Source organism: Salvia hispanica, chromosome 2 (genome assembly GCF_029641045.1).
Source record: "Salvia hispanica isolate PSC_SH4W2 chromosome 2, Shi_PSC_v1, whole genome shotgun sequence".
NCBI classification, from domain to species: Eukaryota; Viridiplantae; Streptophyta; class Magnoliopsida; order Lamiales; family Lamiaceae; genus Salvia; species Salvia hispanica.
This window is the reverse complement of record NC_142693.1, coordinates 34,201,918-34,310,085: the sequence shown is the minus strand read 5'-3', so window position 1 is coordinate 34,310,085 and position 108,168 is coordinate 34,201,918. Positions and strand designations below refer to the sequence as shown.

Sequence of the window (108,168 nt, the reverse complement as noted above, 5' to 3'; positions counted from 1 at the left end):
ATTTTTCATTTTTTTTTATTTTCTTCTATATATATCATCAATTTTTTTACTTCATTTCACACCTTTCACTCCACTATCTTCCCCATCTCAATTTCTCTCTAAATTCAATAATGAATTCCGACGATTTTCATATTTGCAAGCATAAAATATAAAATATAAAAAATAAAAAATAAATACTGACAATAGAATATGCCTTTAATTTGTAGTGTTTTTATATTTTTATTTTTGCTAATTGATATATTTGCAAACATAAAAAATAAAAAATAAATACAAAATAAGACTAAAAGCTATAGGGCTGACTTTAGGGCGTTTCACTGTAGGTGGAAGGATAGGAGGATAAAATGCTGACATGGCAGCCCCATTATGAATGCACTTATATTTATATTTGATTATAAAATTTATATAAAAAATCAAATATATATGTCACTAACCTTTCAATCCATTTTTCTTATATTTGTTAGACATAAATTGGAAGTACGGAGACAAAAAAATATGATAGAAAGTGAGGTAAAGTCGTTTGTGATTATTGACTTGTTCAATTTTTTTATTATGACTAATTCGCATGGAATGACTAATCTTCAGTTTTTGGTCTACTCTCTTGCCTTCTCTGTCCAAAAATTATATTTTAATTTCATATTCGTTATGATATTTTGTGCCTTTTCATAATCTGAGTAACCAAGATTTGTGATTTCCTTTCTACTTTTGTTATATTCCCCGGTTTCATTTCAAGATCAGCGGCAGTACTTCCCCTCTCTGGAATGTTGCTGTAACCGTCCGGATTTTTAGGGTATAATAAATACGACGACTGCTATCAAAATGAACTTAAAAGCAATAAAAGCATAGGCTAGGGTTTCATTTAAAGAGATTTGACCAAGGTATTAAACGAACTATCAAAGCAATAAGTCAACGGTTTAACCTAGAAAATCAATGAAGAATAGATACCATAAACTATGATAAAAAATCAAGGGTTCGACATAAATTCAACAAAAAAAATCACAACATGTCTCAATCTTCTAAACCAAAGGGAACAAGTTCAAAATAGCCAAATAATACTAATAAGTTTAAAAAATTTAGCGGAAACGACCAAGAGAAAGTGAAGCTATGTATGAAGATACAACTACACTCGAAGTTCAAAATATCCATCTTATTTTATTAGTGTGCTCAACACCCGCTACCGCTCGTCGTCGTTCAACCTGCACATAAGGAAAACACATGCAGAGCTGAGTATTTTGAAATACCCAATGAACTCGTTGCCAAAATATTTTAATAGTTATGCCACCCTTACCATAATGAACTCGAGTTTTACAATTATCAAAATAAATATCATCGAGTATCACAAAAATATTTTCTTAGACTGGTCAGTCAAACAAACTCCCCAATTTCCTCATCAATTTGTTGGGGTTTGTATACTAAAAGATGCTTCGAGCGTACATGCCTTTGTACAGTCAGCTTGTGCATGTATACGAGAAACGCCACGTCCACTTGTTTACCTATTTATGAGAATAAATAATATAATATAAATGGTTTATTATTGAAATATGATAAACAAGTCTAAGGCTTTTTACTAAGATGGTCAAGTAGGGAAATTCGATGAATCTCCTCATGAGTTTTCCAGTAGGGGACTTGGCCAGATCTAGTAAGAAGAAAAACGTATTCACAACCTAGATAGGCTTTGGCTACCTATTGGAACGGTTGCGGTGTTTGTGATAATTCTCTCTTACCTAAGATGAGATTAGTAACACCGATGTGGTAAAGCACTGAAAGGATCTAATCTGAAATGTATTATTTATTGCTATCTACTGAAAGAATATATTTCAGAAAGTTTAGTATTTTCTAGTCTATGATATTAATATCAATATTGTTTATTCAATCAAACGCCACTTTGACTTATCAATATGTGAGAGTTTGTACGTAACTCAAGTTCATGATATCTTGGGTGGTAGTAATTGAATAACATGAAGGTATTGGAATATTGTTTCATAGAATTCGCGTGCCCAGTGTGGTATGATTAAATCCCTAAAAGGGTGATCCCCAATGAGGTGTTTGAAAAAGGAATTTATTATTCAGAAAACTGCGCAGTTGGAATTTATTCCACGAATAATAAATAAAGTTTCAAACTAAAAAAACTCTTTGGAGAATTAATTTAATTCTAGTCACATAGCAGACAAAAGAATTAAATTGATGGATCAAGATAATCTTAAACGCGGGAAATATTATAAAATAAAATGGACCCAAGTTATTTGTAATTTGGTGATTTAAGTGGGAGTGCAATATTATTCTTTAGTGGAATAAAATAATATTCCATTGATAATATATTAAATCATGGGTCATTTGATTTAATTAGTAATTTATCTAATGGGTGAGCCCAACACTTAAGTCATTCCATGGATCCCCTTACTAGCCCAATAAGGTCCACTATAAATAATGAATGAAAGGGAAACCCTAGTACACAATCCAAGACAACACAAAACCCTAACCCTAGCCTTGAAATCGGCGCCTCCTTCCTTCTCTCTCTTGGTCTTGATTTTCGTGCCTAGCACGAGAGAGAATTAGGGTTTTGATTATTGTTCTTGATCTATCCTAATTCATAGGATTAGATCTAGACAATTTGGTGTTTGTATTGGGTTTCCCTAGATTCATTCAAAGCTATTTAATTGGTTTTCTAAGATCCGCCCACACGGATGGAGAATCAAGGACGAGGGAATAGTACGGAAGATTCGTGGTCGATAAACCAAGGATCTCCGGGTGGTGCAGCTAGCAACGTCAATCCAATGATGGATTATGAGGTAACAATCGAATCTACATCGAATATGCATGATTATGTGTTTATTTGATGTTATATCTATAGATCTATGTTAATTGCATGAAATTGGAGTCGAATGCATAATCAACTAAATAGATCCGTTCTAGGACCTGTTTGGTTTCCGTGTCTTCCGCTGCGGTAGTCCCAACAACTGGTATCAGAGCCAATTTTTAGGCTCTGATTATGTATTTGATTAATTGAATTTTTTGAAAATTATAGTGTAAGAACTTGGGATTTTCGAAAATAATGCAATGTGTGTTGGATCTATGTTTTTCTTGATTTTATTTTTGGATTTATGATATGATGTTCTAGATCGATGAAAGAATATTATGAATCTTGAATTTTATTCAAGTTTTTCACAAAAATATTCTAGATCTATGATGAACATCATTAGATCTATATATTCTAAGTAATATGTACTAGATTATATGTTTGATGATTACATATATGTATGTGTTTAAGTGAATATATGTTTTTGAATCAAGAAATGAAGTGGTCCATGATTGAATACTTGGATCGATGAAAGAATATTATGAATCTTGGATTTTATTCAAGTTTTTCACAAGAATATTCTAGATCTAGCAAGTATTCATAGATCTATAGTTTTATGTTCTTAATATGCAAGAATAATTTAAATTGCTAAAAAGCTAGATATTTAAATATGCATATTTGATATGAACATAAAAGATTGTTACAAATTAAGAAACGATTAATTAAGATTTAAGATCGCGGTCAAGCGTAGCGACCGCGATGAATCGAGTTAATTAAAATCGAAAAAAAAAATAAAATAAAATTTAAACTAGGGTTTCGAAAAACCCTAGCTTCTCGCCGACCGGGAATCGCGACGGAGAAGGAGCTCGGGGCGGCGGCCGGCGATGGTCGTCGACCAGAGGGAGCTCCAGTCCAGTGGGAGAGGCGGCAGACGGCGAGCAGGCGGCGGAGCTGTCGGAGGCGCGTCGAATCGATCTCGATCCGACGGCGTGGGCCTCCGACGGCTGCTACAGTGGCTGACTGACGACGACGGCGCTGGAGGCGACGAATCGGCGAGGCGGCGGCGCTGGAGGCGCGTCAGGTCTGCCCAAATCCGGCGACGTGGGCCTCCTTCGTCGTTGCAGCGGCTGATCGACGCTTGCGGTGGCCAAACTCGGCGTTTCCAGGCGACGGCGGCGGTGGCGTGTGGTGGTTCCAGTTGGCGGTCGACGACGGAGCAGTTCCCGACGGCTAGGGGCGGCGGCGGTGGCCAGACGCGGCATTGGCGGCTGCTGCGAGGCAGTGGCGGCCCAAACCCTAATTAGGGTTTGGGTTGCGTCGTCTCGTCGTCTCGTTCTTCGTTTTTCGTGTTTTCGTTTCTTAAGGCGCAAGCTATTTATAATTGTGGTTTAAAATCCTAAACCTAGAATAATTAAAATATATTGTGGTAATTAGAATGATTTTGCAATTAAGTCAAGATTCTAATTTAAAGAGAATAATTGCTTTCTTTAAAAATTTGCCAATTGGAATAATTAGGTCAAATAAATTGATTTAATTTGTTAATTAGTTGATTTTGATGGATTCTTTCCATCTAGATAATATCATGATAATTAACATAAGGGAATTCAATATTTGATTGATCTAATTTTTGGCTTTTCCTTAAAAGGATGGAATTTTTTAAAGAATATTCTCTTAATATTCTTTCATGTTTTAATTTTAAGGTTTAATTGAAATTGTCTTTATTTTATTTGGTGTGTTATGAAATTATTTCCTAGATATATACCTAAGGAAAAGACATGAGTTTTTCAATTGTTTTAAACCTTTAAAATTTTCGAAAATTGCACTAGTAATAATTGGATGGATTTTTAATTGGAATCCTATTCCTAGTTTGAATTTTGTCTTTAATATGATGTAGGTGAATTTTATTTCATCTAGATAACATCGGATTAATTAAAGAAGTGAAAAATTCATTTGGCATTAACATGCTACTAAAATCCTAAATTATTAAAGTATTAAATGATTAATTGTATTTTAATTGGAATTCAATTCCTAGTTTAATTTGAATTTTATCTTTAATTTTGATGAAGGTGAATTTGTTTCATCTAGATAACATCAAATGTGATTTAAAGGTATGAAAATTCATAGAGCATTAATTTTGCTATTAAAATCCTTAATTATTAAGTTGAATTTTGTCTTTAATTTTGATGAAGGTGAATTTTTATTTCATCTAGAAAACATCATTTTGAATTAAAGATGTAATAAGATTCTTCTTGTCATGTGATTTTATTTGAAAGCTATGAGAATTTTAATTCTCGAATTTAATTGGTGTATTTTAAATGGATTTTGTCTTGATTGGATAAATGCGGATTTATATATCCAAGTGGGCATTTTAAATTGAGACTTAGCTAATCTTTTATGATATACACCTAGACATTAATTTTAGGATAATGATGGATTAATTCCATCTAAGTAAATCCTAATAGTATTAAAAGGTGATTCTAATAATCAAGATACGTTATTTTAACTAATAATGTATGATTGTTTAAGATTGGACTTAATGTCTAGATAATCTTGTTTATGTGAAGATGGAATTTTAATTCTATCTATTTATTTTAGATGCTTAATTAAATGATCAAGTTTCGTCATTATGTTTATGTGAACCTTATGTAAATGTGTTTACATGTTTTATTGATGAATGATGGATATTTAATTTGAGTTATGATTTTATTTGTTACAATCTAGTTTAACTCGTGCATCGCCTATGTACTTATTGCCTTGCATGCATAGCTAGTACATGTTTAATTATTCTTTGAATGTGGATATCTGCCTTATCTGCTTAAGTGATAATTAAACTATTAAAACCACCAACAAGAAAATATGAAGCGATAATTACAACACGTTTGTATATGGCCTCCATAAAATTGGTCTTAGTGCGAAGTAGTGACCGGCCTGTCATTACGGGAGGAACATTACCAGTTCGTAAGTTTTGACTTCTCTAGATAAAGGTTATTAAAATCGTAAAATTAGTTTTTCAGTAATATCGCGACTGGTCTTTACCGGAGCAATATTGCTGCGAAATTATAAGGATTGTATTTTAATAATGCTTAGAGGGAGCTATAGGAGGAGATGCTTGTCCGGTTCGACCTTTATTTAGAGGAGTTCACGCACAAGTAAAGAATCCTTAGTGCTTAATTTTATGGTTATACGCTTTAGCATTGTTAGTCAGCCATGCCATTCTTATGGTCTCTGGACTATCTGTCGACATTGTGGCCAGTAAAAATAATGGACTTCTTGCATGAATAAGACTCGGCTTCCTAGTAGAAGAACGCTTGTGCTTGATTTTTGTGGATGTAAAATTGATGAATTGTTTTGTGGTTATTTGCAATTCCTTGAAATTTTACATGTTTATATTGTTGGTTTTTATTCTCAGCTTGAACGACAGATGTTTACTACTTGGGAAGTTTATAGTGCGATCCTTAAATCGAAGGAACGCGATTCTGATTCTTATTTGGATTGGAAAAGGAGACTTGACATTGATCAGTTGGCTAGTGATTTGAGGTTGGTCCTCACTAAGGATCGCCCCTCTGCTTATTACATATAAAACAAGGAAAAGGATGCTTGTGATCGATGGGATACCGCGAGCGGTCATGTCAAGAAGTTTTTGTTGGCCTCGGTCGGCAATGCTCTTGGCAAGGTTGACAAGCCCGACAGGTCATTGATTGAAGAACCTAAATGGTTTGATGAAATGTCCACCAAGTGTCTCATGAGATCGGTGGTGAACATTTTGAGGAGAACGGTCTTGAAGGAGAACCAAAACATTAACGACTATGTCGTGGAAATGGTTGATGGTTTTGATAGGCTCGAGGAGTTGGGTGGGAAAATAGGCCCAGAAACCCAACAACTCATGATTCTCAACGGACTTCCAAAGAGCTATGAGAAAGTAAAGAAAGAGATAATGGACAATCTTTGGCCAACATCTCTTCTAGTACTCTTTAGCAAGCTCATTGAGGCACAAGTCCAGATAAGGAAGATGGAGGGTGGGATGGTCAATAACTCCACTGACCTAAGACGCAAGTCTGACATGGCAGAGAGTTCGAGCCAACCCAATGTGATTAGGAGGAAGACATGATCTTGATCTAGCTATGACATTTATGTTTTGAACAATGAAAGTTACATTGTTGAATTTTAAGAGTTTTTGATATTGTTTGGTTTTGATATCATATGGATTATTGATATGGAATTTTGTTCCTAGTTTATCAATTGTGTTTTTGGATTATCGATGTCATTTTATAATGCTTGCATTATTAGATAAATGAAATTTTGATTATCCAATTATTTATGACATCAAATGTAACATGGTTAATATCAAAATGTTTACTTGTGATTAAATTTGTTGATTCAATTATTATGAAGGTTTCTTCTAGAAATATTGATTATTAAGTTTCTTTAATCCTTAAGTCTTTTGAACCATTATTTTGTTGAAGAGTCAATAGAACATTAATGTTCGACATGGATTCAATACAAAATAAAATGATCTTATGATCGCGTTTGTTCAAATAAAGGTGTAAGAAAAATAATCACAATAATTGATTACAAGACAAGTAAATTAAATTCAACTAGAAACAAGATAAGTATTTATTATAAATACTAGAAATTCTTGTGTAGTAAATATAGTGTGCACATTAAATTTATTTTAATGTTCCAAGCCTAGAGTTGACTATTTGATTAGTTATTGTTTTATTTATTTTGTTGTGAAAGTGATAATTAAAATAGTGGGAGCTTTTCTTAATGAATGATTAAATTCTAAGTGTTTAATAAGAGTTTCATAGCTCGTTTTATTAAACTAGGATGAATTTAACTCCAAGCACTATTTAAATTGTTTTAATAGCCTTAAAGAATATTGAGACTAGTATTTTTCTACTTTTAAAAGTGGGAGCTAAATTTGTCTCATAGAATATTCATAAATGGAATTGAGGTAATGTTTGATAGAGTTGAAAGGGTTCACACCCTAGAATGAAAGAAGTGATGGATTGCACACTTTCTAAAACTCTAATAACATTAAAAGATGTTTCCAAGTTAGCTATTAAAAATTAGAATTACTTTCGGATTTCCAAAGAAAGTATTTCTAAAGATCACAACAAATGGTTAAATAAATGAACTCTTGGAATTTATGACTATAAAACAAAGAATGCAATCATTCGGTTTTATTTTGTCATAAGGACTAATTTCCAATTAGTCATTGTGATGAGGTAATTATGTTCGTACATAAATTTACATCACAAATTATATAGCAAGGATAATACCAAGTTAGGTTGGTATTATATAATTAAAGTTTTGGGAATCATATTCGACATGATTAAAAACTTTATATTTGCTATAAGTATTCTACTTTAATTAGTAGAAATTCAGAAGGATCAAAATAGTGGATTTTGATAGAGGAATATGTATAAGTGCACTAGAGAAAGACACATAAAATTATTCCACTGGATCAAAGGGCCTAGAAATATTTTGATCAAATTATCGTGCTCCTTAGCAAGAATTAAGGTTATAAATTACAAGTATATTTTCGTTTTATGTACTCTAGAAAACTATGTTGGTAGATTCTTTTAAAGAATTATAGTTTTGAGTACATAGTGGCCAAAACCTGCTTTGAGTATACGTGGGAGAAAATGTGTGTGAATATGTAGCACAAGGCCAATAAAGCGGTTGGTATACTCGAAAGCACTCTTTGAGTATAAGTGGGAGATTGTTGGGGTTTGTATACTAAAAGATGCTTCGAGCGTACATGCCTTTGTACAGTCAGCTTGTGCATGTATACGAGAAACGCCACGTCCACTTGTTTACCTATTTATGAGAATAAATAATATAATATAAATGGTTTATTATTGAAATATGATAAACAAGTCTAAGGCTTTTTACTAAGATGGTCAAGTAGGGAAATTCGATGAATCTCCTCATGAGTTTTCCAGTAGGGGACTTGGCCAGATCTAGTAAGAAGAAAAACGTATTCACAACCTAGATAGGCTTTGGCTACCTATTGGAACGGTTGCGGTGTTTGTGATAATTCTCTCTTACCTAAGATGAGATTAGTAACACCGATGTGGTAAAGCACTGAAAGGATCTAATCTGAAATGTATTATTTATTGCTATCTACTGAAAGAATATATTTCAGAAAGTTTAGTATTTTCTAGTCTATGATATTAATATCAATATTGTTTATTCAATCAAACGCCACTTTGACTTATCAATATGTGAGAGTTTGTACGTAACTCAAGTTCATGATATCTTGGGTGGTAGTAATTGAATAACATGAAGGTATTGGAATATTGTTTCATAGAATTCGCGTGCCCAGTGTGGTATGATTAAATCCCTAAAAGGGTGATCCCCAATGAGGTGTTTGAAAAAGGAATTTATTATTCAGAAAACTGCGCAGTTGGAATTTATTCCACGAATAATAAATAAAGTTTCAAACTAAAAAAACTCTTTGGAGAATTAATTTAATTCTAGTCACATAGCAGACAAAAGAATTAAATTGATGGATCAAGATAATCTTAAACGCGGGAAATATTATAAAATAAAATGGACCCAAGTTATTTGTAATTTGGTGATTTAAGTGGGAGTGCAATATTATTCTTTAGTGGAATAAAATAATATTCCATTGATAATATATTAAATCATGGGTCATTTGATTTAATTAGTAATTTATCTAATGGGTGAGCCCAACACTTAAGTCATTCCATGGATCCCCTTACTAGCCCAATAAGGTCCACTATAAATAATGAATGAAAGGGAAACCCTAGCACACAATCCAAGACAACACAAAACCCTAACCCTAGCCTTGAAATCGGCGCCTCCTTCCTTCTCTCTCTTGGTCTTGATTTTCGTGCCTAGCACGAGAGAGAATTAGGGTTTTGATTATTGTTCTTGATCTATCCTAATTCATAGGATTAGATCTAGACAATTTGGTGTTTGTATTGGGTTTCCCTAGATTCATTCAAAGCTATTTAATTGGTTTTCTAAGATCCGCCCACACAGATGGAGAATCAAGGACGAGGGAATAGTACGGAAGATTTGTGGTCGATAAACCAAGGATCTTCGGATGGTGCAGCTAGCAACGTCAATCCAATGATGGATTATGAGGTAACAATCGAATCTACATCGAATATGCATGATTATGTGTTTATTTGATGTTATATCTATAGATCTATGTTAATTGCATGAAATTGGAGTCGAATGCATAATCAACTAAATAGATCCGTTCTAGAACCTGTTTGGTTTCCGTGTCTTCCGCTGCGGTAGTCCCAACACAATTTCCACAATCACAACATTTCCATGGTGCGACGAAAGTGTGGCCATACTTTTCGCCCACGAGACCGGCCACTAGCAAGGACGACTCTCGATCCCACCGTGTACACTAGCCTGGTAGGGTTTGCGGCCCTACTCAGACCCGAATTCGTTTATACATATCCATAGCCCTATAGCCTAATGGAGAGAACTCTCAAACTGGGCATCAGGCGCACAACATCATCACAAATAATCACAGACATGGCATAACAGTTTAAACCACCCTTATCTCTCCACATTCATAAATTTGCAACATAAAAGAGTTTAAGAATAAAACCCACCTCGACTGCTTAGATTTCAAGTACGTTTCTCTCTTTCGTTATCCGGCTTCGCAACTGAAGTTTCACATTTTAATCACATAGTAACATATCATGAATCAGTTTCAACATCAACTCCTAAATCATGCATGTCTCAACGCTTCCCCTTTTTCCCACCGATCCAGTTTACGTTTATCATTCAAACCAAGTCATATTCATCATATATGTTTATTCACTCAACAATCCTAGATCTATCATCAACTTATGTCACACATGAGGGTCGTTCCCGTGTCACACACACACACGCACACACACGCACGCATACACATACATACACGCACACATATTTTCCATATACCATTTAACCCACTTTCACTCAATCTAGATGCATGGGGGGTTCAAGAATACCGATTAATCGGTTAGATGAAGAGAGATTTATATGTAGGTACCTTTTCTTGTCAAAACGAACGGTAGAAACAAAGTACTCCCTCCGTTCCATAGTAATAGGGGCATTTTTCCATTTCCGTCCGTTCCATAGTAATAGAGTCATTTCCCTTTTTAGTAAAAGTCAACACATTTTTCCACACCTACTTTATTCTCTCTTACTTTTTTTTCTCTCTTCATCTCTCTACCTTTTTCATTTTCTACTTTATTCTCTCTTTACTTAACTCACCTAACACAATTTTTCTTAATCTCCGTGCCGAAAAGTTTTGCCTCCATTACTATGGAACGGAGGGAGTATTAGCCTTGGTTCTTCAAGATTCTTGAATTAAACTTCAATTCTTCTCCAAAAGATGACGAAATATTGGAGAATAGAAGAAGAAAAATTGAGAGAGTGAGAGAAGAGAGGGAGGCGTGTACTTTGGGTGGGGGGGCAAAAATTTGATGGCTAGGGTTAGGTGTTTCTCTTATTTATAGGGTTCAATAAGATCTTTAGAATATTTGGGAAGATTTGATTCTACACAATTAAATAAGAATAAATATTGTGGAGTAGGGAAGAAGAAATAAAAAGTGAGCTAGGGTTCAAGGCATGAAGTTTTCGAAAATTGTGGCTTTTTAATTAGCCAAGATTTTGTTTTGTATATTTTACGGAGTAGAAAAAATATCACGGAGCAAAATAAAATAAAAATCCTCCCATTGGAGAAAGGAACTAGGCGTGTAATATGGCCTTTTTATAAGGAATGGATTTTTTAATATTAACTAAAATAAGATATGGCAATATCTCCTTGAGGTATGGTAAGATTTGCTAGAATATTTAAATTCTAGGTATGGAAGGAAATCAAATAAGGGATCAACTAAACAATAAAATAATTCCTCCTTCTCAAACATAGGTGACTTTCGAAAATCACCTTAAAAACATTAGGGTTCGATTTTTTTCTCATTAAGAAATAGAGAATAATAGGGTTTTGGATTTAATTTGGATAAATATCCCAAAAATTAAATTAAATCCGTAAAAATAGGATTCTTCTCCAATAATTTAATGGGGTTCGAAAATTTCAACAAGGAAAAAAAAGGTTATAGTATTTATGGAAATTTTCATAATAATCTCACTCACCCTTAAACAAATAATTCACCTTTAATTTAATTAATCACATGCCACATCATATATTCAACAAGGTTGACTTTTCAAACTTCCAACGCAACCCTAGACTCGACTCGGTCATAGAAACTCATGCAATAAATTCCTTCATCAATTAATTCACGTCTCCCACATATCAATAAAATTTTAGGGCTCTAAAATTAAGGTTCGAATATCCGGGATGTTACAGTTGCTCAGCACCGCATTCAAGCGCATTGCAGTCCACCAGCAGCGGCTTCTTATTATGGTGTCCACAATAGGACCGTTGCGGCGGCGCCAGTTTCAGTCATTTTTTTTTCTTAATTTATTTCTACAAATACAACCTCTTTCTTATTTTTTACTTCACACATCCATACTACGATTCCATAATACTATTTTCATTTCTCTAGAGTTTTCACAATGCAAGGCGGAGACAGTAATTCCCCTAGCACCGGAGAATCGCATCCAAGCAGCGGCTCTCAAGCCGAGAGTACCGGCACCATCCCCGCCGTCGACGTGGGCGGCTTCGCCAGGTATGGGGGTTGGGGGTATGGTGCCCCTCCATCCCAGATGTGGGGTCAATCCTCCATCCCGAAGACGGTAGTGGTCGACCCCAATCGGCATTTGGGGACAATCCACCAGTTAATACCTCTACTACATCTGCCCCACCCACTCAATTATTCGTTGATTTTGATTCGTTCACATTCGAGCAGATGGGTATAAGTCCAGGGCAGTGGGAGAATCCTGTACCGCCCTCGTCGTTGGCACCTGTACAGGGACGCGTGCCAGCGCCGAGGCGTTGAGCGACGCGGTGGCTGCGGCGATTCTGCACAGAGGAGTCCTGTGCTGTGGGCTTGTGGCAAAGGCGTGATTCTCAATCACGGAGGATCACAACTGTTGGAATGGATCAGACAGATGGTTTCAGGGCCCGCGTCGTGACCGCCTACGATGAGTTCAAGCCGCGAGGCGCGGTGAAACGGATCTGCAAAAAATGGATGAGAATTTATTAAAAAGCTAAGTTATTCTTATTGGCCTAATTATTTTAAGGGATATTGGCTCCTAATATCATGAAACTTTTATAAAAGTTGGATTGATCCTACAAATTTTCAATTTGGCAAATAATGTCACAAACTTTTACCTGAGTTTGTTATTTTCCACCAGCAAAAAACGCTCTAGAGCTAGGGCGTGGACGAGCGCGGCTAGCCGATCGCTAGTCCATTATTCGTGGACGAGCGATCGACTAGCCGATTTTTTCATTTTATTTTATTTTTTAATACTTTCTATTCCCATTATTTTTTATATATTCTTTTTTCCTCTAATTCATTTTGTTGTTATTGTTTTTTTTTTTTTTTCTCGAGTTGGCTAGGGCATTAAGTGGGCTATTGCTAGGCTGTTGTTGGGCTAGAGCATTGGTTAGATTGTAGGAAGGACATGATGATCTGATAGGATGAGTTTTTGGCTGAGCTATAGCTAATCCATTCCTATTGTGGATGTTCTTAGTTCTTTTTGCTTCTTTTACTTAGTAAATTTCGTGACATAGCTGGTCTCTTTTCTTTTGCTATTTTTGTTACCGAAAGTTCGTCTTTTGCTAAGTGTTGTAATTTATTCGCTACTACTTTTATTTTTCTGCTAAATTGTCTAGCTTATCAATTTGCCAGTCTGCCGTTCTAGTTTATTTCCTTTCTTCTGATTGCATTTTATTTGCACTTCTAGTTCCCACAGTAGTTAGTTCTTGTTTATATTCCGTATTTCAATTCCTATCCACTAATTTAAAGTGTGGTGGCATCGCCTAAACTTCTAAGCATGGAAATACATAGTGGATGCTACCGTTCCTAGCGTAGGCCAATCTTTCTATTAAGCTTTTCCACCATTTTCCTTCATATATACTCCCTCCGTTCCCGATTAAGAGTCACACTTTTCCATTTCGGTCCGTCCTTAATTAAGAGTCACACTTCATTTTTACCATAAATGGTAAGTAGGTCCCACATTCCACTAACTCACTTCACTCATATTTTATTATAAAAGAAATATAAAAAAATGGGTCCCACGTTCCACTAACTTTTTCAACTAACTTTTCTTTACATTTCTTAAAACCCGTACCCGATTAAAGTGTGACTCTTAATCGGGGACGGATGGAGTATCTTAAAAATTGCACTAAATGGAACTATAAATCCTGGAGGAAATATTAGAAGTATGTAATAATTGTAGGGATAGCAAATCTCATTACATAACTACATATACAAAACATAAATTTAATAAGAAATGAAATACAATTTATAATTACTATTTAACCATCATTATGGTATTGCCATTATGTCAAAAATCATTTCACTTCAAAAAAATAGTGGATAATGTTAAAGTAAGGGATTCAATACTTATATTTATTGAAGATCTGTTTTCAATTCTTTCATGAGATAATATGTGTTCTTTTGTGAATTGATGACACTATGTGCTAAGATTGAATTATGATACTAAACAATCAATAATGAATTATAGTATGAAATTAATTACTACGATGTGACTTGAATTCTTGTAAGAGAACACAAAGATGAAACAGAAGATTAAGCAAGTGGTTGTGAATATGATTGTGGCTATAACCTATAAGAACGAGGGGGTGGTGATAAAATACAAACTTATATATTGTATAAACTCAAAACTCCTAAACACAACTTCAACACAGTTTCAATACAATATCAACACAGTGTAAAATTTCAAGATTTTAATGTCAACACAGTATCGACACAATATCAGCACAACATCAATCATTGACTACCGTTGAAATTCTGTTGACATTTTCATATTGATATTTTTTTTTTGATCTGTTGACATCTTTCAATAGCCCAGATCATAGTTTTCACTTGATCACTCATTCTTCCTTAGTATGAATTTGAATATCACACTAACAATGAGTGTATGTGCCAAAATGAAAAGATCACTAAAGCCACTATATAAGTTTCATTACTAATTAGTTTTAGAATGGAGTCTCGTGGATTTCTATCATTACCTTCCCATTGTATATAACTCGGCCAACACGGAAGATGTAGTTGACCTTGTTGAACTCGATTTTCCCGACAGAGACCATGGCGTCGCCTTCGAGGAGTATGGTGGTGTCGTCGGGGCTGAACCGGGGCAATTGGAAGTTGAGAGAGAGAGAGAGAAAGGGGTGAGAAAGAGGAGAAAGATGATGAGATGTCCATGTGCAGAGGCAGAGCAAAGTGTGGCCATGGTTATGGCTCATTATTAGGTTTTTCATGGCCATAGGTTTTAATATGCCTCGTTTGAAAGGGATTTGGATTAATTGACTAAATGACTTTTTTAATCAAAGATGAGACAGAAAGTCGATGGGATTAAAAATCGTTTGTTGATGATTATTGACCTGTTCAATATTTAATACTCCATGACTAACAAAGATTCCTTGATTAGCAAGGATGGAATGACTAATCTGTATATTTTGGACTACAAATGTAATCTGAAGAAAGTGGGCTTGCTTAATCTCACTTTTGGGCCCTTTGATTTGTTATAAAATTTGTAAAATATGTCTTTATATTTATCATAGAGAATTGGGTCCACCTACAATTTTCTAATGAAATTTACCTTTCTCTAATTATGTTTTCTTTTTTGCCTTTGTACAGCTTTAAACATAAAAGATGTGCTGCCTATATCGCAGGTGAACCAAACTGGTAACGTTACTGAATCAATTCAAGCAGCACTTGACTTAAAAGACAAATTTGGTTAGCCACCACAGTGGTGAGACGGAAAAAGTAATGAATTCTAGAAGGCAACTAGGAGAAGGCTATCAGCATTTTATGGTTTATATTAGTACGATGAGTCTTGAGAGCATCCCATCCATGCTCTTACCAAGGAAAATATTTATTCATTTTTAATTCCTTCTTTTCTGCAAGAGCACAACACCCACATCCATGCTCAAAAGATGCTCTTAACCCATTCCCACCATTCTATTATTCAATTTAAATACTTCAATTATTAAAAACATTTTCACATTAAAATGCATTCAAAATACTCGAAATACTATTACAAATTACTAATAGAAATTAAAAATTATATAATTAGAATACTAAAATTTGAGATTGAGAGAGTTGTTTGATGTAGTGTGATTATTTGTGTTGAAATGGAAGTATTTATAGATGAAGGGATGTGATCAAATGAAAACTCTAAATATTGTACAAATTCAAAACTATGATCTGGACCATTGAAAAATGTCAACAGATTAAAAAAAAAAAAACATCAACAGGAAAATATCAACATAATTTCAACGGTAATCAATGATTGATGCTGTGTTGATATTGTGTTGATATTGTGTTGACGTTAAAATCTTGAAATTTTACACTGTGTTGATATTGTATTGAAACTGTGATGAAGATGTGTTGAGAAGTTTTGAGTTTGTACAATATATAAGTTTGCATTTTATCACTTCCCTATGAAAGTGTAAAAAAAAATAAATTAAAAAATGAATTTGTTAAAATGTAGGCAGCTTATTTTAAATAATAACTTTTGCTAAATAAAAGTGTTTCTTAACAAATGTCCGTATTTACAGAGCTGAATACTAAATGATACGTTCTCACGGCAAAAAATCATCATTTACATAAATTACACCTAATTTTAATAATTTTACAAGTATTGAACTAGTTTTTGACTACAGTGTTTTTAGTTTGTTTGTATGATTTATACTTTTTTTTATCTCTTAAAAATTGAGATTTTGAGAAATGAGAACATTACATATTTAATAAAGCTATACTAGTTTCGATGTACAAACCGAAATAGCAAAAAAAAAAATTATTTTTGGACGACAGAATGAGTAGTATAGTTCAGCCTCTATACCAAAAAATTTATGCGTCCGCGCCCCTGTTTGTGCCTTGCAATGGACAAAAGCTATTTCACTCATCAAAGTGCATATTCTCAATAAATATTTTTTCCAAAGATGAGTAGCACTTAGAACATTAGCTGGTTCTCTTCTTGTGCGCGGATTTTTAACCTATTTGATAAATAAAAAACCAGACGTACGAGAATCATGAAGTCATTACTCATTACAATATATTTAGATACACAATATTCAAGCATGCAGCACCTGAAAATTCAGGTTACACAATACAATATTCAAAAAGCAGCCATCTCGTGAGGAACTAAGAAATGGGAGCATGCGTGGAGGGTGGATGCGGCGGCGGCGGCGGCGGTGATATGCAGAACTGGCTGAAAATAGGATTCAAGTAAAAAACATCAAAATTGTGGTGAAAATGTTAGGGGTATTGATTTGGTCAATTCGTGAATATTCTGAGAGAAATAATTAAAAAAATGAAGAAAATAAAAATTCAAAATCTCTTATTCCAATAAATTCACATATTGCAAAAGGTCAATAAAGTTAATATCAAATTCCGAAAAGCCTAAGAATCGAGTATCTTTTTGTTAATCAAGGCTAATTTAATTAACAGGCCCAACTATTTATTTAAATAAGACTCTACTAACATCAAATTAGGTTGATCTAGCGGGGGACTCATTCAATCTTCATTCTCGCTCTATATTCTTCTGATTTCGCTCATTCTGGTTTACGTTTGTTCGTAGCATTGATTAAAGCTATGGCGGTAAGCATTATTCATATCTTTCAGTTTCTTATAAATTACATTGTTTATATTAAAATTCGGAAACATTGTATTGATTCGTATAACTCATTATTGTGTTTTGTCTTTTTTTTTATTGGATCGGATAGGATTCTATATATGATGTTTCCATCCGTCGATGAAGCTTTACAGACTTAATAGTGAAATCTATTGTTTTTCTTATTATGTTGATTTGAATGGCAGATTATGCATGCAGATAGAATTTACAAATTGACAGAGGCTTATGACAAAAATGCATTGCCTATGATTTTCGACATATTAGATCAATTTGTATATTAGTTACTTCAACAGGGCAACATTTCATTCAATCTTCCTTCTCTCTATAGTATATATTCTTCTTCTTTCGCTCATTCATACATCTCTCACATATTTCAGTTGTGAAAATTTCTTATATTCAAAATTTGGAAAACATTGTAGAATCGAGTTTCGTATAACCCATTATTGTGTTTTTTCCTTTTTAATTGATATGTTTACTCAATCATATGATGAAGCTTTACAGAATTATAGTAAAAGTATTGTTTTCTTATGTCTTGATTTGAGTTGCAGATTCATGAAGATAGAATCAGCCAATTGCCTAGAGATATTCTCATATCTATAATCTCTCGACTCAGCCTCCGAGAAGCTACTTCTACTTGCATACTTTCAACTAGTTGGAGACATCTCCATACCTATATCACTCAACTTAATTTCCCAAAATATGTGCATAAAATTAATGAAATTAGCACGTTATCAAATTATGAAAGTATGGTGGACCATGTCCTGAATTCACATAGAGGTAGTCGAATAAAAGAGTTCAGTTTGAACGGAGAAGGCAATTTCGAGAGTTGCTTCAAATTTGCCCTTAATAAGAAAGCTGAAATAATTCATATAGCTATGTATAATGAAAAGGATCTGGATCTTGACTTTCTTAGACTTCCTAGTACGAATAACGGTCTTCAATGCCTTAAAGATTTATCTCTATTTGGTCTTAAATTGACCGATCAATACTTTGAGCTTTTGGTCTCCAATTGCACTACTCTTGAATCTTTGACGGTTAAATTGTCTTATGAGTTGAAAAATGTCTCAATTGTTGGCCTCTCGAAATTGAAGCGTTTGAACTTGTCCTCCTTTATGGAAGTTGAATCCATTGTGATTCGCGACGCTATTAGCCTCGTATCTTTGACGCTCCAACAATTGAGCAGTGGATGCACCGTGCAATTTAGTAATACTCCGAAGCTTACCAAACTCAATTTCGGAGAACGTTTTGGTAAATTCATGCTTGCTGAGTTTCTTGACGGAATGTCATCTTGCATACGTGACCAACTCCAAGTAATGCACCTCTCAACTAGTGTTGATTTTTTATGCATAAGGTAATAACGTCTTTTCTTTAGTTTCTTTTATCGCCATATGTATATATATCAAATATTAATATATGTGATTTAAAATTTGCAGAGTGATCCACATTTTCATGATGAGTTGTTCAGGATTGATCTTGTCAATATAAAATATCTAGAGTTGGAGATTACAATTATGGGTTTTTGTCGAAGCTTGTATATGTTGCGCCATTTCTGTCGTTTGGTCGAAGCATGTAGTTCTTTAGACAAACTTGTGATAAAGGTATGCATTAATTTGAGTGTATGATATATGTTGATGCATTAATAGTCATTACAATGTTTTGAATCGTGTTTATAATTTGTGCTGCATGCAGTGTACATGCACACCCGCTTATGATAAATGCAGGTTAGAATCATATGTTGGTCAATGCAAGTTGTCTTTCAAGTATTTGGAAATCATGGGATATTTGGGTACTCCGACACAATTGGAGTTGGCTTTGTACGTCATCAGAAATGCTGCATCTCTTGAAAAAGTGACTGTAGTGGCTAATGACCAAGATGCATTAGCTCGTGCACGTCATGATTTTAGACATATTAGATCAATTAGTTTTTTAGTTATTTAACCGCTATAATTTGCAGACTGATCTACATTTTCATGCTGAGTTGTTACGGCTTGAACTTGTCAATATAAAACATCTAGAGTTGGATCCTGATGCGATGGGTTTTTGTAGCTTGAATATGTTACACCATTTCTGTCGTTTGGTTGAAGCATGGAGTACTTCTTTAGACAAACTTGTAATAAAGATATGCATTAATTTAAATATATGATATACGTTGATGCATTAATAGTCATTACAATAATATGAATCATGTTTATAACTTGTGATGCAGTGTCCACATTCGCTATCCTCTTATAATAAAAATAGGTTCGAATCATACGTTGGACGATGAAAGTTTTCTATGAAGTATTTTGAAATCACAAGATATTTAGATGCTCCAATTAATACAATTGGAGTTGGCTTTGTACATAGTCAATAATGCTAGATCTCTTAAAAAAGTGACTATGGTGGCTCGTGGCAAAGATGCATTGGCTTGTGCACATCATGATTTTCGAGATATTAGACCGGTTAGTGTTTTAGAAATTTATCAGCCACAATCTTTTTTATCTACATGTTGTTAATTTATTTTTTCATACCTGAAAAAGATCTGAAAATATTATTAATTTTTAACTGTTTTTCATACCTTCGTTGAAATCAGTGCTTTGTTTGTGCCTTACTATTGAGTATATATTATTACCATTTTTGTCGTTTGGTTGAAACATGTACTACTTGTTTAGAAAAACCTATGATAAAGGTACGCGTTAATTTGAGTATATGATATATGCTGATGCATTAACAGTCATTTCATTTCAACATTTTTTAAACATGTTTATAATTTGTGCTGCAGTTTATATATACTAGTGTTAGCCCATCGCGCTATGCGCGACATACAATATTTTCGTTATACTAGTTCGATATTGTGAATAAACTAAATAAAAAATAAAAAATAATATCATTACATAAGATTAAAATATAAAAAATACAATAATATATGTTAAAATATTAAATAATTAATAAATATAAAACTAAATAAATTTTAAATTAGATCAATAAGAAAATATCTGTTACTTACAATACGTATAGGTCAATAAAAAATTCACCATTTAAAACATAGTACATACTTAATACTAAAATACTATTAATATTAAATTGATATAAAATATTTAATATACAACTAAAAAATATACGAAGGATAATGATATCGCCTCAAAAATATAAGATGATGAACTACAAAAACAAATAAAAAATACACACATATGACCATTAGAAAAATAAAACAATTCGTAAGTCATGGAAAAACTTAGTTGTAAACAACCTTAATCTTACCATGGTAAGAATAGCAAAATAAAGAAAAATAATAATAAAACTCAAACTTCAATCTCTCGCTGACTCTTCCTCTGTCTCTTTTTTCTTCATTTATCTCCAAATTAATGACTTATGTGATAGTTTATGATCTACGTCTTCTTTGCTTCCTTTCACCATTTTGTTGACTTTAGGTGTTTTCTTTGCATGAAAACTATGGAAGTGACGTAGTTGTCCACCTGCAGATTCAAAATATTATAGATAGTCAGTAGCTTATTTGATTTCTATATTTGGAGACAAAATCTGGATAAAATAATTAAAATAAACTAACAAAAAATAAAACAAATTAACATTAAAAAAAATAAAATATGAACTAACATAATTGAAACATAGCGATCTCATATAATAGTACTTATTATTGGTAAAGAATAACTTATAACCACACCTAGAAAAATGCTTCTTTTTACGGAGCATTCGTAATGCAATGGAAGAAGGCATGAGAAAATGAAAGCTAGCAAATGATACATACTTATAAGCAAAAAGTAGAAAGAAACTATCATTAATGGATGGAATTATAGCATAATTGGGTTTAGAGTTTAGGGCGGCACATTAAATATATTAAAGGTCATACGTTAAAATGTAATGCTGAATTATATATACCTTATTAAATATTAATGACAGTTACTAAGTAAAAGTTAGAAAAAAATTAATTAGATTACGCATAATTATTAGTTCAACCAACGACTATGGCAAGCATGCTTATTGGTTCCATCAATAAAATAAAAATTAAAGAAAAGAAAGAAACACCTCTTACTATTGATATAGTTGTAATGTTTCACCCAAATTACTTTTTAATTCAATATGCCGTTTCTTCTATAAATAATGGCAAATGACATATTGTTAAAAAAAAAAATAGTTAAATAATTCAGATATTTTTAGTCAACATTAATTTATATTTTAATGGATATTAATTTATAGTTATACCAAATTATTGGCATTAACATCCTTCATTTGACTACATAGTATATAGTTATATCAAATTTAATGGCATTAACATTTCACTTGGCTACATAAATTATAAACATAACTTATTAATATTTACAATTATTCCCAAAATTTATACATATTCAAAATATTACCCGAAACTCGACTTTGATATATGTATAGATAGATATCATCAGCTTATAATATTAAAATGCTAGAACCACATATTATACTATATTATTATCTTATGTAACAAATCAATATACCACCACTTTCAGATTTATTAAAAAGCTCAGTTATTCTCTGGCCTTATTCTGGCCTTATAAATACCAGTACTAGGAGTATCTACCAAGTGTCTCGGTAGGAAATAGGTGACACATGATATCTCAGGTTGTGCAAGCAAGGTAGATAATTTTTTAATAAAGTCCCGATATATGAGTGGTTTATAGTAGTCATATTGTAGTTTGATAAAGTTAATTCCATGCATTGGTTATGGGGATAAATTCTGTGATTTCTTGGGTCTAATACGGTTTATAAGCCAGGTGTGTAGAGAAAAAATATCAGATCCAAGAAAAGAGAAGAGGATCACCTGCAGAAGGAGTCTGACAGAAAAAATGAGCAGAAGGAAGAAGAAAAGCACCAGAAAGAGGAGGAGTTTACCAGACGAAGGAGCATCCGAAAGGAGGGCAAAATGGGAAGCACAAGGAAGAGTCTAGAAGCTCAACTCCACTTCTATAAATAAGAGCACGCAGCAAGCCTAAGGGAGAATCCACAATCATCATCTCTTAGCTCTTAGTTTAGCTCAACTTTTCTCACGTTCTCTACACACACACTTGGGGGAAATCAAATAGGGGGTTTTGGTTCAGAAATTCATCAGTCGTTGTGTAACACCGTCTCCACGGGAAGCGAAGATACAATCTCTTTTCCTGCTTTCTGTTTACATTTCCAAATTTCCCGAGTCTTCGCTGTTCGAAGCTCTGTCGTATTTTATTACATTTCCGTTGGATATTGCACTCTTTTGCTATGGAATTCACTGCTATGATTTGGTTTCATGTTATTGCTTTGTTTTCTGTTTGCTTTGATGTTTATCCGATGAATCCGAGTTGTTGAGTTGAAGTTACGTGGAGATCGTTGTTGATCGGTTGAATCTGGTTAAATCTGTTGATCAGAGATGGAATTTGCTGTGGTTGGTGGTGGATGGCTTGGATCCGGAGTGGATGAAGCATCCCGTAGCTAGTTCTGTTCATTTCATGCATAGTTTGATGTTTAATTTCTGTTTTCCCGTTTACCTCGTCTAGTAATAGTAGATCTGCTTTAGTTTTGGTAGTTGATCGCATTAATCGGTTTAATTTAGTTTGCCCTATTTCGATCTGTGTTTTGCTCCGTATTTCCTCTGCATTTCATGGTCAAAGTTTTTGAGAAGATGAAGTCACTGTTAGTTAAGCCTTTAGTTAGTTAATCTACAGCTTTTCATTCATACTATACTATTTTGAGAAATGGTCCCCACGTTCTGTTTTTTCTTCTGTCAAGGGTAGTTTAAGGAAGTTGCTTACCAGGTCTAGTAGTCATTTCAAGCACGTCTGGTGATCATTATGCATGTTTCAGATATTTTTGCCTAGGTCTAGCTGTTAGGATAGAGCATTTCATTTCCCAAGTCTGGAAGTATAATCTCAACCCAAAAAAATGCGTGGCAGCAGCCAAAAACAGTGTCCAGATCTCTTTGCATGTTTACTTACGCATCCATCTCTGTGGGATTCGATCTCTGCTTCCCTGTACTAATCTTTTTAGCATAACGGGTTGAGGATTTTGAAAGGTAGAAGGTGATTGTGTGCCCAACGACAGGTGATTTCGAGGATTCTCTGAGTTCCTAGACTCCGCGGCCTAGTGGGTTCTCTGGATCTAGGAAATTTGAATACACACTTCACTCTCCTACGCTCTTCAAATGGCTCTGTTGCCGGGGATGGATGGGGTAGTTTGTTTACGTGTTTAGAGATTTGGTGTATATAGTTTTAATTTATGTTTATTGTTTCTCTTTGCAGTTTATGAGCAAAGGCTCACGGTTTGGAAACTGGAGTAACTCGTCTGGGTCAAGGAACGTTCAATTCAGGTGGCAGGTCAAGGAGTCAACATCCACAGTCACCACCAGATCGGGGTTAACAACAGGAGATCCATTTCCGTTTGGATCAGATAGTGAAGAGGACTGGAATTCTTCAGGCAGGGAGGACCCGAAGTCATCATCAGAAACTGAACACTCAGAAACAGAGGAAGAGGAGTCTGTAGACATGGCAAATCTAGTGGACCCTGACCCTGAGATCGGTTCGCTCACCGCACATCTAGATGGAGAGCCAGCTCATGCTATCGTTTCGAATCAGCGCCAAAGGTCCATCGATATTAAGACGAACGTGCTGGGCGTCTTACCTACATTTTCGAGACGGAGGAATGAATGCCCTTATGAGTTCCTGAACGAGTGCAACAAGTTGTGCAGCATCCAGAAGAGGCCCAATGATGCCACGGGGGAGGACTACCGCCTGCGCGCAGTCCCATTCGCCTTAAAAGGGGAGGCCAACACATGGCTACTGAGGCTGCCACTGGACTCAATCCACACATAGAAGGATTTCAAGGTGGAATTCCTGGACTACTTCTTCCCGTCCAACAAACTAATGCCCTAAAAAAGGAGATTCAGGAATGCAAGCAGGACTACGATGAGTCATTGAGCCAATATTAGTCTCGGTTTAAAGGACTGCTCGATGCTTCTCCCAATCATAGAATGATGGAGGCCGAGACATTTTACTTATTCTATGAAGGACCTAATCATGAGTCTAAGGATTTGATGAATTCCTCGAGCGGGGGGAATTTCACTAAGAACAAGGCAAGTGAAGCACGTGAGATTCTGGGAAGGTTAATAGATGCAAATAAGGCGTATGATAACCCACGTATTATCATGAGGAGAAGCTCAGCTAATGTAGTAAAAGAGCAAGAAGGAGAAGGGGTTGGAGACAGAATAGTTCAACTGGAGAAGGCACTGCTAAGTACTATTAAAAAGAAAAATTCCCCTGCCTCGCAGGAAAAGGAAAAGTCACCAGGTCAGGAGGAAAATCAACTCCAGCTCTATTATGGTCCACCACCCGATGGAGAATTCCAAGCCCAGGTGAATGCAGTGGGGAATTGGAATCAGAATAATCAAAATACAAGCTGGAATCAGTGGAAGATCAAAGAGGCCCCATGGAGAGACAACCCTTGTTTCAGGTGGGCTGATGGGAACCAACAACTTCAACTACAGTACCTAGGTCCAGCAGAAGCCCAGCAGAATTGGCCTAATCGTAATCAAGAAGGGCCATAGTACAACTCGAACTGGTCAGGGAAGAATCAAGAAGGGCCGAATAACTGGAGTTACCGCAATCAAGGGGATCAATCCAATTGGAGCAATAGGAACCAGAGTAACCAAGGGAATTCTCATGTGCCACCACACCAGAGGAATGCCATGGGGAACAATCAGAATTTCCAGCATAACCACCAAGGGAATCAAGGGTCAGGAAATCAATTCAGCAACAATCAGGGAGGTCAAGGGAACTATCGCTCAAATCAGGGGAGTGGACCGAACCATAATCAAGGATCAAGTTCCAATAAGCCAAACTATAAGCCTAAGAGGAATCTGGATGATATGGTACACGGCCTAGTCAGCTCTCAACAACATATGCAGAACAACATGCAAGCCAATAATGATGTGGTACATAAAATTCAAGATGCACAACAAGAGCAGAAGTCTGCCATGGATATGTTAGCCAAGCAAATATCTCAATTAGCAACTTCGTTGAATGAGATGAGGAGGCACGAGGGAAGGATACCAGCCTCGGTAAAACCACCTGACCGGGGAAACATCAGTCAGATCACTCTGAGGTCAGATCGAGGCTATAAGGGTCCCATGATGAAGGATGATGAAAGTGTGCCTCCTATGACAAGCAAGGAGGATGAAAAAAACTGGAGAACCAGAGTAGAAGATGACCTCCAAAGGGATGATTTGGAGAAGCCGCTACCTCGTATGGCCGATCCATTCTTCCTAGACCCAGAACCAGAGGTGGAGAGTGAAGAGACAAGGAAAGAAACTGGAGAACCCTCAGCTGGGGGGTCAGTAGGAACATTGAAACGCATAAAGCCATTCCCTTACCAAGGGGAAGCCAAAAAGAAGAAGGATGATACCGAAGACTTCATGGAGATTTTTGTCAAATTGGAGATCAACTTACCATTCCTGCATGCTCTGAAGCTGCCCACTTTTAGCAAATTCATCAAGGAGTTCATAGCTGGAAAAACCATACCCTATGGGAAGATAGTGATTGGAGAAAACGTGTCAGCTGTGATACAGAAGAGGAGAATGCCTTCAAAATGCACAGACCCAGGTATGTTCACTTTACCCATTTCCTTGGGTGACATTAAAATTGAGCATGCAATGTGTGATCTAGGAGCATCGATAAACGTTTTACCGCTTTCTATATATAAAAAGTTGATAGGGGTAAGTTTGGTTGACACGAAAGTGGTAATTCAGCTGGCCGATAGAACATGCATTTCACCCGAGGGTGTGCTGGACAATGTGATAGTTAAAGTGCATGATTTCCTGTACCCAAATGATTTTCATGTGATAAAAATGAGTGAGAATGAATCTGCTGAGTCTAGTGGAGTGCTTTTAGGAAGACCATTTCTACGCACCGCTAAGACTATAATTGATGTGTTTGATGGAACCATATGCCTGGACTATCATGGGGAGAAATACACCTTTAGCATTGATGAAGCTATGAAAAAACCACTAGATGTTGAAAATTTGCATTCTGTCGATGTTATTAACGCAAGAATAGTTCAACAATTCAGAGTTGAGTCACTCTATTGACAAGGAGGTAGCAGGGTGGTGTGAAACCCTATTGACTCGGGACTTGACAGATGAGCAGATCAATGAAGCGATCATGGCATTCTGCCACCAACCATTATCATTCGAGTCGATGGGTTCTGTTCAAGTAAAAAGCCCAGACGAGGCAACTGACTTGGGGGAAATGACAACCAAGAGCCTGGAGAAAAATCCCCTGCCCCAGGAAGCCATCACACCTAAGAAGGAGTTGAAGAAATTGCCCGAGAGCTTAAATTATGCCTACATTGAGGAAGATGAAACCTTCCCGGTGATAATAAACAGCCACTTGACAGAGGAACATGAGACTGAGTTGCTGGAGGTAATCAGAAGGAACAAGAAGGCCATAGGATGGACTCTATCAGACCTGGCAGAAATCAGCCCTGATCTTTGTATGCACTACATCAGACTGGAAGAAGGCGCAAAGGCCCATAGAGATCCACAGTGAAAGCTAAATCCGAATATGAGGGAAGAAGTTCTGAAGGAAGTCCTGAAACTGCTGTCCTTGGGTATTATTTACTCCATTCTAGATAGTGAATAGGTTAGCCTAGTTCACATGGTGCCTAAAAAGTCAGGAATACAGGTGATCAAGAATGATAAAAATGAATGGGTACCGACTCGGTTGGTGACTGGGTGGAGAATGTGCATTGACTACCGGAAGCTTAACGAAGCCACTAGGAAGGATCATTTTCATTTGCCCTTCATCGACCAGATGTTGGAAAGATTGGCTGGGAAGCAGTACTTTTGCTTCCTAGACGGATATAGTGGATACTTCCAGATATATGTGGATCCTGAAGACCAAGAGAAGACAACCTTTACCTGTCCGTTCGACACTTACGCATACAGGAGAATGCCGTTTGGTCTATGCAATGCACCTGGAACCTTTCAGCGCTGTATGACGAGCATCTTCTCAGATCTGCTGGAAGTGTGCATTGATATTTTTATGGATGATTTCACTGTGTATGGGTATTCCTTCGATTCTTGTTTAGCCAAACTAGATCTGGTACTGGAAGATGTCAGGAGAAAAATTTGGTCCTAAATTTTTAGAAATGCCATTTCATGGTGCCAGAAGGAATAGTCCTAGGTCATGTGGTCTCGGAGAGAGGTATTCAAGTAGATAAGGCCAAAGTGGATGTGATCTCGAAGCTACCTTACCCTACGAATCAGAAGGAAGTTAGAGGATTCCTGGGGCATGCAGGATTCTATAGAAGATTCATTAGAGACTTCGCAAAGATTGCACGGCCGCTCACTCATCTCTTGCACAATGATGTGGAATTCGTATTTAATGAAGATTGCAAGAAGGCATTTCAAATGTTGAAGGATAAGCTTGTCTCAACCCCGATAATAAGAGCACCAAATTGGAATCACCCCTTTGAGGTAATGTGTGATGCAAGTGATTTTGTAGTAGGAGCGGTCCTGGGTCAGAAGATTGAAGGGAAGAGTTATGTCATATTTTATGCCTCGAAGACCCTCAACCAGGCTCAGAAGAACTATGATACTACAGAGAAGGAGATGTTGGCCGTAGTATACTCATTTGAGAAATTCTGACCGTACTTACTAGGGTCGAAGGTGATAGTCTACACTGATCACGCAGTCATTAAATATCTCCTGGCCAAGAGAGAGTCCAAACCAAGGTTGATCAAGTGGGTGCTACTACTGCAAGAATTTGACTAGGAGGAAAAAGAGAAAAAAGGCACAGAGAACAAGGTCGCAGATCATCTAAGTCGAATATTATAAGGGGACACGGACGAAGCCATACCTGATGCCTTCCCCCGAGGAACATCTTTACTATCTGGGGAAATCTGCTAGACCTATTAACTGGGAAACAGTGTTGGTAGTAACGGGTCCAGGAACATCAGACAAAAGAAAATATCCGATGAATACAGAACCATGGTTCGCTGACCTGGTCAACTACTTGGTCACATGAGAAATGCCAGGTTCCCAAGAAATTTCCCGGGCCCAGAGGATGAAGTTGAAAAGTGAGACCATATACTATTTTTGGGACGATCCTTATCTCTGGAAGATGTGCTCAGACCAAGTAATTCGACGATGTATTCCAGAATGGGAACAGAAGGACGTGCTCAACCATTGCCACGCCCTGGCTTGTGGAGGTCATTTTGGACCCAGAAAGACTGCCAGAAAGGTCTTAGAGAGCGGATTCTATTGGCCAACCCTGAACAAGGATTCTTTCGAATTCTGTTAAGTTTGTGAGAGATGTCAACAGACAGGAGGTATTTCAAGGAGAGACGAGATGCCCCAAGTTCCAATAATAGTTTGCGAAATTTTTGACGTCTGGGGAATGGACTTCATGGGACCGTTCCCATCTTCTTATGGTAACACTTACATCCTGGTCGCGGTGGACTATGTGTCCAAATGGATAGAGGCGAAAGCTACACCCACCTGTGAATCGAAAGAAGTAGCTAAATTTCTGAAGGCGAACATTTTCAACAGGTATGGGGTGCCCAGAGCTATTTTCTCAGACCAGGGAACACACTTCTGCAACCGCACCATAGAGGCATTGATGAGGAAATATGGTGTGCATCATAGGTTGTCTACACCATATCACCCCCAGTCGAATGGTCAAGCTGAAGTCTCAAATCGGGAAATCAAAAGCATTCTGGAAAAAATGGTGAATACTACGAGGAAAGATTGGAGTAAGCGCCTTGATGATGCTCTCTGGGCATATAGGACCGCTTACAAGACACCAATTGGGATGTCACCTTATAGATTGGTGTTCGAAAAAATGTGTCATCTGCTCGTGGAAGTGGAACACAAGGCATATTGGGCCATAAATGAGATGAATATGAAGGCGCCGGCCTGTGAAGAAGAAAGGAAGCTGCAACTACAGGAACTGGATGAGTTAAGGCTAGAAGCATTTGACTCACCAATGTGGTATAAGGAAAGAACAAAGCTCCGGCATGATAAGAACCTCCGGATCAAGGAACTACGAGTTAGGCAGAAAGTACTTCTTTTTCAATCTCGGCTCAAGCTGATGCCTGGGAAGTTGAAATCTAAGTGGATATGACCATACACCATCGTTGGCTTTCGAGCAAATGGAGCAGTGGAAATCCAAGGAAGCACCCCAAATTCTGTTCCCTTCCTCGTCAATGGACATCGGGTAATGTTATTTAGGGATAATTCGGAATTGCATGTAGTGAAGGAAGTTCCACTGCATGCATCCGTAATTATTGCCTAACCGGTCAGGCAAATGACTATTCTCAATGAACTCACAGGCCAGGTAAAATGGGGAATAAAAGTGTATTTATACACTGACCTAGGGGATCTTGAGAGTACTCATCTGCAAATGTAAATAATTTAATTGCTTTCTATTATAGTTTAAATAGTTTAATTGTTTTTTAATATAAATCTTCCAAAAATATTTTCAAAACACCAAGCTCCTAAGGGAAATTGCTTTGTCATTTGTAATCCTCGACCTGGGACTTCGGTGTTTCACCTTTATTTTGCGTGGTATTGAGAGATACCTGGGGGAGGCAGAACACTTTTGGAGGGAAGTCGGTTACCTTTTTGAAATCCAAAACCCACCTTTTCAGGAGGCGTACGGTTGCTTACATCACCCTGCAACCATTCGCCTGCCTCTTCTAAAAAAAAAATATTCTCTTTCTTCTTTTCAAATCACAAACCATGACCGATTTCTCTCTCTTTTCTCTCTAAAAAATTCTCTCAATACCCAAACCAAATTTTACCCTAGTTTCCGTGAAATCTGTGCATAAAAGGCCATGGAGAAGGTACAAGAGACTGCTGCAAGGAAGGAAAACCCCACCACAAAACGGCGGATCTGACGGCACAACCGTCGGTTCCAGCGCAAACGACTTTTCCAGTACTTGATATACGCTCCGAGTGGCGTGCTTCCGCAGTTCCAGAACCGTCTGCCGTTGAAGACCCTAAGGAGGAGGCATTCTTAAAGGAGTTGGAGGAAAAATTCGGTAGCAAGGAGGAGGCCAGAAGGATCTTTGCCCACTTCTCGGCGATTCAACAAGGAAGATCTACCGGAACCGCACCATAGTGCCACAACCGCCAATAATCCCTGACGAATCAACAGCCCAAACCTCAGCTGAAGATCATACCCAAGTTCAACCACATGCAGAAACTGGACCGAATCTAGATATAAAAGAGCAAGAAGGCGTTGGTGGACTTGAGAGGGAGCAGAAGGGTGTTCGTGGTTTTGCGAAAGAGCTTGATGGGATGACAGTGGACGACTTTGGGAATGACGCTGCAAGGGAAGGTAATGTTTCTGTGGAGATGTCTGTTGAGGGGGAAACCCCTGTCTCAAAATCTGCCGTGGGGAAAACCCCAGGGAATGTCGAGGGGGAAACCCCAAATCTCTATGTTGAGGGGGGGACCCCGTTTGAATCTGAGGGGGCAACCCCAACCATGTTTGCTGAGGGAGAAATTCCTAGAAAATCTGAGGGGAAAACCCCGAAACACACCGAGGAGGATACTCCGAAATCATCTAAGGAGGAAACCCCGTCTATGTTTGCTGAGGGAGAGATCCCTAAAAAGTTTGTGGGGGATGAGGTCCCCGTTGTTACTAAAGAACAGGAGCCCAGGGATGACGGGCCACTTGAGATTGTGGATCTGGACGATGTGCCAGAAGACTCGCCTGTGAATCTGAGGGAGTCAAGAAGAGTGGCGCGAAGAAGTGAACTAGACGAGGTGGACGACGAAAACCAGTCCAGGGGATCATGATTCCTTGCCCCAGGGGCGGGGAGTGTACAGGAGGGAGAGATGCCTGGGTCGGAAGAAGAGGTAGACACTGCGGAGGAGCACCGCATGGCAATAGAGCGTAAGATGAAGGGTAAGAAGGTGGCTACTCCTCAGGCTAGGAAGTCACAGAGAACCTCTTCCGTCAAGGAAGCAACAATGCCGCCCTGTGCACCATCCAAATTCACTGGACCTGGTAATGCGGATGCCGATACTGGATCAGAAGAGGAGTCAGAGGAAGAGGAAGTCCCCAACTATGAGCGGGAAGAAATCTAGGTCACCAAGAAACTCCTGTGATCTATGGCCAAATTCAACGATCCCAGACGAGCACAGACCTACAAAGACCGAAGCAAAGTTGGGAAACTGGCCAAGTCTGGAAGGCAATATGACCCGGATTCTCTGAAGCAAATAGAGTCGGAGGAGGAGTTCCTCGGCCACATCAGGGATATCGGTTTCGAGTGGTTGCTAAAACACAGTGACCATGATGTCCATGTGGACGCAGCAAGGGAGTTCTTCTCCACGTTCCGCTTCAAGGCAACTACCGACCCAGATGCAGACTCAATCTCCTTCCGCCTCTTCAATATCGAGCATACTATGAGTGTCAGAGAGTGGTCCCTCCGGATGGGACTGTTTACAAACGCTGAGGATGAAGAGGGTATCTGGGATGACAGAATGTTTGTCCCACCAAGGAACACGCCCGGATTCACACCGCAGACGGCATGGGAGTCTATAACACACGCCAGGAGTGGGATCTTCAAGACCAGTGTGTCAAAGGGAAACCGCATCACATATCATCTCCTCCGATTCGCGCAGGAATTCATCGGCTACAACTTGATGGGCACGGCCAGTTCAAGTCTCACCACCACCGAGCTGTACTTCACATGGTGCATGTCGAAGTGCCTTGGCTATTGGTTGGCCCAAGCCTGCCACCAGATGACAGCCAACCCTTCCCGCCATATGTATACCTGCCATCTCCTAGGAGCCTACATTGAACGCAATTTTGTGATGAAATTTGGAAAGGCGGAGCCCAACGTGACGATGTGCGAGCCCCCAGAGTTGTTCAGTCTGGAATATTTCTTAAACAAGGGGCTCCTATACATGGAAGGGAAGGAGGTGTGCTTCTACAACGTGGGAGCAGCTGTGGACAAGGTGAAGAAGGAGCCAGAAGAGGAGGTGGCGAGTGCCGATGTGGAAGAACTAAGGAAGGAGGTCACCGCGATGCGTGAGGAGTTGGGCGGGGCCAGAGTGGAGTTGCGGGCCATTAAGGAGAGTATTGATGTCTTGGCTAACAGATCATTAGCTTAGAACGAGAGGATGACTGACGCAGTCAAATTAATGAAAAGGATGACAGAATGGCTTGAGGAGACGCTTTCCCAGACCCAGCAAAGGCAGCCCGGTCAGGGAAGCTCATCACATCAGCAGCTCCTGCCCCAATATAAGCCTTTGGTAGCCCCGTCTATATCTGCGAAGAAGCCCCTGTCTAAACCACCCGTGATAGCTGAAGAGGAAGCGCCGGCATCGCCGACTAAAAAGAAACCGAAGATGAACCGTCCCACCGTACCATCCAAGTCTGGCTCCCGAGGGGGCCAGTCCCAGAATTGAACCCCCCTCCCCCCCATTGACCAAGTAAATTTTATATTTCAGTCGTTTTTTTTTTTTTAATTTTATGTTTGTGTTTTATTTGTGCTGAGCATGTGTAGTTGTTGTTATGTGCATTCTCCCACTTAGCCCAATCCTTGGTCTAAGTGTGAGAAGTTTTTGTTTAAGTTGAACATGCTGTTTTTTTTCATTATAATTCTGCTTTCTCCCACTAAGCCCAATTCTTGGTCTAAGTGTGAGAAGTTTATGTGTATACCCAGCATGTTATTTCTTGTTTTGTATCTCTGTCTTCTCCCACTTAGCCCGTTGTCCGATCTAAGTTTGAGAAGTTTTCTTGTGTTTTGAGTATGTTTGTTCTATGTGTTTTGTTTTGATTGTGTGCACCAACTCCCTTATTTCCCCTTTTCACTAGGATAGCTTGGAGACAAGCTGGAGTGAAGTGGGAGGGGTAGGAGAGTTAGTGCAATTTGTACTCAGCATGTGTAAGAGTCAGTAGGTCTAGGAAGGTCTAGGAGTTAGTTTTTTTTTTAGGATTTAACTGTTTAGCATGAACTGGTGATAACAATAAGGCAAGATTCCCTTAGTAAGAGTAATTGAAGATAGGATGCACTACAACTTTGAGACATCTTTCCTTTGAAAGCTGAAATCGATATGGAAGAAGCAAGAACGATAGAAGGTGCCTTAGCTAACCTAGTTGTGAAGCCCCACTATATAAGTGAGTTATAGGCCTTAACATTGAGTGCTAACATATAAAAAAAGGGGCAGCTGCCACCTGATGTTTAGGAAGAAGAATTTAGAAAGGAGAAAGGAGAAAAAAAGAAAAAAAAATATTAAATATCTGGAGGAATAAGCTGGACGAAGTCTAGATGAGGAAAATATAAAAAGGATATATTTTGGAGGTATAAGCTGGACGAAGTCCAGAGAAAAAAAAAATAGAAAAGCAGGATAGAAGGAGGAATTCTCATAACCCGAGGCATCAGTGGCAGGGAATAACTAAGAGTGATCGATCCTAACATCCCTGGTGAGGAATGAGTGATCGAGCGAATCCAACAATTAGTAAAGCTATAGGCTATCTGGACGAGCTGACAGACCGACTAGGTAGATGAAGGGAAAGGGAGGATTTGGAGTGTGTAGACTATTTGATTGACCTTAAGCTTGTGGGGACGACTGCTTAAAAGTTTGAACTAGTTCATGCCTATGTGTTTTGTTTTCTTTAGTGTTTTGTTTTTCTTTTACTTTCTTTTTATGTCAGTAGTGTGTCTAGGTCTAGGAGTCTTTAGGGGTTGGTCATACAATAACCATGCATTGAAATTCGCCTTATTTCTGTTTTTCTTGTCTTTATACTTGAAGACAAGTATGGTTTAAGTGTGACCAGTTTGATAAGGCTAATTCCATGCATTGGTTATGGGGATAAATTCTGTGATTTCTTAGGTCTAACACGGTTTATAAGCCAGGTGTGTAGAGAAAAAATGCCAGATCCAGGAAGAAAGAAGTGGATCACCTGGAGAAGGAGTCTGGCAGAGAAAGTTAGCAGAAGGAAGAAGAAAAGCACCAGAAAGAGGAGGAGTTTACCAGACGAAGGAGCATCCGAAAGGAGGGCAAAATGGAAAGCACAAGGAAGAGTCTAGAAGCTCAGCTCCACTTCTATAAATAAGAGCACGCAGCAAGCCTGAGGGAGAATCCACAATCATCATCTCTTAGCTCTTAGTTTAGCTCAACTTTTCTCACGTTCTCTACACACACACACTTGGGGGAAATCAAATTGGGGGTTTTGGTTCATAAATTAATCAGTCGTTGTGTAACACCGTCTCCATGGGAGGCGAAGATACAATCTCCATGGGAAACAACAGCTTGATCTTGAGAATCATATTGTCGGTGCCCATTTTTTGTTGTAATTTACTCCGGCCTGCTGCATGCTGCACATCGCTCACTGTTCACCTGGTTGAAAAGTGTATTCACCTGATTTGACAAAAGTGACTGGGTAAGGCATGCAAGTTCTGCAGATGATGGCAGAGTAGGTCTGCCACTTTGAGTGTAGTATGTCTAAAATGCCCATGAAGCCATTTGGGTATTTTGGTCTAAAAATTGGCTACAAAAACATGATACATGATTAATTTTAAGGTTAGGGACATCCAGAGATATTTTTTTCAAGGGACCTGCAGTGTCACAACTGGAAACGTCAGAGACTTTTGATGTAGTTCACTCCAATTATTTATGTATACAGTACTCCCTCAGTCCCAAGGAAGATGACCCCTTCCTTGAGTGACACGAGATTTTATGTAACTTTATTTTGTATGTTAAGTGAAGAAAATAAAGTAAGAGAGATGCAATAAAGTAGAGATAAAAATATTTTTATTTTTGGTAATGAATCATTTTAATTGGGACAAAACAAAAAGGAAAGCGAATGTTTTTATCGTGAAGAAGGGAATAGGTAGTAGTACAAATAATTTGAGTGGTCCTACTATTTAAATTCCATGCAGATTCATGAGACATATTCCACAGTCATCAGCGTAAATGACAACTTTACCCTCACCACTACCACCATCTCCAGTTCTCCACCTTCCCTTCACTCGCATATCTATATTTAAAATTCAAAATTCTACGACTGAGAGCAGCTTATTAGGTTTTAATCCCCTCATTTCGATTCAATGCCCGCCTTTGTAAGTTCCTTCCACCGATTTCATTATTCATCTATTAATTCAGTTGATTTCGATCGCTAATGTGTAATCAATACCCTGACTCGCCGAAGCAGAATTGCTTTCAGCGCTCCAAACCAATCCTTTAAATTTATTGATTTATACTGGTCTAATTAACAATCTCTGCATAGTAGATAGTATGAAGAGTGATTTGGAGAAGCGGGTGGATCACGGTTACTACATGCCCGCCGAGACTCGCGCTGCTGGATCGGCTGGCCTGTGAGTCTCTTCCGTTCAATTTCTGTTTTTTTGCATTATTCTGTTTTTCCTTTTTGTGAGTTTCTTGGAGAAAATAGATTACTAATTGAATAAAAATGATAGTACTCCACTAAGAATTAGTAGTGGTTACAGAATATGTCTAAATTCTTTAACAAAACTAAACTTTGTTGTTTGTTCCAATACTCCAACATAGAAATGGAAGTTGTAGACTGAGCATAATAGCTTAATTCACATCCTAGCTCCTCCACTTGATATTCACAGGAACGGCCAGACAATTGGCGTCTTTACTAAAGTCGCAACTGCAATTTCTAGATTCGAACCAGTTACCCAGTTCTGTACAGGTTCCACAATCTTTTTCTTCTTCTGATTATTTGCGGTATTCCTTACTGGACAGTGGAAGAATGCGCGTAGTCACTTGCCTGTACATATCAGGGTGGTTGAGATGAGCATGAATGACTCTTGGCTTAGTGACGCCGGTCATCCCCTTTACTTGTGTAAATCATATAACTACCATTTGCTAGTTGCTACTGAAATTGTATTTATAGACTCCGGGCCTCTGGCGATCATTTCTTGGCAGTTTGTTATCAGATAAAGAGAAGTTAGGCAGCAAGGTTGCAGGAATTGACTGGAACTTCAATGGCTATGGTGGTAAGTCTGTATGGATGCGACAATTTCTATGCATAGTGTACTTCAACTTTTTGGTGGTTTTAGTTCTCATACCACCACAATGTGGAAATAACTTTTGGTGTGATATATCTTCACAGTGTGCAAATAATTTTTGGTGTTAGGTCTATATTATGAATTTATCTTAGCTACATCTACCCAAGGTTTTAATAAACATGTTCCTCCTTTCTAGGCGTGGATGAAGGTTGTTATGATGATTGGAGCCTTGACTTACTTATAGCTCATAAGGTTGATTAAGTTTTAAATTGCAATTAGACGTGGACAACTTTATTTTGTTGGACCTACAATAATCACTTCACAATTTCCTTGTTTACATTTTTCACTGTAGGTTGTGGAAATTGAAAATGTTCCAAGGTTTTCTCATTCTATGATTCTTGAAGGTGGAAGCATTCATGTTGATGGAGAAGGTCTTTTTACTTCTTTCATGCACTGACATACTTTATGGAATTTGTTTACTCTAGTACCGATTTATCTGCCCTGAAAATGGAATTATTATCACTATCTTTGCTGTATGTGGATGATCATATTCCACCATGACATGTTTATGTAATCTCAGAATTTTGGCATGATCCCCAAATTCGGATTCCCTGAATTTCTCTGTGTATGTTATGCAGCAAAAAGAAAATTCTATACAAGTATTGACATACCTATTAGCTAATAGTATCAGCATATTACTTCAGAACTTTTTGCACTTCTCAGTAATTGGCCTGAGGCAGATATTAGCAGGGGAAAGAATTGATGTAATTGGGCTTAGACCAGTCTCTCAGCCTCATAATAGGAGTATAGTACAAGGTTAATTTATTTAACAGGCCCAACGTTTTATTTAAATAAGACTCAAGTCACATTTAGGTTAGTAAATAAGAATATATTCGTGTAACACCAGCAACCCATTTTCTAAATTCTAAATCTGCAACCTATTTTTCACATTAACGCGTTTTAAATTTCATTTATAACACCTCCAATTAGCGACAACTTATTTCACCAACTAATTTTTACCTTGTTTTTAATGTTTTTGAATTAGCAAATAAAATAAAATAACAAAATTGTATAGATTAAACATAATATTGAAATATACTGATACTAAAAAAGAGTACATAGGAAAAAAAAACACCTAGTAGAAGAAAGAAACAAAAATGAAAAAACACATCATCAAAACCCCAATTTTGAGTGTAGCGTCTAGATCATGTCATGGTACATTTTTGCATTTTCTCGTCTTGGGACTTCTCATACAGCTTCATGGTGGACTTGAACGTCTTCTCATCGATGCCTCGATCGGTGATCGCCTAGCTGTTGGCATCGTTGCAGGTGAAGCTTCTAATTGGCTTTGTGCGCGGGCCGGTAGCCACCTTGAGAGGGGATCAGTTGTCGGCTCCATGTACGAAATATCATAGTCGTCGGTGTTGAGGCAATTGGGCAATTAACTTTAAAATATATTATGATCGCAAATGGAAGATAATAATCACAAAAATAAAGTACAACACCATTAGCAACTCATCTAAATACCCCATTTCACAAATCAATTTCGTTGAAATTCAAACAATACAAATTAGGTGCGATTCGAATAAAACAAAACAAATAAGAAGAGACACTATAACGAATTACTCAAATTATTATAGTGGTGTATACACCACCATAATATAACTGAAGACTTCAAAACACCAACAGTTTATCTGCCAACATCGACACTAGAGACGGTTATAAAAGGCTCCGTTGAGGTACCAGCCGGAGGCGGAGCAAGAGCAGGTGCATGATATACTGGTGTCGGCATTTCCAATGGAAGTGTAGGCCCCTCTTTCTCGAAATTCAAAACCTGGATTGCTTGTCGAATCGACGGCCTCATATTACAATCAGGATGAGCACACCAGAGTCCCACCATCATCACGCACTCCACTTCCCTCCGATCAAACTCCCCTTCCAGTCTCCCATCCGCCCCTGACAGAATCTGTCCATTCCCATACAGATCCCAAGCCCATGCCACCAACCCTATCTGATCCAACGGCTCTGTCGACCGTCTTCCTGTCGCAATCTCCAGAGCCACCACCCCAAAGCTAAACACATCCGATCCCTTGCTGGCTCTGCCACTGCTCACATACTCGGGCGCTAGATACCCTAGCGTCCCGGCTATCCCTGTGGTCTTGGGGTTGATCCCATGCTCCATCAGCCGCGCCAGCCCAAAGTCGCCTAGCTTGATGTTGAAGTTGGAATCCAGCATCACATTGCTCGACTTGATGTCCCTGTGCACCACGCACTGCTCCCATTCCTCGTGGAGGTAGAGCAGTGCGGATGCCAATCCCTTAGCTATACTGTATCTCAGACTCCATTGCAGACTTGAAGTTCTGCTGAACAGATGACGGTCCAGGCTTCCGTTAGGCATGAACTCGTAAACGAGCATGAACTTGCCCTGGCCGTGGCACCAACCAATCAGTCGCACTAGGTTCCTGTGGCGCAACATGCCTATGGTCTTCACCTCCGCGATGTACTCCTTCTTCCCTTGCCGAGATTCCTTGGAGATTCTCTTCACGGCAACCGGGATATCTAAATCTACGAGGTGTCCTTTGTAAACGCCTCCGAATCCTCCCTCTCCTAGTTTCCTGGCTTCAGAGAAGTTGTTTGTGGCCGAAGCAAGCTCTTGGTAGGAAAATCTTCGCGGCCCCGTTGCTCTTTCGAGATCATCATCTCCTATCGTTCTCGAATAAGTTCTGTTTTGGGTTTTCTTTGCTCTCCGTTTCTTCACCAGTGCACATGCTAATACAGCTACGGTTATCAAAGCAAACGCCCCTATAGCCAAGCCCACTATCAGTGCTAATGCTATCTTCCTATTCCCTTCGATATCTAAACTCTCTTCGATATCCAAACTCGAAGTGAACTCCCACGAATGGAGAATGTTGTGTTCGACGTTGGGTCCCGTGGCTGCAGAGATCCCAACCGTGGCCCACTGAGGTAGAACCTCTCTGATGTCCACTTGATACGAAAGGCTTGAATTGGGGGCGCCATTGTAGCTATAGAAAACGGTCAAGTTCTTAGCGGCCGCGACGTAGACAATCCAAACATCCGCGGCCTCTCCGTCGTGCGATGTGAAGTTCCACGGCGTGGTGACGGAGGAGGCGATGGAGTTCTTGTTGATCCCCACGTGCTGGTGAGGCGGGTCCCACTCGGGGTTTGCGTAGGTGTCGAACTCCACGGAGAGGATCTGGTTTCGTGGGGAGCTGGTGGTGGTGGTGTTGAAGAGGCCTAAGAAGCCGCCCCCGGAGTTGGGCGGGATCTGGAACCCGGCTGGCGCGAGGAAGAAGGCAAGGCCGCTGCCGTACAGCGGATTTTTCTGTGTGTCGATGGTGAAGGAGAAACAGGTGGTGAAATCTGCGGAGCTGGAGGAGCTCCATAGAGGCACCTGTAGGCATTTGAAACTAAAAATATAATACTACTCCATTAGTGTAAACAAAGGTGGTATTCGATTTGCAAGATTGTATCTGAGATTAAATTTGTTGTATGTTTGGTTTATGAGATTTAGTCCTCCAACTAAATACTAGATGGATAATCATGGGATAATTAGTCATAGCTAACCCCTTATAACTAAAATAATCTCAAAACTCAATCTTAGATTGTATCTTGGTATTAGTTTATCTTAGAAACCAAACACTACCAAAAGAGATAACTGAAACTACTTCATATTATATAAGAGGCACCTTTCCGTTGTAGATAACTCGGCCGACGCGGAAGATGTAGCTGACCATGTTGAGCTCCATTTTTCCGACGGAGATCGCGGCGTCGCCTTCGAGGAGTATGGCGGTGTCATCGGGGCTGAACCGGGGAAATTGGAAGTTGAGAGAGAGAGAGAAAGGAGTGAGAAAGAGGAGAAAGGTGATGACAAGTCTATGTGTGGAAGAAAATGTGGCCATGGTAATGGCTAATTATTTGGTTTTTCATGGTTTATAAGCAGTCTGTGAGAGTTAATATCAAATGGTGCAAGAATAATTTATTACTAAACTAAAGTATTTTGTAATATGCCGCGTCAGGATACTTGAATAATTGACCAATGTTATTGCAGACGGAGACTTAGATCTATACCAGGAATCCTTTTTTTTTGTTTATTAAGAAAGCCAGCAACTACTCTGGTTGATACAGCAATTTTAATTGTAGAGTATTTCATAAAAAAGGCTGGGAATCCTTTTTTTTTTTTTTTTTTTTCAGTTTATTAAGAAAGCCAACAGTTACTCTGGTTGCTACAGCAATTTTAATTGTTAGAGTATGTAATAAAAAATGTACTAATATGCTGGGAGGCAGTATTTTCACTTTTTGTAAGAAATGTTATTGATCAAATGGTAGGAACACTATATGCAATATGTAATACTCCATCCGTCCCAAGGAAGATGACCAATTTCTTGGGCGGCACAAGATTTTATGCAAATTTATTTTGTGTGTTGAGAGAAGAGAGTAAAGTAAAAGAGAGGGAATAAAGTAGAGATAAAGGTGCTTCCATTTTAAGTAATGAGTCATCTTAGTTGGGACAAACTAAAAAGGAAAGTGAGTCATCTTCAGTGGGACGGAGGGATTATGTAATATGTATAGACTCCAAAATCCAAATTATTGCGCGAAAATACTTGCATGAATATTCTGTGTCTCTATGGAAGTTATAGTTTGTTAGTTTCTTCTTTCTCTCTCTCTCACCCTTTAGGCCATCTACAGTGGGGCGGACGATGGACGAAGGATGCATCATCCGTCGCATCGTTCACCACTGTGACATCGCGGACGAAGCGCGGACAATGCCCAATCGTCCGTCGCATCGTCCGCCACTGTAGCATCGCGGACGATGCACACACGTTTTCGATTATTTATTTAATTTTATTCAATTTTCAAAATCTATATATACCTCTCACTTTTTACTTCATTTTTCACTCCTTTCACTCTCAAATTCACACTACATTTTCTACATTTCAAACAAAATGAATCCCGGAGATTACCCAAGTTCGAATAGTTCGATGTTCGGTGGTGCATGATGGCCGGGTACAGAACCTGATGAATACTGGCCATTCGACACCAACACCCAGTACGATCCCGATTTCAACACGGACTCGTACAAGCTGTCCGACATGGAGCTTTCTCCCACCCGCACAACGGCCCCATCTCGCGGCCGCGCATCCGCCGCCTCGGGCTCCGCGACCAAGAAGAGGCGGCCCAAGGCAAAGAAGTTGCCGCTTACGATGGTGAATGAAGAGTTCGCCCCGGGGAGGACGAACTACCAGCCGGAAGAATCCATCGTCTTGTCGAGATGTTGGATTGATATTTCGAAGGATCCGGTGTTCGCCTATAAGCGCCAACGAGAGCCGCTCCGCAAGCACTGGAACCAAATAAATAAGCAGATCAATTTGTTCGCGGGGAAGTACGACAAGTGCGAGAGGGAGCAGGCCAGCGGCGAGAGTCTCGCGGATGTGCGCGACAAAGCAATCCAGTCGTACATGTCATTGTACGGCGACTTCAAGCACTACTAGTCCTGGGCACTTGAAGGAGAAGCAGAAATTCGTTGGAGATATGCTGCCCGAATCGACGACGGCAAAGAAGAGGGCGTCGAAGCGCACCTTCGGTGATTATACAAGCATCGAAAGCGGTGCATCTACAATGGACCTCAACAATCCGGGGTTCGAGGATGAGAGTTCCGACACACCGATGTCCTCTGGGCGTCCCCCTGGCATCAAGGCTGCCAAGGGCAAGGGCAAGGCGGCATCCTCGTCCGCTGCGCAGCTTGACCAGGCCCCGAGCCCGACCCCGAGCACGACCACGACCCCGTCTTCGGCTGCGGCACATGCCTACAATGATTTGGTGGCCTCCTCCGACTATAGGACGTTGTTGGACGCGCACAACGCCCTGATGCAGGCGACTAACCTGGCTCAGATCGAACGCATCCAGCGGATGATTGATGGCCTCAGCCGCAAGTTGAGACTACTCTAGACTAGCCTCCTTTTTTTATATGTTGTGCACATTTTTTTTTAATTTCTTATTTTGTAACTTTTTTTTTTAATTAAGTATATGTAGGATTTGTCTTAATTGTGTTGTTTTTATTTATTTATTTTGCTTGATATATTTGCATAAATTATATAAATACAAAATAGAAGTAAAATGCTTAGGGCGGGCTATAGTCCGTCCCATTATGGATGCCCTTATCTCTCTGTTTTTCTGAAAATCTTGTGTACCGTCCGAATACAAGAAAGAAGAGTATACCTATGTCATAGGTATATGCCAAAATTAATAATATTGCTCGACTCATTAAAGAAATACTCCATTTGTCCCATTAGAAATGAAACGTTTTCCTTTTTGGTTTGTTCCATTAAAAATGAAATGTTTTTAAAAATGGAAACAATGCTCTCTCTATTTTTTCTTCTCTCTTACTTTACTCTCTCTTCATTAACACATAAAATAACACTACATAAAATTCCGTGCCGAAAAGCAAATGTTGTATATTTAATGGGACGGAGAGAGTACTACCTCAGTCCCAAAATATATATATTTTTTTCCCGGAGCATAAAGCTAGGTTTTTATAGAGGGGTGGAAAATGTCTAAAGTTTTTATCTCCTGAAGGAGGCAAAGATCATCATCAACACCACCACCAACGCAACAACCAAATCTAAATACGGAAAACAAAATGGCGCGTATCACATACTCAACCAGATTTTCAAATATGTTTACTTATGTGATCTTTAAAGATGCTAAAGTAAAACTGCTTCTCACGATCAAACCCCTAATCCATGCAGGATATTTTTATTTGGTACATTTTCATATTACAAATAAATATCACATCGGGCAATTAAAGATATATAATCTTTTGAATGAGCGCAAGTTTTAATGGATAATGAGTCCCTCCAAGATCCAGGATATGAGAAAATTTTCATAAATAAAACATTTACTACTATAATTTTAAGGAAGGGGCGAAAATGAAAATAAATAAAATAAATATGTGCAAATGTACTATTTTGTCTTTTACTCTAATATATACTGCTCCTACTTACTACATAATCCAATGCAATATTAATAATTAATAGTACTCCATAATTAATAAAATCATTTTTATAAATAATTCCTCTGTGAGTAACTAGTATTACTGAAAAATATTCTGAAGAAGTTAATTAAATTGGAGAGAAATATGGGAGAATGTCTTAGGTCGCCTACTGCATCTAGGAAATAAAATAAATTTAAAACTTTTTGTCTCTTCAGGAAATCATATTCAAACTCCGCAGATTATAAAATCATACATTAAACACATCTCTAGGTGGAAGATACAAAAATGTGTAAGTTAACGGTGGGATATGGGAGAGAGTATTATCTAGGAGAATGTCGTAGGTAGCCTAGGAAATAAAATAAAATAAAATAAATGAAAACTTTTTCTCTCTCTTCAGAATCTGCATTTTAAAATCATACTCCCTCCCGTCGATCCTCTCTCCTCTCCGATCATGATTAAATGTTTCGTACTCCATTAGAACATATTTTAAAAAATTATTTGACTTTAGTAAAATATAAGACTTATTTTTATATTTCATATTATTTTTATAATAAAATAAGAATGAAATGAGTTAATAGAAGGTAGGATCCACTTATCAAATATAGTAAAAGTGAAATGAAATATTTATTGTCGTACGGAAAAAAAAAAAAAGACATTTATTAACGCACGTACGGACAGAATATTTAAATACATGGGAAGATACAAAGAAGTGTAAGAACGTGGTGGGTGGGAGAGTGTCTAAAGTTCTCATTGTGTTCACAATAAAATAAAGTTCTTTATTTATGCACATTGAATTATTATAAGTAGGAGTTTACACTTTACATTCAATGAAATTATGATACCAACAAAGATATGATTTGAAGCAAAAATATCAAATTAAGGAAATTGACTCTTGATCATCTCTCTCTAGGAGTGTCATGTGCACAAAAAGTTTTAAATGGATTAAAAAATACACTCAATAGTCATCCACGGTTTTGAATTTGGCATCCATATTACTCTACAAAGAATCAAGATGATCTACATTCATGGATCATAGTCCTTAATAAATCAATTCGTTAATAACTTACCATGAATGATGAATTACACAACAGAGAAGAATTTCCAATTTCAGTGACGCCTTCATCATCAAGAACTTCAAAACTTCATCAATTTCTCCTGTATTTCAGTGACGCCTTCATCATCAGAACTTCGAAACTGTTGTAATTGGATTAATTTGATTGATCGGTATTGTCATAATGAGACATCATATAAGTCTGGAGGTGCGGAGTGCACACTTATTTGAATTCATTATGATGTTAGATAAACGGGGGTCCGGGGGCAGCGCCCCCGGGTAGCGGGGTACAAGGGGCAGAGCCCCTGGCTGGGGTCGAGCTGTTCATCTTGTTGAAACGCGATTTTTTATCTTATTAAATCTAATCGATTATTGTTTGGTTCAGTACGCTTTTCTCAGATATCTACATTAGATAGTTCTGTTTTCTCTGAATTTTATCCGATCAAATATTTTGGTAGAACCACCGAAATTGATTTGATCTGAAAGTGATTTATCACGACTTTCAGATTATCTGTTTTTTGTTCAATATTCTAAATCTCCATAACAAAAATCAAATCAATCTGAAAATGTCGAACAAGGAAACGGTGAAGGAAGGAACGAAAGGTTTCACGAAGTTGGATAAATTTGCTGGACAGGATTTCAAACGCTGGCAAAAGAAGATGCATTTCATGCTGACGAATCTCAAGGTCGTGTACGTTCTGAGTACTCCCATGCCCGAGGCTGTTGAAAATGAAACTCTGGAACAGACGAGGAGGCGGAGGAAGTGGGAGAACGATGACTATATATGTCGTGGTCACATCTTAAACGGTATGTCTGATTCTCTATTTGATGTGTATCAAATGTTGAGTATGCTAAGGAATTGTGGGATTCCCTCGAAGCCAAATATATGGCAGAAGATGCCTCTAGCAAGAAATTTCTTGTTGGTAACTTTACTAACTATAAAATGGTTGATACGAGGTCTGTCATGGAACAATACAACGAATTATTGAGGATATTGGGACAATTTTCCCAATATGATATAAAAATGGATGAATCCATTTCTGTCTCAAATTTTCCCAATATGATATAAAAATGGATGAATCCATTTCTGTCTCTAGTATTATTGATAAACTGCCACCTTCTTGGAAGGATTTTAAAAATAATCTGAAACACAAGAAGGAGGAGTTGAACTTGGTCGAACTTGGAAGTGATTTCCAAATTGAACAGTCCATACGTGATATGGAAAAGGGATCTGTTGGTAATGCTAGAAACATGGTTGGTTCTTCTGTGAACATGGTGGAAGAGGGTGAATCCTCAAAAGCTGGTAAAGAGAAACGAAAGTTTCAAGGGAAACGGAAGTTTCAAGAATAACAGTAAGGATGAGAATAAGAAGCCTAAACTGACTTGCTGGAAGTGTGGCAAATTTTGCCACTTCAAGAAGGATTGTAAGTAGGGTGGAGGAAAAGGGAAAAAAGAGGCTGGTTCAAGTGGGTCCAAGGATCCTGAAAAGCTATCAGGTTCGTTTTCTGTACCTAATGATCATTCTGTTGAGAATTATTATGCATCAATAATCTCTGAAGCATTTTATGTGCAGGATGATGATCTTTCATGGTGGATTGATTCGGGTGCAACATGTCATGTATGCAAGGATCGTCAATGGTTCAAGGATTTTAAACCAATTGAAGATGGATCTTCTATGAAGATGGACAATGTTGCAATTGAACCAATCAAAGGAATAGGATCTGTTAGCCTAGTATTTACTTCTGGAAATGCCTTAGTATTAGAAAATGTTGTATATGTATCTGGTATTCGTAAGAATTTAGTTTCTGGCATTGTGTTAAATAATTGTAGTTATAAACAAGTGTTAGAAAGTGACAAATATATTCTATCAAGGCATGGTACTTTTATTGGATTCGGTTATCTATGTGGTATGTTTAGGTTGAATCTAGATGTTTCTTTTATTAATAATTCTGTTTGCATGACTTCTACTTCTTTTAGTAATCGTGCTAGTAAATCAGAATTATGGCATGCTAGACTTGGACATGTACATTACAAGAGATTGAAAGAGATGTCGAAAATGAGTTTAATACCAGCATTTGAGTTGAACAATGAAAAGTGTAAAACTTGCATGTTAACTAAAATAACTAGACAACCTTTCAATAAAAATGTCAATAAAGTTACTAAGGTATTAGAACTTATACACAGTGATTTGTGTGATTTTCATTCGACTCCATCACTTGGTAATAAAAAGTATGTAGTTACTTTTATTGATGATGCTACTAGATTTTGCTGTGTCTATTTATGCCATTCAAAAGATGAAACTCTTGATAAATTTAAAATATTTAAAGAAAGTGTAGAGCTTCATCATGGTGTGAAGATTAAAGTTCTCCGCACTGATAGGGGAGGTGAGTATTGTGATCCAACATATTTTGAATCTACTGGTATAATACATCAGATGACTGCTCCATATACACCACAACGAAATGGTGTAGCTGAAATAAAGAATAGAACGTCGAAAGAAATGATTAATTCAATGTTGTGCTATTCTGGCTTAAGTGAAGGATTTTGGGGTGAGGCTACGTTAACAGCCTATTATTTGTTGAATAGAGTTCCTAATAAAAGGAACAAGATAACCCATTATGAACTTTGGCATAAGAAACCACCAAAACTGAGTTATCTCAGAGTTTGGGGTTGTCGAGCTGTGGTATGACTAACTGACCCTAAAATGAAAACCATAGGTCAAAGAGGTATAGATTGTGTGTTTCTTGGCTATTCTAAAAATTCTGCTTGTTATAGGTTCTATGTCATAGAACCCAATGACTATGTATCCGTGCACTCTATTATTGAGTCAAGGGATGCTGATTTTGGCAATGAGGATAGATTCACGTTTATATCTAAACCAGGAGACATGATTGCAAGGTCTAGTAACTCTGGTGTAACTGAAAAAGTGATTGATACACCTCCTAATGCTAGGAGAAGTGGTAGAGCAAGAAAAACTAAGTCTTTTGGAAACGATTTTCAATTGTACTTACTAGAAGGATCAAGAAATGAAATTAATTTTCAATATCAATATTTCTTTACTATTGGTGATGATCCAAGGACGTACAAAGAAGCTATGGCTTCAAGGGATTCTGCATTTTGGAAAGAGGCAATCCAAGAGGAGATGGACTCTATAATCCAAAATGGTGCTTGGAAACTGACTGATTTACCACCTGGCTTTGAATAGTAAATGGATCTTCAAAACGAAGATGAAGGTGGATGGAAACATAGACAAATATAAAGCCAGATTGGTTATCCAAGGCTTTAGACAAAAGGAGGGAATTGACTATTTTGACACCTATACTCCTGTTGCTAGGATTTCCACAAGTAGATTATTGTTAGCACTTGCTGCTATACATAATCTTGTAATTCACCAAATGGATGTTAAGACTGCCTTCTTGAATGGTGAATTAAATGAAGAGATTTATATCAAACAACTAGAAGGCTTTGTCATGCCTGGTAATGAACATAAGGTTTGTGAGTTGGTAAAATCTCTTTATGGACTAAAGCAAGCTCCCAAGCAATGACATCAGAAGTTTGATGACGTGGTGTTGTCGAATGGTTTTGTATTAAACCAAGCAGACAAGTGTGTATATAGCAAATTTGATGCTACCGGTAAAGGGGTTATCATTTGCCTATATGTGGATGACATGTTGATCTTTGGTACTGACCAAGATCAAGTTGATAAAACTAAGGAATTTTTGTCATCTAAGTTTGAGATGAAAGACATGGGGAAGGCTGATGTGATTCTTGGAATTAAGATCACACATGGAGAACAAAGAATTTCCATTTCTCAATCACATTATATTGAGAAGGTGTTGGAAAAGTTTAACTTAAAAGATTTTTCTTCCATTAAGACTCCTTTTGATCCTAGTGCAAAACTCGTGCCTAATAAAGGAGTTGCTGTGAATCAGCTTGAATATTCAAAGGCTATTGGATCACTAATGTATGCTGTGATTAGCACTAGACCCGATATAGCCTTTGTAGTTGGAAAATTGAGTCGATATACTCATAATCCAAGTTTAATCCATTGGCAAGCAATGGATCGAGTATTTAAATACTTAAAAGGAACCATGGATTATAGGTTGACTTATTCTGGATTTCCTTCTGTTCTTGAAGGTTATTCGGATGCAAGTTGGATCACCAATATGGAAGATCATTCTTCCACAAGTGGTTGGGTATTCCGTTTTGGAGGTGGTGCTATATGTTGGGCATCAAAGAAACAAACTTGTATCACAAATTCAACAATGGAATCAGAGTTTGTGGCAATAGCAGCAGCTGGTAAATAGGCTGAATGGCTAAGAAATCTAATATATGAAATTCCATTGTGGCCTAAACCGATATCACCTATATCTATCAGATGTGATAGTGCAGCTACCTTGGCTAACGCATATAGCCAAGTGTATAATGGAAAGTCAAGACACTTAGGTGTTAGACATAGCATGATTCGTGAACTTATTATGGATGGTGTGATATCTGTGGAGTTTGTGAGAACTCATGATAACTTAGCCAATCATTTAACCAAAGGGTTAAGTAGAGATCTTGTGCACAAATCGGCTAAAGGGATGTGATTAAAGTCCACTACAAATCTCTGATATTAAGATACCCAATTCCCATTTAGTATGACACTAGATGCAGAATTCAATGTGGAAGACTTAATATTTGAAGATTGGAACACATTTGAAAATCGTCCCAAGGTATGTGTTCGGACCTACAAGTTAAGAAGGTTGAATGTATATATTCTTAATAGTTCTTTTGAAAAATTGCAAATGTAGGTGTGACTCAACTTATTTTAACACAAGTGATACCCGCAAGTGTACGAGGCTAGTGTAGCAATTAGCAAGCAAGAGTATCGTATCCCACAGAGACTAATTTGTATCAACTTAACTACCACGAACAAATATTGACTACTATCTAGAGAATCGGGAAAGGTTTGGTTTTGTTCTAACACTACGGAAAGCATATAATGAACGAATAGATAAATAAAAGCAAATAAACACGGAGTGAAAAGATAATATGGAGAAAACCCCTAACTCCTAAAAGATCGATTAGGTCAAAGACCTCACTCAAATCCTCAACTCTCCCGAGTTTTATTGCATTAAGGTGTGAACTATTCCTATTTCCATATTGATTATTTCATCTCCCGATTAATCTAATCAATCCTACACAATCAAGTGGTGATCAAGCAATTGAAAGGAATAAACCCAAGAATAATCAAATAACTACAAGAGCAAGGTAAGAACAAAATCAATTGGATAAAAACTATGAAATTAATGCGTCTTCACCAAGAATTCTACAAAAAGGTGTTTAGTTACTCATGTTCTTCACAAAAACCATGTTTAAAACACAAGATTCAATGAAATACATGGAGAAAAGATTAAGATACTCCTGTGAGAATGAATCTATGGAATTGCAACTTCAATCTTCCGATTGGAAGTCTTAAATCTTCAATTCTCTCTCTCAAAGGTGTTCTTAGGGGGGTGTGTGAGTGTTGGAGGCGGTAGATGTTGAATGGATGTAAACCCTAGGCGTTTTCCCTTTAATCTTCCATCAAAAATTGCATTTTTGCCAAAAGAATACGCCAAAATAGCGTACCGGGCCTGGTGGAATTATAAAGAGCAAAATTCACCCGGCCGGGTGGTCATTTTCGACCCCTTTCTGGCCATTTCCCGCAGAACTACAGTACCCGGCCGGGTGAATTTACAGTGTAATAATTCACCCGGCCGGGTGTAAGTTTCTGGATAGCGCAGTGTTCTTGTAACGGCCATAACTTCTTCTACCAAACTCCGATTGAGGTGTGCAAGATACCCACGTGAAGCTCTTTCGAAGACGAAGAGATGGATATGCATTATGGGCTGATTGGACTTCAAAATCTTCAGCAAATATTGTCTCAAAGCAAGGCTGCTGCACATCCATATATTTTGTACCTTTTTCTGCACATTCTTAACAAAATGGTCAACATACCAATATAATAGAGAAGTATATATAAACATGTCCAATAATAGACAAAATATGATCAAATTCATACATAACCACCCTCTAAAACCATGTAAAATCCAAGTATATCAACTCCCCCAAACTTAAATAATTGCTAGTCCTCGAGCAATGAAGAAAAAGAACTAAAAGAAGACTTGGATTTAAAGGGGTTTAGACATCATTATTGTTTCAAAGAGTATGGAATAAAAGAGCATATCACAATACAAATTCTATCAAGTCAAGCCGTCGAGTGCACTTTTACTACTAACTCGTATATCACCTTGGATTCATGCTTCTCTCAAGATATGTGTATGTGTATCTCACTCTCAAAAGTGTATGTATAGAAATAATACTCTCAAATCAAAATACAAGTAGTGTTTACCATAGGCTTGTTCCAAATCAAACATCTCCTCTACTAGAATGTGAATGTGAATCTAAAATTAGAAAGGACTTATTAAGTTTGTAACGTGGCTCTTTGGACGATAGGGAAAATTTAGGCTTAAGTGGCTGAAAAGTATAAGAAGCACAAATACCCACATACTACAATGATGCACTTTTTATTTGCACTATAAATACCTGCAAGTATACAGAGTAGGTATAGTTTAGCAAAAGGTTAGTACCGGGTATCGAACACGGGGAAGATGTACACAAAGTGTCTATCTTCTACTAGAACTCAATTACTATCTGGAGAAACAAGAATTTTTTGTAACTTTTTGAAAACAGTAAATATTAAAAACAGTAAACAACTAAAAACAACCAAATCACGGAGAGAAAAGTATAGAGATAAGCGGAATTCCAGGGATGTGCTTTCGCTTTATGGTTATACAAATTCCAAACTACAATACCCTAGCACAGTTAATACTTTGAAAGGACGAGTCACCTAGCTTATGCTCATGCGATACAAACGTTGATTACTAACATTAGGGTTGTCAATCCTAACACGTAACTCCAAAAAGCTCCTAGGACCCTTGAAAAGTCCTCACTCTCAATTAACAGTGCCGTATTAAAGGAAGCTAACTGTAGTGTCTATTAAGTGGATCTAACTCGCTAGAACTCTGTCACAGTTATGAAGCAAGTTGTATTGAATCATACATAATTGTGTCACTCAATTATGAAGCATCATGATTAACTTAGGGAAGACACAAAGTAAAAACAAAACGGATATTAAATAGAAAACGGAATTGTATAACCAAAGTTGCTACTAACACATCCCTAGAATCCTATGAGTTTAGTTACACATGACTGAATAAACTAAAAACATAGATTGAAGGGAAAGCAATTTGAACATAAAACTAAAGCAAATAAAACCCGTAGGTTGAATCCTTGTCGTTCTTGATGTTCTTGAAATCCTTCTTCAACTCCTTGCACAATTGAAGTACTCTAACTTTTGATCTCTATGAATGTGTTCTTTGTTGTGTGTCGGAAAAAAAAACTCCCTTCTTGATGAAGCTTGAGGTCCTATTTATAGGGGAAGATTATTCCTCATCATAGAAGGAAAAGATCTTCAAAATTTGGTAAATCTTGGAGCAAATCTAGGGCTGGTCGGATTCGCCGCCTTTCTCCGGCGGGCCGCCGCACCTTGGCCGGCGGTCGCCGCGTTGGAGTCCAGAGACTCTGACCCTTCGGTGGCGGACCGCCACATGTCCTCCGGCGGTCGCCGGGCGAGACTCTTCTCCTAGCGTAAATTTCCGAGGCGGGCCGCCACATAGCTCTGACCGCCGGGCGCCGGCGGTCGCCGTACAACTTCGCGGCGGTCGCCGGTCGCCGTCTGACTCCAGATTTCCAGACTATGCGTTTTTACTCCCCTTTTCGGCTCAAATATGCACATTTCTCACAAAACACGTCAAAATACCAAAATGTATAGAATATGCAAATAATGGACATGTAGAGTGATTTTGATAACAAAAACGGACCAAATAATGGCCTTAAAACAGTGCAAAATCCGGGCGTATCAACTCCCCCAAACTTACATTTTTGTTTGTCCTCGAACAAAACATTAAAGACACAAGAATAGACGCACGGAATGCACAAGGACTAGACGTCATAATTGCCTCAAAAGATGAAAGAATAGATTAAGCATGTATTAACACAATCAAATCAAGCAAGGCTTAATAGTGCACTTTCATTACTAACTCGTGGAACACCTTGAATTCAAGCACTCACATGTGGCAAACTTCCAAAGATGGGAAGTGTTCTTTCTCTCACTCTCAAAGTGTATAAAGGTAAAGTGTAAATCACTCAAATCATGCATCATGCAAAGTTTACCATAGGCTTGCTCAAGGTCTAATCCCTCCTCTACTCAATGTGATTAAGCATCAAAAGTCCGAAAGGTCTTTTTTTTCGGTTGTAACGTAGGCTCTTTGGTAGGTGAGGAATATTTGGCTAAAAAGTGACTCAAATATAAAAATATCCCAAGTAGAGTTAAGATGACTCCACTTTTCTAAAACTTAAGGCACTTCTAACACTTTATTTTTCTCCTTCAACTTACTTTCAATCCTTCGTTTTTTTTTTTCACAACCTTTCACACATTTTTTTCTTTTTTTTTTTTTTCTTTTTTTTGTTTGGAATTTTTCTCAATTTCGCAACTTGTACTTTCTTAATATTAAGCACACTACTTTTTATACTTTCCTCCTTATCTCTCCAATTCCTTTACAAAAGAAGATAACAAAAACTATACTAACCCAAGGAATTGTTCCCCCATTTATTTTGGCTTCCAAAGAAAAGGCTTAAAGGCTCAAAATTGGCTCCAAAGGAAAAAATTGAGAGGGTCGAAAATTTTGGATATAAAAGTAGCTAAGAAAAGACGGCCTAACATCCTCCTAAATCAACTTAAACACTATGTAAACTTAGGCAGACTAGGAGCAAGTTCAAGAAACATATACATGCATACAGATAAATCAAACAAGAAAGAATTTAAGGCTCAAATCTCACAAGGTAAAAGCACGATTCAAGGCGAACAAGCAATTCACTAATTATGCACCTTTTCACCCAACCATCATATCAAAACGTTAAGCCACACTTAAACATAGATGGAATGTAATATCATTGGCAACTCGGTCTAATGTGTCCCTAAGCATGCGTGTTTCTAAGTTCTTCATGTTATGTTCATGACATGGATTCAAGAAAACATTTTTTGAACACAAGAATCTCCTACGGGTTTTTGGAAAATTAAAGCAAAAACAAACAAAAAACAAAAAGAAAATCCTAAACTCACGGTCCACCACTTCATCCCCCCAAACTTATTTACAACAAAGTGTAAAATAAGTTTGTAGAGTCGGTAGGGGCGTGAGTATACTACTGAAAACAAAAACGTACCCTGAAAAATTTCGCGTAGAGGTTGAGCGGGGCAAAAATTCGAAGAATTTCGAAAAATCGCGCTGGAAAAATGTGCCCAGGTGGCGGTCCGTCGCAGCTGTTCGGCGGTCGCCGCACGTCAAAGAAGCTTTCCAGCGTTCAGGTGGCGGACCGCCGCAGAGCTTGCGGCGGTCGCCACGGAGAGGTCAGAACCTGCGAAAATTTTTGCAAAGCACAAAATAAACCGAAACCAAAAAGATATTAAAAACTTAAACAAAAAAATTTCAAAAATGGTTGGGTTGCCTCCCAACAAGCTCATGAGTTATCCCCCATCGTGAGGATTCCTTTGGGATGCCTTTGTACCAACAATCTTAGTCTCTGCCACCGCGAATGGAACCAACTTGTTGAGAACTTTCTTCCACCATTTGAAGTTTCCGTTCGAGGTTTTGATCACGTAGATTTCAGGGTCATTTTGAGGTGGAGTCTTCTTCCTCTTCTTTTTCTTGGGCTTTTCCTGCAAGATAGGCTTAGTAGGATTAGACTCGCCCTTTTTAGGAGCTTGAGGTAAAGTGTTAACAATGAAAATAGTAGGGTTAGAAGGATCTTCCCCTCCAAATGGATCATAAGGCTTAGACAAATCGGTCACCATGACCTCCCTGCAATCATGCTCCATCTTAGCATGTTTCGCCTCTTCATACTTAAGCATCGCGCTTTCGATGTTGTAGGTCGACTTTCCTCCATGGTCACTTATTGTGATTTCTCCTCTACCTACATCAATAAGAGCTTTGCATGTGGCTAGAAAATCTCTGCCTAAGATTAGAGGTACATTCTTGTCTACTTTCATATCAAGAATGATGAAGTCGGCAGGAAAGATGAAATCGTCTACCTTCACCAAGACATCCTCAATCATACCCACCGTTTTGATGGCCGTGTTATCGGCCAACCTTATGGTCACATCCGAGGTCTTGAGTGGCCCGATGTTGAGCTTTTCATAGTACTTCAGCGGCATGATGTTGATGCTTGCTCCCAAATCACAGAGGGCCTTATCAACTTTTCCTTCTCCAATTCGGCACCTAATGATGAACTGGCCCGGATCTCTTTGCTTCACTGCCCTTTCCTTTGGTTGATCTCGCTGCAATGATGCGGTAGCTTAAGGTCGGCTTTAGTCGGCTTTTTCTTCCTCATTACCGCCTCCCTTAGTAGCTTTGCATACTTTGGTATCTCCTGCAATGATTCAACAAGTGGAATGTTAGTATGGACCTTGCAAAACATGTTAAGGAATTGCTTGAACTGCTCTTCAAGCTTGAACTTCCTCTTTGGCTGAAAAGGGAGTACAATCCCGTTGTGCCGCACGAGCTCCTGCTTAGTGGACGATTCTGCTAGCTCAGTGGCGGCCCGCCGCGGGGTGTGCGGCGGTCCGCTGGGTGTCGGGCAGTCCTCAAATTTCGTTCCGGAGGTGCTGCCTTCGTCCTTCTTCTGCTTTGCGACCCACTTCTTGTTTATGTCCGCCACTCGTGCTGCTGCCTTTCCCTTGTCTTCTTCAAGTTTCTTGTGGACTTGGTCCATTAGAGTTTGAATGTTCATGACGGCAGTGGTAATTGTACTTATTCCTTGCTCGAGGTTGTTCACTCTCTCCTCTATAAATCCAATCCTGGCCTCATTGTTTCTTCTATCCTCAAGCATCACCTCCAAGATCTTTTGGATGCCCATTTTTGGCTCCACTCCTTTTTCTTTGCTCACATTGAACCCCCCATTTTGGACATATTTAACATCTTTGATGACATTCCCCTCTTTGCCTGTAACTTCTAATTTTTCAAGTCTTGCTCTGATGGATGCCAATTCTTGAGATGTCTCATTCCCAAATGGTCTCTTCACTGCATCTAGCCTTTCAGCTTTGTGCTTCTCTTTGGACCAACCCCGACTGTTGGTAGCTAATTCCTCTATCACCTCCATAGCAGCAACTCCTCCTTTCCTCAAGAATCCCCCATTCGCCCCTGAATCCAATAAACTAGAGATTTTTTCGTTAAACCCATTATAAAGGATTCCTACCTGATGGTCTATTCCAAAACCATGGTTCGGGCATTTGCTGAGGAGAGTTTTGAAACGTGCGAGAGCTTCATATAGAGGCTCATCGGATCCTTGCATGAATTGAAAAATCTCACACTTAAGCTTAAGGATGGTGCCAGGCGGATAGTACTTGTCGAGAAAGAGTACCACTAGATCCTTCCAATTGGTGGTTTTATCTGTAGACAGACAATCATACCATTCTTTAGCAGCATCAGTTAAGGAAAAGGGAAAAAGTCTTACCCTCACAATATCATCATCAACACCATTGATCTTGATTGTATTAGCTATTTCCACAAACTTGGTGAGATCTCGATTCGCGTCCTCATTATCTCTTCCTGCGAAGGCATTTTGTTCAACCCTATTGATTAAGGGTATCCCCAACTTGAAGTTATTGGCCTCTATCCGCGGACCTGCAGGAATGTCCACAATGTTACCATGACTAAACATATTCAAGACTGGAACTACCTCCCTTGCTCGTTTTTCTTTTTCAGCTTTTGCCCGAGCTCTCTCTGCTCGCATCTCTTCCACCTCCTTTCGGAGGGCGATGATAAGATCGTGGTTGGTAGGCTCCGCCATCTTATTTTCTCCACAAGATACGTAAATCTGCACAACCTGCAGAAACTAAAAAAAAAATAAAAAAAAAAATAAAAATAAAATAAAAACGAAAATAAAATAAAAATAAATAATAAAAAAATAAAATAAAAAAAAAATTGAAAGCAGTAATATCCAAAGTAGTAAAATTATCCGTTTGAAGATATCACTCCAAAGTGAATTGTCTTCCCCGGCAACGGCGCCAAAAACATGATGCACTTTTTATTTGCACTATAAATACCTGCAAGTATACAGAGTAGGTATAGTATAGCAAAAGGTTAGTACCGGGTATCGAACACGGGGAAGATGTACACAAAGTGTCTATCTTCTACTAGAACTCAATTACTATCTGGAGAAACAAGAATTTTTTGTAACTTTTTGAAAACAGTAAATATTAAAAACAGTAAACAACTAAAAACAACCAAATCACGGAGAGAAAAGTATAGAGATAAGCGGAATTCCAGGGATGTGCTTTCGCTTTATGGTTATACAAATTCCAAACTACAATACCCTAGCACAGTTAATACTTTGAAAGGACGAGTCACCTAGCTTATGCTCATGCGATACAAACGTTGATTACTAACATTAGGGTTGTCAATCCTAACACGTAACTCCAAAAAGCTCCTAAGACCCTTGAAAAGTCCTCACTCTCAATTAACAGTGTCGTATTAAAGGAAGCTAACTGTAGTGTCTACTAAGTGGATCTAACTCGCTAGAACTCTGTCACAGTTATGAAGCAAGTTGTATTGAATCATACATAATTGTGTCACTCAATTATGAAGCATCATGATTAACTTAGGGAAGAAACAAAGTAAAAACAAAACGGATATTAAATAGAAAACGGAATTGTATAACCAAAGTTGCTACTAACACATCCCTAGAATCCTATGAGTTTAGTTACACATGACTGAATAAACTAAAAACATAGATTGAAGGGAAAGCAATTTGAACATAAAACTAAAGCAAATAAAACCCGTAGGTTGAATCCTTGTCGTTCTTGATGTTCTTGAAATCCTTCTTCAACTCCTTGCACAATTGAAGTACTCTAACTTTTGATCTCTATGAATGTGTTCTTTGTTGTGTGTCGGAAAAAAAAAACTCCCTTCTTGATGAAGCTTGAGGTCCTATTTATAGGGGAAGATTATTCCTCATCATAGAAGGAAAAGATCTTCAAAATTTGGTAAATCTTGGAGCAAATCTAGGGCTGGTCGGATTCGCCACATAGCTCTGACCGCCGGACGCCGGCGGTCGCCGGTCGCCGTCTGACTCCAGATTTCCAGACTATGCGTTTTTACTCCCCTTTTCGGCTCAAATATGCACATTTCTCACAAAACACGTCAAAATACCAAAATGTATAGAATATGCAAATAATGGACATGTAGAGTGATTTTGATAACAAAAACGGACCAAATAATGGCCTTAAAACAGTGCAAAATCCGGGCGTATCATACAACTCCCAACAAAACACCATTTCCCATTACAAATCTCAGATAAGTAAGACTTTGTCAAACTTCTTCCTCCCATCCGGTCCCCACTTATTTAGAAACCCAACCAAAAACTTTTCTAGACTTCGTCTAGCTTATACCTCCACAAATTTATTATTATTTTTTTTCTTTTTTTTTCTTCCTCTAGACTTCGTCTAGCTTATACCTCCATTTTTTTTTACAACGCCCCGTATGTGCTTCCAAGTTTGTAGGCTTATCACTTTGACGGTTACTCAACAATTATTTGACATTGGAATACTTTGTAGGCTAGGAGGGCTAACTAGGGATTAAGACAAAAATATACACTTGTGAAGGGGAAAACAAAGAATGCCTAACGTCATCTCCTAAATTCACATTCACTATGTAGATTTAATATGATTAGGAACAAGTTCTAGAAACAAAAACAAGCATATGATAAAACCACACAAAAAATTAAGTTTTGGCTCAAATCTCACTCGGGTAATAGCATGAATCAAGGCAAACAAGCAATTCGTTACTTATGCACCTATTACTCAAACTTTTAAGTCAAAGACCATGATAACTTAAAAGATGGATGGAGTTTTTATCATTAACAACTAGTCTTTACCCCAAGAAACCAGAATTCAAACAAGTTCAAATTCAATTCCACAACAACCAAAATCAAAACAACTCACAGAGGTCTAAAGCAAAACAAATCTACCCTAAAAGATAAATAAAAGCAACAAAAGATAACTAATCAATTTGAAACAAAAATAAAGCAGTAAAATACCTCATAAGGCTCACTATCCACCATATCACCCCCCCAAACTTATTCAAGGTTATGCAAAGAATAAGTTTGAAAAGTTGGTGGAGAAGGGAGACTTATATGATAGACAAACTAAAGAAAAAATAATCTAAAAGTTACCTACTAGGGGTTACCTCCCCTATAGTACCTTTGGTTATCGTCGTTGGCTCGACGTCTTTAATAAGCTCATCATTTCACCTCCCCATTAATGGGGATGTTGGCTTCTTCTTCGTGTTCAAGCTGATACATTCTTGCCAACCTCTTCTTCCACCAAGTCTTCTTCACCAAGTTATCATTTGATTTGAGCTCTAACTTCGTTGTGATCGATATTCCTGATTCCTCTTCCTTCGTCTTCTTGGGCTCTCTCTGTCTTCCTTTGCAATGAGTTGATCCACCACATGGGCCAAATAGACACTGTGGTAAGGAAATATTCTCGACCTTGGGCTTTACCCTTTGACCCTTTTGAACCTGTACAACGTTCACAACTTTGCACTCTTTCTTCATAGCAAGCTCTTCCACCTTAGGACTCCCCATGGCCTTGTAGATGGACAAGATATGGTGTTTGGTGCCCATGCGAAGGGTAAGCTCTCCCCTTGAAACATCAATCAATGCTTTCCCCGTCGCTAAGAATGGTCGACCAAGGATAAGCGGCACATTCCTATCTTCTTCCATGTCAAGCACGACAAAATCAACGGGAAATATAAAGTCATTTACCCGCACTAACACATCTTCTATGATCCCTTCAGGATAGGTGACGGATCTATCGGCCATTTGGAGCGTGATTCTTGTCGGCTTGAGAGTGCCGATTTTCATCTTCCTAAAGAAGGATAGGGGCATCAAGTTGATGCTCGCCCCCAAATCACACAGAGCCTTCGTGTGTTTGTCATCACCAATGACACATGATATGTTGAAGCTTCCAGGGTCCTTAAGCTTTGCCGGCAATTTCTTCTGAATTATGGCACTGCAATTCTTCGACATGCTCACTGTTTCGTAGTCCACCCACTTTTTCTTCTTGGAGATCACGTCTTTTAGGAACTTTGCATACATAGGCATTTGTTGCAGAGTCTCTACTAGTGGGATATTCACATTCACCTTCCTGAAGATGTCCAACAATTTTTCAAATTTCTCATCCACAACCTTCTTCTTGATTCGGCTAGGGAACGGTATCTTAGGAATATATGGCTCCAATCGAGGTGGTTCAGGTTGTTTCGTCTCTTCCTCAACAACATTATCCTCTGCAGTCTCTTCACCAACCTCTTTTTCCACTTCATTGGGTTGAATGGTTGCACAGATGGCTTTGCACTCTTTGTGTTTGACGGGATCAGTGCTTGTATTGCCAGGAAATTGCCCCGGGTTGGGTAGAGTTCCCACAGCTTGGTAAATCTGACTGAGTTGAGTATCGATGCTCTTCATGTGTATGTTCAAACTTTCCACATTTGCTTCTACCTTGTCCAGCCTCTGATTAGATTGTGTCATGCAATCTCCCGCTTGCTTCATGAAAGCCATCAACACCTCTCCAAGCTTTTCCTTCTTCGGCTCCTTGACTTGGCCATTAGATACCTGGAATCCTGGTGGTGGCTGCAGAGCGTTGTTGGCATTCCCGTAAGACAAGTTGGGATGCACCTTGTTCCCATAGTGGTTGTAATTACCACCCCCTTGGTTGGGGTGGTAGTTGTTGAAGTTTCCATTATTGCCACCTTGGTGAATGTAGTTCACATCTTCAACCCCTTGTCGACTTTTGAGCCCGGATGGCTCTGTTCCCATAAAACCAAGCTTGCTAGTTAAGAAGTCCAGCTGCTTGACATCATGTCCATCCTATCAAAATCAGATGCAGATGCCACCCTGTAGGATTTGCTTCTCTCATTCTTCCACCCATCATCGTTGGAGGCTACCCTCTCAATCACCTCTAATGCATCGTCTTCTCCCAACTTAAGGAGTGATCCCCCTGCACTCATATTCAACTCGCGTATTGCCTCCGGAGTGGCTCCCCTGTGGAAATTTACGATCTGTTGCCCCGGGCTTAACCCGTGGTTGGGACATCTCTTCATCAGGTATTTGAATCTCTTCCATGCCTCGTGATTATTCTCCTGAGGATGCATTGCATAAGAGATAACTTCAGCTTGGCGCTTGAGTGCCTCGCTCGGTGGGTAGTATTTGTCCAAGAAGAGCTCAACCATTGCATCCCAACTTTCGACCGAGTTGGGATCCATGCTATCGTAAGACTCCCTAGCATCATCCTTCAAAGAAAAAGGGAACAATCTGAGGCGAATCTGATCGTCGGAGACCCCATTAGCCTTCACCGTGTTGCTGATTTGTATGAACTTGGTCAAATGTTTGTTGGCATCTTCCGAACCTGTTCCACCAAATGCATGTGCTTCTGCCCTGTTTATCAATCCCGGCTTTAACTCAAAGCTGTTGGCCGCAATCCCGGCATTATTGATTGGTGGATTAGCAACTTGTCTATATGCATACAGATTCTGCACGGGCTGAACTGGTGGTCTCGCGTTCCGCTCATCTAACTGCCTCTGCATGTTGGCCATCTGCTCACGGAGTTGACGAATAACAGGATCCTCGTTGTTGTTTTCATTGTTGTGGTTCTCATTGTTGTTCTCCTCCCCGTTCTCCATTAAGATTGGAGAATTACGCTCGTACTGTATAGGTGACGAAGGTGGAGAAAGAGTAGGTACTGGAGTTCTCTGAACGGGGGAGGGTGGACGCCTATGACCCGGTGAAGATACGCAGATCCTCTGGTTCAACCTCCTCTGAGCGTTCCTCCTCCTGTTGGATGCTTCGATCTCGAGATCAATGGGTTCTAAAGGTAGACCTTGAGAGCGAGTCGCATACAACCTGAGAAAAGAAACACCAAGATTAGAGAACTCAAAAATAAAAAATAAAAATAAAGCAAATAAAATCTAGACTAGTAATCTCAATTATTATCACGATATTAAGCTCTAACGACACAAAATTGTCCCCGGCAACGGCGCCAAAAACTTGACTCAACTTATTTTAACACAAGTGATACCCGCAAGTGTACGGGGCTAGTGTAGCAATTAGCAAGCAAGAGTATCGTATCCCACAGAGACTAATTTGTATCAACTTAACTACCACGAACAAATATTGACTACTATCTAGAGAATCGGGAAAGGTTTGGTTTTTTTCTAACACTACGGAAAGCATATAATGAACGAATAGATAAATAAAAGCAAATAAACACGGAGTGAAAAGATAATATGGTAGAACTCAAGGATCCGATGCACAATTTCAAGCTCTTATCCAATTAAATTGCCTTACCTTTTGATGTCTCTTGAGTTACTAAGTCGACCACAATTATAGATTAAACCCCCTCCCGAGGTGAGAATCCTGTAGATTAGGTGCTAAGATTGAAGTCCCCTTCTAATCCTAAAACCCCTAACTCCCAAAAGCTCGATTATGTCAAAGACCTCACTCAAAACCTCAACTCTCCCGAGTTTTATTGCATTAAGGAGTGAACTATTCCTATTTCCAGATTGATTATTTCATCTCCCGATTAATCTAATCAATCCTACACAATCAAGTGGTGATCAAGCAATTGAAAGGAATAAACCCAAGAATAATCAAATAACTACAAGAGCAAGGTAAGAACAAAATCAATTGGATAAAAACTATGAAATTAATGCATCTTCACCAAGAATTCTACAAAAAGGTGTTTAGCTACTCATGTTCTTCACAAAAGCCATGTTTAAAACACAAGATTCAATTAAATACATGGAGAAAAGATTAAGATACTCATGTGAGAATGAATCTATGGAATTGCAACTTCAATCTTTCGATTGGAAGTCTTCAATCTTCAATTCTCTCTCTCAAAGGTGTTCTTGGGGGTGTGTGTGAGTGTTGGAGGCGGTAGATGTTGAATGGATGTGAACCCTAGGCGTTTTCCCTTTAATCTTCCATCAAAAATCGTATTTTTGCCAAAAGAATACGCCAAAATAGCGTACCCGGCCGGGTGGAATTATAAAGAGCAAAATTCACCCGTCCGGGTGGTCATTTTCGACCCCTTTCTGGCCATTTCCCGCAGAACTACAGTACCCGGCCGGGTGAATTTACAGTGTAATAATTCACCCGGCCGGGTGTAAGTTTCTGGATAGCGCAGTGTTCTTGTAACGACCATAACTTCTTCTACCGAACTCCGATTGAGGTGTGCAAGATACCCATGCGAAGCTCTTTCGAAGACGAAGAGATTGATATGCATTATGGGCTGATTGGATCTCAAAATCTCCAGTAAATATTGTCTCAAAGCAAGGCTACTGCACATCCACATATTTTGTACCTTTTTCTACACATTCTTAACAAAATGGTCAACATACCAATATAATAGAGAAGTATATATAAACATGTCCAATAATAGACAAAATATGATCAAATTCATACATAACCACCCTCTAAAACCATGTAAAATCCAAGTATATCAAGGTGCAAGAATAAAGGAGCTACCTATATAAGCATGAAGTTTAGCCGCTTCAAGAAGCTGGGACTTGGTTTCGACATGTTTATGAAGGATAAGGACATAGGCTAGTAAAATATAGTGTCAAGATAGAACATATTCTTATGTAAATTTTTGTGTACATTATCTTCGTGTATTCAATGTGAGTTCTTAGGGTTCAATCCTTAGAGACACCCGGGGTATTCGAATATTTGAAATGTGTAATGTACTAATGTGGAATTCAATCGTTACGATATTTCATTTATGCAAAAGTTTGAATGTTTGAGATGACTTGTTATAGTTAATCAATGATTGCACTAAAATAGGGGAGGATTATTGGATATTTTAGTGTAATTGGATTAACTTGATTGATTAGTATTGTCATAATGAGACATCATATAAGTCTGGAGGTGCGGAGTGCACGCTTATTTGAATTCATTATGATGTTAGATGAACGGGGGTTCGGGGGTAGCAGGGTCCAAGGGGCAGAGCCCCTGGCTGGGGTCCAAGTTGTTGTGTAAGAAATTCATCCGAAAATGTAATTTCTGAAAGTCAAAGGACTAGTTTGCAATTTCGGAAACCTTTTGAAAATCAGTTAATTTCGGTTGTGAAATTAACAGACGCACATGTTCATCATGTTGAAACGCGATTTTTCATCTTATTAAATCTGATTGATTGTTGTTTGGTTCTGTACGCTTTTCTCAGATATCTACATTAGATAGTTCTGTTTTTTCTGAATTTTATCCGATCAAATATTTTGGTAGAACCACCGAAATTGATTTGATCTGAAAGTGATTTATCACGACTTTCAGATTATCCATTTTTTTATCAATGTTCTAAATCTCCCTAACAAAAACTTCATCAAGAACTTCAAAATTAAGGTGACGCCTTCTTCACCCACACACGGTGGCGGAGCAGATCTAGAACTTTTAGTTTAGGGTATGATGCCGAACTTTAAAATCTTAGTAATTATGTTTCGTTCTTTAGTTAAAATGATTATTTTAAAAAAATTGATATACATAAAAAAAGTGATTAACTTCTTGCATTATGATGTGAATCAAATTATAGTCCTTTATTGCATTATTTTAACATACTTTTTAAGGTGAAAAATGGACTCATTTTGATAAATTGTACAGAATAAAAGATCAAGCTCTAAGAAAGAGGGAATAGGAAAAAGGTCCGAATCTGATCAGTAATCATCCCTTCAAGATTAATTTTAAATGCTTCTACAAGTCGACCATTACATTCACCTTAGAAAGAACTTCGAGTGGATACCTCGCATGCCTCAATCAGAGCCTGGTAGAAGAAGATACAACTGTTTTACGGAGACTGCGCAATGCAGTGAAAAACGCGCGACCAGGCGTTCAAAACGCCCGACCTGTGTCGAGAGTCAGAAAAGCCCGATCGGGCATTTTCTAAGTCGTAGATCGCCCGACTGGGCAAATGTTATAGGGCCTGTTTTCAAGCCCTAACTATTTTCATAGCTAGTGCACGGATTCCAAAGGATCTTTGGCAGCTGGGGATGAATTTTAAAGAGATATTAGAGCTTGGGAGCCAAACTCGAGCTTACTATGCGACTGTACGAGTGTGGGTTGGTGAGTAGAGCCTAGGAGACGTGATCAACTTATCCTAAGTGCGAAATTCTACGATCAGTGATCAGCTGCGTGAGAGCGTAAAAATCAACACAATCCTAATAAATAATGGTAAGTAATTAGAATTTAGGATTCATGTGAACAAGTGACCCAAACAAGCTAGGAGTAGTCTTTTCTCTCTATTGTATTCCTCTTGCATTTTTTGGCGTCTCGTTTAGTACTTCACCCGCTTTCTCATTTAAAAAAACAAAATCAAACTAATTTACTGTTTTTTATTTAGATTTACTAGTTTAGTAATTAATCTTTTCCCTATGGGTTCAACACCTTTTATACTGCGTTGAATGTCTGTATACTTGCAGTAGTAGTATTTTTAGGGATTTATTACTTGTTTTGTGTACTTAAATTGTACCCTAGAAATCACAACAAGTTTTTGGCGCCGTTGCCATGGAGACGTTAATTGTTTGAACTTTGTGTGTTTTACTTTTTGTTTTTCTTAGTTTTATAGGTAGTTTAGTTTAGTTAATTTTTTATAGTTTTAGTTTGTTTTCCACAGAGTGCCCGTAATCCGTGTTTTTCTTGTGCAAAGATTATATCTTGGACGAGGGCGGAGCTTGTGTGGAAAGCGTGTGATGAGGGGTCATCAAGTAGACCATTTCTCAACGGTTTGGTAAAGGATGACTTGACTTCCACTCTTAGTATTTTATCCTAGAACACTTTCCTTTCCACACACACAATTATTAAGACAAATCCCGGAGTTGTCGAAGTTCTCGCTTCCGGTAGAGGGGTGACATCGTGCCAACTTAACCCTTGTTGTGATAGATATTATTGTGTTGTGCTTGGTATTTTCTGTTTTCACTGTGTTCTAGTTTGCTGGGATGTTCTATTTTTGTAGCCATCCAAAGATATGAAAGTATGAGATGTCTGTGGGATGCACCAAGCCCATTCGAGCTCACACTTCGGTTACGACCAAGAAGAAGATGAGGAGTTCTCATCCAATTGATCTTCTTAAGAGGAAGATATCCGATCTCGAGAAAAGGCAACATAATCCCGATTTCACATTTGGAGAAGGACTTGCCTTAGAAAAAGTCTTGAGCGATCTTCAAAATGCAAGAAGTGAAAGATTTAGGACTCTCAAAGATAAGGCATTTGAAGATGATTAGGATCTTACATGAGCTGAAATATGTGATAAAATGGAGGAGTTGATAGACGAGCCTCTCAAGCAGCCTGTAACAACCGCACTCTTGATTGAAGATGAAGTCTACCCTCTATGTGTATGGAGACGCTAGATGACTCATCCATTCAACATGTTTGTGAAGAAAAAGAAGAGGAGTGAGTCACATCGACTGTGGAAGCAGTAAAGGAGGATGTGGCGAGAGCTGCAGAGAGTATAGAGCCTCCATTTATTGAGCATGAGTCTTGCCAAACACTTGACTTGTTGTCATTCCATAGCATCCATGATCGGGTTTCGGGCTAGCCCGGTAGGTTAATCGGGTTGCAATCAATATGATTAATATGTGATTAATCCAATAAATAATTATGAAAATTAGCTATATTCATAAAATGTAAAATACTTATTTAATTATAATAAATTTGAGATATATGCTTAAACTTTATCATATTACAAAATCGGGTTTTGATTTTATCGGGCTATAAATTTTCAGCCCTAACCTTATAAATTTGGTGGGCTATTCGGGCCAATCCATAAGTTTCGGGTTACACTGATATCCCTAGTCTCAGGTATTCAATACATTTGTTACTGTAGTTCAAACTTTAGTAACAGGACACTAACTCAATATGAAAATAATGGATAATGTTAAGTATAGGAATTCAATATTTCCTATTTATTGAAAAAAGATTAGTATTGTAATTGAAGATCTGTTCTCATTGAGATAATATGTGTTGATCTTATGTGAATTGATGACACTATTTGCTATGATATGAGTTGAATTCTTGAAAGAGAACACAAATATGATACTGAAGATTAGGCAAGGGGTTGTGAATATGATTGTGGCTATAACCTAAATAATGAAAACTTCACTTAATTTTGAAGATTTTGTCCTGAATCATAACATACTATAAAGATAAAAACACCTAGAGTTTATCGGCCAATATCGATACTAGAGCCGGTGATAAATGGCTCGGTAGAGGCAGCTGATGAGGTACTACCCGGAGCCAGAGCCGGAGCAAGAGCAGGTGCATTATACACCGGCGTTGGCATTTCCAACGGAAGCGTAGGCCCCTCTTTCTCCAAATTCAAAACCTGGATCGCTTCTCGAATCGACGGCCTCCTATTCCAGTCAGGATGAGCACACCAAAGCCCCACCATCATCACTCTCTCCACCTCCCTCCCATCAAACTCCCCTTCCAGTCTCCCGTCCACACCCGACACAAGTTGCCCCTTCCCATACAGCTCCCACGCCCACGCCACCAGCCCTTTCTCCTCCAAAGGATCCGTTGATCGCCTTCCCGTTGCAATCTCCAGCGCCACTACCCCAAAGCTAAACACATCCGATTCCTTACTAGCTCTCCCACTCATCACATACTCTGGCGCCAGATACCCCAACGTCCCGGCTATCCCTGTCGTCTTCGGGTTGATCCCATGCTCCATCAGCCGAGCCAGTCCAAAGTCGCCTAGCTTGGCATTGAAGCTGGAATCCAACATAACATTGCTCGACTTAATGTCCCTGTGCACCACGCACTGCTCCCATTCCTCGTGGAGGTAGAGCAGTGCGGATGCCAATCCCTTAGCTATACTGTATCTCAATGTCCACTGTAGACATGAAGTTCTGCTAAATAGATGACGGTCCAGGCTTCCGTTAGGCATGAACTCGTAGACGAGCATGAACTCACCCTGGTCGTGGCACCAACCGATCAGTTGCACCAGGTTCCTGTGTCTCAACATGCCTATGGTCTTCACCTCCGCGATGTACTCCTTCTTCCCTTGCCTTGATCCCTTGGAGATTCTCTTCACCGCGACCGGGATATCTAGATCCACGAGGTGGCCTTTGTAAACGCCTCCGAATCCTCCCTCTCCTTGTTTTTTTGCTTCGGAGAAGTTGTTTGTGGCCGAAGCAAGCTCTTGGTAGGAAAATCTCCTCGGCCCGGTTGCTCTCTCAAGATCCTCATCTCCTATGGATACTGAATAAGCTCTGTTTCGGGTTTTCTTCGCTCTTCGTTTCTTCACTAACACGTATGCTAATACAGCAACGGTTACAAACACAAACGCTGCTACGGATAATCCTACAATCAGTGCTGTTTCGGTGTTATTTTGACCAGTTTCTTTAATATCTAAACTCGAAGCGAACTCCCACGAATGAAGAATGTGGCGTTCGACGTTGGAGCCCGTGGCAGCCGAGATCCCAACCGTGGCCCATTGAGGTAGGACTTCTTTGATATCCACTTGATAAGAAAGGCTTGAATTAGGGGCGCCGTTGTAGCTCCAGAAGACGGTTAGGTTCGTAGCGGCCGCGATGTAGACGATCCAGACATCCGCGGCCTCTCCGTCGTGTAAAGTGACGTTCCACGGCGTGGTGACGGAGGAGGCGATGGAGTTCTTGTTGATCCCCACGTGCTCGTACGGCGGGTCCCACTCGCCGGAGTTCGGGAAGGAGTCGAACTCCACGTGGAGGATCTGGCTCCACGAGGAGCCCGTGGTGGTGGTGTTGAAGAGGCCTAGGAAGCCGCCCCCGGAGTTGGGAGGGATCTCGAACCCGACGGGAGCAAGGAAGAAGGCGAGGCCGTTGCCGTGCTGCGGATTTTTCCGCGTGTCGATGGTGAAGGAGAAACGGGTGGTGAAATCTGCGGAACTGGAAGAGCTCCACAGAGGCACCTGTTTGGGTTTGGCAATTGAAAGTAAAATTAAAATATATTTATTGAAAGTAAAAATAAAATATAATTATCTCGTAAAAGGAGAACTGAAACCACTGTATATAAGTTTCTTTATTAATTAGTTTTTGGATGGAGCCTCGTGGATTTCTATCATTACCTTGCCGTTGTATATAACTCGGCCGACACGGAAGACATAGTTGACCATGTTGAGCTCGATTTTTCCGACGGAGAACACGGCATCGCCTTCGAGGAGTATGGAGGTGTCATCGGGGCTGAACCGGGGTAATTGGAAGTTGAGAGAGAGGGAGAAAGGGGTGAGAAAGAGAAGAAAGATGATGAGATGTCCATGTGCAGAGGGAGAGCACAATGTGGCCATGGTTATGGCTGATTATTTGTTTTTTCATGGTTTATAAGTATGCAATGAGTGATAGTCAACTAATCAGAGTTATTAAATGGTTCAAGGATAATTTATTAAAATTGGCTTTATCGTTGTTTATTCATGCTAATTTAATTATTTTACTATGCTTCGTTTGAAAGGGATTTGGATTAATTGACTAAATGACTTTTTTAATCAAAGATAGGACAGAAAATGGATGGGATTAAAAATTTAAAAATCGTTTGTGATGATTGACCTGTTCAATTTTTTTAATAAAATATGCCTAACAAAGATTCCTTGATTAGCAAGGAATGACTAATCTTCATTTTGGACTAACCGAAGAAAGAAGGCTTAATCTCACTTTTGGGCCCTTTAAATGTTAAATAAAATTTGTAAAATTTGAAATCTTCATGTACTCATTTATCATAGAATATATGGTGGAGGGAGTAGCATGTTTTCAATTTCTTACTTTATATCAGTTTCTTATTAAAATTCATGTCATATCTATAAATAAAATTATTTTTATGAACAGAGTGAGTAGCATATTTTCAATTTTAAAGACAAACCTAAATAAATATAGTTTTTTATTTTTAAACAAAGGAAGTAGTAGCATCTTCTTAATCATGGAAAATTTATGTAACTCATTCAATCTTCCTTCTCTCTCTATATTCTTTTGATTTCGATTATTCTGGTTTGCGTTTGTTTGTAGAATAGACTAAAGCTATGGCGGTAAGCATTATATATGACCTCTCACACGTTTCAATTTTGTATAAATTAAATTGCTTATATTTATAACTCATTATTGTGTTTTCCCTTTTTTATTTGATATACTAATATGATATGTTTACTTAATCAATTGATGAAACTTTATAGAATTATAGTGAAAATATTGTTTTTCTTATTATGCAGATAATGCATGAGGATAGAATCAGCCAATTGTCTAGTGATATTCTGATATCTATAATCTCTCGACTCAGCCTTCGAGAAGCTACTTCTACTTGCATACTCTCAACTTGCTGGAGACATCTCCATACCTATGTAACTCAACTTAATTTCTCAACATATGCAACATATGTGCATAAGATTGATAGGTTATTTGATAATAGAAGTATGGTGGACGTGGATCATATCTTGAATTCACATAGAGGCAGTCGAATAAAAGAGTTTAGTTTGAGCATCATAGGGGAAGGCAAGTTTGAGAGTTGGTTCAAATTTGCTCTAACTAAGAAAGTTGAACTAATTCATATAGCTATTCATGATAATAAGGATCAGGATCTTGACTTTCTTAGAGTTCCTAGTATGAATAATGGTCTCCAATGCCTTAAAGATTTATCTCTATGTGGTCTTAAATTGACCGAGCCATACTTTGAGCTTTTGGTCTCCAATTGCCCTACTCTTGAATCTTTGATAGTTGAATTTTCTTATGAGTTGAAAAATGTCTCAATTATTGGCCTCTCGAAATTGAAGCATTTGAACTTGTCCTACTTTATGGGAGTTGAATCCATTGTGATTCGCGATGCTATTAGCCTCGTTTATTTGACGCTTCATCTATTGAGCAGTGGATGCACCGTTCAACTTAGTAATACTCCGAAGCTTACCGAACTCAATTTTCGAGAATGTTTTGGAATATTCATGCTTGATGAGTTTCTTGACAGAATGCCATCTTGCTTATGCGACCAACTCGAAGTAATGTACCTTTCAACTAGTTTTAATGTTGATTTGCATCAGGTAATAATTTCTTTTTAATTTCTTTTATCTGCATATGTATATATCAAATATTAATATTTGCGATTTAAATTTCACAGATGGTTCTGCATTTAGAGTTGATCAAGCTAAAACATTTAGAGTTGGATATTGTTACGAAGGATTTTTCTGGATTGTATACGGTTCCCAATTTCTGTCGTTTGGTTGAAACATGCAGTTCTTTAGACAAACTTGTGATAAAGGTATGCATTAATTTGAGTATATGATATATGTTGATGCATTAATAGTCATTGCAATATTTTTGAATCCTGTTTATAATTTGTGCTGCAGTTTACAAATATTTCATCTGCCTATAGCTATAAAAACATGTTAGAATCACATGTTGGACCATACAAGTTGTCTCTGAAGTATTTAGAAATCACGGGATATTTGGGTTCTCCAATACAATTGGCGTTGGCTTTGAATACTATTAATAATGCTGGATCTCTTGAAAAAGTGACTGTGGTGGCTTCTGACAAAGATGCATTGGCTCGTGCATGTCATGATTTTCGACATATTAAATCAGTTAGTTTTCCGTCCCGGCTAAGATGACACATTGCTTAGCCGGCACGAGATTTTAGGAGTTATTAGTTAAAGTGTTTAATTGGAGAGAGAGAAGGTGGGTGAAAGTATTAAAGTAGAAAGATAAAGAAAGATGAATATTTTAATAGGAGTGAGAAAAAGTGGTTGAGTGTATTTATTGAAGAGGGAAAGTTACCAAAAAAGGAAATGTGTCATCTTAGTTGGGAAAGACTAAAAAGGAAAACGTGTCATCTTAAGCGGGACGGGGGGAGTAGTTATTTAATCGCTTCAATCTTTTCATATACGTGTTGTTAATTTATTTTATTTATATAGGCTGGGAAAATCTGAAAATATTATGGATTTTTAACAGTTTTTCATACATTCGTTTAAAGTTAATGCTTTGTTTGTTGCCTTACTATTGAATGCTACAAATTTATATAAATGATTATAACCACGCCTAAATCTTTCTTTTCTAATCAAGCTAATTCACTGAAATCAACCTTGTTCCCAACACACAAGAAAACTTTTCTAGTAATCAATATTTCTAAAATAATTATTCAAATACAAAAGGAAAATTTTCTAAAAATTTATATTTCACTATTTTTTTCCATCCACTTCCCTTAACATTTCCTAAATCTTAGCAAATTGGCTCAAAGGTTGCTGGATGAGGGTGATGGTAAGCCACAACAGTGATGTGATGGAAGACAACTTCATCGCGGACTTTTCTACGAAGAGTCAACGACCAAGCGCTCACTACTTGAGGATGATGACATACATGTGTATACAAAAAAGAAAATTTATAAGAGATAAAAAGCGATATTTTCGGTTCCTATTATTGTTCATGACTATAGACCATGTTTATTTTATCTTTTATTATTATTATTATTATTATCTTTTTTTCTTAAAAGCTTGACATGGGACAATGCATTTTGGTTCACCACAAATCAACGTCGCCTCCTCCCCTGCGCTGCCTCCACGCATCTAAAAGCTCCCATTTCTTAGCTCCTCCATGTATCAGATGGAAACTATATATACAGAAAAAGACACTTATACAAAACGCGATCTTCTTTTTTTGTTTATCATAATGGTTTTAAAAAACAACCCCTAAAAATAGTCTTGCAGTTGAATTAAAATGATCTAGAATGATAGTTAAATAAAGTGACTAGGAAAAAGTCATGAATGATAGCTAAAATATTAAAGGTAATTTGGTCAATTCATAGATATATATCATAAAAATAAGTACCCCTAGTAGTAAGAAAAAAAAAAGATAAAAATTCACTAAAAATTTCTTATTCTGAAAAATTCACATGATCCCCATATTTTGAGTGGAAAAGCCTACGAAATCGCTAATCTTAAGCTAATTTAATTAACAGGCCCAACTATTTAATATAGGGCAACTCATTCAATCTTCTTTCTCGCTCTAAATTCTTCTGATTTCGCTCATTCTGGTTTACGTTTGTTCGTAGCATAGATTAAAGCTCTATGGCGGTAAGCATTATATAATCTCTCATATCTTTCAGTTTCTTATCAATTAGTACATTACTTATATTGAAATTTGGAAACGTTGTAGATTATAGATTCGTATAACATTGTTATGATTTTGCCCTTTTTTTATTGGATAGGCTCATATGATGTTTCCCTCGATCAATTGATGAAGCTTTATAGACTTAATAGGGAAATATTGTTTTTCTAATTATGTTGATTTGAATGGCAGATTATGCATGAAGATATACAGAATTAGCAAATTGCCTATATATATTCTTGATATCTATAGTTTCTAGACTCAATATCCGAGAAGCTATGTCTACTTGCATGCTCTCAACTCGCTGGACACATTTCTATACCTATATCACTAAATGATAGAAATTAATCGGTTTCATCCTAAAACCAATTGGTGATATGTGGAGTTACCCTTATGATTTATAAACTAATTTCATGTGAGATATAGTTATATGTTACTACATTTGACTCAACACGGACTTTAAGAAATTTAAAAAAGAAAAGTGAGTTGAAAAACTTAGTGAGGTAGTGGTTCCACTTTTATTTATTAGTTTCATAATGAATGTGAGTGGTATGAGTTAGTGGAATATGGTGCTTAATTACCATTTATAGTAAAAGTAAAAGTGGACTCTTATTGTGGGACGGAAGTAGTATTTTTTAGTTTCAATTGCCAATACCCTCCTCCTCAAACCCCTTCAAGAGAACTTTAGAGGGTTTTGTTACTGACAAGTTGGATGAATGACCCATATTTTTCTGATTGGTTGGACTAGTGGCCTAACTTTAAAGCCAAGATATACTGCTGGATTAGTCAATTTTTGGCCCAGATATAGCTGCTAACATCTCTAGGCTGGCCAAGGTCATGGGAGAGGATCAAAGGAACATATAAGGCGATATAGAGGACCGATAAGGCCCTTAGGAATCGTTCCATCGAGGGGGAGGGAAAACGCCCGACCGGAAAACTCGTCTACAAAACAAAAGTGAACCACCATTGAAAAGAATGCCGCTGGCAGGACCGGAAAACATTGTAGTATAGAGTTTCGTATAACTCATTATTGTTTAATTGGGTGATACTTATATGATATGTTTACTCAAAACATTCGATGAAGCTTTATAGAATTATAGTAAAAGTATTGTTTATCTTATGTTTTTATTTGAATTGCAGATTCATGAAGATAGAATCAGCCAATTGCATAGTGATATTCTCATATCTATAATTTCTCGACTCACCCTTCGAGAAGCTACTTCTACTAGCATACTTTCAACTCGTTGGAGACATCTCCATACCTATATCACTCAACTTAATTTCCCAAAATATGCGCATAAAATAAATGAAATTAACACGTTATCAAATTATGAAAGTATGGTGGACCATGTCCTGAATTCACATAGAGGTGGTCGAATAAAAGAGTTCAGTTTGAACGGAAAAGGCAATTTTGAGAGTTGCTTCAAATTTGCCCTTAATAAGAAAGCTAAAATAATTCATATAGCTATGTATAATGAAAAGGATCTGGATCTTGACTTTCTTAGACTTCCTAGTACGAATAATGGTCTTCAATGCCTTAAAGATTTATCTCTTTTTGGTCTTAAATTGACCGATCAATATTTTGAGCTTTTGGTCTCCAATTGTACTATTCTTGAATCTTTGTCGGTTCAACTGTCTAATGAGTTGAAAAATGTCTCAATTGTTGGCCTCTCGAAATTGAAGCGTTTGAACTTGTCCAGCTTTATGGAAGTTGAATCCATTGTGATTCACGACACTATTAGCCTCGTTTCTTTGACGCTCCAACAATTGAGCAGCGGATGCACCGTGCAACTTAATAATACTCCAAAGCTTACCAAACTTAATTTTGGAGAAAGTTTTGGTAAATTCATGCTTGCTGAGTTTCTTGACGGAATGCCATCTTGCATATGTGACCAACTCCAAGTAATGCACCTCTTAACTAGTGTTGATTTTTTTATGCATAAGGTAATAAAATCTTTTTTAGTTTCTTTTTATCGTCATATATATCAAATACTAATATATGTGATTGAAATTTGCAGAGTGATCTACATTTTTATGATGAGTTGTTCTGGATTGATCTTGTCAATATAAAACATCTAGAGTTGGAGATTAAAATTATTGGTTTTTGTCGAAGCTTGTATATGTTACGCCATTTTTGTCGTTTGGTCGAAGCATGTACTTCTTTAGACAAACTTGTGATAAAGGTATGCATTAATTTGAGTGTATGATGTATGTTGATGCATTAATAGTCATTACAATGATTTGAATCATGCTTATAATTTGTGCTGCAGTGTACATGTGTACCCGCTTATGATATATGCAGGGTAGGATCATATGTTGGACAATGCAAGTTGTCTTTCAAGTATTTGGAAATCACATGATATTTGGTACTCCGATACAATTGGAGTTGGCTTTATACGTCATCAGAAATGCTGCATCTCTTGAAAAAGTGACTGTGGTGGCTGATGACGAAGATGCACTGGCTCGTGCACGTCATGATTTTAGACATATTAGATCAGTTAGTTTTTTAGTTATTTAACAGCTAAAATTTGCAGAGTGATCTACATTTTCACGATGAGTTATTATGGCTTGAACTTGTCAATATAAAACATCTACTCCTACTAGAGTTGGATATTGATACGATGGGTTTTTGTAGCCTGAATATGTTACGCCATTGCTGTGGTTTGGTTGAAACATGTGATAAATGTATGCATTAATTTAAGTATATGATGTATATTGATGCAATAGTCATTACAATAATTTGAATCATATTTATAATTTGTGCTGCAGTGTCCTCGTATCCTATCCACTTAGGTGGTGTTTGGTTTCCGAGATAGAATAATACAAGATACAATTTAGGATTGAGTTGTGAGATTATTTTAGTCATAGGGGTTAGCTATGACTAATTTTCTCATGATTATCCATCTAAGATTGAGTTGTGTGGTTGAATCTCATGAACCAAACACACTACAAATTATAATACAAAATAGGTTAGAATCATATGTTGGACGATGCAAGTTTTCTATAAAGTATTGGAAATCACGAGATATTTGGGTGCTCTATAATATAATTGAAGTTGGCTTTGTACATCATCAATAATGCTAGATCTCTTGAAAAAGTAACTGTGGTGGCTCGTGGCAAAGATGCATTGGCTCGTGCACGCCATGATTTTCGTCTTTTCGAGATATTGGATCAGTTAGTGTTTTACGCTGGAAAAGATCTGAAAATATTATTTACTTCATACCTTCGTTTAAATCAGTGCCTTACTATTGAGTATAATTGATTATAAGTTATAACCACGCCTAAATCTTTATTTTTCAATCAAGCTACTTCACTTAAACCAACCTAGTTCCCAACACACAAGAAAATATTTGTAGTAATCAATATTCTAAAATAATTATTCAATTAATTATGGTCTCTATAATTAATAGTAATTTATACTACTTGATGTGTCATTTATTTCTTTATTTTATTGCCTTCCAAAATATTTATAACATCGAAAATAATAATTAATTGATTTGTAGGAGAGGAGAAAGAGTTCTTGAAATTGTATTGCTGCAATAGCTTTCATTTTCTATATCTATACTAATAGAGTTCTTGTGGGAGACACGTGATTTTAGGAGGTTTGGTTTTGTGTGTTAAATGAAGAGAAAAATATAATTTTGATATTCATGTGAGAGAGAATTTTTTCCAAAAAGGAAAATGTAACATCTTTTGTGGGACAAACTAAAAAGGAAAATGTGACATCTTTTGTGGAACGAATGGAGTATAAAACTATTGATGGGAAAAAAAGAGTGGCCAAATTATTGGTCCAATCAAATGCATTGTAAAGACTTCCCAAACAAGTTTTGAAATACTGATAAATAGGTGTACAGTCAATTGAGACTGCATTTATTCATTTATGTGAACTAATGTAAACTATTATATGGTTGGAGTGCCTATCTCGTGGGAGCGATTCAGCCCAGAATCCGACGATCACTCCGGCGACAGACAAAGGTAGTATCTTTCGATCTACCCGTTTCTGAAAATTTGAACACCAAAATATTTAGTTTATTTTACAAATTCTGTAAAACATGAATAGAATTAAGAGAAAGATTTCTCACCGTGAACAAGGGCAACGCCGGCCAGAAGGAACAGAGAGTGACGGCGGCAAGCCCAGCCACCGAATGCAGTGGCTTTCGGGGCCGCGGCGGCAACAACAACTAGGGTGGGGCGTGAAACCGAGAGAGATTTGATACAATGGCGAGAAGAAGAAAAGTAGACGAAGGAGGAAAAAAAAAAGCAGCGGAAATGGTAGGCGTGTTGAATGAAGATTGTTGACTCATAATTGAAAGTATCGGGACTTAGTCTTTGTTGGTTTCAGCTTTAGTTTGACTCATTCTTAGTTAGTTATTTAGTGTTCCTAGTCATTAGCTATATTTTGTTATTGCTGATTTTTAGCTCATTTCAGTTTGCCGTTGTAATCTTCATGCTTAGAGGGCTTATAAATAGCACCTCATATTAGTGGAATAAATAAGTCTTTTGAGTCATTCTTCTAATACACAAAGGCTACGTTTATTTCTTTCTTCTTGCTGTACTCTACTAAATAAGCCTTTTGAGTCATTCTTCTTGCTGTACTCTACTCTCTGTTTCCAACATTTGTGGCATCTAGAGCTGGGTTCAATTACGATGGCCAGCAACGGGAGTTCGATGAGTGCTACACAACCACTCATTCCAGTCTTCAAAGGAGAAGGCTATGAATACTGGAGCATTCGGATGCAGACTCTACTGAGGTCTCAAGATCTATGGGACGTGGAGCAGGGATATGCAGATCCCGACGAGGCGAACAGATTGCGGGAGAACAAGAAGAAAGACTCGAAGGCGTTGGCGATCATCCAGCAAGCGGTGCACGACAGCGTCTTCTCCAGAATTGCAACGGCGACCACCTCGAAGCAAGCTTGGTCAACTTTGCAGAAAGAATTCAAGGGAGATTCAAAAGTCATCGTCGTGAGATTGCAATCACTTCGACGTGACTTTGAAACGCTGATCATGAAGAATGGAGAATGGAGAATCTGTGGCTGATTTTTTGTCGAGGGCAATGGCAACTGTCAGTCAAATGCGATCTTGTGGAGATAAGATCACGGACCAGACCATCGTTGAGAAGGTGCTCAGAAGCTTGACTCCAAAGTTTGATCATGTTGTAGCTGCAATTGAAGAATCAAAGGACCTATCGGTTTTTTCATTTGAAGAACTGATGGGATCTCTTCAAGCTCATGAGTCAAGGATTAACCGATCGTTTGAAAAGTCTGATGAAAAAGCTTTTCAAGTGAAAGGTGAATTTTCCAATCAAAAGGAGTTCTCTACGGAAAGAGGACGAGGCAGAAGAGGTTTCCGAGGTCGCGGGCGTGGCCAAGGTCGAGGTCGTGGCAGTCGATCTGATGCAAAGCAATATTTTGGTGGACAGCAAGGCGACAAGAGCCAAATTCAGTGTCATAATTGCGGCAAATATGGGCACGTGAAAGCAGATTGTTGGTCGATAGGAAAACAAGCAAATTGCGTCCAAGAGGCGAATGATAACAAGTTATTCATGGCGGTTGCAGACGCCGTGGATGTGCCGAATGATGTGTGGTTCGTGGATAGTGGTTGCTCGAATCACATGTGTTCCAACAAGGAGATGTTCAAAGAGCTCGATGAATCTCACAAGATTCAAGTCAGGCTAGGTGATGACAAATCTATTCAAGTTGAGGGGAAAGGTACAGTTGCAGTAAAGGATGGCCATGGTAACACCAAACTCATTTATGATGTCTATTTTATTCCACACTTGTCACATAATTTATTGAGTGTTGGGCAATTGATATCTACTGGATATATGGTGGTGTTTGATGATCGTTTATGTGTCATCAAAGAAAAAAAATCAGGGCAAATCATTGCAAAGGTTTGCATGATGGAGAATAGAATGTTTCCGATGCGAATGTCAAATGTGGAGAAATACGCTCTTGTTTCTAGCACGCAAGAGGCATCTCAACACCAATGGATTAAAGCTTCTACGGGAGAAAGGTATGGTTCATGGGCTGCCTAAAATTGATGATTTTGATTTATGTGAAGGATGTATCTATGGGAAATAGAGGAGGAAATCCTTTCCTAGTGGTGTATCGTGGAGAGCTTCTAATTGTCTTGAGCTCATTCATGCTGATTTGTGCGGGCCTATAAATACAGAGTCGATTGGTGGAAGTCGGTATTTCTTTCTAATTACCGATGATTATAGTCGCATGAGTTGGGTTTATTTTATGAAAAATAAATCCGAAGCCTTTGAGAACTTCAAGAATTTCAAGGCTATGGTGGAGAAGCAAAGTGAGAAGAGCATCAAGGTTCTTCGTACAGATAGGGGTGGTGAGTTTTTCTCTAATGAATTTAATCATTTTTGCGAGACTAATGGAATACGCAGAGAGTTGACAGCACCATATACGCCGGAGCGCGGCAGAATGGTGTGGCAGAGAGGAAAAATCGCACCGTTGTAGAGATGGCGAGAAGCATGTTTAAGACGAAGCATCTCCACAACTCCTTGTAGGCAGAAGCTGTTGCTACTGCCGTATTCTTGCTGAATTTATCTCCTACAAAAGCTGTTCAAAATCGCACACCATATGAAGCTTGGGGAGGTACGAAGCCGACGGTGAGCCATCTAAAGGTTTTTGGATGCGTAGCTTATGCTTTGGTGAGCTCTCAACACCGTCGAAAGCTTGACGAGAAATCTGAAAAGTGTATCTTCATTGGGTACTCTTCTCAATCTAAAGCATACAAGCTATATAAACCTCTTAGTGGAAAAGTTATTATCAGCAGAGACGTTGTTTTTCATGAAGATGTTGGCTGGGATTGAGAGAGCAAGCAAGATGATCCATATACTCTCTTCCCGCTGGACACGAGTGATGCAGATTCTGGTGTGAATTCGCCACACAACAGCCCTCCGAATTCACCACAAAACAGCCCCATAAACTCACCAAATACTACTCCTCCAAATACACCTCATACCAGCCCTATAAATCCTCCAAACTTAAATACACCACCTTCATTAAGTAGTTGTTCATCTCTCGAAACACCCCCTCCACGAGGCTATAGGTCTCTAACGGAACTTTATGAGAGATGTACTTTTGCTCTTATGGTTGCGGATCCAAAATCGGTTCCATGATGCTGCTGGAGAAGAGAAGTGGCAGAATGCAATGAATGAGGAGATTGCAGCAATTGAAAAGAATGGAACTTGGATGCTGGAAGACTTGCCGGAAAATAAGAGTGCTATTGGTTTGAAGTGGGTGTTCAAGACGAAGTATAATGCAGATGGGAGTGTGCAGAAACACAAGGCTCGTTTGGATGTCAAGGGCTATGCGCAGCAGCAGGGCATCGACTATGAGGAAACGTTCTCTCCGGTTGCTCGCTTCGAAACCGTGAGAATGTTCTTGGCTTTGGCTGCACATCTTAAGTGGCCTATGTATCAACTTGATGTCAATTCTGCGTTTCTGAATGGAGACTTGGAGGAGGAAGTCTATGTCATGCAGCCGGAAGGATTCGTTGTTGAAGGCATGGAGGATAAGGTCTATAGGTTGAAGAAAGCGTTATATGGCTTGAAGCAGGCTCCGCGAGCGTGGTACAGCAAGCTGGATTCGTTTTTCCAGCAAGATGGATTTGAACGAAGTGCTAACGAGCCTACATTGTATGCAAAGAAGGGAAGTAACGGTGGCTTGCTCCTAGTTTGTGTATATGTTGATGATATAATATATATGGGATCTTCTAACTCTCTTGTTACTAAGTTCAAAGAGAGTATGATGAATGTGTTTTAGATGACAGATTTGGGTTTGCTTAATTATTTTCTTGGATTGGAAATTAAGCAAGGAGAAGATGGAGTGTTCGTTTTCCAGAAAAAGTATGCCGAGGATCTTCTCAAACGCTTCAACATGACGAATTGCAGAGCTGCAGTTACTCCCATGAATATGAATGAAAAGTTGCAGCTCAAAGATGGTACGGAGGAAGCTGATGCAGTAAGCTTTCGGAGTCTAGTTGGAGGTTTGATTTATTTAACGCATACGAGGCCCGATATTGCCTTTGCCGTTGGTATGGTTTCCCGATTTATGCACAATCCAACACGTTAACATTTTGGAGCTGCAAAAAGGATTCTTCGCTACATAGCCGGAACTCAAAATTTTGGTATTTGGTACTCAAATGTTGCTGATTTTGAGTTGGTTGGGTTCACGGACAGTGATTGGGCAGGTTCGGTGGATGATAGGCGAAGTACTTCAGGCTTCGTATTCAATCTCGGGTCAGGAGCTGTAACATGGAGCTCGAAGAAGCAAGGAGTAACAGCGCTTTCGACTGCAGAAGCAGAGTATGTGGCTGCTACTTCTTCAGCTTGTCAAGGAGTGTGGTTGAGAAGGTTATTGGCTGATTTCGAGCAGGAGCAGAAGGAGGCTACTGGAATTTTCTGTGATAATCAATCAGCTGTTGCGATTGCAAAGAATCCAGTTATGCACGCGAGAACGAAGCACATCGATATTAAGTTTCACTTCATAAGAGATTTGATTAATGAAGGGGTCATCTCTTTGAAGTTTTGCAGTAGCCTTGAGAACTTGGCTGATATTTTCACCAAGTCGTTGTCTTCGGAGAAGCACGTCAAGTTCAGAAATATGCTCGGAGTGTGCAATTATGAATCAAGGGGGAGTGTTGAATGAAGATTGTTGACTCATAATTGAAAGTATCGGGACTTAGTCTTTGTTGGTTTCAGCTTTAGTTTGACTCATTCTTAGTTAGTTATTTAGTGTTCCTAGTCATTAGCTATATTCTGTTATTGTTGATTTTTTTAGCTCATTTCAGTTTGCTGTTGTAATCTTCATGCTTAGAGGGCTTATAAATAGCACCTCATATTAGTGGAATAAATAAGTCCTTAGAGTCATTCTTCTAATACACAAAGGCTACGTTTATTTCTTTCTTCTTGATGTACCCTACTAAATAAGTCTTTTGAGTCATTCTTCTTGCTGTACTCTACTCTCTGTTTCCAACAAGGCGGCTAACTGAGAGAACTGCCAGAGGCGGCCGCTGGCCAAGGTTGGTGAGATAGGTGAAGCAAGCAGGCGTGAGAAAGGGGCGCGGCTCTTGGGTGTGAAGATGTATTTAAATATTAATTTATGTAGTAAAATATATGGGCTTTATTTCAGATTTTTTTATGTATTTTCTATAATAAATAATACTCTAATAATTTTGTACTAATTGATCTTCTCTTTTTTAGTAAAGGGGGACGATTAATTTATTTTATTTATATCTGTCAAATATTAAATAAATTAAGCAATATCCATGGCCAAAAATAATTGTCAATAAAATATAGTATGCAACAATAATTTGTTCTGTACTGAATGATAATAAACCTAGTCAATTTCTCAATTAATATCACATACTAATATTATTTTTATGATAATAAATGTAATATTAAACTAAAGTACATAAATTAATTATGAAAAGTTTCTAAAATCATAACAAAAATTAATTATTATAAAATAATAATTTTTTGGCCATGGATATTGCTTAATTTATTTAAAATTTGTTTATATTATATCTGACAAATTTTATTTTTGTGATAATAAATATATATCAAATATATTTTTTTAGAATGAGAAAAATTGTTGATATTAAGAATTTATTCTAACTTATCACTACAACGTTTTTGTAAAATTGTAAGTATAGAAAAAACTTAACTGATTATAAGTAAATAATGAATAATATATTAATATTGGAAAAAACTAAAATACCAAACCTAAAATTTCAAAAGTGATCGTTTTATAATTATAGTGAGATTTTGAATATTCAATTAATGTATTTATGGAGTTAGTTCCCAATTGATTGTAGAAGTTAATTATGTTAGGTTTGGTAAACTGAAAAGCATGGCTCGGAGTAAGTTTCACGCGAATAGAATGTTGCTTGTATACGTAAAACTCTACAATCCACTTTTAACCCGATTCAGTATCATTTGAGCAGTTTCGTACGAATAGAATCAGTATATTATTACATTGTGTTTGCTTGTGCATTTATAAGATGTTTTATAAATATTTAAATGTATAAGAAGCAAACAAAGTCTAAGTCTTTTGCTTAGTAAACCGGTTGTGGGCGTCGTCCACTTTAAGGTAACACGGTCAGATCTATGCAATGCTTTGCAAAAGAAAAAGAAGAATTTCACAACCTAGATAGGCTTAAAATACCTATCGTGAAAGGTTGCAATGTCAGTCCGCATATTTCTAAGTCTTACTGAAATAAGATGACATTGGTGTGGTATAGCACTGAACGGATCTAACAGCAAGACGTGTCTTTATGCTATCTACTGAAAGACTAAGTCTTGATAAAATACTACTCCCTCCGTCCCACTTAAAATGAAACATTTGGGAATCGGCACAGGATTTTATGCAGTGTTATTTTGTGAGTTGTTGAAGAGAGAGTAAAGTAAGAGAGATGAAAAAGTAGAGAGAGTGTTGTTTCCATTTTAGGAAACGTTTCATTTTTAATGGGACAACCCAAAAAGGAAAACATTTCATTTTTAATGGGACAGAGGGAGTATATTTCTTAATCTACATATGTTAGCATTGAGCATACGGTATTGATTATGCACTACTTTGACTTATCAAATGGTGCGGGTTTTTCGCAACCCAATAATCCTGATATATTGGGTAGTGGTCATTAATGTCTAGCGGTGCTATGATTGCTATTATGTTGAATTGTGCGTAAGGTGAGTCTCGTTTGATAATGTCCTCAAGAGGAGCTCGAACAAGGTTTTATTATTCAGAAAACTGGCCAGTTGGAGTTTTATTACTCTATGAATAATAAATAAGTGTTTCTTGCTAAGTCCATTTTTGGAATTAATAAGATGTTAATTAATTAAGTCCATAGCAGACATTAATTAATTAATGGACATTTATATTTTAAGCGCGGGAAATAAATAATATAAATAATAAAAACCCGGATTACTTGTAATTTCGGATTTGGATGGGGAGGTCACGTTAATATTACTTCTGTAGTGGGTGCTCGTAATATTCCAATATAAACTTGTATTAAATTGTGGACTCAATTTAATTAGTAAAAAGCTAATTGGGGTGAGCTCATATCCAAAACCTTCCATAGATCATGTCTGGGCCCAAAAGGAACTTAATATAAATAGGAGAATAAATGAAACAGAATAATTATTTTTTTCATTATGAAAATAACGTCCACTCTGTTAGAGTAAGGGACGATTTTTTTATTTTCTCCCCCGTAAAAATTTCAGCTCCTCTTCCGTGAGGAATTTTCTGTCTTCTTTATTCGAGTCCTAATATTTTGATAAGGTCAGTTCACACTGATATCAGAATACAGTTCAGGAACCAAAGAGAAGATCTGTGGTCTAGTACTCAAGATCATCACGTGGAGAAGGTGCGAGCAATCGACGATTCTTTGGAGAATCAAAATCGGTAACCCTAAACCGTAGAAATCATGTTTAGGATTTATATTTTTCTAAGCATGAATTATTTGCGTTCTAGCATGCAATTATCTGTTTAACATGTGAATTGATTAATCGCATAATCGGTCAAATAGATCCTTATCTGATTTATTTGTTTTGTACAAAGTCTTCTGCTGTGCAAGGGGCACCAAAACCCTAACAAATTATTGTAAATTTTATATTACTAATTATATTATGTTAGAGAAGTTACAAATCTAAATATATACAAATATCAAACCTAAAATTTCAAAAGTAATACGTTTTGAATTATTGTAAGTTTTGAATATTTATTTCAGTGTATATATGTAGTTAATTTCCAATTATTCGAGAACTAATTTATAGTAAGGTCTATGACACTAATTATATTTAATTATAAAATAATTATAGTACTCCTGTTACTTTTAATTGAAAAAATTAGTTTGTTAAAAATTTATTATAATAAATGCTTATTATTTATATTTTTAAAGGTATATTTGATTATGCTTTCATCAATCTTTTTAATATACTTATATAATTTATTATTTTATAAAATATTATTATTATTATTATTTTTGTTTTAATTATAATAAACTACAAACCAAACAAATCAATATTTTTTTTTTCTTTTCGAGTTATGCCAAAAGTCGTAGTTAGTCTCTCTAGCCTAATTTTTTAATTATAAAAATTATCTACCAAGGGTTCCCCAAGGAAATAGATGTCACCGGATATCAAAGCAAGCTATGAATTTTGAGTTTTTGACAACTGCTGGTTAAGTTAAATTTGGCCCAAAATCAATGACTCACCCTGATTCTATAATAAAAATTCATGAGTTCCATCTTAAAAATAATTATTAATAAAAGGAATAGTCAATGAGATTTATATACTAGTTTCAGTTTTTTTCTTGACACCAATGTAGAATAGTTATATTTTATATTTTAGTTTCAATTGTCTACAGTTATATTGCCGTTTTAACGTCGGAAACAAGTACAGTTTTTTTCAATGAAATGGAAATGAAAATTTTAAAAGTTAGTATTTAAATTTATTGTTTTTTTTATAGTTTGTTCGATTTACTAGATATTTTAGATATCACCAATAATGGTATTAATTTAATGTTCTCCGATTAAATTGGGATTATCTTTTAATTCCTTATTTAAGTAGTTTATCTTTGAGATCAATCTCTCTCCTTTACGGTAAAGGGTAATTTATTTAAGGATTTTTGGCCCTAAAAACCATAAATTTTTTTCGAATTCCGGTTTTTCCCATGAACTTTCAAATTTGTTTTTAAAACCACGAACTTTCGATTCGTATGCAATTTGCCGACCCGACCCGAATACCCAATTACCACTTAAATTCCGGCACGAAATAGTCCAGCGTGGACGCCAAAAAAAGGACTGAGCAATGTATACACGTCATGATAAACGCCAAATAGGATCCAGCTATCACTTGATATGCCAAATAGGATTATTTTTTATACGTATACACGTCGGAGTTCACCGCTGACCCGCCTCTGACCCGCCGTGGCAAATTGCACACGAATCGAAAGTTCGTGGTTTTAAAAACAAATTTGAAAGTTCATGAGAAAAACCGGAATTCGGGGAAAGTTTATGGTTTTTAGGGCCAAAAACCCTTTATTTAACAAGGGTAATTTATTTAACGGACCCAACGTTTTACTTAAATATGGAGTATTATTACTCAAGTAACACCAAATTTATACTTAGGTTAGTTAGGGCAACTCATTCATTAATCGATCTTCATTCTCTCTCTCTCTCCATATTCTTCTGATTTCTCTCATTCTGGTTTGAGTTTGTTCGAAATAAAAACTAAAGCTATTACGGTAAGTATAACCTCTCACATGTTTCAATTTTGTATAAATTACATTGCTTATGTTTAAAAGTTGGAAAACATTGTAGAATAGAGTTTCGTACAACTCATTATTGTGTTTTCCCCCTTTTTAATGATGTTTTACTCAATCGATTGATGATCCAGCTTAATAGAATTTAGTGAAACATTGTTTTTCTTATTTTGTTTTGATTTGAATTGCAGCATGAAGATAGAATCAGTAAATTGCCTAATGATATTCTGATATCTATTATATCTCGACTCATCCTCAAAGAAGCTATTTTTATTTGCATACTCTCGACTTGTTGGAGACATCTCCACGCCTATACCACTCAACTTAATTTCCCAGCATGTGTATGGGATTGGCAGGTTATCAAATTATGGAAGTATGGTTAGACCCGCCCAAGGTTTATCGAACCGACGGTTAAAACCGAAATTGTAACCATCGGTTACGGTTCCGAACTGAAACCGTGAGAATTTATCCGAACCGAAACCGTCGATTTTTTGAACCGTGGTTCGGTTCAGGTTCAAAAAATTTTGAACCAAAACCGTGCCGGAACCGCCGGTTCCGGGCGATTCCAAACCAGAACCGCGAAAAACCACCGGAAAACGGTGAAATCAAGCCGGAACCGCAAAAAACCGCAACAAAACCGATGGTTCAGAACCGTGAAAAATCGTAAAAAACCACCGGAAAACCGTCGGTTCGGAACCGAAACCGAAACCGGCGGTTTTGGAACCGGAACCATAACCGCGAAACACCCTCGCGGTTCGGTTCCGATTCAACAATTTCTAAAACCGGAACCGGCGGTTCCTGAACCGTGGGCACCTCTAAGTATGGTGGACCATGTCTTGAATTCACATAAAGGTAGTCTGATAAAAGAGTTTAAGTTGAGCATGGAAGCAAATGGCAATTTCGAGAGTTGGCTCAAATTTGCCCTAACTAAGAAAGCTGAAATAATTCATATAACTATGTATGGTTATAAGGATCTGGATCTTGAATTTCTTAGACATCCTAGTATGAATAATGGTCTACAAAGCCTTAAAGATTTATCTCTATGTGGTCTTAAATTGACCGATCAAAGACTTTGAGCTTTTGGTCTCCAACTTCATTGCTCTTGAATCTTTGACAATTGAATCATCTCTTGATTTGAACAATGTCTCAATTGTTGGTCTCTCGAAATTGAAGCATTTAAACTTGTCGTACTTTATGGGAGTTGATACAATTGTGATTCACGACAATACTAGCCTCGTTTCTTTGACGCTCTATCACTTGAGGAGTGGATGCATCGTGCAACTTAGTAATACTCCGAAGCTTACTAAACTCAATTTCCACAAACGTTTTGGTCAAGTCATGCTAGCTGAGCTTCTTGACGGAATGCCATCTTGCATACACGATCAACTCCAAGTCATGCACCTCTCAACTAGTGTTGATGTTTATATGCATCAGGTAATAATATCTCTTTATTTCTTTTATCTTTATATGTATATATGAATTATTAATATTTGTGATTTTAAATTTGCAGAGGGATCTATATTTCCACAATGAGTTGTCGTGGGTTGATCTTGTCAGTATAAAACGTTTAGAGTTGGAGCTTGAAGGGATGAATTCTTGTCCTAGCTTGCATGTGTTACGCCATTATTGTCGATTGGTTGAAGCATGCAGCTCTTTAGACAAACTCGTTATAAAGGTATGCATTAATTTGGCTTATGTTGATGCAATAATAGTCATTACATTAATATTACTCATGTTTATAATTTGTTTTGCAGTTTCCATATATGTTTTATAATAAAGACACGATAGAGACATATACACCTAGATGTAAGTTGTCTCTAAAGTATTTGGAAATTATAGGATATTTAGGTACTCCACTACAATCGGCATTTGCTATGTTCATCATCAATAATGCTAGATCTCTTGAAAAAGTGACCGTGATGACTTATGACGAAGATGCATTGGCTCTTGCACGTCATGATTTTCAACATCTTAGATCAGTTAGTTTTTTACCATTTTAACCACTACATTCTTTTAGTTTACGTGTTGATAATTTATTTTATTTCTAAATGCCGGAAATTTTTTGAAAATATTTTAAATATTTTTAATAGTTTTTCATACCTTCGTTTAAATTAGTGCTTTGTTTGTTGCTTACTCTTGAGTATAATTGAATATAACCATCAAGCTAATTCACTGAAACCAACCTAGTTCCCAACATACAAGAGAACTTTTTTAGTAATTAATATTTCTAAAATAATTATTCAACTAGTAATAATTTCTATAATCAAATAACAATTCTCTACTTGTGCATAAACGCTTAGCTTAGTTAATCAACTGCTAATATTTTAATGCCCCGAGTGATACTTGTAACTAATTTACCCTTTTTTTTTAAAAAAAGTTTTTAGGAGAACTTTATTTGATTGAAAAGGGTATTATACTAAAATAAAAATATTATTTTACAGAAAATTTGCGCACTATTTGCACATAACCTATAAATTAGCAAAGAAGTGAATTATGATAAAAGAGCACATAGGATTTTAAAAAAAAAGATGGTAGAATAAAGAAACAAAGTAGATTAATTAAATTTCAATTGTATAATAATGTTCCGGGATTTGTGGGGAACCATCGGGATTTATTTTTTATTTTTTTGAGAGAGATAAATAAGAAGAGAAGGTGTGATGAAAATAAAGTGTGGAATGAGATATATAGTGTAAAAATAATAAAATAAATAATTATACAAATCCAGGGTGGATTCCGTGGCGGAACCGGCCCGCCACGTCATGTTCGTCGAAAAACTTGCCGCACAACAGTGAAAATTGCGGCCTCCTCTCTGCATTAGGGCCGGAAAACTCACTACACGCGGAGGTCGAGTTTATCAACCCTATTGCTTGTGCCCTTAAATCACAAATTATAGTTTTGGCAATACATAAAAATCTCATGCAGATTCATGACACAATATGTCAGGCCGGAGTGTGAAGACCGTCAAAATGACTGAATCAGATTCATGACACAATATGTTGGGCCGGAGTGTGGGAACCGCCGAGACGACAGAATGGCTATTTTTTTTTTCTGCGATGACACAGTATTCTACTCATCAGTCTAAATGACAACTTTACCCCTGCCACTACACTGCCACTACCGTTTCCTTTCCCACTTCTTCGCTGACATCTAAATTTTAAATTCAAACTGCTGCTACAATTCTACGATTCAGAGCTATTAGGTCTAAAACCCCTCATTTCAATTCGATCTCCGCCTCTGTAAGTTCCTTCCACCGATTTCATTATTCATACATAAATTCAATTTACCAAGTTGATTTCGTAAATTCCAAATCAACCCTTTGAATCGATTGATTTGAACTGTCTAATTAACAATTTCTGCATAGTATGAAGAGTGATTTGGAAGAGCGGGTGGCAAGGATGGAGCTGAAAGGGAGTCCGGTGGATCACGGCTACTACATGCCCGCCGAGTGGGCCCCTCACTCGCGCTGCTGGATCGGCTGGCCTGTGAATCTCTCACATTCAATTTCTGCCTTTTGCATTATACTGTTACTCTGCTTTTCCTTCTGTGTTTGTGTTCTTGTGATTTATTTGGAGAAATAGATTATTAATTTCATTTCGTACTGTACAATCATGTCAAACAAGTTGTAGATTGCATATAATTGATGGTACTAAGAATAAGTACTTTTTACAGAAAATATGTATAAACTCATGAATAAAACTAAACTCTGTTCCAATACTCCATCATAGCAATGGAAGTTGTAGACTGAGCATAATAGCTTAATTCACATCCTAGCTCCTCCACTTGATTCACAGGAACGGCCAGACAATTGGCGTGATAATGCCGTGCATGCTCAACGCGTCTTTACTAAAGTGGCAACTGCAATTTCAAGATTTGAACCAGTTACTGTATGTGCCAGTTCTGTGCAGGTTAGACAATCTTTTTCTTCTTCTTTTTTTTTCTTCTGATTATTTGCTGTATTCCTTTGAAAAAACAAAAGGCTTCCTTACTGGACAGTGGAAGAATGCACGTAGTCACTTGCCGGAACATATCAGGGTGGTTGAGATGAGCATGAATGACTCTTGGCTTCGTGACTCCGGCCCAACGGTGAGCCTTTTACTTGTTTAAATCATATCACTACCATTTGCTAGTTGCTACTGAAATTGTATTTATAGACTCTGGGCCTCTGGCGATCATTTCTTGGCAGTTTGTTATCAGAAATAGTGTCTCAGATAAAGAGAAGTTAGGCAGCAAGGTTGCAGGAATTGACTGGAACTTCAATGGCTATGGTGGTAAGTCAGTATGGATGTGACAATTTCTATGAAGAGTGTACTTCAACTTTTTGGTGGTTTTGGTTCTCATATCACCACAATGTGGAAATAATTTTTGGTGTGATATATCTTCACAGTGTGCAAACAATATTTGGTGTAAGGTCTATATCATGAATTTATCTTAGCTACATCTACCCAAGGTTTTAATAAACATGTTCCACTTTTCTAGGCATGGATGAAGGTTGTTATGATGATTGGAGCCTTGACTTACTTATTGCTCATAAGGTTGATTTGATTAAGTTTTAAATTGCAATTAGATGTGGACAACTTTATTTTGTTGGACCTACAATAATCACTTCACAATTTCCTTGTTTACATTTTTCACTGTAGGTTCTGGAAATTGAAAATGTTCCAAGGTTTTCTCATTCTATGATTCTTGAGGGTGGAAGCATTCATGTTGATGGAGAAGGTCTTTTTACTTCTTTCATGTACTGACATACTTTATGGAATTTGTTTACTCTTGTACCGATTTATCTGCCCTGAAAATGGAATTATTATCATTATCTTTGCTGTATGTGGATGATCATATTCCACCATGACATTATTATGTAATCTCAGAATTTTGGCATGATCCCCAAATTCGGATTCCCTGAATTTCTCTCTGTATGTTATGCAGCAAAAAGAAAATTCTATACAAGTATTGACATACCTATTAGCTAATAGTATCAACATATTACTTAAGAACTTATTGCACTTCTTCTCATTAATTGGCCTGAGGCAGATATTAGCAGGGGAAAGAATTGATGTATATATGTGCCTCTTGATTATGTATAAATATGACATATAACTAAGCCTTTCTTATTTCCATAGTTTATGATTACTATTTCTCCATGCATTAACAGTCATCTGCTTTCATAGAAACTTCCAGTGCTTACATTACTTATTATCCTTTACATTTTTTAAGAAAAACACTGATTAATCATTTCTTTCTTCCTTCAGGGACTTGCCTTACAACAGAAGAGTGCCTACTGAATAAAAATAGAAACCCTGGTTTATCCAAGGGACAAATTGAAGATGAGCTTAAAGCATACCTTGGAGTGAACAAGGTCATCTGGCTGCCTCGTGGTTTGCTTGGTATCCTCTCGTTCACAGCTTGCATTTCTGGTTACTTGATTTTCAGGGCCAAAGTCTAAATAGCTCAATATGAACACATCTCTTCATGGCCAAGTAACTAGATGATTAACATGTTTGGTCTAGATTTACATATATCCTACGTCACTTGTATTGTTCCATCCTGTTGACTAGTTGATTTTGTAACCTATGAGGCTAGTAATCGAAGTACATAAAAGTTGGTTTTCATAGTGAAATTAATTGACATCTCTCAATTGTGGATTAGTTATGCTCATGTGCCTCGATAGAGAGGACACATTCAATCCTTCCTGTTATATAGAAATAAATAGAATAAAGCAAACAGAGATGACATTGACTGTACATAGTTGAGCTTAACCATATAGATTCATTGACTCAGGCTTATCCTAACCCCATGAAAATGCCACAGCTTGACAATTTATTTTCAAACATTATTATGTATCTTGCAGGTGATGATGACACTAACGGGCACATCGATAGCATGTGCTGTTTTGCGAGGCCTGGTGTAGTTTTATTGGCATGGACTGATGATACGTCTGACCCCCAATACGAACGATCGGTGGAAGCTCTTTCTGTCCTAACCAGTGAAGTCGATGCCAAAGGTAGAAAATTCGATATCATCAAACTTCATGTGCCAGGACCACTCTATTTGACAGATGAGGAGGCTAATGGACTACAGCAGGTTGAATATTTTTTTATGTCATTCCTTTGACAGTCTTATGCTTCAACAGAACTAGAAACTCATGTTTTTTCATACTTTTTTTCTTTCATCCAATTGACACAACAGGGCGATGCTAAAGCAAGACTTCCTGGCACGAGACTTGCGGCCTCATATGTAAACTTCTATATTGCCAACAGAGCAATTATCACCCCTCAATTTGGTGATAAGACGTGGGATGATGAAGCTGTTCGCGTCTTGTCTTTGGCCTTTCCAGATTATGAGGTAGGGACTCCCAGTCGAACTTTCATGAATCTCTTGCTACCAGTCGACTATGTTCATCTTTTCCAAAACTGCAGATTGTGACAACCCTTCCTTGATTGCATACAGACAACTCCATGTCCATATTTGCTAGTGACCAATTCAATGCTTTTCTCCACCCTAGCTAAATATTCAACCTTCATCATTGACTTATAGTTCTTATAATATTTGGTTGATGTCTGAGTCCAGATTGTCAGACTCGAAGATGCTCGTGAGATTGTGCTTGGCGGAGGCAATGTACATTGCATCACCCAACAGCAACCAGCTTCGCCATAAATCTAAAGCTTCAAGTGCAGCAATTGTTTTCATTGCCTCCAGTGTAGTGAGTCATAACTTCCAACCACTCAAAATTCACTCTCATATTTCTGTTGACTGTATTTCTCTATCTGCACTGTATCTAAATTGAGTAGATTAAATCTGTAAGGTTGAGCATTTGGATGATGCATCTCAATTTTGAGATTCATATTATGTTACGATAGATGTATGCAGAAAACTTGTGTGAGCTCTCCTTCACCATGTGTACGAAGAAATTCGACTCGTATTGCGATGTTGTGTAAGTGTCTCCAACCGTCAATTAATCTTGTCATTGATCTATGAAATAAATGGATATGGTTAGTTCATATTTTTGTATGTTAACATGGATTTTTATTTGAACTCTACCACTCTACATGTGTATGACAAAAATTGTGTGAGCTTTCTCACTAGGCCTCTAAGAAAGAGATACTGTTTTTACATTAAAAGCCACTGTTCTTATGATTAAAAGTTACTACTACAATTTTTTTGCATAAGAAGTCACTATTGTTGTGAATAATAATTATTACTTATAAATATAAATGATTGTTTTATGCATAAAAATTACAATGCAGTCTCAAATAAAAAGTGACATAATTGAGATTAAGTAGCATTGTAATATACTTTTCATCTTTCGAGAATGGAGCTTTATGAATGGATCATATCCTAGAAAAGTAGAACCGATATTTTTTGTGGAAGACCTATATCTAAAAGCAGCCGACACCTGGGATTGAATTGTTTGGTTTTTGAAATATTTTAGGATAGTATTTTGCCAATATACATTCACTTGAAGCAGAATAATAGTATTATATAAATTAAAAGTTGAAAAGGAACCTTAGAAAGGTAAGAACGCATATGCGTTAGTAAATTAGATTCCCAGTATTAACAATAACCATTGACCCACTGCTAAAGCTGGTCGGATTAAATTCATTTTTATTAGTTTCAAAAGACATAATCTCATTCAGTATCCAAGGTATTTTATGTCTGTTTGTTACTGTAGTTGGGTCAATGATCCCAATTGAATTATTGTTAAAATTAGTAACATGTCATCGAATACGAGTTTGATTAGAATATTTTGTTACGTTAGAAAATCTATTAGTACTATAAAAAAAATATAATTGACACTCATTTATAATATTAATTAATCAGAATAAGGGATTCATCTCCCTCCTGGGTACCCCAAGTTTAATTTAGTAATGTAACTCGAATCAGGTTAATGATTTTATATTTTCTAATTCTGATCACTTTGTCTATTAGTAAATATATTAATTACTGAAATAATTTTCCAAAAACGTCTGCTAATTTTAATAGTATAATAGCGTTACAGTTAGCTGTTATTTTAATAGCCATTCTTTTGTAAAGAGTCATATAGTAGTACATAAAATTAAAGGGATGCGTGTTGCTAGGTTTTGGACTCTCCTTTTCATTTTTGTTTTCACTATATATGCATAATATATGATTAATTTAGTTTCTGCACATCAGCACATAGGTTGCTTTTCTTAAAATCAAGGAATTTTGTCTTTAAAACTATTAATATATTATTAGCTATGATACAAGATTTTATGTCCTTTTTATGTATTCCTAAAGCACATTAATAGGTTCTCCCTATTTTTATTTGCCGAGTTGGCCTTGGGGTGCATGGGATGTCTCTCTATGCTCTCACTAAATAAATATGATAAAACGGTTAACTTTACTTAATTATCATTTTTTGACCAAATTAACACACAATTAAGTATATTTAAACATGAAAATATATACTACTATTATCAATTAAGTAAATTACAAACAACCATATTAAATTTTTGGCCTGAAATAAAGGGAATTAAAATGGAATAGCAAAAGAACTATACAATATTATAACCGTCAACCTTATAACTACAAAAACTAAAAAATACAGTGTGTAGAAAAAGCCTTTTTTTAATTTATGTTAACGAACAATTTCGACATTTTTGCTATGTTACGTCCCATTAACAAGTTAGATGATTATAACATGAAAAATGACATAATTCGCTGCCCTACCCCATCCACTTTTCGGATTCTATACTTACTTTTTTGTGGGACATAGAGGAATCTGGTAATTGCTTTTTTGATGACACGAATTTTAAGAAATGTTAAGAAAAGTAATACTCTAGAAAAAAGTTAGTAGAATATAGTCTTATTTGTAGTATTAGTTTTAAATAAAATGAGTTAGTGAATGTGAGACCCTAATATTTATTATACCAAAATGAACGGGACTACTATTCGCGGACATACTAAAATGGAAGACATAATATCTATTTGAGGATGATGGAGGGGTGAGTACTTTAGAGTTTGGAATATTTGAGATTCATGAATAATTAAGTGTCAATCAAATATAGTGTGTGAATAATAATCCTCCTGAAAGAAAACTAATCCACAACGTCTTCTCTAATTAATACAGTATCTTCTTAAATTGAGCGTTTTTCTTATATGGGGGGAAGTGGTTTCTAAATTTCAAACTCAAAATCTAAAGTTTGTAACGTCTCAATGTTAGTAGTAGCTAGTTTTTAATCAACTTCGCATGCAATTGATTTTCCTTCTCTTCCTTTTCCACAATTTTGAAGTAGAACATATTTTCTAAAATGAAAATAATATATATCTCTACTTCTTTTTTCTCTTTTACTTTATTTTCTAGTTGAAAAATAAATGTTTCCTTTAACTACCAAATCTTCATTGATTTCAAACGAGTTTCTTCTTTTTCTTTAAAAAAACTTTACGCCATATTTTAAAACTTTTTCGTAAACATATTAACTTCATACTGTCGTTCAGAAAACCAGAGAAGATTTTAGCTTTGCTTAAGCAAGAGCTGAGAATAAGTTCTAAAAATGGAGTGATTTACACTTAAAGAACACAACAAGGACATATCCGTCTTATCACTCGGCATTGATCTTTAGGTAAGTTAAAAATAAAGATTGTCGCCACCACCAAAATTAAAGCAAAATAAAGGGTCTCACTTTTGCATACCCAACTTTGAATTGCTTTATACAAAGATAAGTGGAGAGCCCATATCTCTTAGCAATTAAGAAAATGCTTATGATCATTCAATCTTCATTTCCAATCCCAATTCCAACGCAAACATTTGTCACACTTTTCTGCAATCTCTCTTCCTCCTTCTTCCTCATCTTCATCTTCTTCCACTTCACCTCCATTTTTCTTGCTAAATTGTTCATCTTCTTCGGCGGCAATCCCTTCTTCCAAAGGTAATTACCAACTTAATTACTAAATACAAATAAATTCGATAATTAATTCATTTCATGCATGAATATATACGTTATTTTGTCGTGTAGGAATCAAGACGGTTACGAATTCGCCGCCTTCTCCGACGAGGAAGTTGAAGGAGAAGAAGAGGAAAATGACTACTACGCCGTTAAGCCGGTCGCGTTCGTGAATCAACACGCGACGTTCGATGAAGAGGTTTTGGTAGGCGATGGTGATAGCGAAGAAAGTGGCTACGCCACAGCAGCTTCCGAAGCTTCTACATATGAAGACGACGATGATGACGACGAAGAGGAAGAGGAAGAGGAAGAGGAAGAGGAAGAGGAGATTATTGCAAGAGATACGGATTCTTCATCGTACGATTCCGAAACAAACGAAATCGGTCCCACCTCAGGATTCAGAGATACAAGCTTCATGCCTAGTAATAATGACATTAATCACATTCATCAAGGTCAATTTTTTTATATTCGCCTTAACTGCGAACAAATCCAAATTACATAATTTTTCTTAGTGATTTTTAAAATTGTGACATTTACCAGAATTTGATTAAATTTTATGATTTTTCTAAAAAATTAAATGAGAAGTAATTAAATTAGGTTATGACTTATGACCGTGCAGTTCCGGCGGAGAAGCACGGACAGCGGCAGGCGGCGGCGGCGAGTGATTTGAGGGAAGAGGAGAAATATCTGGTTTTCCAGCCGGCGGCGGCCGAGCTGGGGAAGAAACTAGTGAGAGAAGACGATGAGAGGGAGATGTTCGGCGACAGTTTCACCATCGGATCGACGTCGAAAGACTCTTCCGAATGGCGGAGCTCAATCCACTGCCGCGACTCCGCCACCGAAGACCCCTTCTCCTCCTCGTCGAGGCGGAGCTGCCCCAAGTGGGAATCCTACGCCGTTTTTCATAAATACGACGAAGAAATGCTCTTTCTCGACCGAATCTCCGCCCAAAAACTCTCCGAAACCGGTAAAGAAAATTGTCATTTAAATCATAATTTTAAAAAGTAGCGAATTAAACCGCAACTTTCGTCCAACAATTATGAGTCTTTTCCCTTATTAACAAAAAAAAAACAAAATATCTCATCACTTACTTTATTTCAACATCTACTTCTTTCCTTACCCCTCTTACTTTTTTATCTTTCCTATTTTATTTTACTTTCACTTAATTTATTCATCACAATTTCTTAATCTCCGTGCCTAAAAGTTTTGTATCAACTAAATTGGGATGGATGGAGTAGTAATTATTTCACGCGTTAAAATTTTGCTAAATTTTTATTTGCAGAGTCGTTGAGGTCGATCCAGGCGTGCCCGAGATCGATATCGGAGAGGATCGCGCACAAGATACGGACAAGGAGCCAGAGATCAACGGAATATCGACAGAATCCGTATCGCGAGCTGGAATCTGCTTACGTGGCGCAGATATGCTTGACATGGGAGGCTCTCAACTGGAACTACAGCTACTTCCAGCGGCTCCGGGCATCGCGGCGCGAGTTCGACCCGGGATGCCCCGCCTACGTGGCACAGCAGTTCCAGCAGTTCCAGGTGCTGCTCCAGCGCTACGTCGAGAACGAGCCCTACGAGCACGGCCGCCGCCCTGATATCTACGCCCGGATGAGGAGTTTGGCTCCAAAACTCCTGCAAGTTCCAGAATATCGAGGTACCAGTCTTATATAGTGATTTTAGTTTTTTTTCACAATTTTACTACCTCGTCTATAAAAAATAATTTTGGTTGCGGACGAGACTAATTTTAAGACAAAATTTGATAAAATGAAAAAAATAAGATTATTTTTTTGTGGATGAAGTTAGTATTGATTAACAACAAGTAAATTTATTCGTGATTGTTGATTTTGTTGATAGATTCTGAGGATCCCGAGAAGAAAGAAGAGGGGTCGGGATCGAGAATCCCATCGGGTTCGTTTCTCCAAATCATGGAAGAATCGATAAGAACATTCATGGATTTCCTCAAACAAGACAAGAAGAATCATTACCAAATCCTCGCGGATTTGTTCAAGCGAAACAGAAAGGGATCCGCGGATGCAACCCTCCTCCTCTTGCTCAAGAAAGTGAACAAAAAGGTAAAAAATATAATTGGACAAATTGTTGCAAAAACCACGAAGTATGGTCAACATCTGGTCAACTTTCAAAAAATAGACATTCTATATCATTAACTTTGACATTTTTCTATTCCATTTGGCCAGAAAAAGGCGAAGCTGCAGGAGCTGAGGAGGTCGGGGAAGTGCCTGAGGAAGAGGAAGTTGAAGGCGGAGGAGGAGATAGCGATCTTGATGGCTCAGATCGATCTCAAAATCGTGTCGAGGGTGCTGAGGATGGGGGTGTTGAATGGTGACCAACTGCATTGGTGTGAAAACAAGATGACTAAAGTTAGAGTCTCAGATGGGAAACTGCAGAGAGATTCCTCCCCACTTTTCTTCCCAGCTCATTGAGTTAATTAATAAAGCAAGATTTCATGACTAGATGCTGAATCTGAATGCATCACTTTCCCATGCATATACTTTTCAAATATACTTAACCTAACACATATCCCTCCCACTAGATATATACACCCCATCACTTTACATATGTATGATTCACCACCAAGATTCTTTATTCTATAATAGGATTGGTTGCATGTGGTGGTGGGGTGGATAAAGGGTTTGATGAGCAAGGAAAGAATGAAGATTGGATTGAGACAATGTTAGCTTTAGTGGCCTTTATCTTTTTATGGGAGGACTTATCTATTTAATTGAGGGATAAAAGCAAGGCTGCAAAATTGATGCTGATTGCAGAGCAAAATGAAATGGTGGGGGCATTTATGCAGGTAAAAGCAATAAGGATCTTAGCTAGTTTATTTGTTTTTTAGGAAATGATAAGTCATATATGTATGACGTGTAGATTGTACTTTATGGAATTACTTTTGTCGGAATAATAATGAGGTTTCGAAATATTATTTGTATGAAGTGCACATGCATTTTGCATATACACATTTTATTACATGAAAAGTGGAGTATATCATTTACTATATTTTAGGAGCACATATGCTTTGATGTACAAATTTTGCTACTTAGATAGAAGTGTACTATAATGTGAGTCTTCTCTATACAGGGACGAATTTTGCTACTTAGATAGAAGTGTACAAATTATGGGTTAACCACATTTTATATGTTAACTAAGATCGAATTTAGATTGTGCGATATAAGATCTTATGTCGTTAATATAGAATTTGAGTATAATGTTCAATGTAGATCTATATACCCTTAATTTTTATGGATTTGCTTTCAAATAGATATTCATTTTGAACCGTATATAGATTCTACATATTTTTAATCCCGACCATCAAAATTTAGATCTAACATTCAATATTTGGTCTTAACATATAAGGCTCAGATGCATTTGGACATGATCCTATGTACAACTATATTCTCTACTCCCTCTATCCCTGAAAAGTATGAACTAATAGGGGAAATTTATGCATTAATCCGATATTAGTGAAATTTTGAAAGTTGATTTTCTAAATAATTTCTTTCACTACTACTAGAAGTTTAAACATTCACCCGATAGTAGTGAAATTGCGAAAGTTGATTTTCAAATAATTGCACAATGATTAGTTGCCTCAAAGAAAAAAAGTACTCCCCCCATCCCATTAAAGATGACCCACTTTTCTTTTTAATTTGTCCCAATTAAGATGACTCATTACTTAAAATGGAAACACTTTTATCTCTACTTTATTCCCCCTCTCTTATTTTACTCTCTCCTCTCAACACACAAAATAAATTTGCATAAAATCTCGTGTCGCCCAAAAAAGGGATCATCTTTCTTGAAACGGAGGGAGTACTACTATCACTTAGGTCATTTTCGCCCTCGTGATTATTAATTGTATGTTTGAGAATGATTATAAAGACAATAAGTTATGTTACTCTGTTCTTATCCATAGTACTATGCTCTCAAATCTTTATGATTATTTAAGACTATAAGTTATGTTACTCTGTTCATATCCATAGAATTGTGTTCTCAAATCTTCTAAAATCTCATTTGTTGTACCACTGCAAACAGAGGTAGAACTTGTCTCTCTCTCACCGAATCAAATCTATCTTTATTAAAAACATATTTTCATTTTGAAATATCATCATCATATACTCCTAAGAGAAAGTTCACTTTTGAGGACTAAAGTCTAGATAATTAATAATTCTTTAAACAAATACCCTGCATAATTTGATGGATGAAGTTCTAGGATACGTACCCTAGTAATTTTTTATACTCCCTCCGTCCCACTTTAGGAGTCCCGGTTGAGTCGGGCACATGTTTTAAGAAAAAAGTGTTTAATTATGTAATAAATAAATATTGTAGTGGATGTTGGGACCCATTTTTAACACTTTTTTATTAATTGTAGTGGATGTTATGACCCACTTTTAACACTTTGTAGGTATTTTTTTATTAATTTATTCTAACCGGGACTCCTAAAGCGGGACATCCAAAATTGATCAACCGGGACTCCTAAAGTGGGATGGAGGGAGTATTAAATAAATGATATACTAGCAACAACTAACAAAACTAAATAGGTCGAAGATACTTCCAGCTTTAATTTCTACGATCTTATTTGTGTTATATTATGTTCTTTCACCACCAAAGAAAATGACCCACTAATTTTTATCAATTTCTTATCCAACTAAAATAACATATAAGAGAGCATCACCACTAAAATATATGCATGGATATAAGGTATATTAATTATATATGTTATTTAATCTTCTTTCACTAAATATATAGATTTTAACAAAAGGAAAAGAAAACATGAATTTATTGGGTAAAACAATGATTATTGATGCATATTTATCCTCATACATTCAAATCCTATTCCATAGGAATCCAGAATAGAAACGGAATAAGGAAATTCACAAATTGGGTACAAAAAATAAATGAAAATATACAAACAAGTCGTCCTCATGAAATAAAATCCATGGTTTCGAAAAGGACCATAAAATGCTTAGTAGCCCGGGGGCCTGTGGGCGATGAAACTGACGATCTGCACCTGACGGTTGTTGTCGAATCCGATGATTCTGATGAAGGCATCCTGGTGTTGGGTGGCGGCCTCATCGAGCTCCTTGAGGACCTGGACTGGGTCAGTGCACCCGAACATGGGCAGCTTCCACATTGTCCAGTACCTTCCGTCATAGTATCCTGGGGACCTGTTGTTCTCACGGTGCGGGAATGCATTCTACAATATTGTATTTTATAATATAGTCAGTGATGGAACTAGAAACTTTTACTAATATTAATAATAAAACAAAATGAAATTAAAAAGTACCTTTGGGTCCAACTCGAATTCGAGGCAAGGAATGAGACCAGTGCGGATAAGGAAGTCGACTTGCTTCAAGAGTTGCTCCCTTGTTAGTGGTGGCAAGTACGACAATGTCTCGAACTTCTTCAGTCCCTCAGTGGGCCACACCTATATATGCACTCATTTATAAGTATAATAATTAATAATACTCCATCTGTCGCATAAAAGTAGATGTTAGACATGAAATGGAACCTTCATGCATGAGACTCTGCCGCCGTTGTTGGCGATGGTGGTGATGTCAGCGGTCTTGCGGGTGGTGGGGAAGGCGGAGATGGACTTGAGTCCGGTGAAAGGAGCCACCATGCTGGCTTGAGCAGGGGCGGAGCGGGCGGCCACGGCGGCAGTGGAGATCATTGAGGATGCCATTTCTCTCTAAAAAGAGTTTGTTACTTCTCAATTCTCACATATTTGGGCTGCATTTCCCTATGTTTTATAGTGCCATAGCTCTCTTCTTGTTGCTCTAGGCAGATTGTGATCGTGCGGATCGGATTTGATATTGGGAGATTTTGGTGGAGTTTGGCCGTCGGATATAGTGTGCGGTGACATTTCAACCTTTTGCGACCACATACGGATGGATTGGTGCCTTATCGCTGTGCGGCCTTGAGAGAACGCCACGTGGCACTAAAATTAATCGGCATGGCTAATTTGACTATTCAATGTTAATTTCTATTTTTATTAATATTTTTGAAAATAAGAGAAGATAAGTAGTTGGTTTTATACTTGTAATTTATAAGTATAGTTTTCTATTAAACCAAATACTACATTCCTTTGTCCACTATTAAATGGTTTACTAGTTTTAGTTAATAATTTGACTTTTTTACAAAAGTGTGTGAAAAAAATAATGTGATTCATTTTATACATAGTTTTATAATAGAGTGTGAAAGGAATAAGTTACTAGATTGTGAAATCCATTTATAAAGAAAAAAAATAAATTATCCATCGAATTGTAGACAACCTAAGATATCAAAATAGATCAATTAATCATAAATAAAAGGAGTACTACATAATAAAATGAAAAAAAATAGAAAAGGAACATAGAGTAACCGTTAACCCCGTCCGACTGCATCTACATTCATTAGTGTATAGATAGTGTGTATCAGATAAAGTGAGAATTAGATTTTTCAAAAAATGATTAAAAAGTAAGCATAAAATTAATAAATTAAGAACTGAATGAATAAATATAAAATATCTGCTCCCTCCGAAATTTGAACTGGGTATTACATTAACATTCATCTAGTTCGAAGATGCATGTGGCATATGTCTTTGTGATCAAATTTCTCTAATATTATCCGTTAGCGGATAGTTAATTGATGCCCAAATTTTGATGGTGACAGATTTTAATGCTCAATGTAACAAAAATGGCCTGAATTTGAAATATGCGGCGCCTGGGGTTGGTTTAAGGAGTGGTGGTTAAGTGTAATTTTTTTTTTAATTTAAATTCCAAATTCAATAAATACCACCATATTTTCACTTTCATTTTATCCATTCTATATCCCATAAAAATTATTCACTCAATCCGCCATTAGAAGTCTCATTTGTGTTTGACATAGATTTTAATAAATACTAGTATAAAGGAAAGTGGGTAAAAAAATAGTGGAATTTGTATGTTCTATTAATTGTATAATAAAATATGAGTGAAATAATGAGTTAGTGGCACGTGGGACCTACCTACCATTTATAGTAAAAGTGAACCGAAATTCTTAATGACGGACAGACTAATCCGAAGAGAGATACACAATACAATTATATTGTTCAATATATCGAGTGTTGTTGTTGCTCCAAGGTCGTACATTCACCAATACCGCGAGGAGGGCTATTAGAAGATTATTTTGCCCTAGATCATTGATGGAATAATCAAATATTCAGGCATCGTTTCGGCATGTGTCGATCGTTATTTGAGCACATCGCAAATATTGTCTAATCGGAAGACATTTAATTAAACATCGATATCTATAAGATCGATCGGAATTACTTGTTGAACCACTTACATTAAAACATCAAGCATGAACGAGAATTAATAAGGGTTGAAGATGATGAAGACGAGATCCTCACATACAAGAAATTAAAAACAAATATGCATTATTAAAAATAAAAAAAGAACAATGATTGTTGATGATATGATATTTATGCTAATATATTCCATCGAAGAAAGTTCACAAAACAAGTTTGGGTACAAATTAAAAGGTAGGAAAACCCTAGCATCCATTTTCACAGCCTCGTGAAATCATGGAGAGAGGAGAAACCAATGCTTAGTAGCCCGGGGGCCTGTGGGCGATGAAACTGACGATCTGCACCTGACGGTTGTTGTCGAATCCGATGATTCTGATAAAGGCATCCTGGTGTTGGGTGGCGGCCTCATCGAGCTCCTTGAGGACCTGGACTGGGTCAGTGCACCCGAACATGGGCAGCTTCCACATTGTCCAGTACCTTCCGTCATAGTATCCTGGGGACCTGTTGTTCTCACGGTGCGGGAACGCATTCTACAATATTGTATTTTATAATATAGTCAGTGATGGAACTAGAAATTTTTACTAATATTAATAAATAAAAAAAAAGAAAATGGAACTAAAAGTACCTTTGGATCCAACTCGAATTCGAGGCAAGGAATGAGACCAGTGCGGATAAGGAAGTCGACTTGCTTCAAGAGTTGCTCCCTTGTTAGTGGTGGCAAGTACGACAATGTCTCGAACTTCTTCAGTCCCTCAGTGGGCCACACCTATATTATGTACACACATTTATACATATAATAATTAATTATACTTTCTCTGTCGCATAAAAATAGATGTTTTGGAGATGAAATGGAACCTTCATGCATGAGACTCTGCCGCCATTGTTGGCGATGGTGGTGATGTCGGCGGTCTTGCGGGTGGTGGGGAAGGCGGAGGCGGACTTGAGTCCGGTGAAAGGAGCCACCATGCTGGCTTGAGCAGGGGCAGAGCGGGCAGCCATGGCGGCGGTGGAGATCATTGAGGATGCCATTTCTCTCTCAAAAGAGTTGTTTTGCTTCTCACACAGTTTGTTCAATGTTGCATATTTCCCCACCTTTTATAGCCATAGCCCTCTTCTTGGCTGTGCTCTCTGCAGATTTGAACTTGAGGCCTCTATTCCATCTTGGGAAGATTTGGATGGATATCGTGGGGTGACACACTTCAACTTAGAGTGCAATAAATTAATTGCTGGGAAATTATTTTTCTGATCTAAATACAAAAAAAATTAATATTAGTAATAGTAATAATAGTAAGTAGTGGCACTAGTAGCAGCAACAATAGTAGTAATAGTGCTAGGTAACTTAATTACTGATGCAGTTGGATAACAATTAATGAAAACTAAAGTTAATGGCTCAATAATTGTATGCAAATGCAACAACTGTTTGAGATAGCTTGTTTGTGAACAAAAGAATAGTTAGGATTAGAAGGAGAAGATAATCCACCAATTTTATCAATTTCTTATCCAAGGAAGAAGACACAGGGGAGCACACCTCTTGCACCACAAAATTATACAGGGATAAGGTAGTTGTGTTTGTGAGTCAATTTGTTTGTGCTATTTTTTGTGATGTCATGCCTCCTCTGTTTTTCTAATCTGGTTGTTATCAACTAGATTTTTGTATATCACATAATTATTTATATGAAAAGCTTCTAATGAAAACAAGGAAATTGTAGGTTCTTGAATTCGAAAAAAAATTAATAACGATCATAGCAGATTATAGAATAACGCCGTCCCCGAATACTTGACACGGTTTGACCCGACACGGGTTTTAAGAAATGTAATGGAAAGTGTGTTGAAAAAGTTGGTGGGATGTGGGTCCTACTTTTAAAGTATTAGTTTTATAATAAATGTGAGTAGGAATGAGTTAGTGGAATATGGGGTTCACTACCAAAAATGAAAAAAGTGAACTGTGTCAAGTATTCGGGGACGGACCGAAATGACAAACTGTGTCAAGTATTCGGGGACGGAGTGAGTACTATTTATAAGTGAAATCCAAATTCGAAATATATTAATAACGATCATAGCTGATTATAGAACAACGAAACACTATTTATAAGTGAAACCCAAAGAAATAAAAATGAAATTGCGAAAATGATAAAAAAAAATTGAAAAAAAAATAAAATGTTGATTTTTCCCTTAAAAAGATTTTAGATGCCCGAAATCCATCATACGCCAGAGATGGTGATGGTTTGACTCGTCAACCTATTTCGCAAACACAGTGCAAGCATCAATGGAAAAATAATTAAGTACTTAAATATTTTTACATAAGAGCATCCACAATAGAGTGGACACTTTGGCCGGACACTTTTACGTTTTTTGTCCATAGCCACTTTTTATTTGTCCACGGCCACAAAAAAAAGTTTCCGCAGCAATAGTGGACACTTTTGTTAGCCACATTTCACTTTATTTTTATTCTTTGTATATTTTATTTCAATTAAAATTAAAATTATCGGACTAAAAATAATTAGATAAAAACGGCTAGTGCAATAAAATTAAAATTGAAAACTAAATTTTCGTCGAATTAAAGTGAGGGGAAAATTACAACGAAAATTTGATCTACGGAAAATTACACATGTTCTTCACGCTACGCCGCCTCCCCTACGTGCCCAGACCTCTTCAATCAAATCGACCTGGAGTTGGTCATGTGTTGTGCTCCTGCGTATATCAGCGAAACGTTGGATCAGATATTCATTACTACGTGGTACACCCATCTGTATCGGCGCGGAGGCAACGTCGTGACTTGTACTTGCACCATCTTCCGGTGCCCAACGTTCTGCAGCAAATCCTTCATCTTCTATTATCATATTGTGCAATATGATACATGCTACCATAATATTCGCGACATCATCTTCGTGCCAAACTCGTGTCGGGCAGCGTAGAATGGCCCATCGCGCTTGGAGCACACCAAAAACTCGCTCAACATCTTTCCTAGCAGCCTCTTGTTTTCGCGGAAAATATTGTCTCTTCGCTCCAGCCGGTTGGCGAAGTGTTGACGAATACAGGCCAACGAGCTAGGGTATATTCCATCTATCAAATAGTATTCCCTGCGATACTGCGTGCCGTTTGCTACAAAACTGATCTCTGGACCCTCTCCCTGACACTCATCATTGAAGATAGGCGACGACTGCAGAACGCTGATGTCGTTGTTCGAACCTGCAACACCGAAATACGCATGCCAAATACGCAAACGGTAGTCAGCAACGGCTTCCAGGATCATCGAAGGATGTTTGCTTTTGAAACCAGTAGTGAACTGGCCTTTCCACGCCACCGGGCAGTTTTTCCACTCCCAATGCATGCAATCAATGCTGCCCATCATCCCTGAGAAACTTTGCACCGCACCGTGCATATCTAGCAGTCTCTGGCACTCATCAGGGGTTGGCTTTCGTAGGAACTCCGGACCAAAGACTTCCCGAATGCCCTTACAAAACTGCCGGAGCACCTCTAGACTAGTCGTCTCACCCATCTGTAGGTATTCGTCGAACATATCAGCCGGTCCGGCATAGGCAAGCTGCCTTATTGCAGAGGTGCATTTCTGCAAAGTAGACAGTCCGATCCGGCCAGTGCAATCACTCCGGAGGGTGAAGCAACCGTACTGGTCCGCCAATGTCGTCGCTATATGGGTAAAGAGCGGTCGCGACATTCTGAAACGCCAACGAAAAATCTCAGCTAGGTAACGAGGGTCAGCGCTAAAGTAGTCGGCCATAAGCCGCTCAGCCGCTCCGACATGGTCTTGTGGGATTGTCCGACGATGACGAATCTCACGAGGGATTGCCGCCGCCGCCAATTCAGCCGCCGCCGCCTCATCCTCCTCGTCGGCTTCCCTCTGCACCTCTTGAATCAAATAATCCCATGCTTCATTCCACAAATCATCCATAAATAGCAATGGAAATCCACAAATTTTTAGAGATAGAAAAATTGGATAGAAAGTGAAATGGGTGTGAAGATGTGTGTAGAGAGAAGATGAAAATGGGAGGAATATTTATAAAAAAAACAATTACAAATTCGAAAAAAAAAAGGGGAATCCGGCGACCGCCGCGGCGGTTTCGCCGTGCAATAGATAGCCGCGGCGGCCGCCGCGCTTCTCTCTCCTCCGGCTCGTCCTCGCCGCATTCGGGGCGAAAGCCCTTCCGCCCCACCAAATCCGTCCGCCTCCGGGGCGGACGCGTCCACCGCAATAGCCCGCTGCGGCTTAGCCGCGATCGGGGCGGCCGCCGCGCCGCCCCTATAGTGGATGCTCTTACTAGTGCTCGGGAAGGGAAGAAAGGTTGCCAATAATATAGTTATGACTTCCAAGCATGTCCTCCTCGCAAAAACAATGTGTTAAAATATTTTTGAGAACTACTAAGGTGCTTAGAAAATGCTCGCTATATACATCATTTTTCATATTTTCCGGCTATTATTTCTTCTGCTAGAAATTGACGCGTTTGGCATTTTGGATTATTGCTCGGAAAGTTCTTGGAGTATGGTCGGAAATTTCCGAGCACATGGGGTACGCAATGGAGGTGCTCAGTATCGTACGTACGTGTGCGTGTGCGTGTGCGTGCGTATGCGTCGGTGTGGGGGGTAGGGTGAGTTGGAAACTTGGAATTATAACTGGTTTTATAAGTATTTTTGCCCAGTTGTTATGATCCCAAACAAAAAATAAAATGAAATGAAACAATAAGAATAAAAAGATGATCCTCCAATAATTACTTTATCAAAGCTCTTATCCGAATATACCACATTGGAGTAGACCACCGCCACCCAAAAATATCACTCTACAGATAAGGTGGTTAGCGTATTAGTTTTCAAATTAATTTGCATAAACCACAAAT

At 37.7% G+C, this 108,168-nt stretch overlaps 8 protein-coding genes, 1 long non-coding RNA gene and 1 pseudogene across 10 annotated transcripts; 5 read left to right on the top strand and 5 right to left on the bottom strand.

Moving 5' to 3' along the window:
- The first annotated feature begins 17,423 nt into the window (after positions 1-17,423).
- On the top strand, positions 17,424-19,591 carry LOC125204175 (uncharacterized). The gene is made up of 3 exons (XR_016134953.1): positions 17,424-17,529; positions 18,112-19,161; positions 19,253-19,591. It is a non-coding gene; the product is annotated as an uncharacterized LOC125204175 (long non-coding RNA).
- An 18,649-nt stretch (positions 19,592-38,240) lies between these two features.
- LOC125219406 (L-type lectin-domain containing receptor kinase IX.1-like) lies at positions 38,241-40,470 on the bottom strand. Its single transcript, XM_048121379.2, has 2 exons — positions 40,258-40,470; positions 38,241-39,962 (listed from the first exon to the last, which is right to left on the bottom strand). The coding sequence occupies exons 1-2, from the start codon at positions 40,468-40,470 to the stop codon at positions 38,241-38,243; spliced, it is 1,935 nt and encodes a 644-aa protein (XP_047977336.2).
- Positions 40,471-59,429: 18,959 nt separating this feature from the next.
- On the bottom strand, positions 59,430-60,570 carry LOC148932245 (uncharacterized; annotated as a pseudogene).
- Positions 60,571-66,800: 6,230 nt separating this feature from the next.
- On the bottom strand, positions 66,801-69,061 carry LOC125193415 (L-type lectin-domain containing receptor kinase IX.1-like). The gene is made up of 2 exons (XM_048091203.2): positions 68,843-69,061; positions 66,801-68,686 (listed from the first exon to the last, which is right to left on the bottom strand). The coding sequence occupies exons 1-2, from the start codon at positions 69,059-69,061 to the stop codon at positions 66,956-66,958; spliced, it is 1,950 nt and encodes a 649-aa protein (XP_047947160.2). The 3' UTR covers positions 66,801-66,955.
- Positions 69,062-69,784: 723 nt separating this feature from the next.
- On the top strand, positions 69,785-71,356 carry LOC148932244 (F-box/LRR-repeat protein 13-like). Its single transcript, XM_089065043.1, has 4 exons — positions 69,785-69,790; positions 69,971-70,789; positions 70,867-71,007; positions 71,096-71,356. The coding sequence occupies exons 1-4, from the start codon at positions 69,785-69,787 to the stop codon at positions 71,354-71,356; spliced, it is 1,227 nt and encodes a 408-aa protein (XP_088921169.1).
- A 1,452-nt stretch (positions 71,357-72,808) lies between these two features.
- Positions 72,809-75,515, top strand: LOC125210021 (F-box/FBD/LRR-repeat protein At1g16930-like). Its single transcript, XM_048109601.2, has 4 exons — positions 72,809-72,814; positions 73,989-74,792; positions 74,867-75,031; positions 75,119-75,515. Exons 1-4 carry the CDS (start codon positions 72,809-72,811, stop codon positions 75,206-75,208), a joined length of 1,065 nt encoding a protein of 354 aa, XP_047965558.2. The 3' UTR covers positions 75,209-75,515.
- A 13,678-nt stretch (positions 75,516-89,193) lies between these two features.
- On the top strand, positions 89,194-93,129 carry LOC125214165 (agmatine deiminase-like). 2 transcript variants are annotated; one of them, XM_048115072.2, is made up of 11 exons: positions 89,194-89,370; positions 89,496-89,616; positions 89,926-90,039; positions 90,128-90,217; positions 90,318-90,402; positions 90,611-90,666; positions 90,772-90,850; positions 91,381-91,515; positions 91,980-92,212; positions 92,318-92,473; positions 92,699-93,129. In XM_048115072.2, the coding sequence occupies exons 2-11, from the start codon at positions 89,497-89,499 to the stop codon at positions 92,783-92,785; spliced, it is 1,155 nt and encodes a 384-aa protein (XP_047971029.1). In that variant the 5' UTR covers positions 89,194-89,370; position 89,496; the 3' UTR covers positions 92,786-93,129. The 2 variants fall into 2 exon arrangements, with proteins under 2 accessions (XP_047971029.1, XP_047971036.1); XM_048115079.2 differs by lacking the exon at positions 89,194-89,370 and having other exon boundaries at positions 89,387-89,616.
- A 2,648-nt stretch (positions 93,130-95,777) lies between these two features.
- Positions 95,778-98,986, top strand: LOC125212253 (DNA ligase (DUF1666)). The gene is made up of 6 exons (XM_048112399.2): positions 95,778-96,018; positions 96,106-96,485; positions 96,653-97,000; positions 97,316-97,690; positions 97,891-98,108; positions 98,232-98,986. The coding sequence occupies exons 1-6, from the start codon at positions 95,846-95,848 to the stop codon at positions 98,475-98,477; spliced, it is 1,740 nt and encodes a 579-aa protein (XP_047968356.2). The 5' UTR covers positions 95,778-95,845; the 3' UTR covers positions 98,478-98,986.
- Positions 98,987-100,826: 1,840 nt separating this feature from the next.
- LOC148932243 (ribulose bisphosphate carboxylase small subunit, chloroplastic-like) lies at positions 100,827-101,779 on the bottom strand. The gene is made up of 3 exons (XM_048098832.2): positions 101,561-101,779; positions 101,336-101,476; positions 100,827-101,245 (listed from the first exon to the last, which is right to left on the bottom strand). Exons 1-3 carry the CDS (start codon positions 101,732-101,734, stop codon positions 101,015-101,017), a joined length of 546 nt encoding a protein of 181 aa, XP_047954789.2. The 5' UTR covers positions 101,735-101,779; the 3' UTR covers positions 100,827-101,014.
- Positions 101,780-103,421: 1,642 nt separating this feature from the next.
- Positions 103,422-104,402, bottom strand: LOC125200980 (ribulose bisphosphate carboxylase small subunit, chloroplastic-like). The gene is made up of 3 exons (XM_048098834.2): positions 104,174-104,402; positions 103,944-104,084; positions 103,422-103,848 (listed from the first exon to the last, which is right to left on the bottom strand). Exons 1-3 carry the CDS (start codon positions 104,345-104,347, stop codon positions 103,618-103,620), a joined length of 546 nt encoding a protein of 181 aa, XP_047954791.1. The 5' UTR covers positions 104,348-104,402; the 3' UTR covers positions 103,422-103,617.
- Between the last annotated feature and the right edge of the window lie 3,766 nt (positions 104,403-108,168).

Coding starts and splice junctions, on each gene's coding strand:
- LOC125212253 (XM_048112399.2), top strand. CDS start 95,846: ATGCTTATGATCATTCAATCTTCATTTCCAATCCCAATTCCAACGCAA. Junction 97,691..97,890: donor GCAAGTTCCAGAATATCGAG/GTACCAGTCTTA, acceptor TTTTGTTGATAG/ATTCTGAGGATCCCGAGAAG. Junction 98,109..98,231: donor TCAAGAAAGTGAACAAAAAG/GTAAAAAATATA, acceptor CCATTTGGCCAG/AAAAAGGCGAAGCTGCAGGA.
- LOC125200980 (XM_048098834.2), bottom strand. CDS start 104,347: ATGGCATCCTCAATGATCTCCACCGCCGCCATGGCTGCCCGCTCTGCC. Junction 104,085..104,173: donor GCAGAGTCTCATGCATGAAG/GTTCCATTTCAT, acceptor TACATAATATAG/GTGTGGCCCACTGAGGGACT. Junction 103,849..103,943: donor AATTCGAGTTGGATCCAAAG/GTACTTTTAGTT, acceptor ACAATATTGTAG/AATGCGTTCCCGCACCGTGA.
- LOC125193415 (XM_048091203.2), bottom strand. CDS start 69,061: ATGGCCACATTGTGCTCTCCCTCTGCACATGGACATCTCATCATCTTT. Junction 68,687..68,842: donor GAGTTATATACAACGGCAAG/GTAATGATAGAA, acceptor AAACCCAAACAG/GTGCCTCTGTGGAGCTCTTC.
- LOC148932244 (XM_089065043.1), top strand. Junction 70,790..70,866: donor TTAATGTTGATTTGCATCAG/GTAATAATTTCT, acceptor TAAATTTCACAG/ATGGTTCTGCATTTAGAGTT. Junction 71,008..71,095: donor TAGACAAACTTGTGATAAAG/GTATGCATTAAT, acceptor TTTGTGCTGCAG/TTTACAAATATTTCATCTGC.
- LOC125210021 (XM_048109601.2), top strand. Junction 74,793..74,866: donor TTGATTTTTTTATGCATAAG/GTAATAAAATCT, acceptor TGAAATTTGCAG/AGTGATCTACATTTTTATGA. Junction 75,032..75,118: donor TAGACAAACTTGTGATAAAG/GTATGCATTAAT, acceptor TTTGTGCTGCAG/TGTACATGTGTACCCGCTTA.
- LOC125214165 (XM_048115072.2), top strand. CDS start 89,497: ATGAAGAGTGATTTGGAAGAGCGGGTGGCAAGGATGGAGCTGAAAGGG. Junction 90,667..90,771: donor ACTTACTTATTGCTCATAAG/GTTGATTTGATT, acceptor TTTTCACTGTAG/GTTCTGGAAATTGAAAATGT. Junction 92,474..92,698: donor TGGCCTTTCCAGATTATGAG/GTAGGGACTCCC, acceptor GTCTGAGTCCAG/ATTGTCAGACTCGAAGATGC.
- LOC148932243 (XM_048098832.2), bottom strand. CDS start 101,734: ATGGCATCCTCAATGATCTCCACTGCCGCCGTGGCCGCCCGCTCCGCC. Junction 101,477..101,560: donor GCAGAGTCTCATGCATGAAG/GTTCCATTTCAT, acceptor GTGCATATATAG/GTGTGGCCCACTGAGGGACT. Junction 101,246..101,335: donor AATTCGAGTTGGACCCAAAG/GTACTTTTTAAT, acceptor ACAATATTGTAG/AATGCATTCCCGCACCGTGA.
- LOC125219406 (XM_048121379.2), bottom strand. CDS start 40,470: ATGGCCACATTTTCTTCCACACATAGACTTGTCATCACCTTTCTCCTC. Junction 39,963..40,257: donor GAGTTATCTACAACGGAAAG/GTGCCTCTTATA, acceptor AAATGCCTACAG/GTGCCTCTATGGAGCTCCTC.